Source organism: Topomyia yanbarensis, chromosome 3, assembly GCF_030247195.1.
Source record: "Topomyia yanbarensis strain Yona2022 chromosome 3, ASM3024719v1, whole genome shotgun sequence".
NCBI lineage: Eukaryota > Metazoa > Arthropoda > Insecta > Diptera > Culicidae > Topomyia > Topomyia yanbarensis.
The window spans coordinates 80,674,476-80,800,651 of record NC_080672.1 but is presented as its reverse complement, the minus strand read 5'-3'; the positions used below and the strand labels follow the sequence as shown (position 1 = coordinate 80,800,651).

The following is a 126,176-nucleotide window of genomic DNA, read 5'->3' as shown; positions in this document are numbered from 1 at the left end:
GTCAAGCCCTGCGCAGCACTAAAAAGTGTGAAAGACAGATGGATTCCCGCAAGCATTTCTGGAGCAGATTCCGGAACTTGAGAGATAGGAGTTGGATGCTTTTCTCATACAATGAATAAACTTGCCGTTAGAATCAACTAGAACAACAAAAAGTCGGGTTTTCTTCACTCGTCTGTCGAGCTGAGGGACAACTTTCTGTAGATTGGCATATGCCGACACCGCACAGCTTGCCGACAGGGTACAAAAGGAGGGAAAATACTCTGGAAAATATGAGAGCATTTTTACGGGACGCTCTATACTTAGGCAGTCAACAGCAAAAAACCGTCCCCTGGATAGTAGAGGGCAAGGTGAGGAAAGATGGACAAGATTTCCTACTTTCTAAATTTCTACATTTTTTCAAGTAAGTTTGATTTTCTTTCGCTCGGGAATCTGTGCAAAGGAATAATTTCGAGATTCATAAAACTAAAACAAATCAAATCGCCTGCCTTTACGCCGTCAACAATTGGTATATAGTCAATATGTATGCTTCATGTTTGGTTCACAATATTATGAAGATTGCTTCAATTAGTCAATTGAAGTGAATGTGAGCTCTACACAATCAGAAATATTAACAACATTTGACGTAATGAAGTAATATTGTAAATATACGTAAATTTATATAAATATATTTAAAATATAGCGCTTGTGATAGGGCCTACTACTACACTGATAATTTGTCATATTTCTTATACAAAATTTACGTGTTAATTTTAAATTATTTATGTTGGGATAATAAACCAATGAAAATTAAATATATTGAACCATTTCACATTAAAAATAAATTTTACTTTTCACCCTACCATCTCGATAATGTGTAACCTTAACAAGAGATCCCGTCTTCCCTCATCTCACCCTACACAAAACGTACAGCTGAAGGATCGTTCGTTGAATTTGTCCGTTATGGATTATTGTATGAAAAAATTGTCTACCTTCGGCTGCAAGGCACTAGAAGCGGACAACAAAAAAGGATACAGCTTCAGCATAAGTAGGTATGTACAGTTTCAGAAGGGAAAATGAATCTGCGTGTGAAATCGTCTCTCGTCGGTATAGGATTTTATGCACGCATTGGTAAACACCTACTGTACATTATGCATCTTACTTGCTGGAAGGGATTGAACCGCATTGCTTGTAAAGTTAAAGTTAGTTTCGTGATATAATACGGATCATTAAGGGAAGGTGATTTATTGGTGATATAAACGGCGTATCCAACCCCCGTACTTGGTTTGGTTTTTATTTCGAACCTTGAACACAACTTTATCGTTCCTTTCGGAATCGAGAATTTTTGTAAATTGTTTAAAGAGCCAAATAGGAAAAAATTTCGACAATGTGTAACACAAAAGATTCGTTGTAAAATTCTGGCGTTTCAATTTCCAATAAAGATGATTCAAAATCATTTAATCGATTGCACGACAGGTACCCGAATAGTAAATTTGATACGCAATCTGTTAGAACGGGTCTCCCACAGGGGTCAAAATTTCTCTATAATTAAATTAGATAAGGAATTTGCGTTTCGAATTCGTCTTATCAGAAAAAGCACAAACCTAGTGACACTGCTTTTCTTGCGGGACATCAAGCAGGACAAGGAATTTGCTCAGAAACCCAAATAGTGTTTTCGTTTTTTGAAGCTAGTGACAATCCGGCGCTAGCTTAGTCCTGTCACTAAATTAGTGTCGGATACTGATGGTACGAAGTTGTAACACAAATTCCATAACTAGTTTAGTTACAGATTTTCTGCTCTTCACGCTAGAGCATAACAATTTTTTTTTTGAGTTGTCATAGTCCCCTCTGTTGTGACAAATGTTAAAGTCAGCTCAGATGCCAAATTTCACATCATTTGGACAATTTTCGACCCGCGTTCACTTTGCTTGAAGTTTTTTTTTAATTGGTACTGTGGGAAAATATTGAGGAAAAAATATATTAAATGCTATAACTTTTGAAGTTTCACTCAGAAAATTACAATTCATCCCTCTTTTTAAAAGAGATAACCTTAGTATTTGAATGGAGATACCTTTGTTTCTCAAAAAATAAGGGAAAGAGGGGTACTGCGCTATTTTCCCCCTCTATTTAAAAAAAAACTAAAAAAATAATTTTAACTTCAAAGTTCACACACATACTTTTGAATAGTGTTTTCGTTTTTTGAAGCTAGTGACAATCCGGCGCTAGCTTAGTCCTGTCACTAAATTAGTGTCGGATACTGATGGTACGAAGTTGTAACACAAATTCCATAACTAGTTTAGTTACAGATTTTCTGCTCTTCACGCTAGAGCATAACAATTTTTTTTTTGAGTTGTCATAGTCCCCTCTGTTGTGACAAATGTTAAAGTCAGCTCAGATGCCAAATTTCACATCATTTGGACAATTTTCGACCCGCGTTCACTTTGCTTGAAGTTTTTTTTTAATTGGTACTGTGGGAAAATATTGAGGAAAAAATATATTAAATGCTATAACTTTTGAAGTTTCACTCAGAAAATTACAATTCATCCCTCTTTTTAAAAGAGATAACCTTAGTATTTGAATGGAGATACCTTTGTTTCTCAAAAAATAAGGGAAAGAGGGGTACTGCGCTATTTTTCCCCAAAATCCTCTATTTAAAAAAAAACTAAAAAAATAATTTTAACTTCAAAGTTCACACACATACTTTTGAATGTATTTGTAATCGAGCGCAAAAAACGATTTTTTCAAAATTGTATATGGGACCGTCCCCTTTGAAGTTCATGCGAGCAAGTTTCTAATTTGGAACAAATAATAACTCAGCAATTCGTTGACCGATTTTGATAATAAATAGGTCGTTAGATTCGGAATTAAATTTACTCTATACATTTTTATAAAAGTAAAGACGCTTCTTTAGAAGAATGATGAATTTCTTTAGAAGAATTTTTCATGAAAAAAAATCGCAAAAGATGGGTAGGTAGTGTCAGAGACATAACCGAAATGAATACACTTAGGCTGGTAATTCGATTGCTGTAATTTTTACTATCTTTTGCATGGTTGCATTAAATTCAGCTATCAAGTATTTCTGTTATTTATATATGCATTACCTACACGTACATCACTTGCGATGCGTTTATGCAAATGAAATTTCGGTCCTACTTCGAAACTTGCAAACGTCCGCCCGAACACCCGAAACTCAATTATCACATGGCTACTATTCAGCGCGCTGAGTATTATTCATGTGATCTTTGTGAATCCGATTACGGAACATCATATCATTTGATATGCAATTGCCCTGTATTAATGCAATTGCGCATCCGGATTTTTGGTTCTCCATACATAGATGAACCTATGTACAGAGAGCTGAAATTTAAGGATATGCTTTTGTTCCTAACCCAGTGTGGTAAAGAGCAATAGTTTTTTAGCCGTATTTGAATGACAATATCTCTTCGGGGGTGTTGTCGTTCTGTTATTTCAATATCCCCTCGGGGGTGTTGATATATCCGCTAACTGTTTGAGTAGAGGTTCTAAATCCCTCCGGGGGTTGGAAGTTTCATTGCTGCTGTTGTAGCACCTGCAGATCGTTCAGCATCACTCCGGGGGTGCAGAATGCTCTGTTTTAATTGTTCTGTGTCGTTGTTTTCCTTACCCCTAACCTTACCACTTCCCCAATCCTTCCCATCAGGAAAATGATGAAAAGACGATTCTTGGCAAGGCACAAATCTCCGATCAACATGGGGAACGTGCCATTTGAGCCAGACGCTACTGATTCCTGACTGATGATTAGAAGAATTTTTTATGAAAAAAAAAATCGCAAAAGATGGGTAGGTAGTGTCAGAGACATAACCGAAATGAATACACTTAGGCTGGTAATTCGATTGCTGTAATTTTTACTATCTTTTGCATGGTTGCATTAAATTCACCTATCAAGTATTTCTGTTATTTATATATGCATTACCTACACGTACATCACTTGCGATGCGTTTATGCAAATGAAATTTCGGTCCTACTTCGAAACTTGCAAACGTCCGCCCGAACACATGTGTGGAAAAATTCAACTGCTAGGTTTGTCCAGTGGGTAATTTTTTTCAGGTGGATAGTACTACACACCAATTTTTTGTATTTTGTTTCAGCAAAATATTTTGCTGAAACTTTTCAGCAAAACTGCAGTTGCTAAGAGTTCAGCTTTGCAATTTTTGTTTCGCTGATTTTTAGTAAAGCCCATTCTTTTGACGAAAATCAGCAAATGTATAGAATTCGATTGCTGAAACAGTGAAAGAATGGCAATTTTGCTGAGTTCCAGCAAATCAAACTGACAGTTCAGCAAATTTTGACAGTTTTAGTTGCTGTCATTTCAGCGAAATATTTTTTGCTGAAAGTATTGCTGATATTTCAGCAAGGTAAAATTCAGCAAAATTTTGCTGATATTCGGCAAACAAAATTTAGTGTGTACCTTTACCATTCACATTATTGAATATTTCATTTCACATATGTATAGTGGGATCAAAAAGGTATTCGTCTAGCTGCTTTATTTTAGAAATATACACAAACGAAATAAATTAAAGGCCAAATCGGATAGCACTCACTCACTCCACAGTTAAAACCCAGTAGGAGGGCATTTGCGCGTGGAATGTCAACATTGGAGAGTTCAGGCGTGTGTATTATAAAAATAATATTCAAACTATAACCAATCAGGTTTCTTCGCAATAACCCTGCAATTGTCACGTATGATAACAACCGACAACAAATGTAGTACAGTTGTGATTCGCTGGTTGGGCTACACCTATGTCCAAACTAACGAATTTGATTCGTTAGTTGGACCGACTGACAGATGTCAAAAACTCTCCAAAGGAGACGTTAGGAGTGTAATTGCATCTATTCACATGTCTAATAATTGTCAGATTGATTGTCAAAGTAAATTTGATATAAGATTTTGACATTCAGATGCTTTTTAGTTGGACAATGGTCCAACTAGCGGAGGTCCAACTAAAAAGCGGTCCAGTTAAAATCACGACTGTACCAGGACATTACTTTAAACGAAGAATTTCACTTGTAGAGCATAAAAAAATAAAATAAGTAAAATGAAAATCCCGTTTCACGTTTCCCAGTTTGCCCCCAGAATTAAACTATCAACAGCAACTTATATCAGTATTCACCAAATCAACATAATCTCCTTCAAATCGCAGCCACAATACCGTAGAAGAAAACAAATAAAAGAGCACACTCCTTCGCAGTGCACTCTGGAGCGCGCGCCTTAGTGAATTTATTTGAGAACGCCACACATAATTGAAAGAGCAAGAGAACACTTGAAATTCGTTTATTTAGCTCCGAAAGAAAGAGCGTTCTGTTTTTTCTGTGGTCTGTGATCATTGTTACATAAAACAGTCGCACCTGTACATCATTGAAATAATGCCTGGCGGCAGTCATGGAATATATTGCTTCGAGGTGATGGAACGTAGCAACTACTACAAGGTCAGAGAGCAAACTGGTGATTTTTTTTCTTATGTGCTGCTTTTATATGTGAGTCGCGGTTCATTGGATGCAAAGAGGCGGTCCTAGCAACGCTCGCTGCTTGGTTGAACTGTTCGAACCAATCAGCGCTGATAATTACCACTTTCACAAAATACATTATTTTTGTTATTTATAGTGATAGTACATTTTACGGAATCAAATACAATATACGTGCACATATTTCCGATCAGATAGTGCAAAAATATAGCGATTTCGATCAGTACAACAGAAGTTATTCGCATTTGAAAACTGGGAAAAATCAATTTCTGCCATCTACTCGTCAAACCAATTTCAAAAATATTTCATGGCAAGAGTTATACAGAATTTCGCTGAAAATTGCCATCTTCGATTTCGTAATGCCGCCGAACTACCATTTTAATCATCTACTCGGCAAGTCCGCTCCAAAAATACGCATATTGGTAGGATTAACGAGAATATTTCTCAACCGGAAGTCGCCATAGTGGATTTTGAAATATCGCCAAGCATCCATTTTTATCATCTACTCGTGAAGCCCGCTCCAAAAATGTTGTTAGAGTTATCGAGAATATTGCTCAACCAACCAATTTAGATAAGAATGTGACGCGAACTTTTTTTTGCGAACTAAATGCCAAATAACGAACACTTTTTTTACGACCTAATTCAATTTATGAACGCCCGGTTTGGTTCTTAAATGAAAGTTTCAGTGTATAAAGAACGAGCCCACAATCGTAGCCTTTAAGACGCTGCAGGAGTACCAATCTTTAATAGTAGACAGCAACGAATAGGACATCTGGAACAAATAAACAAGATTCTCTTTACAATGTATTAAAAAACGCGCGATTCAAAAATTACATGATTCAAGCACCGATTTTAAAAACCACACGATTCATAATCATAATAAATAAAAACCACCCGATTCGAAATCCCTCAAATAAAAATAGCATGAATATAAATGATACAGTTAATAAACGCTCGATTCAAAATCGTGTGGTTCAAATTCGCGCAGTTTTAAATTACTCGAATAAATATCGCACGATTGAAAATTATCACGATTCAAATACCACGCGATTGGAAATCACACATGATTCAAAATCGCACCCGATTAAGAATCGCACAAATAAAATTCGCGTTAATAAAATTTGTTCGATTAAAAATGTGACATTTCAAAATCGCGCATTGTTAAAAATTGTTCGACCAAAAATCATTTGATTCAAAATCGCGCTATTAAAAATCGAAGGATTGAAAATTGCGCACTCAAAAATGTATTCGAATATAATTTGCACGATTCAAACCTCGCACGAATAGAAATCACAATCGTTTGATTGAAAATCTCACCATTCTAAATTGCACGTTATTAGACTTCTCACATTTAAAAATTACTCGATCAAAATCGCTGAAATAAAAATCGCGCGGTAAAAATTGATCAAAAATCCAAACGGCTTAAAACCGCACGATTCAAAATTGCAAGAAAATCACCGCCCACGCGATCGAACACTTTAACTTGCAAGCGCGCGAGCCCTTCGCGATGATACACAAAGATGTACGTACATGCAATCGCGATCATCCACGCACAGCTACGCCGAAGATTTCGCAAAAACAAAAACCCCGATAATTTGGCGAACGCAATTAAACTTATAATCTGATCAAGCGTGCACAAATGAACGCTTATTCCAATCAAATGTCACTGAAAAATTTCAATTTTTCAATATGTCACTGAAAAATTTGAAATTTTTAGTGCCAATTTTTAAATCAGCTACTTAATCGGACATTCGAAACCATCGAGGGATTTTCATTATCTCATGCATTCCACAATTATTCGAAAAACTAGAAAATGACAAAATATTCCAGCATAATCAAAAATCAAATAACAAGGAAACACATGACTTTTATAAAGGCCGCTCAACAACATCACACATTTTAGAATTTGTAACATTCATTGTAAATGCAATGGACAATAGCAACCATGTGGGAACTGTCGACACAGACTTTAGTGAAGCATTCGACAATATTGACATACATTTATTACTCTTCAAACTGCAAAAATATGGCATGGAAAACAATCTCTTGAAATGGCTCGAATCATATTTAACGAAACGCGAACAAACAGTTCGCTTTTAGAATATACTCTCTGAACCAATTCGTGTCACCTCTGGCGTACCCCAGGGTTCCCACTTAGGCCCACTTTTATTTTGTATGTAAATGACATTAACTTTATACTCCATCATCTAAAAGTGCTTATATATGCAGACGACATGGAACTTTGCATGGGAATAAGAAATGCCAAAGACGCTGAAGTATTCCAAAACGAAATCAACTTATTCCACACATGGTGTAGCAAAAGTCTACTCCAACTTAGTGTAATGAAATGTAACACAATAACATTCAGCAGAAAAACTTCAAATATTCCAATAGAAATACACTTAGGAAACAAACTAGTAGAAAAATGCAAAATTGTGCGAGACTTGGGCGTAATCTTAGACTCCAAGCTCACATTTGTGAATCATTACAATACAATAATAAATAAAGCAAATAGTATGCTGGGCTTTATTAAACGCTTCAGCTATAATTTTGAAGACCCCTACACAATTAAATTATTATACAATACATATGTCAGGCCAATTTTGGCATATTGCAGCGTAGTATGGAACCCATACACTGTCCTGTACGAAGAACGCATCGAATCAGTCCAAAAACAATTTCTTTTGTACGCACTTCGTAAACTAAACTGGACGAGATTTCCTCTTCCATCGTATAAAGCACGTTGTATGCTCATTAACATACAAACACTCAAAGAACGCCGCGAATTTGCCATGCTTTGCTTTATCAACGACATTATTTCTCAACGATGTACAATCCGCATTATTACTTCAGCAAATAAAATTTCATGTACCTAGCCGTCAACTAAGAACTCGTAATTTATTCCAAGAACAATCTTTTAGGACAAACTATGCTAAAAATAGCCCCATCAAAAGAATGATGCGTCATTATAATGAAAATTGTGCAATAATCGACCTTTCCATGTCCAGAAAACAAATCAAATTTTAATTTAATCGTAGAAATAATGTATAGTATATAAGCAAATATTGTAATACCATTCTATGTAGTCTACATATGCTTGACGAAAAATCAATAAATAAATATACTGCATGATAGTACTATTTTTTGTTCTGGTCTGCATCAGCTCAATGAACTCGAGTTGTTTATCCAAAAAAAAACGCATTGCATTGTTTCAAGATAACACTGATACATTCAGATAGCAGTATATCAGCACCGAAAACAACCCAGCTGTCATGCTTCATTGCCGGCTACCCGCGATCCTAAGCATAAACAAATGGTAATGTATATCTCGTAGTCTATCAAATTCTGCCGCTCGTCGCCCTTTCAGATACCAATTTGCCGGAAATGAGTGCGGCCCTTGCTACACCCAACGCTAAAGAACAAAATTAGCCGCACATGAATATCACGGTCGTCAAATTGAGCAGTATCCGATCTCAGCACTGACGCTTTCCTGGTATATCTAACATTAAGGGAGGAATTCACGTGATGCACGAGTTCTAAAACAACTTCGGTGATCATGAATCGGCCCAACGCATCGATCAGTTTTGCATCACACGAGGGATCAGGTGGAACTTTAACCCACCGGCAGCCCCCAAGAGATGAGGACTACTGTATTGGTTGTCCTCTCACCATCCTGGCCTAGCCATCTAGTGGAAAACCTGAATCTGTTGGACTGTTGGTAGTATCTACAGCTCGTTTGGCGTGCTTGGAACAGAGATTACCTTTGCACGATACAGCATAGGAAAAATAAATTACGAACCATGCCAAACATCTGCTCTGAAATGATGGTCCTGCTCGTTTATCGAATCGAGCCACCACTCCACAGGAACTACGACAAAAATGTACCATTGTAGGGTTGACGAGTTTTTATTCATCTCATTAATCAGGATGTCACACATATTTGCATCGTTCCTAGGAAAATGATAATACAATGAATAATTTGGCCTGGAAAATTAAAAATACTCGCGTTTAAGTGAAGTGAAAAGCCGAGTACAGCCACACTTAAATTAAATAGAGATAGCAGACACTGCTTTAACTAATGTGTTTAAATAAGTGGGATGAATAAGTGGGATGAATAGGGCACAATCAACCTACTTACTTTATATTTCTGTAGAACATTGTGTGCCTGGAAAATTAAAATAAAAATAGTTAAAAGGATACTCAACGGAGCACCATAGAAAACGCTTCATAAATCTCGAAATTTACCAATGAAAAAATCATTTCACGTGAAGTTCTGACATTTCGGCCGTGCTAAAACTTTCCGGAACAAAACCTTATTTCCAATCAACAAATGATTTCTTAGACGGTTATTGATTCGGTTCTTCACTTTCTTTTTGAGTTGACGCGTAGTGTAAAGTATAACTTGAGTGTTCAAATGACTAATGAGTAAGGCTACCTGCCAATCGAAGGTCATGGGTCGATCTATCAGCACGCATCCGAACAAACCTTTGTTGGTCTTTCATCACAGTGCGATATGACACACTCTGGTTACGTTGTTTGATTTCGGGGATCAGGGATGAACGTACCATCGACACAATATACAAGCACAAAATCAAACATTGCCGGATAATGAATTTTCAAAACCTTCCGGCAGTACAGATTGATTTTGATAGCTTACTTTGCCCCTGGACACGACAATTTGTTACATGGTAGGAGGGGTGTCAATCTAGGCTAATTTTTGAATGGTACCCAGAAAACACAAAGGCTGCACCCAACAAATTCCATATAGTGATGCTTTCGAAGGCTAACACAGATCAGAAAATGTCAGTTTTGTACAAATTAGTCTGTTTTCTTCGTAACCTTAAAGGTAATAATAAAACAAATATGTTCTCCGATACTAATTAGTTTGTAGCTCCTGTTAATCCACACTGCTCCGACGAAACTGTGCAAACGTGAGAATATTTAGGTCAAAGAGAATCCATTTTCCGCTCCCGATAGTTTACTTTAGTCGCTGCCTGCTTCATCCGCTTCCTCCTCTTCTTCGGCGGATTCACTTGCCGACGCCTCTGATTCAGGTTCCGACTCAGATTTTTCAGATTTCTGTTGAACAAAAATAATCAAATAAAGCATTTCGAGCGCAGTTACACTTGATAACATACCTTCTTCACTTCCTTCTTCTTATCGTCTTTCTTACCACCCTTTTTCTTATCATCTTTAGTGTCTGATTTGTCCACATCCGACCCTGATTCAGATTTTTTCGCTTTCTTAGTGTCCTTATTGTCATCGTCACCGCTGCTACTGGAATCATCGCCGGAGATGTACTCCTTACTCTTGAAGCCGCTTCCCTTCATTGCCGTAGCCGAAGCAGGTTTCTTGGGGGAACTTGCTTCCTTCTTGCGTTTCTTGGTCGCTTTTCCACCATCATCTTCGCTTGCTCCGCCGCCACCACCGCCTCCTGCTTCCTTGTAGGCTTTCAATGCTTCTGCATACTCTTCCTTTGCCTTGGCTGCTTTCTGTTCCCATTCATGCTTGTCCTTCAAATCCTTCCACATCTCACCACCCTTTTTGGCAATTTCGGTGACGGAGATTCCCGGATTGTCCTTCTTTATCTTCTCCCGACTTGCGTTCAACCACATCATAAAGGCCGTAGCCGGTCGCTTCGGTCCATCTGATTTCGCCTTCTTGGGTTTCCTTTCCTTACGTTCCTTGCGCGCCTTCTTTTCTTTCTTCTCTTTCTTTTCCTTCTTGTGCTCCTTTTTCTTTTTCTTAGTGCTATCATCCGAACCACCACCGCTACCAGCATCATCCGAGTCATCATCAGAGGTAGATTCCACATTTGAATCAAACTCGTCTGCCACATCCGATTCTGCCTGGTTCGGGTTGAAGTCCTCATCGGTCGATTCTTCCGAATCATCATCGTCATCGTCATCATCTCGCTCCTTTGCTTCGGCCTTAACCCTCGCCAGATAGGCATCCGGCTCAGCCTCATTATCCGAATCGGCAAAGTCCTCCTTGTAGTTGCTTTTGCCATCCTTTCCAGTGTTCTTCACGTGCAATTTCTTGGACGAGATAAAATCGAACAGTTTCCCGTACTCTTCCTTCTCGATACTGCTGAATGTGTAGATGTTGCCTGTTTTTAGCTCGATTTCAAAATCAAAACTTCGAGTGGAGCCACCACTGCGAGCAAAGTTCACCGACGTGATTTCCTCGAAACGAATGTGAACCGGTGGTTTGTGGACGTAGATGAATCCTCGTTCCAGTGGGTAGAGATAACCTGCAGCTGCCTTGAAAGAACATCCAATTGCAGGAGTTCCCGAATGACTGAAAACGAGGCAAAATATAAATTAAATTAGCCCGACTTAAGTCGTTAGGGATTGGGATTCAAATAAAGCAAAGCTCACCCGATAAAAGTTCCCGGTCCGGTCAGCTTTCGGTTTATGATGACTTTCATAATCTTTCCGAGTACTTCGTACACCGGTCCAGCGAGCTCTTTAGTAAGTTTATCCTCATACTTTTCCTTCAATTCCTCCTCGGTGAAGGGTAATTCGATGTTTGTTTCCTCGTCCATCTGGAACAGCGTCACCAGAAAGTGGTAACGAGTTTGACCCTGCTTTATCGGCGGATCCAACGAAATGACGAAAAACATTTGCCGGTTGTCCTTATGCGGCAGCAGGAACAACCGCAGCACCGACGACGTCGGAATCTTAAAATCGTACGTCTTACCGTGCAGCTGGAAAAAGCTCTGGAATACTTTAATGTCGTAGCGACCGCGCGGCGTCAGGCAATGTATCTCTCGGAATATAGCAATTGCGTCACCCGACGCAGAAATGACGGAAGCCTGTCTCATCACCTGCTCCTGGAATGCTTCGACAGGGTCAATTTCAGCCGATTCCGCTGTTGGAATGTGGAACCGCATTTCCATCAAATTCACCGGTGCTTCATCGTTTCGGTGAAATTCGACTGTAACTTCGTTCTTTCCGGAATTACACTGGGAAACATGATTCAACGGAATTTCAAAGCTTGTTTTTCCTTCCACATCGAACGAAAGAACGCTACCTTTAAAGTGCACTGTTCCCCAGTTCCAACCACGCGTCGATAGTTCCTTCTCAAGCATATCCAACTTATAATTTTTCTTGGCGAATTCAGCAATCTTCTGTTCGTCCCCTGTAAATCCCAGGAATCTGGAATGTGGCAAAAATCATTTAGAGACTGAGTAAATCTCACACAACCAAAATTACCTATGCAACGAGCCATTCTTCATGAACACTCGTAAGCCGAAGCTTCCCACGCACCGCTGATAGTTTAGCAAATCGATATCGGCAGAGTTAATTTGTTCCACCTTGCCGGTTTTATCATTTTTGAACACGATGGCCGAGTCGGTCATCTTCAACTTCCCGGGGCACTAAAAATTCAAGTAAAAACATGTATAACACTAGGAACCATACTATTGCCAGCGCCGGTACATACCATTGCACCCCGAACCTCCGAGCTGATGGAGGAATATTCCAGGTAATCCTTTGCCATCTCGTATCAACGAACCGGATATGGAGGAGAGTGTTGGAACGCACTCACAATTTCACAACTTCGTCAAGCTTTTAAACACTAAAAAGATTTACTTTCGAACGAAAATGCGGTTTCACCAACCAAAAACCCAGCTGCAGTCACAACAGGACGCGCACAAAATTCTAATGCTTTGTTCCGACTTTGACAGACCACTGACAGCACCCAATGGAAAGTATATGCGAGCAGTTTTAGCTTCACCGGCAAAGGCTAGGGTGGCTCAACATTTGAATTTAAATCTGGCAAAATAATCGATTTTTCAATTTTTTTTGGCCAAGGGTACGACAACTCGATAATTTGTTGATGAAATGCACTTATAATTTAAAATTTAGATTCGATTGATAAAGATTGGTATTGGTTAGTTCGGAATGAATTCTAATTTCCAGCAATACTTGATAATGGTTTGGAATGGCTGAGGATAGTTTGAAATGTGTCAGGAAATAATAATGATTTGCTCGAAGTTCACGTTTTGACAGTTTCAGTACTCGATGAAATCAAAACAGAACATTGTCAGTTGCATAACTGCAGCAACAAATCAAAACAAAAACATAAATTTTGTTACCAGAATTATTGCTTCTTTCGTGCACATTTTGAAAGCAGCAAAATATATATTCTCATGTTAAACTGCACGGGAAACAGCAAATAAACAAACTTAATATCTGTTAATAGCGCCATACAGTTCAGCGAGCCCCTCGGCGCCCATACAGCAAATTAACATCAACAAACCGCGCCCTTCGCCTTCTCGAGGGATTGGCACGAATATCGGTCACGGACAAGACAGTCAGATAGGAAGAAAGAAAAAAAGTCGTCATTCGGTAAAAAGTAGCGGAAGCTAGAACACATTTTCACAATTGTTATAAATTAACCCAATTCTCAAGGTAAATAATTGTTCCCATTTCTAACTAAATCTACCCTAACTGTACTGTGGTAAGTTTAATTATATTAGATGTTTATAAATACCTAAAATTGAACCTAACAGGAATTAAAGCTACGGTACGGACAGAGTTAGTGCGGGTAGGAAACAGTACGGATACAATTTATACGGAGAAACAGTACGGATCGAAGACTGTGCGAACAATACCATTAGGAGCACATTTAAATTACAATTTAAATAGACTTCGAAACCGAACAGGTCATTAAGGTTAGTAGTCCAACCTAGCTTATTTGATTACCGTGAATCTCTAATACTATTATACTTAAATGCTAGGACACAGACTGATTACTGTACGGGTACGATTTAGACAGCTCTGTACGGCAGCGAAAACATTAACAGTAAGAATTTGTATTTATACTCTAAAACTTAATCCTAACACAATAGTATCCTCCATGCAGGAATTTATAATCCAACCTTGATTCACAACGAATAAAGAAGATTCATAGATTTGCTAGTTTTCACTGCTGTCCGGCAACATCTTATAAATTCTGTTACGAGAATTGCTTCACGGAGGAAGGATGTCATCCAGGAAAGCCAAATCCGGATCCAGCAAGAAGACGGTCGATAAGGTCACCCCAGGTGGTGACGCGGCAGTTGACGGTCACAACGTCCAAGCGACTACGACTGAGCTGCAGAAGGACGAAACGAACGCTAAGGATTCGGCGATTAAAGTGTTTGTCCATCCTCCCCCTAGCGAACAGGTAAATGATAAAGTTACCAATGAATCCAACCGGCCGGGAGCAAATCCTAAGGAAAAGGATACCGCCGAGAAAAATAAAACGAACGTAGTCAAACGTAATCCGTTCCGCCGCGTACGAAAGAATCGGGTCGGTCATTGTCAAGTGTGTGATGAGCGTGATAATAGTCGAATGGTTCAGTGTGACGGTTGCAATGAGTGGTATCATTTCTCGTGTGTAGAAGTGTCAGAAGGGATTGCTGACGTGAGCTGGATCTGCATGAACTGCGAACACGCAAAGGATCTAACCCCTTCCCCTCTGCATACCCCCAACGTAAGCAGTACCACATCCACTGTACGGTCAAAGAGCAAGGCAAGCAGCATCGGAAGTCAGGCCAAACGGAGACAAGCTTTGGAACTACAATGGTTAGAGGAGGAAAAGGAGTTGGAACGACGATATTTAGAACTCAAGTACAAGATTCTGTTAGAGGGCGGTAGCGACTGCTCGTCGATTGTTAGTGAACCCCAATCAGTATCAATGTCGAAGGTGAAGAAGTGGATAGACGACACGGATGGATACGGCGAGAAGGTTGACTGCGGATCTGAAGCCGAGGAACTAGAGAAACGTCCACCGAGGAACTCGACTGCGTCTATAGAGCACCATGCTCCAGTTCCAGATCAGCAGCGTGCGACTCAAGTTAATATCCAACTCCGACGACCCCCACAACGTGTTTCCGGCCAACAAGAGACTCGGCCAATCTTCGGCAGCTCCCATATGCGACAATCAGTCGCTCTCGCACCGGAGGCTGGATCATGGGTCGAAGCGAATGCGTTTGTACCAGGTCAGCGTTCCACCCCCGTTGGACGACCATCCCTCCCAGCGCATGGGCTCAGTGACGACACGGCTTGTGTGTTGAATCGAAGTCAAATCGCCGCACGCCAGGCAGTTTCGAAGGATTTGCCGGACTTCAGTGGTAATCCGGAAGATTGGCCGCTGTTCTTCTCGATGTTTAACTCGTCGACTCAGATGTGCGGATTCTCCAATGAGGAAAATATGTTACGGTTGCGTAAGTGCTTGAAAGGAAGAGCATTGGAAGCAGTAAGATGTCGCCTGCTCCACCCATCGAACGTTGCGGGAGTCCTTTCAACTCTCAAGATGCTCTATGGACGCCCGGAAGCAATCGTGCAGGCGGTTATCAAGAAGATACGATCATTGCCGTCACCGAGCATAGAGAAGTTGGAGACAGTGGTGAACTTCGCGCTGACAGTTGAGAATTTGGTCGCTACCATTCAAGCGTGTGAGGTTAGTGACTTCGTCTACAATGCATCGCTGCGATACGAGTTAGTAGGGAGGTTGCCACCAACGTTGAAGCTGAGCTGGGCCAGGTTCTCAAGGAACAACCCCACTCCGAACCTATTGGATTTCAGTACGTGGCTGTACGAGACAGCAGAGGATGCAAGTGCGGTCGTAGATACCGTATTCAGCGATCAACGGTTTCGCGGTACTAAGCGGGATGGTTTCTTGAATGTTCACTCGGAAATAGACTCTAAGGATTCGAAAACAGCCAACTCTCCACAGAAACCAATCATCGTTGACATCAAGAAGTGCGTGGCGTGCAAGGGGGATTGTACAATGCTGGCCAAATGCAAACAGTTCGTGGCCTTAAGCTACGATTCGAAGTGGGCGACAGTAAGAACTTACAACTTTGTCGCAAATGCCTGCGTAAGCACAACGGGTCATGTAAACAAGAAAAACCATGCGGAACGAACGGCTGTACATATCTGCACCATCCTCTGCTTCACGGTTACGAAAACCCTCGATCTGGTGAATCTCCTACAGCAGCCGCCGTTTACGAGAAAAGCTGCAACGTGCACCAAGTGCAGTCGGAGATCTTGTTCAGAGTAGTTCCGGTCACTTTATACGGTCCATCGAAGGCAATTCGAACCTACGAATTCCTGGACGACGGCTCAGAACTCACGCTTCTAGAACAGAGTTTAGCAGACGAGCTCGGGTTGAAGGGACCAAAGAATCCACTGTGCCTGAAGTGGACAGGCGAAACCACCAAGATCGAAAACAAATCACAAAACGTTAGTCTTCAAATCTCCAGCGTAACGAACCCGATCAAAAGGTATGACCTATCCAGTGTGCGAACGATTGGAAACTTGCAGATCCGACCACAGACTCTTCTTACCGCGGAGTTGAAGCAGAGATACCAGCACATCATGGGACTACCGATTGAGTCGTATAACGAGGCCAATCCGCGAATCCTAATCGGTCTGGATAATGCCAGTCTCGGATATGCAATGAAAAGTCGCGAAGGACAGTTAAATGAGCCGATTGCAATCAAAACACGTCTCGGCTGGATTGTTTTCGGCAGTTGTGTGGGAGAGAAGAATGCAGGGCACTACGTAAACTATCATGCGCTACAGATTTGCCAGTGCAACAGAGAGACCGGTGAAGATCTTCACGAACTCGTCAAAGGTTATTTTGCCCTCGAGAGCTTGGGCATCTCTAAGCAAAGTAAACTACTTCTGTCACACGAGGACCAACGAGCACAGTCAATGCTGGAATCACTCACTCGGACCGTAGACAGCCGTTTTGAATCCGGGCTTCTATGGAAGTACGATTCGGTCCGACTTCCGGATAGTGCAGCGATGGCACTGCGAAGATGGCGATGCCTAGATAACCGCATGAAGAAGGATCCACTTCTGGCGGGCGAATTGAACGCGAAAATCCAGGATCATATCAACAAAGGCTACATTCGCAAGTTGTCCGCGGAAGAGCTGGAAGTAAACCGCCCACGAGTTTGGTACCTTCCGATATTTCCAATCGTCAATCCGAACAAGCCGGGCAAAACGAGACTCGTATGGGATGCAGCTGCCACCGCCTTTGGAGTTTCACTCAACTCAGTTCTGTTAAAAGGCCCAGACCAACTGACATCTCTTCTATCTGTTCTGATCCAGTTCCGGGAGTTTCGGACAGCGGTATGCGGCGACATCCGTGAGATGTACCACCAAGTAAGGATGCGGGAGGACGACCAACATTGCCAACGCTTCTTCTGGAAGGCCTGCGAGACAGATATCGACCCTAGCGTCTACGTAGTGCAGGTAATGACGTTCGGCGCATGCTGCTCGCCGAGTACGGCACAATACGTAAAAAATTACAATGCAAAGAGATTCGAACAAGAACACCCAGAAGCAGTTCACGCAATCGTAAAGCAACACTACGTTGACGATATGCTTCTGAGTGTGGAATCTGAGGAGGAAACAATACAAGTGGTTCGAGAAGTACAGACAGTGCACAGGTCAGCAGGCTTCGAAATGCGGAACTGGATCTCCAACTCACCCAGAGTTGTGGCAGCTATGAGCGAAACAGGCTCCGATGAGAAAAGCCTCAGTATCGGCGACAAACACGTGTCAGAACGGGTTCTCGAAATGTGGTGGAACACCTCAACAGACTGCTTCACATATAAAATGTCACCGCGGTACGAGCAGCTACTGATCAGTGGGCAGCGACGACCGACAAAACGCGAAGTGCTTCGTACATTAATGATGATATTCGATCTCTTAGGACTCATAGCACACTTCCTAATGCAACTAAAATCCTTGCTGCAAGAAATCTGGAGAACTTCAATCGGCTGGGATGACCCCATCGATGAGTCGTTGCTTCAAAAGTGGTTGGCATGGCTGACAGTGTTGCCGCAGGTATCGTCTATCGAAATACCTCGATGCTACCGAACACTCACATCCGCGATGGACGGAACGGTGGCACAACTGCACACGTTCGTCGACGCAAGCGAGAACGGTTTCGCAGCTGCAGTGTATTTGCGTTTTCAGGAAGGAGAAACCATCGAATGCAGACTGGCCGGAGCAAAGACGAGAGTCGCGCCGTTAAAGTTTCTCTCCATTCCGAAGTCCGAACTGCAAGCCGCTGTGATAGGCGTGAGATTAGCGGGAACCATTGCCAAATCGCTATCCGTCAAAATCAATCAACGTTTCTTCTGGACTGACTCCAGAGATGTCCTCTGCTGGCTCAACTCGGATCACCGTCGGTATAGCCAATTCGTGGCCTTCCGTGTTAGCGAGATCCTGGAAACGACGAACGTCAACGAATGGGAGTGGGTGCCAACGAAGCTGAACGTGGCAGACGAGGGAACCAAATGGACACGAGCTCCAGATATGACTGCCTCTAGTCGATGGTTTTGCGGTCCCAATTTTCTCTGGCAACCGAAGGAAGCATGGCCTGTTTCCCCGCACTCATTTGGATCGACTAAAGAGGAGTTGCGGCCTCATCTTCTGCTTCATACCATGCCGTTGGACCCAGTGGTTCAGCCATATGATTTCTCGGAATGGTCTTCTCTACTGCGCCGAATGGCTTATGTGACCCGTTTCGTGGACAACCTGAGGCAAGCTAAGATGAAAAAACCAAGGCAGAGTGGCCCTCTGACTCGTGACGAGCTAAGAAAAGCGGAAAATTACCTGTTTCGTCTTGCACAGCGCAGTGCGTATCCCGATGAGATAGCAGTCCTGAATGAACCCTTATCAACCACCCAGCAACGCAAGTTTATAAAAAACAACAGTTCGCTAAGCAAGATGTGCGCCTTTCTTGACAAGAACGGCGTTCTAAGGGCCCGCGGCCGAACCCAAGAATGTAAATTCACAGATTACGACGCCGCTAATCCGGTTATTCTTCCACGGAATCACCACATCACTAGGCTTATCGTGTCCAATGCACACAAGCAGTTTAACCACCAGAACCATGAGACGATCATCAACGAGCTTCGCCAGCGATTCCGCAGTCCACGTCTGAAGGCAACGTACCGTGCGATCCGGAAGGAGTGCCAACAGTGTAAAAATAACCAGGCTGCCCCGCAACCACCTGCGATGGCCGATCTACCACTCGCTCGCCTGGCTGCCTTTGCTCGACCATTTACGTACATGGGGATAGACTATTTTGGCCCAATGACAGTATCCGTCGGACGACGCACAGAGAAACGTTGGGGGGTACTGGCAACATGTCTTACCATTCGCGCCGTACACTTAGAACTCGCTCACACACTGACGACAGATTCCTGTATGATGGCTATACGCAACATCTTTGCTAGAAGGGGAGTTCCGGCAGTGATCTACAGCGACCGTGGCACAAACTTCCAGGGCGCCAGTAAGGAGCTACAGCTAGCGCTACAGGAACTCGACGACGACCGGCTGATGCGGGAGTTCACTACGGCTCGAACGGAATGGACTTTCAATCCGCCAGCCTCTCCTCACATGGGGGGAGCATGGGAGCGTCTGGTTCAGTCCGTGAAACGGAACCTAACTGTGCTGCAATCGAATGCTACGCCAACTCACGAGGTGCTCCAGAACGCGTTGGTGGAAGTTGAGAACGTTCTCAACTCGCGGCCACTCACTAGCGTCCCGCTGGAGGATGACGAATCTCCAGTGCTGACGCCCAACCACTTTCTGCTGGGTAGTCAAAATGGCCTACAACCGTGGGTGCCGTTCGACGACAGCTCTGCAGCTCTACGAAACAGCTGGCAACGTTCGCAGACCATGGCTAACCGATTCTGGAAGCTGTGGGTTAGAGACTATCTTCCAACACTAACTCGGAAACCGAAGTGGCTCACACCAGTAAAACCCATTGCAGTGGGCGACGTCGTCGTCATCGTGGACCCAAACCTACGGCGGAACTGCTGGCCGAAGGGTCGAGTTATCTGTGTCAAACCTGGTGCAGATGGACAAGTGAGATGGGCGACGGTGCAGACAGCCAACGGAATCTACGAGAGACCTGCCGTTAAACTCGCTGTCCTGGACGTAGGCGTTGAGAAGAATGCTCTTCAGGAAGACCCTAACCGCATTCCGGGGGGAGTGTTAATAGCGCCATACAGTTCAGCGAGCCCCTCGGCGCCCATACAGCAAATCAACATCAACAAACCGCGCCCTTCGCCTTCTCGAGGGATTGGCACGAATATCGGTCACGGACAAGACAGTCAGATAGGAAGAAAGAAAAAAAGTCAAGTCATTCGGTAAAAAGTAGCGTAAGCTAGAACACATTTTCACAATTGTTATAAATTAACCCAATTCTCAAGGTAAATAATTGTTCCCATTTCTAACTAAATCTACCCTAACTGTACTGTGGTAAGTTTAATTATATTAGATGTTTATAAATACCTAAAATTGAACCTAACAGGAATTAAAGCTACGGTACGGACAGAGTTAGTGCGGGTAGGAAACAGTACGGATACAATTTATACGGAGAAACAGTACGGATCGAAGACTGTGCGAACAATACCATTAGGAGCACATTTAAATTACAATTTAAATAGACTTCGAAACCGAACAGGTCATTAAGGTTAGTAGTCCAACCTAGCTTATTTGATTACCGTGAATCTCTAATACTATTATACTTAAATGCTAGGACACAGACTGATTACTGTACGGGTACGATTTAGACAGCTCTGTACGGCAGCGAAAACATTAACAGTAAGAATTTGTATTTATACTCTAAAACTTAATCCTAACACAATAGTATCCTCCATGCAGGAATTTATAATCCAACCTTGATTCACAACGAATAAAGAAGATTCATAGATTTGCTAGTTTTCACTGCTGTCCGGCAACATAATATCTTTGGCACAATCCTCGAGAGGGCGTTAAATGTTGTTTTTGTTAGCCACCGCAACAACCAAACTCTGGTAGATGCGGTGTGAGAATATTTTCGTGTGACAAAATTATTTTGCTGTGAGTCTATTTGGGTTTAAAATTCGCAATATATAAATGTTCGAAAATAGAGCATGCAGGATTGCCAGTTACATCAAATTGGTCGAAATTCGAGCAAAATTGGTTTGAGATCTGCTAAATTTTTGAATTTTTTAGCAATTGACCTTTCTACTCCCGTTAAAAAAGAAGCGGTGACGAATTATTTCGTGAGGAAAACCAAAAAAATTACAGTGCAAAAACCGGTTGAGGTTAAGTATTTAGCGAGGCAAACAAACCAAATTCCTTTGGTTTGACTTTGCATCTGTGGTTGTAAATGAGCTGCCAGAAATCTTAATGCTCGATTTGATAGACAATTGTTATATTTTCTAAAATTACCGAAAAATACGAATTCATGCAAAATCGTACGGAATATAACAATTATTCTGAAGTGACATTCCCCTCGTTTGTGTGACATTAAAAACTGGAATGACATAAAGCATCTCGAAACGAAAGATTTATTGTATACAAGTTTGTATAAAAAAATCGATTCGAAGTGGTTCAATAATGTCGCCCCTGGATCTTTATGAAACCACGAAATGTTTGTTGGAATCGTTGTAATTTGCTTCATAAGTTCAACATATTTCCCAAAAAATAGTAGTATTTGGAAATTATAATTGTTACACTCAAACATACGTGAATATAATATACTCAAGCTTCAAATGAGCGTTCGGAATTCGGCTCATCAAGTTCAAGTACTCCCATTCCTCCTCCTATCTCCTATTGATCGTTTCATTCCACCTGCCATTCTTCTCACTATGCTCTACAAATCGCTGATACTCCCTGTTGTGCTGAGCGGTCATGAGGCATGGGAGCTAAGGGAAATAGACTATCGAGTGATCGGTGTGTTTGAGAGAAGAATTCGGCGTTCAATTGAGTTATGTGACGTCTAAGACACCAACATAGTTGCAGCACAGAGAACAGACGTTCATCTTCAGCATTCAACTTGTGTAAAATCTTTAACGGTTTCGAAGGTAGTTGGGATATCAAAACCAGGTGCGCTACTCTCGTCATGTTTTTTTGTGGCTGAGTTCGATAGAATTGACAGCGGTTATTCCTCTACCCAGTCAAACTAGTCCGGAACCGGTTCGGACTTCCAGCTTAAATGCATCAACCGATAGAGTCGGAATCGGTTGTTTTCTTTGAGCAAGATTCCATACTGAATCCATTCAGGATTTCGAACCGGTTCCGGAATAGATTTGACGGATAGTTGGGATAGGTTGGTGTGGCGGCGCTAGTGTTTATCGTATATTAATTCAAATGTTTACGTACGTTTTTTAAATTGTTCGATCATGGATGTCTGTTCTCTGTGGTTGCAGTGTGTTTGCATGTATATGTATACGAAATTGGATTTTCCACCTGATTTAACTTCATTAATGCATTAATGCAGCACTATCACACATGAATGTATTGGTCCATATTCGTCGACACAGTACCAAGGTCAAATAATAAAGACGTAAATCGTCCAAACAAAGTTTTCAAAAATTGTGGCCCATTTTACAATTATAGAATGAGTGACTCCGGTCCCTTCAGATTTGACCGCACTCACCACTTGATGGCGCCTGTGAACAGACAATCATCAACGCAGGCGAGGAAATTCATAAAAAGTTCTATAGATACTGTAGTTGCCTTAGTTACTCGCATTAGTCAAAACAGTGAAAATGGTGTCAAATCAACAACAAATGGTATGTACCGGAACATTTACAAATCTTTTTAACGATCATATACGCTTACCATCTGATTTCCAAACATGAATAGTCCATCTACTTCTCAATGGTACCAGTCTTCACTGTAAACCTGTGACTGGCGGACTGCTATGGACACGTATTGCCATCGAGCAGAAGGTTAGTTATTAAAATTACATTTTTTTGCATTTTTCATATTGCCTGTTCAACTAGCTGATAGTTTATAGGCTATGAGCTTATAGTATCTACGTAAGAAATTTTCTTTCCAATGCGAAAAATTTGCCGGCTAAAAACCGAGCGTTTCGGCGTACGCATCATGTTGGAAATTATTCGAGTATTTACTAATTGAATATGAAGAGTTCCATAAGGTTTACTAGTATGGGGCACAATGTATGGATCGAATAATGTAGGCAGAATTCCCACATTTTAGGGTTGAAGATTTCTACGATTTCATAGCGATTATCTCCAAGGTTAAATGGTAGATCAGGATACACCTAGAGCGCTGGTGGAGCCACATAAGCTAATCAGCGAGTGAGGATATACGGTTTACGTTGTGGATAAATAAAGACTTTGACTGTGCGCCGTATTTACCAACACCGCCTTTAAACTGTGAAGCAATGCTTGTGAAGATGGCTCACAGTAAAAGTCAATTTATATCGACTTGCTAGTCGACTTCGTCAGCATGCACAGGCTAACATGTCCTTGATAAGAAAACCGCAGTAGAAAGAGGATTTTTATCACTATTGTTTTCTATATATTTGTAATGCTTTGTAAGGAGATGGCGCCGATGTACAATCTAATAACATTCAGGGTGATCTTTTCGATTCCATGGACACAGGCTAAAAGAAGTAACGTGATTTTTCAAGAACTTCGAAAATGTAAAGAAGTAAACTAATCGAAATAAAAAAACAATACCAAAACTTTCAAAGTCTTTACAATCCTAAAGATTTTAACTCCTAGTGGTTTTCCCTATTCAATTATTATATAATACGTCCAAATCAATTAACAGATGAGTGTTGAAAATGTAATTAAGTTAAACTTGAATTTAAACCAAAAGCATCAGCAATGAATTTATTCTAAATCTAATTTGAAACAACAACAACGACCGAATTATTCGGATGAAAAGCTATATTGTTCACGCTATAATTATAACCAGAAAATTTGCATTCATTTCGTCGCGATGTTTTGTCCTATATGTAGCTTACTTTGGACTCTTCGGGAGATCATGCACAATGCGATATAGAGACGTCCTGTAATAGTATCAGTGGACACCGAGCCGATAGAATACCGTTTGCTTTTGTATTAAATTTACAGTACAAACTCATTTGTAGTGCAGCTCTTAATGTTGCCTCAAAAATAGCACCTGACTGCTCTGCCATCATACCGACGTTTTTGCATGTACCAAGTACAGGTGTCCAACACTTTGAAAGTGTAGAAATAAAGTAAAAATGATGTACATCTTTGCTTGACTACATATACCTGAATGAGCATGCCCATGAAAACATCCTTGCTTCGCAGTTCCCGTCCCATATTTGAGCCATTATGGGCATCTTACCATGGCTAAAAATTTGCAATGTGAACATTGTTTTTTTCCTTAGATACATTTGTTTACTTTTTCCTTGGATACGGTTCTTCGACAGAAAAATGAGTGCTCGTGTTTTCGATATCAGTAAAACGTCATGCTTGGGTTTGACAATTCGAGGGACCATGAGTTACTTATTGGCGAATCCAAATTGAACCAAAAAATAATCGTTAGAGGTTAGGCCCTGACAGTACTCTCGACAGTACTCGGCTGCTCACGCGTGCTACTCGAGAACTAATTTGGATGGAAAACAGTGACGTGACGCTTAAGCTGGGATTGTCACATGAATCGTGCTTAATGAAGCGCTGCAGCGTTGTTTTTGCAGTGGGCCGTTATTTATTTCTGTTACCAAGTCATTTTGAACGGAAGTGAAAATTCGTCGCTAAGTTTTCCGGAAATATTTTTCAAGTTTTTGTGTAAATTTGAAGTAATTTGTAATTTTATTGAGCACAATAACCTGTTGGTAGTGATTTTCCAGTGAGTAGTTCTAAGTGCTATAATTTAAATCAAAACTTTGTTCCAAAATTGTGCAGTGTTCCAAAAAACTGGTGTTGAAGAAAATGAACGGAACAAAGATACTGGAACCGGACAGAGTAAACCTGATGGTAAGTAGCAATCTTATAAAATTGCTTTAAATGATAAGTGTTGTTCATAGCAACAAGATTCAACGGCAAAACGAAAATGTTCTGGCCAACCTGAAAAAGACTTCTATGATTACAAAGCAGCCGTATCGGCTTACCAAAACTACATGGAAGGATTTCAACTGGTCCTGTCACAAAAAGGTTCTGTTGCAATTCGGTGTATAGTTAATCGTCGAGATGATTTGATTATGATTTCCAGAGCATGAAATGACCGAAATATGTCAGAGACGCTTGATTCCTTTGTGGTTCCAGGAACTTTCGAACGAGCAAGTCGAAGCCTTGAATCAGCTTCTAGAAGCTGTCCAGGATGATTTGGACGAGGATACTTTTTTTCGTTGTCGTAGCTTGGTTCGACGGCTAGGTGTTTATCCAATTTGTCCAGAAGTTACATTTCGTGAAGCCCTTATAATGTCACGCGGAAACGATTTGTGCTTTTTGTGGTTTCTGCTTGAGTTGTTCTACTCAAAGGGGCGAAAAGATTACAGCAATAACGAACGTTTGCTGATGTCCGCAATATGCCACCTTGATATGATGAGTACTTTAAGGGGGTTGGAAGCGGTTCTGCCTCCTCCTGCGCCAAAGAAACCGTGCTGTAAGCGCTACTCTGGTAGCAAGGGCGGCTTATCGGACTGGGCCAGCAATGTACGGTATTGTTCGCCGTATTTGGAACGACAGCGGGTTACTTGCCGCAAACCGGAAAGCTTCCCAATCTGTGAATTTATTCCTTCGACACCTTTTTGCATCTCTCGCTATGAAAAATACCGAGATCCGGACTACATAATTCCGAATGAAGCATCCCGTTGGTTCGCGCGAAAGGCACGGGGTAATCAAACATCGTTCGACGAAATGGACGAACAAGTTCAGCGAACGATTCCTCTGTCCAGTGCCTGCGATAGTGCGGAGTTGATTGTCCGGGAACTGCTCAATGATCAGATCGCTCTCATGGTTAGTCAGACGACTGAGAGGGCGGATCTGTGCCGGAAGCATCAAGACATGGAGAAGCGACGGAAGAAGTTGATGGGTTTGTTGACGAAGCGGACCGCAGTGAGGTGAGTGTTTTGAAAGGGCTGTAGGTATTTGCCAGAAATGCTGTGGCATCACTAATTGAAATTACAGTTAACTCTCTCTATGTCGATAATGAAGGGACCATCGACATAGGGAGAGATCGACATATAGAACACAATGATTTTCTTTGAGACAACTTTTCCTTCAGGACATCATAATGCATACCGGGAAATAAAGATTGATGCTCGTATTGGGGGCAGTAGGGTAGTAGACAACGAGGTAAAGTGCACACGCACTGCAAAACATCAAGTTTGCTGTTTGAGAAGGAATCTCTTATTTGCAGTTTTCATTCTGCCCCATATGTAGGGGAACATGGAGAGACGACCAGGTTTTCAGCTAAATCTGCATAAATCTCTAAAAGTTTTCAATCCTTCCAAAGTCATTGAGATATAATGTAAAAAGGTATTATTCGTGTTCATAATTTTTTGCAGAATTTTTAATTTACTTTTTCAAAAGTTATAAAAGTTTGTCTGAGATCTTTTTTTTATCAAGTCTCCCCACTGCGGAGAGACTTGACCAAGGCCTGGGGAGACTTGACCAAGAGAATTTTGAAAAATCAGAACAAAAAATAATGACATAAATAATACTGTAATCCTTTTGTCCATATTGTCGAAGTCATTAGGTAGCAGCAAAAAATATAAAAGGGTTGCATTTCATAAATTTCGACAGTGTTTAAGGTTCAAGTTACCTTTTTGGAGCATGTGTTAGTTTTGAACGCTGGGTAGTATGGGTAGGAAAAATTGTGTTCAGCTTTGTCACCGGATTATACATTTAAACCTTTTCAAAACACTAAAAGAAGAATATCAGCCGATTTATCAGATCACAACGATTCAAATCATACAAAATAGCTGCTGGAAAAACTATCGGTTTCGCTAAATGGTGCTTTTGAAAAAGTGGCTGTGATTTTTTGTCACACTACCACACCGTGCTAGGGCACGCAACACAACAGCGCAATGAAAAAACCACAGCCACATTTTCAAAAGCACCATTCAGCTAAGCCGATGGCCTTTCCGGCAGGTATTTTGCATGAATTGAATCGTGATGATCTAATAAATCAACTCTCGAGTACTTTTTCAAATGGACGTAAGTAACATTGAGAGCCTCTCTTTGTTTACTTTCTCTTTCGTTTATTACGACGTCATTACAACACTTTGTACTAATTTTCCAGTACATATCGAAAGCCGACGGTTTTTACTACAATATTATGCAAAGAGTAGAGTAGTAAATGTTGAAATGGCCGAGTAATGAACAGAAGAGAAAGACCTCAAAGAGAATCTCTCATTGTTACTTACGTCCATTTGAAAAAGTACTCGAGAACTGATATTCTTCTTTTAGAGTTTTGAAAAGGTTTAAATGGATAATCTGGTGGCAAAGCTGAGCACAATTTTTCTTACGCACACTACCAAGCCTTGAGGTAACTTGAGCCTTAATGCATTTCCTTTTAAGGATTAACTGTTATTACTGCTTACATTGCATATTAACACGTCACAAAATCAGCCATATTACTACTAATTTTGTTTACTAGTACAACAAGATATAGACTGCTATTTGATGTGGGATTTTTGTGACGTGATTAACACTAACAGTAGGTACGACAGCACAGTAAATATCAGAAAAAATATATTTCTTTGACTTATTGCTACTTGGTCATGTCTCCCCATAAAATCTTGGTCAAGTCTCCCCAACATTAGTTATTGCGTTCAATCTCGTGCAAATTTTAGTAATAACTATTTCAATGTTCCGATTTATGTAAAATCATTTCACTAGTTCATACAGTATAAAATAATGTGAGTACTTTAGAAGTAATTATTAGGCGAGTAGATACATCCATACAAAGTTTGATAATAAATTACATCATTTAACGCAAATTTATTAAATACGGAATCTTTTCCATAAAGATTTTTATTTTCATTCCAAACTTTTAAAATTACCTTAACGGACAGAAACTAGTATAAAAATATTCTTGAAATTTTTTTAAGAACCTAATAGAACACGTCATAGCCAATAATAGAATTCTGCACTTGGTCAAGTCTCCCCATGTTCCCCTAATTGACATTGTTTTGACCACGAAAGTATGATTTCCGCTACAGATGGCTGCACTTTAAATATTTTTATAACACGTAAAAGTCAAAATTTTGAACCCAAAAATGCTTAATTTCTAGAAAACCTCAATATATGCAGATTAAGATGAATTCGTTTTACAAAGTCGCGTAGGAAAACATATTGAATATCCACTTTACCCCAAATCATGTCTTTACTGCCCCTACATGCAGAATATTGATATAGGACTTAGCGCCCTGATCGCTAGTTTTCATTTCATTATGCATATGCTTTGTGATGTCCTGAGAGAAAAAAACCACATCGACATAGAGGGAGAATAATACAGGCTAGGTACATCGAGATAGGGAGATATCGAGATAGAGAAAATATCGACATACAGGAGTTTTTATACGTGCGATCTGAAGGGACCCACGAAATAATCGAGATAGAGAAAAATATCGACATAGAGAATATCGACATAGAGAGAGTTAACTGTATATGCTGTTTCTCACAAAGGAGCAAATAAGATTGGTTAAAATATGTGCGTGAGGGAACAATAACTAACTTTAATAAGTTGATTTTTTTTTGTTTCGATTTTATCTCGTCAGTAGTTGATGGACGGTCTTGGGTGCCAGTTATTGACGAAACGAAATCAAGATACATACAACACATGTTGGAGTTTTTGGTTTGACAGTTTAGAGAGATCTCGGCGGGAAATTTTCCCTGATCAAATCCCGACGCAAATCCCGTGCGAAATCCTGTGACCCATTTTCCGAACTGTTAACTAGACTTTAAATAGATGACAGGACATTTCTGAACATGAGCACGCGTGTAGAAATGAGTAGGTCTACATCATTTCAGATTGAAGGCAAAGGCTGCTACGACTGAAAATGTCCATCGCTTTATCTGCCATTTATGCAAGCGTTTGTCATTTTATCCAGTAACCCTGCTGTTCCTGAAGTTGTCTATTCGTACCTCTGTGATTTTAAATCAAATGCACCAGCATTGCATTCAGTGATCGATTTTCGTAAAAAACGTCAAAATAAATGACACACACTAGTGCACGATTCTCATGAATGAAACCGTAAGTCGTGTGCTGTCGCACTGTTTGTTTTGAGACTATTATAAATAAAACGCCGTTTTGTTTTTCTCAAGGTGAAACTATTATCAACGATTCTAGGTCCGTTCCGCAGGGCGGATTTATCTCGTCAATTTAAATATACCTCAGTGTGTGCCCGCGAAATTTGCAGCCACAATCAGTGCGTGTTCTGCAGCGTAAGTGCAATGCCAAGATGTTCGCAGCAAGGCTTGCGCTACTGGAACTACTGATCCACTGCTGGTTGGTGGGGACAGTAGTCGAAAGTCAAGCCTGTTCGGAGAAACCGTGGGAAGCGGTGCACAGAAGGTTAGCTACCAAGACACCATATCGGCATGTTTTGCGTGATTGTGCCACGGAACCGATTGACCTCGAGGGCTGTCGCATTACCAAGACGTGGGGTTTGTTCCGACATGGGACCCGAAATCCATCACGGAAGGTTATCGAAGGGATGAACAGTGACTTGGTTGGCATTCGAGATGATATTCTACAGCATGGAAGGCTGTGTAGGAAGGAATTGGAACTGTTTGAACGGTGGAAACCTATGTTGAAGCCTGACCAGGAGAAGTTGCTGGTGGAGGAAGGAGCTGACGAAATGCAGCAAATCGGACGGAGGTTTAGACAACGCTTTGGTTCGGCATTACCGATGCATTATCAGAGAGATGATTTCTATTTTAAGTTTACTAAAACGGAACGAGCGGAAAACAGTGCTCGAAATTTTAGTTTCGGTTTATTTGACAGGATAGAAGATATCGTCTTTCCTGAACCGTTATCCAAAGACCCAGTTCTGAGGTTTTACAAGCTGTGCGAGCGTTGGAAGCAGAATATAAAACATAACCCGGAAGCCGTCCGGGAGGTAGACCTGTTTTACAATAGTAAACCAATGAAGGAGGTGATTGGAAGGATCTCTAGGAAGGTTGGAACGTACGTCGATGCGGATAGCATTCATTTGATGTACCAGACGTGTGCCTTTGAGACAGCCTGGAGGAAAAGGTATGTGTCACCGTGGTGTTTGCTTTTTGACAAAGCTTCCGTTAAGGTGTTGGAATTTGGAGAGGATTTGGAGTACTATTGGATCGATGGTTACGGTTATGATTTGACGTACAAACAGGCATGCGCTGCGTTTGGAGATTTTTTCCACCGATTTGACGAGGATCTCGAACCGTATACGTTTTATTTTACCCATTCTGGAACGCTGTTGAAGGCTATGGCTTTCCTAGGATTGTTCCACGACGATTATCAATTGACGCATAAAGATTTCGAACGAAGGAGACATTGGAGGGTCAGCGAAATAGATGCCTTCGCTACGAATTTAGTGTTCACAAAATTGGAGTATGTTAATTATCTAGCATCTTCGTTTAGAAAAAGAAATCTATTTTTTATTTTTATTTCTAGATGTACCAACGGTACTCACGTGATGCTAACGCACCAGGAATGTCCCGTAACGATTCCGGGATGTCCCCAGAAACAGGCATTGTGTGATTATGACACCGTCAAACGAATATTCAACGAAAGGATAGAGAATTGCGCTTTTGAGCCGATGTGCTCGCTTAATGTGCCTATTAATGATGAGTTGTGACTAGTAGATGAAACGAAAGCGCATAATTAGAACGAGTTGTAGCAGTTTTTAGCAAAAATATACCATAATGTTACTTGCTTAGTGGCTTCGAAACAATCTTCAAAATATGAAGATTGAAAAATGCTAATCGATCATATTTGACACAGCTTTATGATAGATGACAGCATTCTACTTGTAAGCGGTCGTTGGTTTATAATTACCAGAGGACAAAACCGTCCGTGTGCCAATTTTTACTTCAATCTGAATGGTTGGAAGGGCAATATTTCTGTACCGCATTGTCTGATACGTAAAAAAATTAGCTAGCTGGAATCGATTTTCCTCGTACTGCACTGTCTATACCTGCAACATCAAACTTCGTATGGCCCTTCCTTGTTATATTGCCTGTTAACCCTCCGGAAGTTGCGCTTATGGCCCAATGAACGAGCAGCCGCTGGTGCCCTAACACGATTTCGCTGGATTTTCAGAGCAGCGTGCACTCAGTGCACTAACGCGACTGCCAGAGGGTTAAGAGTGAGTAAAGAGACTCCGTTGCTCCATTATTTCCCAATAGCTTGGCAACTTTTCGAGGAGCACCTTTGCCGAACAACGGGAACTGATTGAAGATCTGGCCGATATGATATTGACAAAGAAGTGTTGAATGTCTATTGTTAGGCCGTCAGTGCTGCTAGGTTTGGTAACACTCCCCGACCCGTAACGCGCTTCCGTTTCCGGCACTGACTTCGCCTTACTACTGCCTTGTACCTGCAGCACTGCCAGTTTGGCCACTGGACGGCGGAGCACTCCGCTCGTCGTTTGTACTGTTGCTTGTCGGATACGTCCATCGTTTCCTCGTATCACCGATAGGATACGTCCTCTGCTTCATCCGTTGCGCTGGTTCTCGTTGATGACCATCACCAAATCATTCACCTTCACCGGCTCCACCTCTCCGAACCATTTGGTTCTATTCGCTATAGTTGGGAGGTATTCTCTGATCCACCTTCTCCAAAACTGGTCCACTAGTTGTCTGGCCATGTTCCAATTTGTACGAGTGATCTTCAGCGTCTCGGGTATAGCTGTGGGATTCCGCTCGAGCTTAGGAGGATGAAGTGATTAGGTGTAAGTGCTTCCTGGTTAGGATGATCCACGGCGTGCAACAAACCGACGAACGGCCATCTTGCAGGATTCCGTAGTCAGTGAATAAACAACTTCCAGATGTACGCCTCTCACCGTGAGGCACGTAAATAGAGCAACCCATCGTTTAGCGCAGCTCCGATCAACTCTAACCCGAACGGGTCCGAGGTAGTCTAAGCCGACATAAGATTATCCAAGACGGCTTTGCTGCGCCAAGTGTTGGATAATCATTCGACCTTGAACGGTAATGTGTGATAGCAGCCCTAGGGAGTCGAACAAGCTCATAGCACTGCGTAAGATATTCCGCTTCGTCGGAGAGATGCCGTCTATCTGCAGCTCGGCTGCGAAAGCCAGGATATCTTTTTCGGGCAGCCACAGTAGACCAAGCACTTTTTCCGCTTCACTCTCCGCGTCGACGCATATAACCTTTGCTTGTGGTTGATTTGACTCTCCGATCCGTTGCAGCAGCGTTTTCGAGTTCGAATGTCAATTCCTTATATCGAATCCTTTACGTGTCTGTATCTCCTGGCAGTGTACATCTGTATTCTGAACTGGTGAAACATTTGTTCCAAATCTCCGCAAACTGCTACCGAACTCTCCCTAAAGCCACAAAGCACCGATGCTAGTAGTAGATCTAGTAGATCCGGACTTTTGAGAAGCATGGCGTTCAATGAAACATTTCCGACTTTCGTCGCGGCATCCCGCACCAGTCTGATTTTGCCCGGCTGCTTCACCTTTCCGGGGTCAGTAGGCTTCAGTTCCCAGGGAGTAACTTCGTGGATGTAGTTGCTCTTCAGATATTCGCCAATTTGGCGCTGCACACTTTCTCGTAATTCAGGATCCTTGTTTATTTTCCTCTCCAAACATTCCAGGCGGCGCATGGCCATAAGAAACCTATTGGGAAATTGCACTCCGTTATGACGCCACAGCAGCCCCGTCTCAAATCCCTTTGCAATCCTTTTGATCGTCCCTTCCAGGATGTGACAGGTGCGCTTATCTTCCTCCGATTCCGGGCCTTTGTCTGCCGACACGCCCACATTTTCGACTGTGAAATGACGCTTAACTAGATCGTGTAACTCTTGATCAGCTGCACATCTGTCTTGACAATCAGTAGTTCTTGTAGTGTAGTTCGCTGAATTAGCGCCATCCTCCGTATATTCCGTAGATTGTCCAGCCCAAACGCATCTTGGTCGCCAGAGGATCGTCTAGTTGATCCTCGCGTACTTTCAGCGTTGCTATCAAACCATCATTATTCGATCCAATTAAGATGCCAGGTGAAACTGATTCGTAGCTGGCGACTGGTAAGCCTCGTAGATGCGCGTACTTCCGTGCTAAATCTTCATACTTCAGTGTCTGTTTCGGAAGGTCCAGCCTAGCTATTGTCCTCGTGTTATTCAAGGAAAACCGGTCGTCCTTTCCCAGAGCGAAAACATCTATGCAAGTACGCTGTAAGTTAGGTTGCTCACGAGTCACGTTACTGGTCCAAGCTAGCCAAGGGAGCTACTTCTCCGTCATCAATACTCGCCGCAATAGACTGCTCGACTAAAGTCATTGCTGATCCGTCATCAAGGAACGCGAAAGTTTCTACCGATTTTTATTTCCAGTAAAGTTTTACTGGAAGTATGCGAAACAACGTTGACCTCTCGGTAGTATGGTGTGCATTCACCCCGCCCTCTGCACTTTTGTTATTGCTGGACGCTGGCTTTGTTGTTTTTGTCATTCTGAGAGTAGCATCCGATGATGCCGCAGCTGACAGCCTTCCACTCCGCAACGAACTTGTAGCTTACACGGGCGCCTTCCGTGTTTCCCAGACACGTCCTACAAGGCCGATGATCATGGACTATTTTCCAACGCCTACCCGGATTCTATTTTCCAAAGGTTTCGCTCGGTGAATGTGTAATTAACCCTTTCATGCCCAACTTTTTTCTAGTGCATGTAGGGTTTCTAAACTATTTTTACTTGAAAACGGTAGGGTTAAGAAACACGAAAAGCCTTTTTCATAAAGATAGGTGCTTCCCTCGCAGTGCTAGAGGCTGCTCAATTTTTTCCTTCAAATGTTCTATACAATTCTCCTAGAATATTTACAATAGTCCATCTGCGTGGGAAACGTAGCCAAAGACAGTCTAAATTGATAAGTTTTATCAGTTTTTAATAATATTGAACTATAACAAAGATATATGAAAAATTCATTTTCCGTCATCAACGTAAACTGTACCTGGCAGCACTGCTCCACCGGAATCCAATCAGACGAATTGTAATAACTTCAGTTCTAGAACTGATCCTTGTAACTTTTAATGCTCAAATGAAAGGCGATAGACTGTTTTTGTTTTTGTGAGCAAAACTAGCCTCAATCAAAAGTTATAGCCGTTTAAAAAAGTTGTTGTCCACAAACAACATGGGCATGTATAGGTTAAGAAGTTCCTTTCTTTAAAACGCTCACTTTTTCTCGATCGTGACTGCTTACAATCAGCGATGACCGTAACATCCGAAGCCGCGACCATCAGTGTGGACATGTAGGCTGCAAATATTCGCAAATCAACGGCGACGAACTGATGTTTATCTGCGTCGGTATCTTCTCCACTAGTTCCTGAAGTAGAACCGGATTGCACAGGTGCGCCAGCTGTCCTGACGCTTTGAGATGGTCGCAAAGATTCTGAACGGTCATCCCAAACGATATAAGTGTATCCAGTTGGTCCGACTTTGGAGCTGGGGTCTCACGAACTGTGTTCAGCAGTGTTTGGATGATCAGTTCAGGTCGTCCGTACAGCATGTAAAGCGTAGACAACACCTGAGGTACACACGGTGGGAGCAGCAGTCGACTCTTCACCGATTCGAACGCTTTGCCCTGCAGGGCTCTTTGAAGTCTGGCCAAATTTTCGACGTCCGAGTAACCACACACTGTTGTCGAGATCATATAAGCACTATAGAATAGAGGCCAATCCTCTGGGTCTCCCGCGAAAGGCGGGAGGTCCTGTCTTGCCATCAATTGTTGCTGAGTGGGTGTCGCTTGTGAAAGACGAACTGGATCATACAACCTTGGAAGCTCTGGAACTGGTCTTCCTAGCACTGGCGGTCCCCTGTTGGTTGCAGTGGCATTCGCTGACGACCGGGAAAGGTAGTGGATGTGTAAACTGTCCACCGCCAATGCCTTCATCGATAAACATATGCGCGGGGGGGGGGGGGGGGGGGTGGTATTGAGGGAGCGGGGATGTTGTTAGGCGGATGAGAATTCCACGAACGAGAATTCCGCGCAGTAAACCCAACTCGCTCAAGTACCACACCTATTCCAGTGGTAGGTTTTGTAGCACTTGGTAAGCAACATCGACGGGTCATTAGATAGTGGGTGCCGGTATCAACAAATTAGACAATGTGAAAGGCGAATTCTATACACGTCTAGATAAGAGCTACGGAGGGTACCAGGAATATGACGTGAAACTCATCGAGGATCCAAATGCATCGATCGGGAGAGAGGAATTCCCTCGTTCGGTTATGGTCATGGCGAGCTTCCCCTCAACCATCAATGACCACGGCCTAAGGTTGATAAATCTCGTCGCCGTTAGGGACATGGTAATCTGTAGGACCTAATTTGTACTGAAGCAAATGTAGAGATATTCAAATTGTGAAACTTGCTTACAGTTCGTTATTTTTTATTTGACCTTTAATCATGAGGTCATTCGCCCATTAGAAAAGAAGGGTTGTGTTACATTGCATTAAGAAGTGTTTTTCATTTTGTTATTGCCTGTGTCGTATCTCGTTAGCTGCAGATGTTTCAGATGTTCTCTGGGAGTCGGTGTTCGGTGTTGCGGAGGTATTGGGCCGCAGAGAGCCGCCTTTACACCCGCTAGTGGTGAGGAGGAAGGTTCGCGGTTGTATTGTATCTCGATGCGGGTGGAGACCGGTGGGCCTGCAGTATTTCCTCATTTTTTTCGCATGGGTTGCAACTCGAGGGTTTATGCTCGGTATAGTAGTATTAATGGTCCGCTGGAAATTTTCCCTACACCCGCTAAGAGTGAGACAGAGGGCCAACGGTTCGGACGGTGTGCTGTTATCATGGTTGTTGGCTTCGAGTGATCATTGTTGTTTGGTGTTTGTGAGCCGCGGCTAACCTCCCCTACACCCGGTTCGAGTGAGGTGGAGCGCCCATGGGATTGCACAAATTAAATCGCCTGCAAGAGATGTTTAGAGCAGTGATTCTCAACCTGGGGTCCGAAGTCATTTCTGGGAGTCCGCGAAGAAAAATATATTTTCCGAGTGCAGATCTTCCTTCCGAGTCTTGTTTCCTAACAAACTGAAAATAACATATTCATAGCATACAAAATCGATGTTAATCCGTGGGGGTCCGCCGCAACCCAGCGCAATTTCTAAGGGGTCTATGGTACGAAAAAGGTTGAGAACCACTGGTTAACAACGTTCGATGTTCGTGTTCTAGATACGTTCGAGAAGTCTCGCTTCTCTTAAACAGGACATTAGAGTTTCTTCGCTCACTGGATCGTTTGCTAGGATGTCCCAGATGGATAGTGGGAGCCGGTACGGATACGGAGGTTGGTAAATCACGGACAGTTCACCAAGAGGTGTTCCACAGTAAGCCTTGTTTGGCATATGAGGCACACTGGTGGAACGCCCCTAGTGATTGTGTGTTCGTGGGTGATCTTTGTGTAATCAGTTCGCAGTCGAGAGAGGGCTCTCTGCTCGAGTCTTTTGCGGCGATCAATCCAGCATGCCAGCCCCCCTTTAACCTCCTGGGGGTGACCGTATTGATTCCTCCAGTGGTTGGTGAAATGTTCTCTTGTTTTACTCCGAAATTCCGGAATTATATCCGAGGATGGTACCAATTTGGTAAGTAGTTTCACGGTAAGTCTCGCGCGCTGCCAGTGCATCGGCTTTTTCATTTCCGTTGATCCCACAATGACCAGGAACTCACCAAATTGTAGTCAGCGAATCGCACTAGTTCTCGATAGCCTGTATGTGCCAGTTTCCAGGGCAGTGATTACCCACAGGGAGTCGGATAGTATGACGGTCGGGATGCCATATGTTTTGTTAGCGAGCGAAGGCTAAACGCTGCAGCTTCCACTTTTAACTCGGTCGACTAGCTTGGAAGCATCTGTGGGGATCAGGGCGTTGTTTGTGAGCCGATCTTTCATTAGCTGGTAGAACTTAGCTCGAGCTATATAATATATTCAGATAGCTCGGGCTAATTCTGGTATCAGTGGCGCTCCCCGGGTTCGATAACGACGTGTCAGTTGAGGAAGTGCCGTACAGGTAGACTACCGAAATATGTTGTGGGCGGACAGTAGTAAAGCACAGTCGTTGCCCGATGTGCTCACTTAATATCTTAGGACGCATCGGAGTACAATGTTGGCGACTTCCACCGGAAGGATAGCAGGCCGACCTCGACACAGGCGGCTTCCGCTAGGGTGCTTGGGAGTAGCTTGGGAGTAGCTTGGAAATCAGTCGTATCGCTGTTGTACAGAGGAGCCAATACACACTTGAAATCGTCCCAATTGTGGCTTGTAATTTCAATCATATAGTAGATCTTTCTATGCATAAGAACCCTTTCGGCGCTGAGGGCGCAATCTCGTTTGAGGGATCGCAATTGTGGCTTGAAGGCGACAATCCAGTGTGATGCCGAGGACCTTCGGTTACCGGCGGAAGGGAATCAGTGTGCCATTTAGTTTGGTCAACTAGTGTCAACGTGGTGTAAATTACAACAGTTTCGGCTCACCGACTGACAGTGTTGACTGCAGTCTGCAACTTTATTCTCACTTGGGTCGTCGACTACCCTACTACTACGATTATGATGTCATCGGCGTAGACAAAAATATGGACACCTTCTGGGAGGGTGGCGAAGAGCGAGTTCATGCTGACCAAAAACAGTAAAACATCAAACACGGATCCTTGGGGGACCCCGTTTTCTTCAGGTAAGATTCTACATTGTTGACCACCGATTCCTACACGGAATGTGCAGTCGTAGAGATATGATTCTTTATGAAGCTGCCCAAGTTTTCGATAACTCCCTAGTTAGCCAGCTGTCGGAGAACTTCCTCTCGGCTAATCGTGTTGTATGCTTTGGCGATGTCTAAATCAGTGATGTTTGCGTGTTGGTCGTTGGTTAGGGATTGAAGAAATATCTCTCCAAAAGTACCAAGATGGGATTCGGACCTCGCTCCTTTGCGAAAGGCTGGTCCGGGTGGTGGTTCTGCTCCAAGAAGATCATGAAGCGTTTATTGACCATCCGTTCTATAACTTTTTCGAGGTAGTCGTTTTGGATTCGGGCTCTCCTCCTTCCTTGGGGATAGAAATTATCAAGACCCTTTTGCAAGATGGAGGAATAGGTTGCCCTTTTCACATATGGTTGAGACATTCCAGTAAAACTTCCTGGTTGCTGGAGAGTGTCGCAGTAAGGGCTACCCGATCTTATCTAGTCCAGCAGTTTGGTCGTGCGTAGCGGCTAGGGCTGCTGTCAATTCTTGACCTGAGAATGTCCAGTTGAAGTTTTGCCCCTGTGTTTGGTGGAAATGATACCTGGGGTCTACCTCGTATTTGGAGGTGTGCCAGGAAGATCGAAGGGAGGGTAACGTAGTGCAGAAATGTATCGAGTTCGTCAGCAATTTCCTGTAGATCAGCCTTTAGTGTTCCCGTTGATAACGAGTGAGAAACTGGTTTGCCTTCTCTTGCCACTGAATTCACTCTCCTCCACAATTCGGATGTAGTCGATTCGGGTGAGATTCCCTTGAGAAAGGCGTTCCAACTCTTCTGTTTTGCTTCTTTGGTAGCCGTTCTAGCTGCGTTTCTGTCGATACGGAAGTTTATCCCTCTCTGTTCTCGCAGTGGGTGATCTAAGGGTGTCGTTTTCAGAGATCTTAGGGCCGTGCGGCGATCTCTGATATTCCACCAATGTATGGGTTGAGGCGAAGGCTTGCCACTAGTTCTAAGGTATAATATTTTCGGCTGCTAACGCGAAGATTTACATTAACTGGTCGAGTTGTATGATGTATCTGTTCCAGCCTGCGCGGTCGTATAGCCAACGGCGACGACGGGTGGTAGATGGTGGAGAATGGTAATGCGATGGACAAATTGGAAAAGGGTCGCTGTTACCGGAGGCGAGGAGGACGGTCTACCTGCATGTCCCAGCGATATCGGCGGAGCAGATGGATAAATCCAGAGTCACATGTATTGGGTTTGAATGGGATTTCCATCGTTCAGTATGATAGTATTGCAGTCCTCGATAGCCTCTATCTGCTCCACCGATTTCGCTGGGACATGTAGGTGGACCGTTGATCGGATCTGTTAGATCCCCACAAGTTGTGGTGGGCGTTAAAATCTCCCATCACGCGAAAGGGAGTTTCGAGTTGCTCCAGATTTTTTTTTAGTTTCTTCCCATATTTCGACTGGGAGGTACAACGAAACGACCGTACCTGACAGGATAGGAAATGATTCGTGCGACGGCTATCAGCTATCGGTACTCGTGCCCTGGAGTCGCGGCTAGCCCTACTTTTGACGGAAGCTCCTGTCGAAGCTTGTGGGGAAATTCGTGATAGAGCTTTCTGCATTTGGATCGGTGCGTCGACCTAGTTGTTCTTCAATTTTGCTGTAAAAACTGATGGACAGTCGTCTGTTTTCTATATAGTACTGGAGGGTATTACTTGCTCTTGGGGATACGCAGAACCGCACCGATAGCCGCGGGGGCTGTATCGGTGTTAGCCAGAACATCCTTGGTTAGGGCCCGCGCGGGGGGTCTGTTTGGTTTCTCTTTAGAACTATTGAAGGTGCTGGCTTGTTTGGGATTGACTGTCCTGTTGTTCTAGATCGAGTGATTGTTTTACTCGATGTTCATGCATTGCGTTGTTGTGTCTGACCATACTGTGGAGTTAGGCGAAGTTTGATGCGGGTCGAGGGAAAGCAGATGTTCGTGTTTTTGAATGGGAATGGCTCGACGTTACTCTCCCTGACCTTCATTCTATTAGACCTGCGGAGTTCCGTTTGATGAGGTGATCCAGTTGGAATCTGCGTCGCATGTGTAGGTTATGCGAACTTTCTTTTTTTGGTTTGTTCCGGTTAGGTCAATTTTCCCCGGGGGTTAGGGTCACGGGAACCGCTTTTAAGCTTCATACTGAGTTTGTTGAACGCAGTTCGGCAAGGGTGGCTTGCTACTGTTTTTGTAACTTCGCGCCTTGTTGTTTGAGATACTTGATCTCCTTGTCCAATCTGTCGGTTGCTGTTTCAGTTGTCGGATTTCCTTACGGAGTTGGATGGGTTTTGGAAAAAATAATACCGAAGGTTTTCTTAAATATCAACGCCCTGCCTTCGAGGAACGTCAGGTTCCTGTTGGTTTTGATTTTGATGACTTCTTCCACGTACTTCAGGCGTTTTCAATAGCGAGTTAGCTGTTATTGACCGAAATTTACGTATGTTAACACATGGGATTTAGTAACTAGATTCGTGAGCTTGGCTACAATAGAGGCAGACCGCCTGATTCGGTCAGGAACGACTGCCGTGTCTGAAGCGTCCGCAATTGTAGCACGTCATGGGTGCTTGATAGTAACGGCTTATGTTGGTATGAAGATGTCCGAAGTAAATACTGAGAAATGGGAAACAGCAAAAGAGAGGACCACGAGTGGCGTGTTCGTCGAGCTATTACCGACCATTTTGGTGATTCTACAGATCCGCACTACGCCTTGGTCTTGCAGTTCCTTTAGTAAGTCACGTTCACTCATATTGATTGTTTCAGGGTCATAGATAACCCCTTGTATATTTTCAGGTTTGGTAGGTGACATAACCCCCACTTTTTGACCCTTTGTCAGCTCCTTCATGGACAGTAAGGCGTTGTTAAACTTTCTAGATGTAGTACGGACTACATATCTAGATCCCCGTGATTTGGTGGCACTGACCAGTTTGGTCGGGTCGGCTTGTAGGACATTTCGTACCGAACGCATGATCTAGAACGGGTTTGATGGCAAACATAGTTCTTCTTGTACCTCTTTGTTAGGAATTTTGGAAAGTTTGTGTTCGGAATCTTGTATTTGTACCGATCTGTTAACGTAGCCCGAATAAATATTTGTGAAAACCATATTTTTTTTAAATTTCGTTTGTTTGACACGGCTCAATGCGTTAGCTTGACTGAGTCGTGGATCTTTTAATTAGTCCGCTTTCTCCAAATCCGTGTTTTTTGTCATTTACTTTATTATCGTTGGTGCTAGGAGTAGCATCACAATGATTGGACACGCTGTGCATAGGTTTCATTGTTCCAGCTTTCGTTGGCACATGAGCAGCAACTCCGGTTGCTTGTGGTTTAGATGATGTTGAGGGCTTTGTGGCGGGTTCGCTTCCAGTTGTTTTTTCAACATGGCTTTCCGTAGTGTGTCTTGTTGTTACAAAACTGACACGTAAGGGTCTGCCCTTCATATGTGCACAGCGTGATTTGAAATTTGGCTGAAAGTTCAGGTAGGAAGGAATAGATTTTGTTACTCGCATTCTCACAACACGAATACCGTTGGAAATACCTGGAAAGAATTCTCCAGGTTTCAAACTTAACGGATTCCAACGTTCCATATTCCGACACGATGGTTGAAATGAACTTATTGGTAGTACGCAGGGATAGATCGTAAGACGTAATCTTATCATCGTCAATATAAACGGGTATTCGAGATGAAAAAGTATACTGTGAGCATAAAAATAATACATAGGGTAAAAAGCTTATTTTGGTCTGATTAGAGAAGGAGCTTCACAAATTTGTTAATTACTTGGCCTACAGTCCATGAAATGTGTAGATCAACAGCTTTGCCTCGCCCTTTCATTTGGAACAAAGATAGCAAACGCTGCTTTGGTCAATGGCATCAAATGGGTAGAATGAAAATAGAAACAGTGGCCCTGTATAGGCCCATTACCCTACACAGTTTCGAGGGGAAGTTGACCATCTCATTTCACATGACTACTGACCACCTCCTTTCAAATGACACATTGATGATTGTTCTATCATTTTTCAGGTAACTGTAAGTCGCTATCTTGAATTGCAATATTTTCGGTTAATCATCAATTACTGATGTCTGTTGATCCAAAAGGCTGACTCTTTCAAATTACACCCATATTGACGATAGTTTTCACTGTTTTGTGGTAACTGAGTTTCGCCATCTTGAATTTCAAGATGCCATTGATCATCAATTTATGGTGTCTACTGACCAACCCCTTTTAAACTTCCATATTGATGAAGGTTCTCTATATTTTCTGGTACCCAGAAGTTGCCATCTTGGATTTCTAAACGGCGTTGAGCCTTGATTTCTTGTGTCTACTGACCACCTCCTTTCAGATGACACCAATACACCACCACCACGCTCTCTCCATTTTCTGATAACCGGAAGCCGCCATCTTGGATTTCAAACTGGCGTTAAACATCAATTTTTTGTGTCTACTGACCAACCCCTTTCAAATGACGCCCATATTGATGATAATTTTCTCTATTTTCTGGTAGCCGGGAGTCGCTATCTAGGATTTCAACATGGCGTTAATCATCAATTAACGATGTCTACTGACCACCCACTTTAAATGACACGCATATTGATAATGGTTCTCTCCATTTTCTGGTAACCGGAAGTCTTGGATTTTAAAATGGCATTAATTATCAATTATCGATATCTACCGACTAACCCCTTGCAATGACACCCATATTGATGATGGTTTTTACTGTTTTGTTGTAAAACAAAAGTGTCACAAAAATGATAAATCTAACTTTCGTAAATATTATAAACGCTCTTGATTTACAAAACGACCAATCAGAAACTTGTTCAATATTGAGGTTAGGACTGGATCAAGTCAGCTTGCCGTTGTATTGCCCTAGCACTAACCCACGCTACACTCGACACACATACAAACGTCTACTAACCTTCAAGGATCGTCGAACCGAGAGTGAGTTTTTCAACATCATCGTAACCTATACCTTTTGCAGAGAGAAGATCAACGATGATGTCGCGAGGATCCGCGAGGAAACCCGTTATGCCAAACAGGTAGCACGGGAAACCCGAATGATTCAGCTGCTGTTACGGAAGATCATCGATGATTCGATCGTATCTGCTATGCTTACCCCCAGAAACAACTGCCCCGAATGTTGGGAGTCGTTTGAGCGGCAACGGAAGCTACAACAGGGGACTACTAGATGTTCGTGCACTTCGGACCGAGGGGTATTCTGCCTCAGGAGTATGCTTTCGGTTAATCAGACAACGGCGCAGAAGTTTTTCCGATTATGTTGCGGTACTGTTCCGTATGAGTTTGATTATCGCAAAATTTTGGAAGAGGATGGCACTCCCAAACCGGGTTGTCCGGTGAAGAAAGCGATCCGGGTTGCCCTTGGGATGGAAGAAGGGGATACGGATGAGGGTCAGGCTATCGACCGTTGCCTGAAGGACATGTGGCGTTGCGAGCTGAAACTGTGGAACGAACGATTTCTGAAAGGACGGGAGCAAGCTAGGGAGAAAACAACGGAAGTTGATATGTTGGACTTTGAATTTATAGCTTCTAAAGATCCATTGTTCCTGGAGCTTCTTTTGAAGGTAATTAGAAATTACGCTTTTCAGATAAGTTTATGATAAGAGATTGTTTTGTAGAGAGCACTTTTTAAACTTTGCGAAGATCCGAAGTACGTGTTGGCGACATTCCCTGAAACTTACAAACTTCCTTTTTTGAATTCTTGGATCCAACACCGCTATGGCGTTCAAACTTCCCGGAAGGAGAGGAATGAGTTGCTTCATGAAAGTAAATTCTTCTGGGATTGGCTCATACCAAAAGTGACTGCCCTACGCTGGCCAGGATGTAAAGATGTTGGCATGCAAGGTCGCGTCAACTGGAACTACAAGCAAAGGTTGGAGAATACTGTAAGTTGCAGGGTTTCCTTTTCTCAATCTGTTTCAAATAATGATTTTTTATTTCGAATCAGGTTCACAAACAGTTGGCTAAATTTTACCGCAAGTTTAAGGATGTTCAAATCCACGAAGGTCGCTTTTACTGGTCCACAATGGCTCCCTATCAGATCAATGTCGATCGTTTCCGGCAGATTTACTTTGACTACCTTCCAAACTGTGAACCGTTGATAGGACCGATGGTTAGGCCATGGCATCCATTTGAGTATCGTTTAAGTAGAGCTGTACTGGCGGGCAGTGAGAGTAAAACTCGTTGCTAGTTCGTCGTTTTTTTTTAAATATAATTTATTAGATTATATTTTTTTAGTTTACATGACAGTTCTAATTCAATAAATTGTGTGACTTTTCATCCCTATCACTCAGGAATGTTTATTCTATATAATACTAGACGTTAAATTTATTATTGATTTACACATATTGTTACATGGTTTATTGGAGTAAATCCCCTTGACAAAAATACTATTATTTTCGTAAACATATCTTTGTGTGTTTCAGTAGCTAAATCCCTAACATGTAATATCACAATAGTTTTTCTACTCTGTGGTCATATTGGGAGAAATATTTGTAGTTTGAATTTCTTCGTTCTTTGTCTATATTTTTAGTTTAATTCTCGGTTGGTTTAGTAACTAATTACGTAATTATTTGCTCCCGGGTATCGCAGTTTCTGTAAGGTACCTGCCCAAACTTTCAATCCCCGGTACAAATCATTTATATTTTTCAAGCATAGCACGTTATTGGCAAGACTATTTGTTGAAGGCTAAGTCGCAGCAAATATGTCATATGATGTAATGTATAAGGTCTTCCAGCGTCCAGTTGTATAAATACTTGTGACATTCCTATTTAACTATTGGTTCACCGATACAAGGCAGAATCATTAAGAGGTAGTGGCGCACATTTTTGTCATTCGCTGTGTAAAACAAAATACATTTCATACGCTGTTTCCTTACTACACACACATTTTGTCAATCTGACAAACGGCTATTAAAATACCAATAAATGGCAGTATTTACAAGCTTCTGTTAGATTTTACCCTAGTCTTTTATTTCCCTAAGAGGTTCGCCCTCCTCTATGTCGGCATCCACTGTCGCTTTCAATGGCTTGCGACTCCTCGTGATCCATAGCCAGTTTCCCCGCTGGAAATAATCTTCGATTTCGTGCAGTGTCCGACCCTTAGTCTCCGGTAGCATCAGATAAAGCAACAAGGACGCCCCGAATGAGGCAACGCCGAATATTAGGAACAGACCTTGTGTTTTGAACGTTTCCTTCGCATACGGGAATCCTTTGGCAACGCCGAATAGCAACAGGTTAAACAGTGTGAACAGATATCCCGCTATCCGTCCGCGGATTTTCGCCGGCAGTAGTTCACCAATCATGATTCCGGGCATGGTCATGAATCCGGTATTGGTTCCGATATAGAGCAGAATGAATACAGCTGCTACGTAGGTGTCTGTCGGCGTTTTGACGGCGTCCAATCGGATGTACAAAAAGATGGATAGCACCAAGCAGCTGAGACCAGAACCAATGCCACTACCGATCACCATCATCCGTCGAGGCATCACTAACAGCAGAAAGCAGTAGAGAAACGTAAAGACAAGACGTGCTACAGCCGTAAGGACTGCTGCCTGCATCGTGTTGATATCGCTTCCACCCATGTCAGAAATTATATCCACTGCGTAGAACACTACCAGGTACGTCCCGGAGAGGATTTGTAGCAGATGAAACCCGTTGATAATTAGAAGTGGCTTGATTAGAGAAATATTGGCCAATGACTTCCAAATGCCTTTGTTTTGGTCTCCTTCAGTCTCACACAGGACTCGGTCTATCAGTTGTAGCAGTTCCCGCTTGGCCAGAATCGGACAACCTCGCAGCCATAACAGCGCTTTGGCCGCTTTCTCCAGCTGGTGGTTTCTTGTCAGATAAATAGGTGTTTCCGGAGTTAACGTTATTGCTATGAAGGACAGCACGGGTAGCACGGTTCCACCCCACGCAACCTCCCGCCAGTGCAGATGGCTGCCCATAGCGTAAACCAGTAAAATTCCCATCGAGTAGGAAACGAACGGAGCGCCAATGAGTAAACCACGGAGACGCGGTTCAGCGATCTCTGCCAAGAGGACCTGCAAAGAGACGAGATAAGTAAATGAACTTTCATCAACCAATCTGCTGACAGCGACGGTTTTTTTTCTTCTTTCTTTCACGAGCTCATAAGAAGCGGTGAGATTTACTGTGGCTGAACCGGAAAGGAACGTTTTAGTGTGATTTGGGGATTTACTTTTGAGTGCGGGCGTTCACACCTACTGCTGAGCCAATTGCGTTGGAGCGAAAAAGTCGACCTTGGCCTAATTGTGTTTATCGTTGGAATTTTAGGGTGACACATTTTGAAGCATTGATATAAATGATGTTTATATTTGACTAAGTGTACAAGGCTTTATCTATTATACAAGTTCGTTATAATAAATAAAGCGGTTCTCAAGAAAAGCATCAAATAGTTCCCGACAATTCATAGAACATTGGACTGGAGCTCCGCGTTCGATCATATTTATTTTAGCATTGGAAATATTTGAATTATCCATTTTTCGGCAACATTAGGGTAAACGGGTCTAAAACGCCCCCCTTAAGCAGAAATAGATATATTTGAACGTGGGGCACTAAGATCTCTACAGCAACTAGTCTTATTTATTGCTAAATTAATTAGAAAATTGTTTCCACATAAGTTTTTGTTAAAAGAATGCGAATTAAAAATTTTTCAAGGATGCTGAAAATAACATGACATCAGCACAGATGCAGTGGGTTCATATATGAAACAATTTGATTGATTATAATGATATTGTATCGATAAGAAAAAAGATAATAATGTTGTATTAAGAAGAGAGTTCTAGAAGATACTGAAAGGTATTAATTCGATGATTATAATAATAGTAGAAAATATTTACTTTTTTGAGAAAATTTACGAAAACTCTAGTAACAATATTAACTTAAATTTTCAAGTTTTTTCCGAGGGCCGAGTCTTATATACCGATCGACTCAGCTCGATGGTTTCGGACAAAGTCTGTGCGTGTGTTTTTCTTTTTTTTTTGCAGACGAACTTTCAAAAAGCACTGATAATGAGGAGAAAATGTACCAAATCCTACTACTTAGTAGTTAGTTTCTTCAGTAGGGTTACAGCACCACTCTTCGACACACGACCAGTTCACCACCATACAAACAGACCATGACAGTCGGAGAGCTAGCTGTTAGTCGAGACTTGGTGCACGTCCCCTACGAAGACAATCGGGGCGGCAACTTCAGATTGTCTAATTTACCAAGCCCTTCGGCTCCCTTGTGCCATTCAGCACCACGACTCGGCTCCCTTGTGCCATTCAGCAGCGCAACTCCCTTCTCATACTATTCAGCAGCACTTACTCGTTGAGCTCCCGAATTGTTCACGAACTACTCAGTATAGTCCCCGACGATGGACTTAGCCTGCTCCGACGGAGAATTCCCCGACGAGAGAAGTCCTCCTGAAACCGAGCCAACCAGACAGGTGTCGAGGTCAGTTTGACATTTCCGGTGGAGCAGGGCGTCCGGTTCGCTTGTGACCCGACAACCCGCGACTGGTGGTGTCTCGTCGCGTCTAGTCAGTCTAGTCCCCGCCGGTGTATCTAGCTTACACCGATGGAGAATTCCCAGGCGAAGAAAACTTTTTGAGCTCTTTGGCTCCCTGTCTGGTGCCGTACCGCAACTTCTTTGAGGCTTTTGGTTCTCCTCTCGTTCCGTTTCGCTCCACTTCCCCGATGAGGCATTCAGCTCCCGCCCTTACTTGTTCGCGAACTACTCGGTCTAATCCCCAACAATGGATCTAGCCTACTCCGATGGAGAATTCCCCGGCGAGGGAGGTTCTCCCGAAACTAAGCAAGAGTTTTCTACCGATACCGATGTTCGTTTCCGTTAGCCATTTAGCTCCCCGCTTCGTCACGATCTACTCGATCTAGTCCACGGCGGTGGATCTAGCCTACTCAACGGGCCAGGCAGTAGATGCTGAGGTCCATCCAGCGATTCCGGGTGGAGCGTAGCTTCCGGTTCACTGATGCTCCAACGACCCACTGCTAGCTATTTGACGCGGTCTACTCGATCTAAGCCCCGGCGGTGGATCTAGCCTACTTGCGAACTACCCGGTAGGGTGTCGAGGTCTGTCCGGCGATTCCGGTGAGTGACTTTCTAACCAATGGCGCTACTTTGTTGGTCGCTTCGCCACTTCCTCTGCAGCTCGGAGTGTATACTCGTAATCACTCTGTTGACAGCGTCCCACATATGCTCGTCATGGCACACCTCTTCGACGATATTATCAACTGTCACACCAGGCATATCTCTACGAACTTCTTCGAACCTAGGGCATTCGAAGACCACGTGGTCCGTTGTCTCTAGCACGTTCGCACACTCCGGTCAAAGGGGTGACGAAGCATGTCCAAACCGATGCAAGTACTTCCGGAAGCATCCGCGCCCGGACAAAAACTGCCTCAAACGGAAGGTCACATCTCCATACTTCTTATGCACTAAAGCTCACACATTTGGGATGAGTCGGTGGGTCCACCTTCCTTTCTCCGCGTTGTCCCACTCCTGATGCCATTTAGCCAACGATTCCGCTCAGACCAGTCTCCTTGCAGTACGTGCATTTCTCCGCTGGTAGCATTCCACGTCCTTAGCCAGAGTGATGTAGATGGGAATCATCCTGGCGATAACGCATACTGCCTCTGACTATATTGTTCTGTAAGCACTCGCGACTCATACGGCAATCAGCCGGAATATCCTGTTCAGCTTGGTTTTCAGCGCAGCACCCCAAGCAGGAACCCCATAGCGGAGTATCGATGACGAAACAGCAGATAACAGACGATAGCTGCTTCGGGGGCCGCCGATGTTTGGCATGTTTCTCGCCATTGCGTTCGCCGACTTTTCGCACGCATAGTCGACGCGGTTGTTGAAGCTCAACTGGTCGTCGATTATCACTCCCAATTGCTTCAGTACATGCTTCGATGCAATCACATGTCCTCCGACATCGATTCTACATCCGCTGAACCGCTTGGCAGTTGCTGACCAACAACAGCTTCGTCTTGTGGTGAGCTATTTGCAGCTTGGCCCCGTTCATCCAGATTCCGATAATCTCGGTCTTAACACTGCGGCCAGGTCGAAGTGATGATGGGTTAGACATTTGAAGAAGTGGAGGTGTCGGTGACGAAGACAATAGACGCGTTTTCGTCATCGACACCTCCACTTCTTCAAATGTCTCACCCATCATTACTTCGACCGCGAAACCCACGACTTTCACTTTCTTGGCCGCAGTGTTAAGACCCCATCGTACATTCCGTTCCAAAGTTTTGGACCGATAGTGAAGCCCTGAGGAACGCCCGTTGTAACTCGCATTGACTTCTGCCCTTCGCTCGACTCGTACAGCAGCACTCTGCTTTGAAAGTAGCTCTTCAGGATCTGGCATAGATAGTCGGGAACCGTCATTCTATGCAGCGCTGCAGCGATGGCTTCCTAGCTAGCACTGTTGAACGCATTCTTCACATCTATCGTGACCACAGCGCAGTATCGATCTCCTCTTCGCTTCTATTTAGATGCCTTCTCAGCACTCTCGAGCACTGTCCGAATTACATTCACTGTCGATGCTGCTTTGCGGAATCCGAACTGCATCTTGGACAGTCCGCGCTCACCTTTCATGAATTTCGTCAACCTGTTAAGGATGATCCTTTCCAGAAGTTTTTCTAGTGTATCCAGCAGGCATATGGGCTGGTACGAGGCCGGATCGCCAGGGGGCTTCCCTGGCTTTAGGAGCAACACCAGCTTCTGGACCTTCTACATTTCGGGGAAGATGCCTTCATTTAGGCATCTTTGCAACACTATACTGAACATGTCCGGATATGCCAGGATCGCAGCTTTCAGCACCACGTTTGGTATTCCATCTGGACCGGGGGCTTTCTTTGATTTCAGGCGCTTCGATGCTTCTGCGAGCTCGTCGTTAGTCACTTGCCGATAGCTTCTTCTTCTTCGCCATACGGTATCGGTGGCCATATAGTTGGATCGTGCTTCGGGAAGAAACCCTCGACGATTATTTTCAGCTTGCTCGGGCACATTTCGGCTGGCGTCGTCGGGCCATCATTTTCGCCATCACGACTCGGTATGCGTCGCCCCAGGGATTGGCGTCTACTTCTCGGCACAGCTCCTTGTGGCAATCTAACTTGCTAAGTCTGATCTCCCGTTTCCCGGCCCTAGCTTCCCGAAACGCTGCCTTACGTTGTTCTCTATCTGGCTACGACATTGCTCTTTGAGCCCGCCTTCTGGCTCTGAGACAAGCAGCGCGTAGCGTACTAAGCGTCTCGTTCCACCAGTAAGCTGGACGCCGTTTATTGCGTGGTTCCAGTTTTCGCGGCATTGTGGCGTCACAAGCCGACATAATCCTTTATGTTATGTCAGCCGCATCCATGTTTTCGGTCCGCCGTTCGGCCGAAGTCGTCTTCCACTTTCGCTCACCGGTCATCCTTCTCCGTACTGCAGCAGGTTTCCGTTGACGGATACGGTACGAATCGCCTAGTGGTCACTATGCGTATACGTTTCGCATACTCTCCAATCCATGTCCGCCGTCAGTGAAGCGTATGAGTATGAGCGTTCTATCACTTCTTGAATGGGGAATCTGCCCATAACATGTATCGCAGCAGTTCCCGATCTATCCGCCGCCCAGTTACCGTTATCAGAGGGGACTTGATACGGCTCTGAAATCAAAGCGACATCACACATTGTTTCTGTCGTACGCTGCCACAACAGTTGCTATGCGGTGTCACATTGATTCAGGTTTATCTGGGTTATCTCCATTACCGTTGGCCTGCAATCGCCTTCTTATAGGCAGGGCCACCCGTCTTATGGTCGTTTCCGTCCGCTGAGGTGCAAAGCAAGCACTTCGGTCTCTGCGTGCAGTCTCTCGCAAGATGACCCGTCTCCCCGCATTTCCAGCACATCCCGGATCTATCCGGGCCTTTGCAAGCCCCTACCAAATGTCCACAGCCTAAACACTTGAAGCATTTCTCCGCTTCGTGGGGCGGCTCTCAGTGGGCATCTCGACCATCCGACCGTAACTTTGCCTACCTCCAGTGCCTTATCGGCAGCGGTTATCGGTAAACGAATAATCGCTGTCTGCATTCCTCCGTATTCATTCTTAAGCCGGATCGTCATGTGCACCTCGCCCAGGTTACACTGTTGCTTCATTGCGCCTCTCAGCTTGTCTTCCGTCGTGATTTCATCAAGCTCCTTGCACACAATCACCATCCCCGGGTTTAGGGCGTTAAGCCCCTAGACTCCTGTCCTTCCTGTCCCTGCTGTCCCGCTGTGTGTTTATGTATGTGTGTATGTGGAAAAAAATGTCCCCTGTTTCTCAGATATGGCTGGACCGATTTGCACAAACTTAGTCTCAAGGAGGGCCAAACAATTTTTTGACTTATATAGGCGTAGGTAGGCTTATGCAGAGCATGCTCATGTATGTACAAATCGTACTGAATATGTAATATACATTTCCACTATTGTATTGAACATAACCAGGAATGGAATCGTAGTTTGAACAAATGAGAAAGGCACAATTGCACCACTAGGTGGATTAAAACAAGTTTTTATATTTGAAAGGCACCCTTAAGAGAAATTTATACTAAATTTGAGGAAAAAGTTATGAGGCTATGTCCAGGGATTAAAGAAGAACATTTTAACATCTTCGGTTTATTGAAAAGAATATTACATAAACTAAAACTAGTCGAAAATGGTGTAAATTGATAGGTTATATCAGTTTTTAATAATATTTTATCGCAGTGACGATATATCAAACGTTAGTTTTCCGCGTAACCTGGAACTTTTCGCAGGAATCTAATCAAGCTAATAACAATAACGGATGTTCAATAAATAGGTGGCATATTTCTTTTCGCTCGAGTGCTGTCAGTTTATTCGAAGATGGCGTCGAAACAGCAAGCTCTCCGCGAGCGTGTTGTGCGGTTTTACGAAACGCATGGTCATCATGGAAAAAAGTTTACGGTAGACCACTTTCGAGACCAAAACGTGCCGGTAGCGGCCGTCCGGTGAAGATAATGAAGATAATGACGAAAGCGTTGAAAAAGCTGTTCGACAACAAGGACGGAACGGGTTTGCGTGACGTCGGCCGAAAATATGCTACACCATACTTTGATTCACCGAACCCTCAAGATGGAGGACATCATCTGTCGAAAGAGGACTCGATCCCCCGAGTATACGGACGAGCAGATAGCGATCGTGAAGTCGCAGTGCCGGTGGATGACGAAGAACTACCGCGGGACGTCGTTCGTGTTACTTTCCGCTCTCGAAGACCCACATTCCAGGAAATGGCAGTTACTATTCCAGCGACAAGTCGACCACATCCCTCGATGTGAAATATAAGTTTAAGCATAAATTTAAAAAAAAAGTTATGTTGTACATCGCCATATCGGACAGAGGGATTTCAAATCCGTGGTTCAAGCCGAGCCGAGTCTGGCCGTCAATCAACAAGTGTAGCAGGCGGAGTGTCTTGAGAAAATTCTTCTGCCGTTCTTAAAAGCGCATCATGCGGATGAGAAATACGCCTTTCGGCCAAACAAGGCGTCTTTCCATTACGCCAAGAAGACGCTGGAGTGTCTTGAGCAGAAAGAAATATTCACGGTCATTAGCAGAATTACAAATATTCAAATTCATTGAATGAAAATTGATCATATTCAGCCGCATTCATTTTCAATATTCAGTGATGCAGCTGAAAAACTCAAATGAACAAACCGCCCATTCACCCATGCCGATTTTCATTCGTTTCTGATTATTACACGAAGCGAACGTGCAGAAATGAATCAAACGCATCAAAGTAGACCCTGGCACAATGTAAGCGATGATAATTCATGTTTTATATTGTCGCGCTTTTAATAAAATCTCACCGTGTGCGCGTATGAAATGCGCATCAAATATAGCCGCAGTTGCTTCGCAAGCTGTTTTCAGTGGAGCCACTAGACAATGAGACAGTCGAACACAAGCGAACTATAGAGTTCTGTGCAAATCATTTCACTCACACTACTTGGGGGTTTGTTCTCCTCCAGCTGTGTCTTCGATTATTTTTAACTCTTGTGATTAGCCTTTTAATTTTTGTGAGTAAAACTTGGCTGAACCAAAACTTATAGAAGTTAATAACGTCGTTGTTTATAAACAATAGAGCCACAGAAGAGTTGAATTCTAACGGCGCAACTATATTTTATCAAAAGTCCTCACTATATTCATGAATTCATGGACATACAGCATAATTAATCTCACTATTACACTGTATAGTAAGCAGGTATTTAACGTTACGAAAATTGTGTAGTGCACTCGTAAGAAGGAAGACAAGATAAAACTTCTATAACCAATCTGGTAAGATTCACTCAATATAATATATTTATTCATTTTTTTTTAGAGTTGTCCTACTGGAGGTATAGAGCTAGGTTTTCGGAGGAATCGCACACTATAATCACACACTACAATTGAATGCGATATTTATTGTACGGTTTAGGAATTCGCAATCGAGTGTATCATCGCGAAGCACTCGAGCATTTGTACGCAAACGTGTTCGATCACGTGTGCGTTTGTATGTCACGTGTGCTAACGTGTATGTAACTTCGCGTGTATAAATTCTATATGAAAACCATTTGCCATTCGTGTACGGTTCAGATTCTACAACAAAGTGGGTTCTTCCATATCACTAGAGTTCCCAATCATGTCGCCATGGAACGTGTAGTCTAGTGGATATGAGCTTTATGTTTTGATTGGTATAACTGAATATACGGACCAAAGTTGCTAGAATGGAGGGTAAAGGTTTCCGGACGTGACCGATTCATGATCGCGCGCTTGCGGGTTCGCATTTGTGACCGCGTTTGTAACATCGTAAGTACTAAAACGTTCACATTGTTACCGGAGTGATATAAAATTTGCGCGATCGCGAACGTAGGTGTGCGTAGATGATCGCGAAGAGCTTAAGCCTTCGTTTGTTGACGTGTTTGTCGCATGTGCTCGCGTGTATGTGACTTCGTATGTATGTGCCACGCGGACCGTCATTCTGATATTTAGTTTTCGGTGTACGGTGTACAGATCACATTCTGACAGGGAGTGAGTTACTCCATATCACTAGAGTTCCCGGTCATGTCGCCATGGTTAACACATACATGGTGTTTCTGGAGTGCAGTTATGTAAACTCTAATTTGCTAACTAGATTCAAATGCTGTATTACCCATGATCGCATAGCTGCCCCGTTTTCTATGGGATTTCCTATCTTTATGGGACTGATATGCGATCATGGGCAGTGTAGGATAATGAACCCTTTTGCCCTATTATAGAGGGCGCCCCGCTATTTTGATAATTACTTGGCTTGTAATCGATGAAATACACAGAAATTGGTAATATCTGCATCGTTCCAATGAACCAAATGGTGAAATGCAAAGAAATCTCGAATCGAGTGCCCCAATTTCAACCCTATCATTTGAGCGTATGCGATGAACAAATATAGCAAACACCATTCTAAGCAATGGCTTCAAATGGTTGGGGTAATAATTAGAATAGAATGAAAAGTGGCTCATTACCCTATGATGATTTTGTTGCCAAATCTACAAGTTTTCTAACGCGCATTTGACGATATCGTTTCAAACAAGACCTGTGCAAATCGAAATGCGTTGTCCGGCCGCCTCACTCCATTCTACTCTACTTTCTGTTTACGTCAAGATGAATGAGTCGCATTCATCAAAGAATCGCAGTTCTGAAGCTATTCGCAAAAATCCTTCACATATAAAAGACGAGTATGTTCGTCTTTTCTTCGTCGATTACCCACGGTCAAGAACGTGGTTCATGGACACACTTTCTACAGAGCCAATCTATCTGTTCTCGTACGTTGACTGAAAAGGCGTGCGTACTATGCAAATTGAGTACTGCTCAAAATACATAAGTCAGATGATTTTGCATTTCCCAGCGTTATCGTACTCGACAATGCCTTCGGCCGAAAGTGCTGCGGTATGTGCCCTTTGTGCGGGTTATAGTACGTACGAACATCTAAGGCGCATTCATAACACACTTGAGCGGTCATCATCATCGGTTGACCGGCGTCCACGCGAATGAATTAAGATTTGTGGGAACAGTACAGTTCCTGGTCTTGCCAAGTGTCGGAGAACGTGGAAGTTATTTGTACTTGCAGTCGCTTCGGAAGCGTTAGAGCATCAGACCAATCAATTTAGTCCAGCACTATCTAGAAAAAATAGAATTTACTACTTGTCAGATTTAAGTGGATAACGAAGAAATTGCTAAATTATGAAATATAAAGGCACGCATCGTCCGGCCACAATAAGGCTGACACAGCCGGGCAGAGATGGTTGATCTTGAATATTGACGATCTTATGCAGATTTTGTCGCGAGCCGGTTCATCGTCTAGAGTCGGATAACTGTTCGACAAGGCCGTTCGTTGGCACTTTGTGCGATGGCGCAGCGAACCGGCTCTGCCGTATATGATACCTCTTTATTTATGCAGATTAAACGGAAACTTTCCGGTGTCCAATTTTGGCTGTGCGACAGAATAATATAATATACATATGTTGACCTACAAAGTCGTAACCGTCGTAACAGGCTGTGTGTTAAAATAGATACCTGTGCGGGGGCGGCGATCAGTCCAACGGACATTCCAGCGATGACTCGTCCGAGCAGGATGAGGAAGTGCGATGATGCCGTTGCAAGACAAATCCAGCCACAGAGCAGAGGGACGATGGCCAGCAGTAGTGCAGGTTTGCGACCCCAACGGTCCATGATGGGGCCGGACGCGAAAGAACCGACCGGGGTGGCGAGGCTGTGTACGCTGGCTTGAGGGGGGATAGAAAAAAAAGAATCGATATAAATAGTTGCATGCGAAGTTGAGATGAATAAACAATAATTAGGTTTGGAGATTTAGATTGTAAGAAATCAGGTTCGAGAAAACGAATAAAAATTCAAGTGAAAAACAGGTTCCGCCGACCGATCGAAAATAAGATCAGTACAATCTGAAAATAATAGTCTTGATTTATGAACAATTTAGTACATACTACTGCTATACAGTAAGAGATATTTCACGACAAAGCAGAGGGAAGAAAAACATTTTTTTCGAAAACCTTGGCTTATTAATTTCTTTTTAATGTCAGTTTTGCTTCTAAATTTAAATAACTTAATCCTTTCATGCCCAAACTATTTTCCCTTGAAAACGGCGGTGACAATAAACACGGAAAGCCTTTTTTCATAAAGATAGGCCCTCCTTCGCAGTGCGAAAAGCTGCTCAATTTTTACCTTCCAATCTAATATATTAGGTACGATCCAATATCCGTGCTAGTGAAATAGTTTACAAAATCATCTAATATTATTCATGTATTTGTGAACTGGTTCATGATGCCTAGTACATGATTAACAATCTATTTTGCGTGCTGGTGATATTTAGAAGATATCGCTAATCATTTACAATTTCATGCAACATGGTAATGAAATTTTCCCGGGAACAGCTTCACAAAATTTGGAGAATTATTCGTGGAATCATTTTTATCCCATGAACTGTTTTATGAAATGCCAAGCAGCTAGCGACCATAGTAATAGACACGAGCATTAGATATAAAAAAAACTATTAGGACCTCGAACATCGATATTCGTTTGATAAGGTTCATGTCTGGATAGAAAACGAAAACTGCGCTGAGAATTCCATCCCATATAATTCATAGAACAAGATATCGCGAATCATTTTTATGATCCAGTTCATATTGTCACGTTATTCCGAATAAAAAAACGATGGTAACCAAAAAACAATAGATCACAATTAGGCGAAGAGAATTTACGAAAACCATGTTAATACTGCTGATCTCATGAACATTAGTCATAACTATAACGATAATATGAACAGAAATTATGAAAATCGTGACTAAGATCTAGAAATTATGAACATGAATTACTCAATATTACGATAACATGAAATGTTACGATAACATGAACAGCAGTTACAAAAGTCGTGACTAAGATCCTGAAATCATGAACATGAATCACTCTACTCATAACTAAAATATCACGATAACCTGTATAGAAATTACAAAAATCGCGACTAAGATGTAGAAATCATGATCATCATCCCGCTAGTCTGACAGAAAAATACGATAGTAAACTCATAAATAAGATAGCACAATAACGTGATGAAAAATCATAAGAATCGCGAATAAGCTCTTGAAATCATGATCAACATTTGAATGTCGGCTGTGTGTTCCCAAATCATGAACTAGAATCACAACAAAAACTAAACTTGTCCAGGGAACAACAACAGTACCCTAACGAAACATTCTAATGTAACGCCATGTGTATATTCGTGGCGAACTGATTTTTTGAAAACACAAATAGTTTCATGAATTCGAAATTTATTATTCATAATTTCAGGAACTTGGTCATGGTTTTCGTAAATCGTTCTGTTCGCGAAATCGTAATCTTTTGTTCATGAATTTATGAACGGATTTTTTTCCGTGTGCGATTCCATGGCTGCTCATGTTCAATATAATAGCGGAAATGTCCATTACATATTCGGTACGATTTGCACATACATACAATGGATCGACAGCAGCGAACTTGAAAAGGTATGTGTCGAAGCTGAAACACTTGAACCCAGCAGCGGATCCAGGAGAAGGGCTCGGGGGGTCCAGAAAATTTCAACTTGTTAACAAATTTTAAATGAGTTTCAATTTTGAAGTAGTTTTCAAACTCAAAATCATTTCAAACCAAATACTACACCCAACTGCATATTATACCTTTCATTTGAGACTTGTTTTGAGAAAATCGGTTCGGTCATCTCCGAGGAACCGATGCGCAATTGTTGGTCACACACATGCACACATGCAAATACACACGTTTTCCGAACTCACCGAAGTGAGTCGAATGGTATAAGAGTGTCGGCCAACAAGCAATTTGTAACTCATTTTAATTATACTTCAACCCGTAACACAGGAACCAGAACTCCGATTCAAAGGAAATTTAATAGCATTCAATAGAGATATTCTAGCTTTCATTTAAGACTAATTTTAGGAAAAAAAAGTCAGACATTTCTGAGAAGTAGATGTGAATTCAACTCAGGAGCATAACCGCTTTCCCGAAGCTTTCGGTTCCGCCGAAGTTGTCCAATGTGGTCAACGTGGATTTGATTTGGCATCAGCGGGCTGAAACTATAAATCAAAACATTTTTGAACACATTTTATGAAGTTTTGCATCTTTTAGATACTATGGTGATTCCGATTTATATGGGAATTTTATGCGTGACCCCACTCTTCAATCTGTAACTCCGGAACCGGAAGTCGGAATTAAATGAAATTCAATAGCAGTCTATGGGGATGTTATACCTTTCAATTGAGACTTAATTTTGAAAAAAAAATCGGTTCAGCCTTCTCTGAATAACCGATGGAAATATTTTTTATCACATACATACATACACACGCACAGCCATTTGCTTAACTCGACGAACTAAGTCGAATGGTATAAGAGACTCAGCCCTCCGGGCCTCGGTTACAAAGTCGGTTTTCAGAGTGATTGCATAGCCTTTCTATAGGAGAAAGGCAAAAAGGGGGAATGGCTGACTTCGGTAGATGTAAATGTATGTGTCAACCTCTGCTCTGGCCGTATATGGATTGATTCGGTCGTTTCCAGTGATTCTATTGGAACCGCACCAAACCAGCCGGAATTCTGGGAAATGCAGGCAGGAACCAGCCGAAATTTCAGATTTTCGTCTAGGTAAGTTGGATTGCACAAACAAATTTTAAAAATCGATTCTATGCTTTATACCGATCTTTCGCGTTGGGTTCCCTATGCCTGAATATTTTTTATGCCCACATCCTAAATCGGGGATATGTAGATCACGGATCCATACCAGTCCACTGATCCGAATCAGTTTAGTCTGGATCAGGACCAGTTTCACGATTCGGACCAGTTCCCGGACCTAAACCATCCCTTACAGCGGCTTACACCATTATTTGTGGCGAATGTTGCATGTTCTTATGAACGGTGGGTTAAGTAAACCTAGTCGTTTTGGGTTTACGAATTGCTGAGTTAAGTTTTCCTTTCGTCAGAATAAACAATGTTCTGAATTTGACTACTGTCGATCAAGCGAAGCAATTTTTCTCTTTTTACTATATCCCAAATTAGATACATACTAACACTCACTGACACAATCAATTGTTTATACTTTCATATACAATCACAATCTCTCTCATTCCAAATGTACAAACACTCGTGTCCTTCGCGATGACACAAGCCTGGTCACAAACGCGAACATGCAATTTCAATCATTGACATTCTTACGCCCGTGATTTTGCTAGCATTAAAACATACCGGTAATTAAGTGAAGCACTTATAAATTTACAAACGCGGCTCAGGCATTAACTCACTGATCGCGCGTTCGTGAAGTGGTCACGTCCCGAAATTCCCACCCTCGGTCCTAGCGTCTGGACTCATGCCTTCAGTGGTACCAATAAAAAAAATGTTCATATTCACGGTCCCATGGCAACAAGACTGGGAACTCTAGTGATAAAGGGAGAACTATAATATCTGAACCGCTCACTAAAAATTAGGCATCAGATTCACGGTCCGCGCGACAATTCAAGAACCTATGCAAATGGCCACACAGTTATAAACTGAAATTCATCCACGCTAGCAGACGCGACAAACACGTTAATATACAAATGCTTAGGTTCCGTGCACGTACAACTACGCCTGCGGTCTCGCTAACAGGATAACGCCCCGGTAACTATGGGAACGTTGTAGCACTTAACGTATGCGGAATGGAATTTGGACAACCCTTCCAGCATAAAAAATTTTTGCAACCCTGTGCAATGCATCATACTAAACGTCATACTCGAGGCACACATATTTTTAACATCCAGTGTTGATTTTGACCCGCTAGGAGATACCTTGTAAACAAAATGGCAGCGAACGAGCAGCAACGACGAATAAATATTTGTAATTTTTTTGATAACCATCTTGACTGGAACAAACCGAGGGTGGTCAATCATTTCATCGCAGCTGGATTAAGTCGCAGCACTATTTATAACATTCTGTCGACATACCAAAATCGAAAAACTACTGCCAGAAAGTCTGGTTCTGGAAAATCATGCAGCTTAGGGGATCCTAAGGTAAGACGTCAACTGAAAAAAAGCAACTGTCAACAAAGTTGCAAAATCATACAGAGAACTGGGCAGAAAGTATAATCGTGATGGGAAATCAGTGAAAACTTATTTAGCCGCAATGGGAATAAGGAAAAGATCGAGAAAAGTGAAGCCAGCGGTTTCTAAGGAGCATGAAATTACACAGAAATATCGTTTGAATTCGCTAGTTCAAAAAGTTTTCTTCGCAAAAAATGATGTAATTTGCATCATGGATGATGAAACATATTTCACTTTGGATGGAAATGAGTGGCAAGGTCATCATTATTACGAAGCAAATGGGGGCGTAACTGATCAAGTAAAGTATGTAAATTTCCAAAAAAAGGTCCTAATGTGGCTTGCAATAAGCCCGCTTTGAATGTCGGAGCCGATATTTTTCGAATCGGGTTTATCCGTCAATGCCGATAGGTATATAAACTTTTGCTTACCAAAAGTTGTTGATTTCATCAACCGGAAGCACAAACACAAGAATATTGGGTTTTGGCCTGATCTGGCATCTAGCCATTATGCCAAGAAAACTTTGGACGCAATGAAGGAGTATGGCATACCTTTCATTCAAAAAACTGATAACCCTCCAAATGTACCACAACTGCGTCCTATTGAGGATTTCTGGGCTAATTTGAAACGTAGAGTATATCACAACAATTTTCGTCCGAAAACAATCTGATAACCAAAATTAAGAAAGAAATCAAGGAAATGCCAACATCGACTTTTTCGACTGCCATGGAAAAAGTTCCTGCAAACTGTCGCAAAGCTGCTCGAATGGTCGCCATTTTTTACATTAAGGTAATAAGCTGACAAATGTTTGCGTATAGAGAGAAAATTTAATAAAGTTTGTTCTGCAAAAAATTGCTTTTTGAATTTTGTCCAATTTTCATTCCGCATACGTTATAAATGTACAAACGTGGTCTAAAGAGAGATCCTACAAACGCCCGTGTTCGCGCGATTATGAATCGGTTACGTGCAGAAGTCCCCCTGCTCTCGCTCGGCCTTTGCAGCCTAGGTCCATGCGTTCAGTTGGACCAATCAGAAAAAATGACGCTCATATTCACATGACCGGGAACTCTAAAAATATGGGATAACTCACTCTCTTCTAGCATCTGAACCATACACCAAAAATAAAGTATCAGATTCACGGTCCGCACGATCATCCAAGAACATACGCGAATATGCGAATGCCCACATAGTTATAAAATAGAATTTATACACGCGAAGCTACATACACACTAGCACACACGACATACGAACGTCCACGCAACATACAAACGCCCACGCGATCGAACACGTTAACTTACAAATGCCAGAACCCTTCGCGATGATACACAAAGACAAACAAGCAACCGCGATCGTCCACGTACAACTATGCCCAAGATTTCGCAAACACGAAAACGTCCAGCTGCAATTGCCTTAAGCGGTGTTACAGTGCGTGACATTTCCTCGTCTGCAGTTGTAGTGAGTGTATCTGATGGGAAGCCGTACCGAGAACCTAGCTCTATAGTTCCAGTAGGAAAAGTCTCGAAACAAATCAAAAATAAATATTAAATTTTGTTTGCTCGAACCCACTTCAGAAATAAAATTGTACTGGGACATAATTTAAAAAAAATATGTCGAAGTTATTAGAAATTCAACGAAGTGATCTCTTGATCGGTTTTGCATTGGGATCAAACATCCCTATAGTGTTTAGTCAGTCATACAATTCCACGAACATTTTTGTTTGTAGTATAACGGTTGGGTTTAGCTAAAAGTTATGTTTAGAGAAATTTTGGTACATGATATGATATTTTAGTTCCATATTTCATCAAATACAGGGCGCCATCACTAACTTTTCAAACAAGGGAGATAGAATACTGACATGTTCAGACGAATTACTGAGAAATGTGAGTTCTACAATTTTATAGAAAACTTCTAGGGGATCATCCATAAATGACGTAGCATTTTTTGAGTGATTTTTAACACCCCCCTCCCCCATCGTAGCATTTCGTCACAAACCACCAACCCCCCTCCCCTGGTAATTACGTAGCTTGACGGTAAACCTACCCCCAACCTTGACCCCGTAAAAATTTAATAAAACAAATAAACGATGTTAGTTAGATGAAACGATTAAAGCAACGTAGCATGATATGACCCCCTACCCCCCCTGTCGTCACACATAATCACAAAATACAAAACTCCCCCCTCCTCCATATAATGCTACGTCATTTATGGATGATCACTAGTTTAAAAGATAGTGTTGTTGCTGTGTAATGTAGAGCTAAGATTTTCTAGCCACATATCATGTAGTAAATTTCTTTCAAATACAAATCTAAATCCAACCATTATTTCGCAAACTAAAATTTGTGGGAATCGACTACTGAGTCACCACCTACGCCGTCTGGTCCCATGCAAAAAACTCATTCAGTCATGACTGCGTTACTAGTTTAATTAGTCCTACTATAAAAGCACCTTCCCTAGGGTGACGGGTTTGGCGGTATTTCAAATATCATCAAGCAGCATCTGCCAGACAACTGCTTTAAGATGGTTATTGCATTACCCTTCGATAGTGGTGCATCGAGGAGACCAAGAGGGCTTACGGGCCTTTTTCATACTCCGCACCAGCCCAAACTAACAGCCAGCCAACAGCCTATGCACATTGGCGAGGCCGACTGGCGGATCGCCGTGGATTGACCATTTCTGTGGCCTGTGTTTGCAAACATTGTCCAACTTTGGTAGTGTTTGTGGGCACAGCTCGCAGTGGGGGTCATTGCGTGTCGATTTATTGGTCAGCTTCGTCATCGTGCACAAATTAAATAAAGAAACGTGGAAGTAGAATAGGTTTTAGTATTAGTGTAACCATTGTTATGTGCTGGTCATATGGCTATCTGTGTTAGAATTTGTGATCAGGGAATGAATGCAGAACTGGCGCATATGTTAGAATGGTTGGTAAATCCAGTGTTCAATTTGTGCATTCGATTCTTTTCATTCGGGAAGATTGAATTGGATAAATTAAGGTACAATTGGTTTACCGACGCACGTGAGTCATCCATTTCCAGTCAGCATAGCATGATGAAATCCTGTTTTTGTTGTTGTTCTATTAGTTTGCTTTTCCACTACTGATGTATACTAAAAATAATATCAGTTAATTTATACACTTCTAGTTAATCTCCTTGCATCTTATTTCTTTATTCGGCATGTTATGAACCCACAATTAATTGCATATTCTCTCATATATACTCACAATCTCTCTCATTCCAAACGTACAAACGCTCGTTGCCTTCGCGATAACATAACCCTGGCCACAAACGGGAACATGCAATTGCAATTATTTACAAATATTCAAGCAAACCCATTGCTCGTGAGATCATGAGTCGGTCACGTCTGGAAGTCTGCCCTCGGTTGTAGCAGCCTAAACTCATGCCTTCAGTTGAACCAATCAAACAATGACGCTCATACTTACTAGACAAAACGTTCCACGGCGACATTACCGGGAGCTCATGGGAAAACTGACTCTTCTAGCATCTGTATTATACACTAAAAATTAAGCATCAGACTCACGTTCCGCGCGCAATCATTCAAGAATACATGCGAATATGCGATTGGCCACACGATTATAACATCGAATTGATGCACGAAAAGTTACACACACGCTAGGGCAAGCGACAAACACGTTAGCATACAAACGCTCGAGCACTTCGCGATCACACTATTATGCAATTAGTGAGTGTTCACTAGACTGCCCAGAAAAATAATGAATTTTTGAAAACTCAATCGGCCCACCCCTGAGCCGATTCCTAGTCCCACCAGGAGTGCTTGCTCCAAATTTGAAGCAAATCGGACAAGTCTACCTACCGGACCAACGTGCTTGAAGTTTGTCTGGGATTTTTCGACAATTTACATGGAGAAAACCCTCTTGCACACATTTTCGCCGCTAGGTGGCACTGTATACATCAGATTATCACCAAAAGTGAACCTTAAGAAGATAATTTTATTATCTACAACTTTGTTGAAGACTGCAAAGAGATCCGACTCCAATAGGAAAAGTTATTAAACTTTTAACGAAGTGATGTCTGAGTCAGTTTTGCATGGGGCCTAGCAGTGCATGATAGTGTATTAGTACTAGGTTCTAACAAACTAAACATTTTTGTGGATTAATGGTTAGATTTAGCTGAATAGTATGTTCGGAAGAATTGCAGTACATAATACGAGTTATGTTTTGGTTAGAAAATTGTAGTTCCACATCTGACCGCATAGATGGCGCCAACACTAACTTTTCAACGGAGAGAGATAGAATATCGAGATGTTTGGAAGAATTACTGCAATATTCTTGTTCTACAACTTTGTAGAAGCCACTTAATTTCTATCTCTCTTCGTTGAAAAGTTTCATAAAAATGTTTAGTTTGTTAGAACCTAGTACTGATACACTACCATGCACTGCTAGGCCCCATGCAAAACTGACTCAGACATCACTTCGTTAAAAGTTTAATAACTTTTCCTATTGGAGTCAGATCGCTTTGCAGTCTTCAACAAAGTTGCAGATAATAAAATTATCTTCTTAAGTTTCACTTTTGGTGATAATCTGATGTATACAGTGCCACCTAGCGGCGAAAATGTGAGCAACTGGGTTTTCTCCATGTAGATTGTCGAAAAATCCCATACAAACTTCAAGCACGTTGGTCCGGTAGCTAGACTTGTTCGATTGGGCTCAAATTTGGAGCAGACACTTCTGGTGGGACTAGGAATCGGCTCAGGAGTGGGCCGATGGGGATCATTTTTTTTCTGTCACTCTAGTGTTCACGTCAACAAACTGATATGTACCCCTGGACTCGGACGCTAAAACTCACATCTTCCACGCATACACCACCGCAGGACTCACAATTAGACTTTATATACAATGTCACACGCAATAATTACAGGTTTTCGTCTGGCAACCGGGGGAAGTACAGCTCAAACGCAGAACTTAAAGGGCGAACACGAAATTATTGCGATACCGAAAATGTCATGCCAATTTTCTTATAATGTTTAAAATCAAACCAGGGTAGTTTATACATATATTTACTTCAAAAATCAAAAGAAAAGTTAATCGATGGAGCCTTGAGTGTAAAATTGAACGCATTTTCGCTTGATGCCCTCCATCAAAGTCTTTACAGTGTCATCCGGTACCAGTTTCTCAGTTTTTTTCCATTTTCTTAACATGTCCTTCTTGTCTTTGACTGTCTTCGTGCTCTTCCGAAGTTCCCAGTACTGCTCCACCGGGCGCAGCTCCGGACAGTTTGGCGGATTCATGTCCTTTGGAACAAAATGGACAGAATTGGCCTCATACCACTCCAGGACACTTTTAGAATAGTGGCATGATGCCAAATCTGGCCAAAATAGCGGAGCTTCGCCGTGCTGCTGCAAGAACGGCAAAAGGCGCTTCTCGAGGCACTCAAATTTGTAGATCTCGCCATTTACTGTGCCCTTTGTCACGAAAGGCTCACTCCTCAGTCCGCAAGAGCAGATGGCCTGCCAAATGAGATATTTGGAGGCGAACTTCGACATTTTCTTCTTCTTAAATTTGTCGTCCACATAGAACTTGCTCTTGCCGGTGAAAAACTCCAACCCGGAATTTGCTTAAAATCGGCTTTTATATACGTTTAGTCGTCCATCACACAGCAGCCATATTTTGTCAGCATCTTCTCGTAGAGCTTCCGTGCCCGAGTTTTATCCTTCGATTGTTGCCGCTCATCGCGGTTTGGGAAGTTCTGTACCTTGTATGTATGTAGTCCAGCTCTCTTCTTTGCATTCTGGACGTAGCTCTGCGACATGCCGATCTTTTTAGCCAAATCATGGCTTGAGACGTTGAGATTTGCTTTAATCATCCGCTTCACCTTTCCGTCTTTTTGTTCTCCGGTCCCGGTTTTCTTCCAGCTCCTTTGCCGTGGTCTAACGTCAACCGCTCCTGGAACCGCTTCAACACTCTGGAGACGGTTGAATGGTGAATGTTCAACATTTTTCCCAACTGCCGGTGCGACAGGACAGGAAATTCCAGGTGTTTGGAAAGAATTTGTTCTCTCGACTCGCGTTGGTTCACCTCCATTTTCGTCGAATCGAAAAATACGACTTCGAGTTTGACAGCATGTAAACAAAACACATCAATGAGAAAGTGTACAAAATTTGGTTGATTTTTACCCAATGGTAAAAAAGTTATGCCTTGTTGAATGTGTAATTTCGTGTTCGCCCTTTATCATTTCAATGATGACCTTGAATCTGCGTTGCCTGTGTTCAAGGCCCATAGCTTCGTCCGTCAGATCAACGATGTATGAATCCCGCTAGCCACCACCCTCGGCCCTAGTTGTCCATAAAGGTATAAAAAAAGTCCTCCTATAAAAGCTGAATTGCTTCAACAAAGCTGTAGGTACTACAACTATCTTTCTTAATTTTTTTTGTAGTGATAATCCTATGCATAGGGGAACCCGGGGCTAGTTGGCGGTGATTTCAGTTTTCAATTTTTTACCGCTTTGATGTAGATCTTGCAAAATACAACACTTGGCATGAAAGGGGACCAAATATTTAGAGACCAAAATATGTGATGCGGAAAACCCGACAATTTACCCCGGCCCGGGACTTTGACGCGTACTCCATATTCAAAAGCAAATTTTCAAAATTCTTTAGGCGATTGGCCAAAGTAAATGTCCCCTGCATTGACGTGGTACACAATAAAAAGATTTTCTCATTTTCGATTGAATTCCAGAAATAAAAAAAAATTATGACTATTTTTGTACCGAAAATAGTATCACCAACTTACCCCAACCGCATATTTAAAAAAAAAAACTATTTAAAAAATAACGTTTGTTCGTGGATAGATGTAATATCTATATGGATACTGAAAGCTCTTTTCACGGACTATCGAAAAATATAATCATTCGGTAAATAGATTGAAAATCACCCTAAATAACACAGTGTTTAAAATTTAGGAAATTTACTTGGTATGCTTGAAAACACAATATCTCCCATAACTTCCACAAAACAAAATGTTTTGCAACAAAAATATAACTTGAGGTACATAACAAGAGGCAGCGCTATATGTCTAATAGAAACGGAGAAAAAGGGATTCCGCCAACTTACGCCAACCGCCAACTAGCCCCGGGCTCCCCCACAGTGCCGCCTAGTGGTGAAAATTCGAGCTAGTACAAATATCAATCAAGCTGGTCTGGTTGCCAGACATGCACAATTTGGTTCACAATTTGACCGACTGAGGAGTGGGCCGATGAGGGTCTTATTTTTTCTGGGCACTCTAGTGCATATGTAACCTTATCTAGAACATCTTCAACCCCATTATTTCTCAAGTGTCTAAACAAATCACTTCACATTGACATATTTCGATAAACCAATTGAACGGTTTACAGCCTACCGGGTGTATTGAGCAACCATGCAGGCGGAACGGAACGTTGGCGCTAAACGCGCTGATAAGTACCGGCAGTTCAATTAGGAGGTTGCTATTGACCCTGGACCTATCTCGACGACACTGAAAACGCGCACCCGGGAGAAGCATCCAACGCATATCTTGCCTTTCCGCCTCCTCCGCTGACTGTTCCATTCAATCAAACCGATGATGTCTCCTACTGGGTGTATATAAATTTCTGTCAAGGCTTATAATAGAGTCGAATAAAAAAGAACGATCATTTAATTTTCGAAATTTTTGGAGCATCGCATACATTTACGCGTTTGATTCCGTCACCCATGTGGATGTCAGGGTGCCTGAACACGACACCAATCTGCATACGAAAAAGCTAGGGAATTTCATTGGGCAGGTTTAAAACAAGAGAAATGTTCAAAACAGGATACAGAATTTTCATCACATCGATTAGAATCATCGATTTTATATAACCCATTACACCAGCGAACGTGTGCAGAACCATTTTTTTTTCGTGCACAGTGACCTCTCCAAGGAAGTTTCTAGCAGCTCTAAACTTGCTTGCGGGTATAGCATCTTGCTTACGCCATTGATTGTTGACTGCCTTTACATATTTGTATATGTAGATTCGTACAAGAACGAATGCTGAAGTTTTATCAAGCAGTCGTGTTTGACCCACTTTTTCGCGGTAGTCACCACATTGAAATTAATAATGTTTTTATTTTCAATTCAGCCATTCATTGGAATAATCTACTCGCGGGGGTCGGACCTTGCTCAAGCTGCTGAACGTTACGCTGGGTAAACACTCTTCCCTAATGACATTTGTCATTTTCATATCGACGCAGTGGGGCGAAACCCCCGACTGGAAAATTATTACTTGTGGATCACTACAGGCGCTATTCTTTTGTGTGTTAGTATATCTACTTAGACTCACCGATCCACGAGCCCATCTCGACGTCGATGTGAAGCGGTTCACTCACGTTGTACAGCTGAGGCAGCAGGACCGCTGAGTATCCGATGGGCATCCCGCATGCTGCCGCCAGCAGCAGCACTGCACATGTCACCAGAATCTGTGTGAGATAGGGAAAAGGGAGAAACAGCAGGGTTAGTTGATGAGTCAATTCGATTGCGTGTCAATAAGGTGGTTGAGTTTGATTGGAATTGCCTGCTCGATTGTTTAATGGAATGGGGACGATTTTTCTATTCGGGGATTGGAAATTATTAATCTGTTGCCATCATCGTTGATTGGTGTTAATTTTTACATTCTATGGATTGTCAATTTAAAATAAATCCTGGTTCTATATTGTGCTATGGTTATTTTGTTCATTCAAATATTTTGTTTATTTTGTTTTAATATTATTCCAAAGTGAGTTTGAGTCAATTATCCACATAAAACTACCGCCGAAATTCATTCAATAGCCTATTCACCCCTTCATCCCCTATATATATATATATATAGAATTTGTTGCCATTTGGAGAGGTAATGATGATGAGATGAATCAATTCTGTCACGTGTTTTATTTAATTGATTCTTGCGGCATTCGTATACCTATTGGAGAATAGTGACTTGTGACTTTCTGTGGAAAACTTTGCATGTACGTACATAGTTGTACGATTAATTAAACAGGTTTAGCAAAATCAAGTTTAAGGGTGGAACGGTAAAATAGTAGTTTTTTCTTCACAAATTGTGTACGTCTCTGCTGATACTACAATTACAGAGAACAGACGTCCTTCTCATGTGTTATAGATGTGTAAAAATTGACGGTTTATTCATAGGTAATTGGGATTCTCCACCAGGTGTGCTACTGCCGTCATTTCATTTGGAGGCTAAGCTGTACTGAACTGACAGTTGATCACGTAGATAATTCAAAATAGTTGACATAATTACATACCTTTAGTAGGGATCTGGGACGGTACATGCGGATAGTTGTTTTCTTTTTCGTTTTTTATTTTTTTCTCCACACTACTCCCATATGCTCTCGTTCTGGTTCACGCAGCGAAATTTCAAATGCTTAAACCAACAAAAATGATTTTTGATTTGAATCGTAACTCTATTATTGATTCAAAACTCATGGAATTTTAAACGCACATTTTTTTATTGTTGAACTAACAATATTATTTTTACTTCAATCAAATTGTATTTTATGTAAGTCTTGCATAGTACCAAATCAGCGTGTATTGTGTATTTTTTGTGTGTATTCTATGCTCCGTACATATATTTCTTTTATTTATGTAAGTAAGAAAAGCAAAGTAAAACCCTCACAATTTCTTTACTATGTAAAATTTCCGTTTCCGCAGACTTCACAGCGCAGTCACAGCATACAGGACAGATATTCTCTGGGTAAGTGTCAATATTAAAATAATTTAAATATATTGACAGTAACATCACCTTTCTAACTTTCAGAACAACCCTGAAATGTTGGAAGTTGTTTGGCAAATGAATAAGTAAGTTTTTGAAACGTGCTATTATTAATAAAAATTAAACCCTAAAAATAGTTTTATTTTTATTTAAAAGAAACAAACATTTCAATGGTAATTGTTTACTGTATTATTTGTTGCTTCAACAACAGAATATTATTGAACTAATCGTGTTCACATCATTCGAGTAATAACACAGTGTCGATCGTTTCAACAATTTTATTGTTAATTCAACCGATAACGTGATTTAAATACAGAAACGTCAAAACCAGAATTTATTGTAGAAATAACAATATTATGAATTGAATCAATTGTTGAATATTATTAGCCCTGAGATAATAATAATTATTATTGAATTTGAACCAGAATATTGTTATATCTACAATACATGTTTCTGCGTGTTCACATATCGCTCACATGTCATCTCATTTTGGCTCACTCTGGTTCAAAGTGACGTTTGAGCGAGGATCAATTTGACACCTGTTTGTTTTCTATCCATGCGAATAGAAAAAAAACAACGAGTGACAAATTGACTCAATTCTTGAGCTTCAAAGCTTGAGAAGGCATCTCAGCGATATGTGAACCAGAATAAGAGCGTATCTGAGCAGTATGAGGAATAAAAACCAGTTTTATTCCACCTAGTGGTGCAATTGTGACTTTCTCATTTGTCCAAACTACGATTCCATGGCTAGTTATGGTCAATACAACGGTGGAAATGAATATTACATATTCAGTACGATTTGCACATACATACAACGGATCGACAGCCGCGATCTTGAAATGCTATGTGTCGACACTGAAACATCGCTTGAAAATAGGCGGATCAAGGAAGAGGATCCGGGGGGTCCGAACCCTGCCGAAAATTTCCAACTTGTTAAGAAATTTTAAACTAGTTCCAATTTTAAAGTAGTAACCTCTCATTGCATACTCCTACCTACGCCTAAATAAGTAAAAAAAATCGCGATTAGGTTGACGATTTTCAGAGTGATTGCATAACCTTTCTATATGACAAAAGCAAAAATGAAAAAGAAAACATCTATTCGCAAGTCCCGTCCCAGGTTGGGATATGCTAGTATGGTGGCGTTAGTGTTTTAACAGGCACTTGCTGAAATGCTTACACAAGAATTATAAGTTTATTCATTCGAGATGTTTGTTCTCTGTGCAACAATATGAGAAAGAGTCGCAACGCAAATTCCTCGCATTACTAATGGTTAAGCAGAAATATAGCATGCTGCACATTGGTGGTTCGCTATGTTTTGATTTCACTATTTCTCATCATATATTTAGATCAGTTTCTATCTGGCGTCAGCGATGCCAACCTTCCAGTTTAAACTGGATTCTTCCAGTTTTTTTACAACATCCAGTCAAACAGACAACCGAAAAAATCTTCCAGTTTTTTTAAATTTGCGCCAATTTTATCCAGTTTTTTAATATTCATTTATTTAGTTTTTTTTCTCACAAATTGTAACTTGATGAAAATAATTTTCACGCTGTGTTTCAAGCATGATTCAGAGTGCCACAGAATAAGATTTTAATCCACCGTAACCTGAACTCTTTTTATACCACTTGTGAGTAAAACGGTTCGGGAATATACATTTTGATTGGCACACATTTGTTGAAATCTCAGCTAGTTGCATAGTGGTATCGTAAGAAAGGTTTAAGCGTATCCTCAATTTTAGCAAATGGTCTTAAATTTAGGATTTTGTGGATGTGTAGATTCAAACCGTAAAATTCTTAGTTCCATTACAATTACAATCAAATTCGAATGTTTTAATATTTTTTTTTTAATTTGGACCATAATATAAAAAAAACCGTTTCAAATTTTCAGTAAAAGGTATGGAACATGCGTGTTAACTTAAAATTACGTTAATTGAATCGTTGACTTAAACATTACAAGGGTAAAGTAGGTTCGAGCATCCAGTTTTTTTTCAGTTTTTTTTTCAAGCAATGTTCCATTTTTTTTTGAAAAAAATGTTAGCAACGCTGTCTGGCGTTAAGTCAGTGTCAGTTACTTATGAGACAAAAACGAAACGCCATTATTTGTCTAGTTTTCAAGATCCTGCAAGGAAACCTAAATTAATTCTTTCTTGTTAGACTTTTAGATATCAGACTCAAGGAAATGTTTTTCATATTGAATAATAGTAATAGAATGCGTGAAAAACAAGGGCTTAGCCATGGGGAGTTTTGAGATAAACTCCCCCCTCCCAAACCTTAATTATTTTGCATGAAGAATGGAGTTTTACTGATGCTGATTACGTTCATTCTGCAGAACTTGTTCCAGTAAACACATCTAACATGGAGAGACCCTTTTTGTTTATCCTTTTTTGTGTTCATTACGGCACCATTACCAAATTTTCCGATTATTTTCTAATACAGATCGAATGATGATATTTCGGGGTTGCATATTACGCAAAGAGTTTATGGGAAAGCGTTAAAATATCAGGTTGGCCTTTTTGTTATTTTTCTCCATAGTGGAGAAAATTTAGGAAAAAAACTATTTTTTCTTCACTAAGGATAAAATTATCTAAAATTTTAAGGGGGTCCTCTTATATAATTGTGTTAAAAGTACCTAATGTTTGTTTTTTTTAAAGAAGTAATATGACTTAGACATGTTCGCTATTATGTAAAACGTGTAGTATTTCATATTTCATCTATAAAATCAAAATTTTCGAGCGTAAGGTGTCAAATATGGCGGCTTTCTCCAAACAAGATTTTTCGAATCAATCTGCAGGCATTTTCGTTTTTGAATCATTCAACCAATCAACTTCGCATTTTGCCCGTCTAAAAGAAAACATTCTACGGTGCTGTAACCTACAAAATCGCAATATTTTGATCATAAACGATTTTTTACAGCCGGTTAAAGTGGAAGAATCATGCAAAAAAAACGATACTTTATTTTCAAGTGGCCGCCATTTTGCTTGTATAGCGATTTTTTTCATGTTTTTAGGTTGGTGCGCCTGTATGGAATGTAATCTTCAACATAGTTTTGGTTTTCTACTTGTAGACGAATTGCGACCTGTATCATGTCCGCATATGAGGTCGGTTTTCAAAACACTGCTGGAGCCGCCATTTTGGACGCCATTTTTAATACTAAACGAAAATTTTAATTAACATTTTGCAGAATAGCGCAACATGTTAAACATGTTAAGTCAATTTTTTTTTCTAAAAAAATTATCAAACATTAGGTGTTTTTTGCACAATTTTATAAGAGGACCCCCTTAAAAGAATCCGACACTAACTTTATGACAGAACTAAGCTCGCGCCGGATTGACGCTAGCTCCAAAAAACGAAAACACTATTTGTGTCTCTGAGCAAAGTCCTAGTCCTGCGTGATGTCCCACAAGAAAATGAGTTCATTTTAAGCTGATGAGTAGTAATGAAATCAGGCTAGCGTCAATCTGGCGCTAGCTTAGTCCTGTCACTAAATTAGTGTCGGATACTGGCGAGACAAAGTCGAAACGCACATTACATAACTAATAAGGTTCTAAGTTTTGTCCCCTTACCCGATCAGAAACACATAACAAATATTTCAAAACTATATTTCGCATTGTTACTTGTTATCAATTTCTGTTATTTTAACTACTAATGAGACCTAGTTTATAGCCCAATATGTTACCAAAATTGAGTTCTGATATAATCTTGTTATTTCATTCTGATCGGGTAGCGTGCAAATGTGGTTTTCAACAATTTCCTCCTTAGTGCAGAAAAATAGTCTTTACCTAAGTGATCTCCACTAAGGATAGAAAAGTGCATCTTGCATTGGTTTGCTAATCTAAACCAAATATTTCAATTTCATTTTTTGCTTAAACCCGGAGTTTAGTAGGGTTCTGGCTTCATCCGTTGTCTGCTCATACATTTTGACAGCGGTTGGGGTAGGGGCCTGACTCCGTTTCGCTTCGAGCGGAGGCGGCATTAGTGAAGATCGGACTAGATCTGTGGTCGTTTGCTGACAGGGAACGGGAACAAAAGACGCGTGCGTGAGACTGCTAGTGTATCCGCTATATAAAATAAAGCTTTCGGTACAATTAATGCTTATTTTAGGCCGATCAAAATTATTTCACACTATTCTGTTCTTTTGCTAATTTTCCTTCGGAATTTTTTTTCAAAAAGGAGATTTTTAAAATATTTTAAAAAGTCAATCTTTCAGTAACTTTTTCGCTATTAACCGTGACGATTTCAGCAAGTCCAAATCAATAACGGAGCTGGAATTGGGAGCGGTCGCACAATATAAATAAGAAGCAATACTCACTATGGCCGGCTGTACGGAGCTCAAGTAGCTCGAGAAATATTTCGGAAATTGACGCGAACGAATTTCGGTGCTGTGATCACTGTCAAGACTCACCAGCTGATCTTTTCCCTTCCTTACTAACACAATTTCGTTTGTTTCTCTGTCTCTATTAACATCGAGTGTAGAACTAACATTCCTTTCCTTCCCCGGTAGAACAGCATTGGACGCGGCCGGCGTTGTTATTAACCGTTTATTGAAAAATTGAGTCAATAAAACAGGCATTTTTTGGTTCATTGTGCATTTTCACTTATATGATCAATCGCGAACTATGGGCTATTTACCTAAGCTAAACTACGCTAAACGTTAAAAAATTGAATAAATTGACAGAAAAAAATAAACAATGATAGTATAAATTTTTCAAATGTGTTACTTGTTCAATACATCAATTTTAATGAATAGGTTTTTTGGAAAATTGTGGTACTATATTGATCATGGAATCGATGTTTTAGCCTGAATTCGATAGTTGTCCATTAAAATTAATATCATATAAAATACATGCACGAAAATACTCACATAGAAACTGATCTCGGAATCTGGAACTAATCGCAACCCTCCCATTTTCAATTTCTTTTAGCACGCTTATACCGACATTTTTATTAAGGACAATTTTTCACATGGAAAGTGTAGTTCCAGTAGGCGTGGATTTGGGAAGAAAAGTCGAGTCGAGTGCAAAACCTTATAAATTTATTCGTCATTAGTTGTATTTGATTCAAGTATCGAAACAGTTGTTTCGTGGCTGTTCAAATTGATAATATTTTTTTCAGCCTACTCTGCCCGAGTCAGACCTGTAAGACAGTGAATGATAACTGTACAATGTCTCTAAAACAAACGAACCATAGTCTCAATTCTTGCCATCGTACGTGAAATTGACGAAAAAGCAATGGTCAATACTGCGGTCATTGAAGTTAAATTTTGTGCTATACGACGGAGATTTTTCGTGGGGCGGAATTTATTCTGAAGATGAAAATAGAACGTAGACTTACAGAAGCCGTCTTTTTCCAGCTCCATTACCTACGCCATTCAGTACTGATATTATTTAACACGTTAACCCAATTAGAAAGATTCGTTATTCAGAACAACCTAAAACACTGAAATCACTTTAAAATAGCATTGAATTTAAGTTTCCAGTGTATATAGAAAACGACAAAACAGAGATACGGCTACGTGATAGGGCACATTACACAATACTAAAATACATTACATCTGATACTTGGAAAACAATCTTCTCGGGTACCGCTATGCCTGTTGCTCGAGTCGTTTCGACTTGTGAATGCATCTTCCATCGTCCCGTTGTTCGTTTCCACGCTGGCAGCACTGACTGCCGTCTAGACCTCCCAGTCAAAAAGGGCAAGTTGCTGGCTAACGGGGGGCTATTTGCCAACTCGGATGCGCTAATTGCCCTTCAATTTGCCAGCATATTGCTGGCAATTGGGGGGCTATTTCAAATGCAACATTTGGGCGATTTGCCGCCGTCATTTTTTAACCGCTATACCCGCCCTTAAATCGCCCAGGGAACGCGCCATTTAATCGCCCTTAATTGCTTAATATGAAAATTACAAATAATTAATTTAAATTACAAATAATTATTTTCGGATTAATTATCTACTCACATAAAGTTATCACTGCACAAGGTAATCACCACCAAACTATAGGAAGAATCAAAGGTGAAATTGGCATTGCGCACCAAAACTTACCACAGTCTGACTTTTATTAAGAGTTTAGGTCAGAGATCTTGTTCCACTATATTTACACACGATTCCACAATTTCCCACATTCGTTGGCTAAATGAAGTGCACTAGACAAACAATTTTAAGCTTAAGCCAAACATGAACCGCCATGTTTGAAAAACGCAAAAACAACCAAGTCCTTCTCAGCTGCCAGAAAATTTGTCTAAGTGTTGAAATTGCCTTTAAATCGCATTCGCAAATTGCATTTGTTCCTAGGGGCAATTAGCACAGGCGAGTTGAGTTAAACGTCAAACTGTTTAAATCGCCTGACCATGTTCGTCCCCTTTTTTGACAGGGCTGTGAAGATTCCACGCAAGGTCATTTGTCCACTGAACTGGTGTGTGTGTTCTATAGAAAAATCTGTACCGGATTCTGTACCCAACCAATAACAAGGTTGTTTTAAAAAAAAAATCATTTTCCTTATACATATTTTTCATTCGGGGAAATCAAACCAGACATACTGATTTGGTTGTTTTATTTGAGCTAGAATTCCGGAAGAAACCAGTTAGAATTCCGGATGAGTTTGACTGGGTAATGTCAATATTAGTCCAGCTCAAATTCTCGCTGCCACTTTGTTTGCAACCAAAGGACAAGGATACTTGTCATCACTGCTGCCTAACTCAACGTTTACCTGCTGTTTACTGGGATGCATCGCTGGGTTAAATTATTTTACCTTCCTGTCTTGTAAAAAAACTGTACCAATCTGTACTTTTTTACAAGAATCTGTAATCTGTTCCGTACAGAATCTGTACCAAAAATGCTTCGAAAATCCGTACCTTTCTAGATAAATCTGTGCTTCTGGCATTACTGCGCAGTGCTCACCCTAATAATAAAATATTATACACGAACTTTAACCCATAACGATTCCATATATTGTTTGGATGATACCCTGAACATGTGGTTAGGCTCTTGAATCATAAGATGTTTATTAGGGCACACATCCCCTACCTCCGTCTCTCACACTTCGTTGCGACTTCCATGCACCCCATAGTACACCTCCAGTAAGCACTCAATGAGTGAACAGACCGAATGCACCCAACGCACAAATTCCACAGCAGAAAGAACGAGAGACAGGCAGAAAAACACACCATCGATGACCAAACGAAGCTCTCCGTGTAGTGTGTATACTACACGAAGAGCTTTGTTTAGTCATCGCTCTTTTCAGTGGATTCGTCCGTCTCACTTTTGCAACAGCTTGGTTCTTCTCACACTCTCGTTCGCAGCAACAGCGTTCGTAGAGAAGTGTTGAGCGGCGGGCGCGGAAGTGTATTCGTTCGACCCGCTTATCTTTTCTTCTAACGATGCTTCTGCGGCCCAGTCAAAAAGGGCAAGTTGCTGGCTAACGGGGGGCTATTTGCCAACTCGGATGCGCTAATTGCCCCTCAATTTGCCAGCATATTGCTGGCAATTGGGGGGCTATTTCAAATGCAACATTTGGGCGATTTGCCGCCGTCATTTTTTAACCGCTATACCCGCCCTTAAATCGCCCCTAAATCGCCCAGGAAACGCGCCATTTAATCGCCCTTAATTGCTTAATATGAAAATTACAAATAATACTTATTTTCGGATTCATTATCTACTCACATAAAGTTATCACTGCACTAGGTAATCACCACCAAACTATAGGAAAAATCAATGAAATTGGCATTGCGCACCAAAACTTACCACAGTCTGACTTTTATTAAGAGTTTAGGTCAGAGATCTTGTTCTACTATATTTACACACGATTCCACAATTTCCCACATTCGTTGGCTAAATGAAGTGCACTAGACAATGAAAATACAAACGAGAACACGCCAATTGTTTAAAAAAACAATTTTAAGCTTAAGCCAAACATGAACCTCCATGTTTGAAAAACGCAAAAACAACCAAGTCCTTTTCAGCCGCCAGAAAATTTGTCTAAGTGTTGAAATTGCCTTTAAATCGCATTCGCAAATTGCATTTGTTTTAGGGGCAATTAACACAGGCGAGTTGAGTTAAACGTCAAACTGTTTAAATCGCCTGACCATGATCGTCCGCATTTTTTTGACAGGGGGGAAGAAAACCTTCGGGAAAGGCTTTTTCGAGTCACCCCACTTCAGGAATCTTTTTCCTTTGATGTATTCTATAATGTCCGACTTGCTTTGGTACACTTTTCCCACGAATAAACGCACAAAAAACGTCCTGACAGCAATTTACGGAAGAGTTTTTCACTTCACGCGCCTTCACATTGGGGTAATTTTGTCAGGTCATTCGTCCACTGAACTGGTACATGAAAATCTGACTTTCATAGGCACACACTGTCGTTTCAGTATAAGGAGTGCCAAAAGCTATCGATACGAGATATAGAATATGTCGAACTAAGGGCAGGCACACCACATGATTTCTGTTTGTCAATGCCCAAATATAAGACTCTTTAAAAGCCATTTATAATAGAATCCACCTCCCTGCACCGTAACATGAATAATGTAATCGAATCTTCGGTAGAAAGCGGCGACCAATCGTGCAGTCCCGCCTCGACTGTGTCATCGTCCAAATAAATGAAAATCTTGTTTTGACAGCCTTTTGTATCAATGTGAAGTTCTTTTGACGAGTCGAGGTACACGCGGTAACAAACTTCTTGAAAAAATCAGCACCACCTTCCTAATTTAATGAAATTGGGTACGGATTCAGGATACAGAAACCAATCCACATTTCCTCTTTTAATAAATATTCCTCTTCACGAACTGTCGGACAAAACCCTTCGTATTTACACCAAATCAATGCCACTGTGTTTCTTCGCAGTGGGGGGGGGGGGGGGGAGCAAGCGCTTGTTCTGACGTTCACATTTTACAAACACAATAATATTTGTCACGAAAATCATGCACCTAGAACGACCGAAAATGCCCTACCGATTGAATCGCTTACAGTGGTAATTTTGTTGTGATATTTGCTATTGTCACTATAAACAATAGCAAATATCACAAAAAAATTTACCACCGTAAGGAAGTTGATATTTTTAATAGCAAAAGATCAACGAAATCACTCCCGTTTACCTAGTAGCGACTAAGTTCGAGTCACGTGCTGTCGAAGCTTGTCGGGTGACCTTCTTGAATACATTTCGTCAAATGATGTTAAGGTTGCACAGAGAATGCGCAAAATTCGCAAACGAAAAAATCAGTTTTTTTCCACACCGTATGTCAGATCTTCATAAAAACCAATCAGCAGTACTGTAACAACATTCTACATACGCTGATTGATTTTTATGAAGATCTGACATACGCTGTGAAAAAAACTGCTTTTTTCGTTTGCGAATTTTGCGCATTCTCTGTGCAACCTTAATGTGTGCGACACGGAAAACGAGTCTATATTTAAAATCGCAAAGTACTTACGATATGAAGCTCTAAATTACGGAAAAGGTAAGTTGGCAGACGAACCTAGCCTGTCAGATCATGGACATGTCTATTGAACCAGAACCTTTTCTGACATATCTGACTGTGCCATCAAACTAGATTTTTCAGCTTGGACAAGAGACTAATTATTGCACGACTGGCGCAATGCAGTAAGATCTTGACAAATGAAGAAATTCGTCTTTAGAAATATGTACGAGATCCAAAAAACTAATCGATCCAAAATAAAAAGTCTTATGCCTGGTTTCCGCTTTAGAACGCTGTCCTGGTTCCCACTTTAGAACGTTGTCCTGCCAAGTATTCCTTGAAAAAAATGGCATAACTCAAGATGACATTTGTCGATTCGGTAACTACGAGTCCGTGAGCTCGGAACGTCTACTCTGCCATTGTGCAGCGTTATATCTTCAAAGGAAGCATTACTCCCGAAGGCGTCTATCGCGGATTATAATGTAGTACCCGGCTCGTGCGACTCATAGCTTAGCTTAGCTTAGTTGACCGCCCGTGAGTTTCCCGTTATTGATCGAAACCTGTTGAAATTGCATATTGAACCAATATTATGATACTTGAGATGATACATATGATACATATGAGATGAGTATGATACATCATACTCAACGTGCAATCTAAGGAGACTAAGATTATAGTATGATCAATAACGTAGATGTCCACGCCCATGCCGGTCAATTTTGGGATGGGAAGGAATGTTACTTCAACACTTGTGGTGTTAGTAGGTAGGGAAATGAATCAGGATATACCTTGGTAGATACTGTGATTTAGCTAAGTACTCACGCGCTTTGTATTTTCATTTTAGATCATAGTTTTCAGGTGTGCGACCTCCAGTAGAAATATGAATACCGTTCGAATAGGCATTTTAATGATTATTTTTCCGCGGGGAATATAATAAAGGTCTATTCATCTATAGACAGTATGATCTTAGCAACATGTACGAAAGTCGCTCGCGATCAATTTCCGAGAATTCGAGACGAGCAATTTGAACTCCGACCAGCCAGCCATCGGGAGTATTGCTTGTTATTATCACTTCAATGATCATTTGCACTACAAAGCAAGCGTACAAAAAGTATAAAAGATATCCCAAATGAATGTGAAGGAATTTACTGCGAAATTTTAATGACAAGTTGGCATCTCCACTCTCCCTATCAGACACGTTTCCATAATAGGGTTAAATGCCAAATTACAAACGGCATGTTTATTATGCGTAATAAATATAATGAACACAATGACAACGGCTCTTGATCCATCGGCGGCCCAGAAGAAGAATGGATGGGAGAAGAGTGATACTGGCAAAGATCGACTACTACATGAGCGGTTCAAACTCGAAAGCGTGACGCAGAGTATTGCGCTGGATGATTTTGAAGAAAGGACCAGGAGTGCGATTTTACGAAGATTTAGCTTCTGATAGCCCTACATGTTCTGACAGAATGAAGTTCTGGAATGTTGAAATGTATACCACTGTTTAGGAGAGCAAAAATAGTACAAAGCTAGTGTTAGACCTTCATGAGACCTCAAGAAGTCACCTAGTGGTTCTATTCTTGGGTGAAATAGCGCTAAAAAATTTTAGACCGCCGGACACCACACGGTTTTGTAGTACCCGGCTGGTATGAATCATGTGGATAAACAAACCGATGACAATGGATTCGGGCAATTTGCGACATGTATAGCAAACAGGACAGCCACAAAAGATGACTTGATTAGTTTTTGTAGTGACAAAGTTTCTATAAACGGGAAAAATACTTTACCCACTCACCTTTTTTTACCAACCAAAATAATCTCAAGTGGCTTCCGCTACATTATAATTTCAATCATTCAGCTTACCTGATTAAATACCCCCAACGCAGTGGCACGTATTCTGCTGGTTGTCGGTGGTTTGCCGGTTGTCGGAGTACCGGTGTCATTTTCACTCAGCTGTGATGATGATCGCCTCTCCAGGTCCGGTTTTGCCGTTTCTCCACCAATGTGCGTGGTTACCAGTACCACCACTTCCCCCCGCTGAGGCTGTTCGTCGTCGCTGTCAGGTTCATTATTTAGGAAAACACTCGGCACCCCTTCTCCCGTGGGCACCCGTGTTTGTTCCGCGTCATGCTGACCGCTGATATTTCTGCTGCTAGTAAAGCTATTTGTACTGGTGGGAGACGCGTACTCCAACTGCTGCTGTCGTTGGGTCGGTGACTGGTCAATACTATTGTCATCGTTGCGAGGCGATTGACTGCTGCCATTAGGAAAATTGATATAGATTTATCAGAAACTGTGTGGGAGATTGGTCGAATCATCGGCACGAGCTTGATCACTATTGGGAACAATTTTGCTAACAGAGCTGACAGTGACGTGTTTGAATAGTGCCCGTCACGATATTTTTTTACTGACATTGATGTCGATTATAACTAGAAATGTATTAAATCCTATCCCAATACACAAATATTCACGAAAGAAACTTCATTTTCCTATCTATGTGTGGCTCAATAGATCAAGGGGCATCAAGCATTTGACGACAGAGAATATAAGAAATTTGGTGTTCAGAAGGTGCTACAAGGGAAGATTCTCCAAGTCATCCGAATTAATCGATGCGTAAAGCAAAATTTGCAAATCACTGTTTTGTTTCTATTTTTGTGTTAGTAGATCCGCGGCGTATACAAACGATTTGTGCCAGTTCAGAACACACTACGAAATTTTAGATATGGACGATTTTACCAAATAGAGATAGTACGCTACTAACAGAGTTTGAACAATTTGCAGACTTTCTCTACCACTATTTTCAAAAACATATTCAAATTTTTGATAGATCGATCTCTGAAAGATTTGTTGAAAAGCATCTATCTAGAATATCTGGATTATCTATTGGGTAACATCTTTAATTCACAAGGCAACTTCCAGCTTTGTTGGAAAAATAGCAGCAAAAATACCAAAACAAGGTATCTCATTCATAAGATTCAAGGAAAGTATACCTCGAATCATCGTTTACCTGGTATTGCTGCCTCAAAGTATCAACATCAAAAATAATTACAGTATGCTTCATACGTTAACCAAATTTATCAATGCTGGAATTGAGTTTCTCTCAATTAGCTTATGAATATAATCTAAACAATCTAACTCTAGCTCTTTGCAAATTAAAGAGGCAGTTTAACAAAGCTCATTAGAGCAGAGCACGTGACGAATGTTTTTTTAAGTCACGTAAACAAAAAATACTTAGAGCAGCCTCTTTTGTCAACTTGATTCCAGAACTTCAATAACTCTCATTTAAAACCCATGTCCACACCGCCGCTTATCACATTTTCGGTGTTCCCTATTAACGCCTACTGCCGTGCCCCGCGAGGATGCTCGGTAAAATTTAGTACACTGCCATCGCTTCACATTCTTCCGACAGCGTTCAATCGGTAAGTGTAATATCCTTCCAATAAAAATGTTATGTTCATTGACCCTGTGCGCACCGATACATAAACACATGCAACCGATTATGCCGCGGTTAAAGTTGATATACGAGTTTGGTATTTCTTGCACATGGCTTCGCTCAATCGCACGTTTAAAAAAGGAAACTCGATTACCTTTCTTCGAACTTCATTTTTCGATTTCTTCTTTGCTTCTAGTTTTACACTACTACCGATCGAAATTTTTCTATCATTCTTCAACTCACTTCCAGAATAGTAGTACCGTTTAGCACATTATAAGACTTCTGTTTCGCAGCTTTAGATCATTCAACACCTGATTTCTTTCAACAAACCACCTCTTTCCGATATCGCATTCAGTCAACACACTTGGAACGGATTACACGGTAACGACGATGAGTTTCACTTTCCACTGGCAGTATGAATAAAAAAGTATCAGCTATATCACCGCGAACGCATCGTATCTCAGTGACGGTCGCCAAACGAATGCCTGCTGTCGCTAGAATCGATTTCGTATATATTTACTTTGCCGCTTCTTTGCGAACGCCGACGCGCCACTGCTCGCCGTACTATATCCTATAATACTACAAATGCTTATGCTGTTGATAGCAATCCCGTCTCGCCGTGGATTTATCGTGACGTTGTAAGAGCGGTGGGCATCACCGTACCGACAACACAAGAAAGCGGTGACGTTGCAAAATAAACAAGAATCTGCCAAGCGAAAACGCGAACCCTATATATCGATAGAGAGAGAGCAGCTCAGCTGAGAGAGACAACTTGTGGTGTATGGCTGAGAGTGTATGTACTCTCGTACGGTATGCTCTCTGTTGACAATTTGGTAACCAGGGGCAACTGGTACTAGCGTTAGCAAGCTATACTACACCAAACGTAACTACCGGCTGATTGGTTTGGTTGTGGTTGTGAAAGCCGTGGGCTGAACCCTTTGAAACCCGCAAAGATTTTTAAATAGATATTGAAACAAATCATAAGACGGACTCTTTATAAAAATAAGAGATAGAATAACGAATGTCGTACAGAAAAAAAATCCGTTCATGAACAAAAAATCACGATTTCGTGGATAATTTGGGGATACACTGGTGTGTAAAATATATCAACTAAAAGAACTAACATTTAAACGATGTCCATGATTTCTGGAGCTTTGTCGCTATTTTCGTAATTTCTCATCACGTTTCCATGATATTCTGGCAAAGTTCATGAGTTCTGGCAAAGTTGCACAGTTTATGTTCCTGATTTCAGGACCTTAGTCACGCTTGTCGTAGTTTATATTCACGTTACCGTGATATGTTTAACACGAGTTTCGTATCGGAATTTTTGACAGAGTGTTATGTTTTGTTCATGATTTCAGGACCTTAGTCACGATTTTCTTGATTTCCATTCACGTATCGTGATATTTTAGGCACAAGTAGAGTGATTTATGTTCGTGATTTTAGGATCTTAGTTCCGATTTTCGTAATTTATATGCACGTTATCGTGATATTTCATTCTTGAAATATCATCATCAACACATGGCCTTATTTGAGTGGAATGATGACTTCAATCATGTATAAGGTTTGAAAATTGACAATTCGCGAGAGGGATCGGAGACCGGTTGACAATTACCTTCAGTTATGTTAGCACGAAGAATAAGGTGTTCCTAAAACCGTTATTAACAAAAAATGACCATAAATTTGTCATACGTCATTCGAAAGATACAGTATCCAAGCATCTTCTCAGTGAATTTCAAAATGATCCATCGAGGGATTCGAGAGAAATTGCAATTTGAAGTTTTATGACACGTTTCATAAGGCTACCAGCAAACACCCACGGGTTTGGTCCTATCTCTACAAACAATTTTTTTTGTCTACTTATTTAGTACATGGCATTCGAAAGATATAGTAATCAAGTATATCTCCTGCAAGTTTGAAAATATTTCATTGACGGAATCGAAATTTATATCGGTTTGGATGTGGTATGCGGTCATAGATGGGTTTTCTACCAGACTTCAAGCGTGAATCCATGTTTGTCCATTGACTATTTAGATCGTTTATACGTGCCGCGGTTTTTAAAGGAAAACCTTACCATTTAATTACATAAATATAATGTACAAAAGGTGTTATTTATATGGTTATTAAAATATGAAAATAGGGTTGTCTACCAAACGTTAAATATAATGTGTACATTAAAAAAATGGATGAAAGTTGGAATGTTTACTTCAAAAGGCCATATTTCAATGGTTTGTTGACCGATTCTAATTATTTTTTTCATTATTGAACAAGTAGACGTTTCATCGTTAATTTTCATTAAGAAGAATATAAAATAGAGTTGGCTACTTCAAACAATAGACAACATAATTATCCTCAATTATATGTATTATCACTATTTAGTGAATATTTTTGTATTCAAAATGATGACCTATACATTAGTTGAATGCAACGAACGCAAACTACAATTGATGGAAAAATAAAACCATAAATTTAAAAAATATGAAGGTATTTGCTGATTTAGATCAATTTATGTTACGATACGGTTTTTGTTGGAAATTTTGTACAATCGCTGGTTGAGTTGACAGATGTTAAAACTGGTCAAAGGTGATGTTATTAGTACAAGTTCATCTGCTCATATCTCTAACTATTGTCAGTTTTTATTGTCGAATTGAACTTATCATGAGAATTTGACATTCAGATGTTTATACAGCAATTGCAATCAACTAGTATATAAAAATAGATAGGAAGCTATTTTTAAAACAAAAATATTTGCTGAATAATGATAATACATATAGTTGAGATCAACTATATCGCCTATTTATTGATGTAGATGACTCTGTTTTATATTCTTCTTAATGTAAATTAACAATGAAACGTTTACCTGTTCAATAATGAAAAAAATAATTAGAATCGGTCAACAAACCATTGAGATATGGCCTTTTGAAGTAAACATTCCAACTTTGATTCATTTTTTTAGTTTTCATATTATATTTCACGTTTTGTAGACAACCCTATTTTCATATTTTTTCAGCGCACCATATAAATAACACCTTTTGTACATTATATTTATGTAATTAAATGGTAAGGTTTTCCTTTCTTTCCGCGACACGTATAAACGATCTAAATAGTCAAGGGACAAACATGGATTCACGCTTGAAGTCTGGTAGAAAACCCATCTATGACCGCATACCACATCCAAACCACTATAAATTTCGATTCCGTCAATGAAATATTTTCAAACTTGCAGGGGATATACTTGATTACTATATCTTTCGAATGCCATGTACTAAATAAGTAGACAAAAAAAATTTGTTTGTAGAGATAGGACCAAACCCGTAGGTGTTTGCTGGTAGCCTTATGAAACGTGTCATAAAACTTCAAATTGCAATTTCTCTCGAATCCCTCGATGGATCATTTTGAAATTCACTGAGAAGATGCTTGGATACTGTATCTTTCGAATGCCGTATGACGAATTTATGGTCATTTTTTTGTTAATAACGGTTTTAGGAACACCGTGGTTTTGCTGTCATGTTCATTGGTTAGCTTTCAATTCTAGCTCATGCCTCCACGCGAGTCTAGATCTATTGATGATATTTGGTCCTTAGACCGGCGACGACTGGGTGCTGTCGGCCTTCTGCCGATAGTGGCAGAATGAGAGGGTGCGAACGGATCTAGTCGAGAAGACAATACCGTAAAAATGAACAGTTGTTCGGTGGTCGGCTCCAATGGGACTTTGATTTGACTAGTATCGATGATCGCGGATCAATACGTACTGAAAATTCGCCGTGTCTGTTTTAATGAGTCTAGTTTCAAGTTCCGTTCTTGGTAAAAAGCCCGTGCATCAGGTTAACGATCCTCTGTATTTAATGTTCGATATAATCGTTCGTATACGCGTATTTCACAACAATCCGATATGGAAGATGGGAAATATTTTCGATGATTTATAACATCTCGAGCTATCATGGCTCTTGGTCTGTATAGCGTGTTATTACTCGGTGGTTTGCATCCCAAAATATTTCGTAGAGAAGGAATAGCGAAATTAGTCTAAATAGTGTCGCAATAGGTAGTGATCCGGCCCATTGCGCGGATAGGATTGGCTTTTCTGGGCAATATTCCCATGGTCGGCTGTGTGGAGTTGGATTTGTTTTTTTTTGGAAAACATGGGATACTCTCGGTGCCCGGCTGTCCAGATTTTGAAAGGAACCAAAAACTAAACAGGATCTTCTTTTTCGAGCGATCGTGTTCTCGATTACTACCTAAGCTACTGCCTAATAAACTATGCTTCACAGTGCGCATCGCTTGCTTGGAGCGAATCTTAGACCCTGTTCCCTTCTAAACCACCAACTCCGCGACACCTGTGGGGGAGTCTGGTGGGCCGTCGTCCTTCCGTTGGTGGGAGCATCAGCACTTCCCGTCTACCTAGTCCTTTGTCCTTCCCCGTGAACGATGGAGATGGGGGCGGCCGGCAATGATGGCTATCATGCTGTTGAGGTCTTGATATGGTTCGGATTGGTATGAATTCCTACTTACCACTTCCTAGGCAACTCTTATTAGATGGTCAGCAGTCAAACATGATGAAGTTAGTGTGCATTCGCCAGGATCATCTTCGCAACGCAGCGCAACAACGGAAATAACTCAGTTTGCATTCCTGTTTTCACACTTCTTTGTAAAGTTTAATATTAATAAAAGCCCCTCTTATTACGAAATCATTATATATGTGCAATTCCAACTATCTTCAAAAATAGTACTCGACACAAGAAAAAAATAAAGACGCAGGCAGACCTTCTGTATAAGATTCCTCATTTTATTCAAACGATCGTCGGGTAAAATCAGCACCGACACGATAGAAACCACGAAAAAATTCTTCGCGTGATTGAATATTATTAAAAAAATATAAGCAGTGTTCCTTATAGCCGGCAATCCGGAGTTCAAGTTGCTTATTTTGCTAATTGTATTAATACAACGAATAATAAATTTCCCAAATTCTCGGCAGCCGGTTGCCCAGCGCAATTATTACATGATAACGCTATTGACGCACCTACTAACAGCTCTCCCCTTCCCGTGCTATATGTGGAGATGCAGAGGATTCTTCGGTCTCTAGTAGCAACATGCATCGGACTAACATTCCTTTCTTTCCCAGAAGATCTGCGGACGTGGCCGGCGTCGGTATTGATCAGCATGCAGGTATCAATAAAGATTGTACAATGTGGCTCATCATCCTATTCCAAGGCATGTTGTTCCAATGAACATTTTGCAACCTAATTTGGTTCAGGTCAATAATGGAGTAGCAACTACGGGCGATCTCTTATGCTTATGCTTATGCTATTTCACGGGCACACATGGTTAGGCATGAAATCAATACTAGGAATCATGTAACAGTTCACGTTTCCATGAACAAGATTTCATTATGTTGTGAACTATTTCACGAGTGCGAATGGTCAATCATGACAAATTCGCTAGGAATCATGAATCAGTTCATGTATGCATGAATAAGCTTTTAATGAAAAATGTTTTTCTATCAACCACTTTTGACATATTCTTAAAATTAATACTATTTGCGGTCAAAAATACAATTCTTTTTGAATATGATTCAACCATAGGCTCTGATAATTAAACTGTATAGTGGAATCTTATTTTGGTTGTTTTCATGTTGCTTTCAAATGGTTTACAATATCGCCTTGATGTCAGAGGGAAAATTACAGGAAATGTTCTGGGCGTTTTGAAAAACCTATTTTAGTTGATGGAGAAACGCGAATACCTTGTGAAAAGATCGTAATAAAATAAAATAAATATACCAGCTCACGTTTCCATGAACAAGATTTCATCAATTTGTAAACTACGAGATCGAATGGTTAAATCATGAATCAGTTTACATATGCATGAATAATATTTTGCGAATTTGTGAACTATTTCCCGAGCACGGATATTGAATCGTGACTAATATATTACAAATCATGAACCAGTTGACGATAATTGAAAGGATTCATGAATAATACTCCGAGTTTCGTGAAATAGATCACAAGAAAATATGTTTTGTTTTTGGGAACTTATTCACAACCACGAAAATCAGATCAAGATGTAATAAATCATGAATCAGTTCACATCGCATAAACGGACTCTGAATAATGTTCCTAAATCTATGAATAAACCCCAGTGTCAACTTTTTTTATGAATAATGTTCATGAAGTTGTGAACAAGCTCACGTTAAAAAATCGATTTGGTAATCAAATGGCAGAGACTAAAGAACAAAAACAAATATTTCCACTAATAGCGTTATATAGTAGGGCGACGCGATTTTTTTTTAAATCCCAAAGCACCCCCTCCCCCCCGCCTTTCATATTGTGATAAAAGTCAAAGTAAGCTCAGATGCCAAATTTCACATCATTTGGACAATTTTAGACCACCGCCCACTTTAAATTAGAAGCTATGAACTAGTTTAAATTTCAGTTTCTACTTTTCTTTAAAGGAAACATTCCTAGAATTTGAATGGAAACATTTTCATTACACGAAAATACGGAGTTTTGGGACATTATGTCCTAAAACCTCCCATTTCTGATAACCATTTTGCTCTATGCTGCAAATCATACCTATTTTGCAGTTTTCTAATGTAAAAAATCTCAAGAATCAAATCTTTGCGACCTTTGTCAGAATACGGGAAGTTGGGGTTCTAGGATATTTCGCCACTCATGTTATTTTAACATCTTCTCGTACATCTTTATTATTCTTCAATTAAATTTTATTAAATGTACGTTGAACGTAAAAAAATCCTTTGAACAAAATAGAAGTAGAGTTGCTGTCGGTAAAATTCCGTTACCGTCGTGCGGGGTTACTTTGGATATGTGGGGCTACTTTGAACATTTAAGTTTTGCATTTTTTTCTCACAGACGCGCTTTTATTAGTTTCATAATACTTTTGACATTTGTAGAGCCATGTATTTTAACCATATTTCATATGTCCTTTTTTTTTTCTTAATACTGTTTGCCAAAACCAACAAAACACTTCAAAGCTCAATAAAAATGATTGGAGGCTTGTAAAATGAGACTGCTCGATAAAACAGAAAATTTTTAGTGTGCTAAGACCACTGTTTTTAGGAAAGAAGAAGAAAACTGATGAAAAATGTCAGTTTGTTTCTAGTACGTCAGTATCGGCTTTTTTGAGCATTTAATGATTTTTGTGTAATGAAAAATAAAAACCTTTAAATGGTCTTAAAAACCAATACTAACATACTAAAGATAAACGAAAAACCCCATTTTTCATCAATTCTTTTTTTTCTATCCGAAAAACAAAATACAAACTCAACGCACTAATTTTTTTTTGACAAGCAACCTTGTAAATGTTAAATTAAAATTCAATGCCTCATTTTAGAAAATGGTGATGTTTTATTGTTGAAAAAAGCTAGTCCATATATAATACTTTAAAACGCTATATACATGTACAACTTTTCTATTTGTGAACCAATTTTGCTCATATTTGGCATAAATAATGCATACACGATGACGATAGATTTTTTGACATTTGAGGAATTTCACGAAGATCCGAAAATCTTTAAAATCGTAACCGACCATCTTAGATTTCGAAGAAACTTTACACGTTTCACCTAGGGTTCGCAGTACCGACCCTTTTTGGCGAGAACTGAAGCCCTCAGTACCGGTACTCGATTTTTTTTTTTTCGAAAAAAGCTTCAAAATGAAATTGAATGCTCAAACTGATGACCTTATTCTCAGATGATTGATCTGTACTGATCAATAAAACATATTCATTGTTTTTAATTGATTCGGAATGACATGACTCAGTTCAGCAGAAAATATTTTTCGTATGCGGCACCTTCTTTTATTTCGAAATCTAGGCCACTATGAAATCAATAATTGTTAAGCGGTGCGACTTTTGTCGACTTCAACAGATGGTAAATGTAAGAAACACTATTAATAACAGTAAATCAAAGCGAGAATGGCAGTAAATCTGAGCAGGTTGCTCGCTTTTCCTCTCTTGATTTTCTGTAAATTGGTTTTGACCATATACCAAGGCTCTTTGCTTTCCTGTAAACTATGGAGTTTTGCTGAATTTTTCTATCACCAATAATTACATATCGCCCCATTTGGAGTAGCTCACCAAGTCTAAAATTGTTAGCTGCTCAATCGCTGTTCGTTCTTTTATAAATAAAGGTTTAAGAGCAAACCAAAGACATGACTTAGACCATAGTCTTATTACGTGCTACCCAGTGAAAAATGGAAACCAATCAGAATGTCGCTAATAAAAAAATCATGGCAAATTTTTACGTCTCTTACGCTAGATGTGAATATTTTGAAATTTAGTACAAGATCGTTAAAATAATTTCGACAAAATAAAGAAGGAATTTAAACATACCGGGAGCTAATAATGTTTAACTTACAGAAGGTAATTAATATAATTAAAAGTCATCTTGCAGACCGATATTTTGAAGCAGGTCCCCTAGAGAGTCCACATATTTTTCATAAAAAAATGCATGGTACCGAAAATACCGGTACTGGCTTTTCTTCAGTACCGGTATTACGGTACCAAAAATGGGTCGGTATTCCCGGGATTTCCGGTACCGGTATTACCAGTACCACAACCCTAGTTTTACCGACATGGAAGACTAAGCGTTTTCCAGAGTAAATGAGATTACATTGACTTAAGAGCAATTTTTTAAAACAGTGTAAAAATTTATGCATGTAGAATTTTCGAAAAAAAGTTCGATTGTCGTTTTTTACAACAAAACTATCTGAGAATGAGTTACAGGGGAATGAATACTTCTGTATGAAAAAAATACTCTGAAAAAAATGTGACATTTTTCACAATAACAAAAATTTTGCTGGAAATTTAAATTGTGAGAAACCCATTTTTTATTTTTTTTTAGGATAAAGTTCCTATTTTCACTATACACGGTGGCTTACTAAATCATTAATTTCTCGGCCTACAATCAATGGAATGCGTACAAAAATTGATATCAACGGCATTGCTTCGTTGTTAAGAGCCAATGTAATAACACAAATGCGCTGAAAACAGTGATATTCTCACGTTTGAGCGCAACGAAAACTCGAATCGAGTGCCCCTACTATTGCTGCGCTACCGTTTGACTGAATGCGTTGAACAAATATGGCAGACACTGCTCTCACCAACGGCTTCAAATGGGTAGGATGATAAAAGAAACATAGCGGAAATGGGCTTAACACCCTACTGTGTCCACAAAATCCTAGAGAGAAAAGAAACATTTCTAATGTGCATCCATGATGGAGAACTTATCGGTAAAAAAGTTTTTTTTAACAATTACTTCATATATGTTCTTAAATATCATACAATTGACTTACAAAAGTGTAATTTTATTACAGAATATAATTCTATGTCCCATTTTAAATCAAAATACATTTAATAAAACATTTCCAAAATGCGATATTTGGAATCATACTCCAACAAAAAACAATTAATTCGTGTAATTATACCTTTTTTAGAAGTTATTCGCGTTTCCCCATCATAAAATGTCAATAATCTAATGTTTATCGTTTTAACATTCTCTAGGATTAACTTTTTGTAACGAATAAGGTGTTAGCGGGTCATATTGACCCCGATTTCGAACTCAGTTTCAAGACACATTTTCAACCAAATCTATATGAATTGGTACTGAAATTGTTTGTTAGAGTGTAAATTTTCAGTTTCTGGTAAATATTACCGTTTTTCACCTTATTGCACTATGGGTCACAAGGGCAATTTTTCGGTACAAAAATCAATAACTCCCAAACCGTTCATTTTAGAGAAATTTTGTCTGAGAGAATATTTTTGGAAATTAAATTGGCTTTCTTTTAAAGTAAAATGTAACTAGGGTGGTCCTCTCGAACATTCTTTTCGAAAAAATATTTTTCGAGCGAAATGGTGTAGCAAGGTACTTACTTCAGCAAAGTTGTAGAAAAATGTTTTTCAAGTAACATTTTCAAATGCATCAAAGTTATAGCATTATCGGTTTTCATGCTATAATTATTTTTCTTCTTTAACCTAGTCAGTTTTTTAACTATAACTTTTAAAGTAGTTAGTCTATCTTAATACTCTCTATGAAGCAATTTTAGTACTTTTTATTGCACATATTTTTGCTGAAGAATATGAATCGATATCATTTTTCGTTATCGAGTTACGATTATTTTTTTAAATTACAATGATAGTTTTCAATGACCTCTAACTCAGAAGGTTGCAAAAAGTAGCAGCTAAATTTGTACTTTTTCGAAAGTGCATCAAAAATATTATAAAGTATCTCAAAATCAACTTTTGCTTTTTTATCCTTCAGTTAAAAATGTTGACATCAACATTATGATCAAATGACATCAGCTTACGGCTGTTTTTAACCCTTTCATGCCTAACTTTTTTCTAGTGCATGTAGGGTTTCAAAACTATTTTTCCTTGAAAACGGTTGGGTCAAGAAACACGAAAAGCCCATTTTCATAAAGATTGGTGCTTCCATGGCAGTGCTAGAAGCTGGTCAATTTTTACCTTGTAATGCTCAATGCAATTCTCCTAGAATAATGACAATAGTCCAATTACGTAGAAAACGTAGCCAACGACAGTCTAAATTGATAAGTTTTATCAGTTTTCAATAATATTGCACCATAACGAAGATATATGAAAAAATCATTTTCCGCCGTCAACGTAAACTATCCCTGGCAGCACTGCTCTATCGGAATCCAATCAGACTAATTGCAATAACTTCAGTTCTAGAACTGATCCTTGTAACTGTTAATACTCAAATTAAAGACAATAATCACATTAATGAGCCTTACTTGTTTTTGTGAGCAAATTTCGCCTCAATCAAAAGTTATAGCTGTTTAAAAACGTTGTTGTCCACAAACAACATGGGTATGAATGGGTTAAGGGCCTGGTCATCGCCATTTAGCACCTGCTTTACTAGATCAAAAAGTCGAGTTTTTAAATGATTTTTTGAGCTTGTCAAATATATGTACACAAATATTGAAAACGTTAGGCTCAGGCAGATATTTATTTTACTATTCTACATAACTATTTTATTATAATCGACATCATCATAATTATTATAATCACAATCATCAGCATCGTCGTCGCTATAGTTATCTGAATCGTGTTTCTTTTCCCAAAGATTAAGTTTCCTTTTCCTTTTCAAGCACAATTCATGCACTCGGTTTTTTGGACGGCCTATCATTTTGAACATTATATAAACAGTATAAAATGTAGAGCATGTTACTATAAAAAGCGAATGAATTAAGGATTACCCTTCATTCTGTTCTGAGTAAGCGACGAATTTCTGTGAATGCTGGTTTAGGAGGAAGTGCATTTTTTTGGAACTGTTAACAGCTTCTCAAAATATTTCGAATTTTTATCGAGCACTTTCGTCTCAATTTGATGACTGTCTTTCCAAAATTGATCAAACCTTTTACATGTTTTAATTGCTACAGCTTTTGCATTCCGAGCGAAATTCTTTTTTTCATTTTCTCCCGCATCAAATGATCTCATAATTTTCTCAAACCCAGCCTTTATTTTATTTCTATTTTCACCTTTGGTCACTTTCCAGAGATCGAATGATTTTCTTTTATCCATTTTAACGGAACTAATAATACAATGCACTACACGCGTTCATCAAAGCAGTCGTCGGCTACTGCGATTCGATACATGAATGGGATTGATACCAATTAAACTGTCACGACTCGTGGTGTTGTTGTTTATATATGACATCGAAGGACAAAAAAGCAAAAGTTGATTTCGAGATATTTGATAGTATTTTTTATGCATTTTCGAAAGAGTACAAATTTAGCTGCTACTTTTTGCAACCTTCTGAGTTATAGGTCATTGAAAACTATCATTTTTATGTAAAAAATGATCGTAACTCGATAACGAAAAATGATATCGATTCACATTCTTCAGCAAAAATATGCGCAATGAAAAGTACTAAAATTACTTCATAGAGAGTATTAAGATAGACTTACTACTTAAAAAGTTATAGTTAAAAAACCGACTTTTTCAGAAACACCCTAGGTTAAAGAATAAAAATAATTATAACATGAAAACCGATAGTGCTATAACTTTGATGCATTTGAAAATGTTTCTTGAAAAACATTTGTCTACAACTTTGCTGAAGTAAGTACCTTGCTATATCATTTCGTTCGAAAAATAATTTTTCGAAAAGAATGTTCGAGAGAACCACCCTAGTTACATTTTACTTTAAAAGAAAGCCAATTTTATTCCCACAAATATTCTCTCAGACAGAATTTCTCTAAAATGAACGGTTTGGAAGATATTGATTTTTGTACCAAAAAACCGCCCCTGTGAATGGGGTCATGTTTGGCCGATTCCGGCGGTATACTATTGTACCCCCAGAATCGGTATCGGAATCGTAATGCGGGACATCCAAGATCGATCGTATCATGTACAAATTTAATATACACATACTCATTTTTGTTTTGTTTGTGTTTATTATTAGTATTCTGTCAATAAACCTGTGCTTTATGATGACGGTTCTGCATACATCTATGGATGCCAAACATGACCCATTCGGCACCGATTCTTACTGACCAACCAGGTGAAAACGGTAATATTTACTAGAAACTGAAAATTGAATCTCTAACAAACAATTTAAGTACTAGTTCATATAGATTTGGTTGAAAATGTGTTTTAAAACTGAGTTCGAAATCGGGGTCAATATGACCCGCTAACACCTTATTCGTAACTTTTTTTGTACAACCCTTCAGGAATGAGCGAAAATTGTAAACTCTAAAAAATCGTTGCTCTCCATGAAAGAGGAAATGTCAGGAAATTCTAAACTTCTAGGTGTTAAACTTAAAAACTTTTCGCATTTTGAAAGTTCATTTGGGGTCATATTGACCCCAACACCAGGAAGGTTAAAACGTAAAAGAAAAGGTCATAATAAAACAAAATAGTTGTGTTGTTAAAACAAAATTAAAAATATCTCTAACTAAAATTTTGTTATGAGCATTTTTATTTAAAATAGAGTTTAGTATCATATTCAAAAACAAAATTGCATTTTCCACTGCAAAATATGTCAAAAGTTATTGTTGCTCCATGATCCAAATACATTGAAAAAGTTTCTTTTACATCTTTAAAATTGTTAGGAAAACTTGCTTGCTCCATGATCCAAATACACTGAAAAAGTTTCTTTTGCGTTTTTAAAACGACAAACATTAGATTGTTGACATTTTATGATGTGGTAACGCGAATAATTTTTAAAAAGGGCATAATTACACGAATTAATTGTTTTTGTTGGGGCAACATTCCAAATTCCAAATACTATCGCATTTTGGAAGATTTTTGTTAAATAAATTTTGATTTAAAACGATACTTAGAATTATATTCTGTAATAAAATTACAGTTTTTTATGTCAATTAGTATGAAATCTAAAAGTTATTGTTAGAAAAACTTTTTTACCGACAAGTTCTCCATCATGTAATCGAATTCAAAATGTTTCTTTTCTTGTAAGATTTTCGTTGACAATATATAAAAAATGGATTTTTTCGCAATTTATATTTCTAATATGAATGTTTATTTTTGTGAAAAATGGCACATCTTTTTCAGTGCATATTTTTTTCGTGAAGATGTTTCATTTCCTGTAGCCCGTTCTCATATAAAATAAAGCAATCGACCAAAAAAAATTGAAATTAATGCACGTAGAAACGTCTACGCCCTTTTGAAAAGTTGCACTTATTACAAAATATTTCAACTGACCGAAAAAAAAATCATGGAGATTCATAAACCGAACACAACTGCAAAATTTTGTTCGAATTGACTATGGTCATATTTTGTGGTCGGCCGGTTTGTTATGGAATTCCTCTATAGTCAAAATAATGACGAAATGGGATCATTTTTTGATATATGTTTCAAATCTCCATAAGCCATATTGAAAGATTGGCAAGATGAGATCAAAAATATGTTACCCTACTAATCTACTATAATCCGTAAGCCATAACGACGAACCCTTGTATAAGGCTTATAGTTACGTATGGTACATCAATACGACTAACATTATTTAAAAATTACAATTTTCAAATTGCTCTAAAATTAATATTGTTCGTATTCATGTTATTTGACTGAGTAAAAAAAAATAGTTCAATGTTTTAAGTAATAATTTGAGTTATATTTGTATATGATAGCAGGGTCGTTAGACACCCCCCCAAAAAAAAAAATAATTGGATTGAAAATAAAAAATTATTGATGCTGAGTAATTTAATTAAATATTGTTTAAAAAGTTTTGGAAGAAAATTGTCTGATCACTACACTGATAACCTATTGTTTTTGGCATCATGAAGACTTTTAAACATTGTGAGAAGGAGATTCTGTAACTTACCTCTTACCCCAGATCACATAGTTGTCAATTTACATCAATATAAATTCAATAAATTGCCTGAATTATACTGAGTTCTATTTTGGAGATATGTTCCAAAAAATGGATTAGGGAAAATTTCTCGAATATATTTCAAGATAGTAGCTCTTAATGGTGTATATTTGATAGCTGAATTGAATGGCATAATAAAATGTCGTGTGCCAGGTACTAGGATTTGTTGTCAAGTTGTGAGCTTGAATAGAGAAGAAAAGTAAAATAAATGCTCGAAAACTTTTACGATCGTGCCCATATTCATTTGAAACTGTCAAATTTCGATGTTGGATATCATTGAAGCATTCTACAACATAAAACAGCACATCTTTTGATAAAATAATTTTGGCGGGTAATCCTCCTAGTCCTGAAGAGAATTCAATCTTCAAGCAACTTTAGCTCGAGACTTAGTGTCTTCAGTGAAGTTTTCGAAAATGCTATTCCAAACAACTTCGTTGAAGACATGAATACTTCATATATTCAGAGTATCGAAATATAGTAGATAATAAGTAAAAGAAAACCTTTAAAGTTATTCTTATGTTACTGTATTTGATAAATCTCTTCTGCGGTTTATAAACAATAAAATTCACATTGCATTCAAAGTATGAGTTTCTGAAGCTTACAAGAAAACGTTATATTGACGAGAACTGACTTTCAAAAAATTGCTAAATACTGTTTTATATCTCGATATGCTGCATTCATGCAGGCTTCATATATTCAACAAAATTGTTTAAAATGATATTATCAACAACTTTGCTGAAGGCACCGAGTCCCTTACTATTTTAAATTTTCCATAACTACTTCTAGAAGAATTTGTATATCAACAGACGTTCTGTTTTATGTCGGAAAACTTCTTCCAAGTTGTTAAATCTTCAAAGTTGATAATTTCGAAATTATTGACTGTTGACAAAGTTTTGAAAATTTGTCCCACTTTAAAAGTTTACATTCTTTGACTTCACTGACATATTATACAAGAAAATAATCTATAGAGGTTAAAAACTGTTTGTCTAGTCATGCTTCGGAATTTTTAATGATTGATCCTCTTATCAAATTTCAGCATTTTCAAAAAATCAACAATTCGTCGCTGTTGTGGTATCTTATGACAAACGCCATTTTGGGGTGAACTGAGTTAGATATGCCATGTTACTAAGTTTTGAAATCTTCATAAAGTCGCGTTTTCAGAATTTTTAAATTCTGCTAGGTTACTGAGATATAGCGAAGCACGATTATGACAAGCGCCAATTTCTCGAGTGATCGAGTTGTGCTATCTTATGACAAAGAAAAAAGAGACAACATTCTTAGTTTGTTGGCTTGCTATAAGCCGAAAAGTTTATAGCAAGCCAACAGATGTCTCTGATGACATAGGTAATTCCTATGCAGATCAACCATAAGCATTAGCTAGGTTCTTGTCTCGGGAGCAAAACTTTTCCTACCATAGTTTTTTTCTGGGAATGGTTGACTTATATATTCATGATTATTGAACAAATTTTCTTTTGAGATTTCCACTTGTTTTGGAAAGTACAGGTAAACTTCGATATAACGTACATCTCGGTTTAAAAATTGTACGTTATATCGAATTGTACGTTATATCGAAGCATGCAAAATGTTCGAAGAATTGTTGTTCATGGTACTTTATTGTGTAGAATTTTGATAACGCGTAACTAATTTTGAAAATCTAACTTACCTAGCAGTGCGAAACAACTTTTCTAATAAGAAAATTATAGTGGTTCCAGAAAAAAAGATGCCACAATCATTTTTTTTGCTTATATGAATTAAGTTTGGTGAAAATATTCTTTTCTTTATTTTGATTACAGTGGTTTTAACCTTAGGGTCATTCGCCTCTTTGTCGGGTTAGAGAAATCTCTTTTGAAAAATCTCTAACACAATGTACAGGGTTGGGAATTGAACCCAGGTGAGCTGCGTACAGGCAATCGATTTACCAACTACGCTATCTCAACTCCCGAAAATATTCTTATTCTGACTCCTTTCCTAATTATTAAGTCATTAGTCATTATTATTCTGTCTGGGCTTCTAAAGTGTTTTTTTTAATATTCCCACCGTCTGCGCCTCATAAAATAAAAGCAATTCATGAATTTTAATCATTAGAATAGAGTATAAATATCCACTTGTATCCACGATTCAAGAATTTCTGAAGATATTTCAGTCCGCTAATCGGTTTCCTAAATACCCCAAACCGATCGTAGAGCGTATACAGTTGCCGTGTAACTACAAATAAGATCTCGAACTCTTTTTGTGGTACAGTATGCCGTGGAACTTAAATATTGCCATTCGGCCCAGAGAATAAGATTCCGCAGTCCCGAAACCAACCAACAATGGTCACACAAATATTATCAATTTTAGTTTTCAGTTAGAACTTACTGATCTTGGATAATTTATTGAGATAAATGATTGGTTTTACTAAATTACGATCATACGCAAATGAAATTGAAAAAATCGCTCTCGCAACCTTCAATGAAGTAGCCAATTCCTAAAATGCTCATTAGAAGTCCAATTAGTACGTTTTAAGATTGTGTGTAACGTATTGAATTCCTAAAATATGGAATACATGCGTAATTGAAGAGAAATTTGGACCTGAAAAATAAATTAAAAAATATGTACGTTATATCGAGGAAAAATGTACGTTATATCGAGTGACGCTATATCGAGGGTACATTATATCGAGGGTACGTTGTATCGAAGATTACCTGTATACCGAAATGTAGTGATGGATTATGCAAGAAGAACATTTGTTTCGTCTAGTCACCTGTCAACAATAACATTGTTTGATATACATTGTCTCTAAATTGTCAATGAAACCAATTTTTGTTTTTTGTTTTTCCTGAATAAAGGAGGAAAATTGGAAAAACTTTGTGTTCTAATACCATCATTTTGTAACCTGATAGTGCTGCTATCGCATGGAAAAGTATGATATTGGACATAGTGATCTATAACGAATAATTTTACGAATCAGTTATAATTCATTTTTATATGAAATCTTCTGTATGCATTTGTGACACGTCATACATATTTTATCATCAATACACACTTATGACACGTATGTGAGCGACTTTGGTTTACATTTTTAGCAAAAACTGTAAATATAGTCAACCGATCTTCGCACAAATCGAGAGTTTACTTCAGAAAAGATAGAAGCATCGAATGCCTTCTCCGAAAAGCTGCTAACATTTATAAATTTTAAGATATTCAATCTCAAACTTTAAAAATCGTTTTTCTCGAAAAGTGCTAAATGGCCCTTGTCATAAGATAGCACAACAGCGACGAATTATCATCAAACCCCCAAACCAAATTTCTGGCTACGCCACTCTATGATAGAGAAAATATGTGCCAACATTTTAAAAAAATAATCTGATGTTAAAATTTGAATTTTTAATCTATTTGACTACTCTTTTTTTCTAGCTACTCCACTGTGCATGGCGTTGAGGTCAAAGTGCGACTTGATAGTAGTTGGCAGTAGGATCACTATCAACATGCAATATAATCTACAGCGCCGGCAGTTCCGTTGTATTGATTCGCACTGAATTGAATTCTACCAAGGCTCACCGAGCCGCGTTGATAACACTAGTGTGCCATGCAATTAAAGATTAAACTATCCAGCCCTAGAACGAGTGCAAAGTGTCCCTATTGATACCGCTATGAAACCGTACCAAGTATCCATGAGAAGGAAATATGTGACCGCCCAACTAGGCTTTCAGATAAAGAGTGGATCTTAATTGGGGAATCGCATCAATAGACCTTTTTTCGCTTTGCTTAGAACTAGTTATCACACAGTCGCATTCCATCCGAGCCATGACTCGGGCACTTCCCGGTACAGATGTACTCAAGATCGGGTGTGTGTCTCCCCTTTTTATCTTCCCGTAGATTAACCTCCGTTACGTATGTGAATGTGACTAAGCACAATGTGTCATATTTCGGGGTATGTCCCGAAGCAGTACACCAGTGCTTGGATGAGTGTCTACCGAAATCGAGTAGAAGTAGATGATGCCGAGTACAGGCGCCCTCAAAGTACATGTGCACTCGCAACTTTGTTTGGAAGGGCTATAGGGAACTCGGTAGATGGGTTTGATGGTATTATGATGATCATCATTTTTTTTATTGTAAATCGATTATTGCATATCGAATTATTCTTTTTCGTTTATTGCAAACATTGGACTGACTCATAACAGCTGAAATTCAGCAAACATTTTTTTTTGCTGAGATCTCAGTAAAAGTGACGTTTGAGACTCGGAAAACATTTCACCGAAAATCAGCAAGCTAATTTCACCTCACTGAGATATCGGTTTCTAAATGTGCTGACTACACAGTTGTTGGGAAATTTCCGAGCAGAATTCAGTGTGTATTTGGACAAACAAAAATAAATATTAAACTGAGTTTGAGGGCGCCACCATACATCCCCATCTCTCTATCTTCCTTGCAACCTTACATTGTAGCAATCTTACCCGCGCTGTGCGCGATAAAGTCTGAAATTGGTTCAACTGTAGTGTGTAGGTTGGGCTCAGTAACTAGTGAAAGCGAAAGTGTACTAAACGCTAGAAGTATTAAAAGTAAGTTTTCTCTTGACAAGATTTAACCTATTTTGGAGGTTCAAAGGATTAAGAGCTAATAAGATACGTAAGATTATTTTATTGAGTTTTTGAACAAATTTCTCAATTGACCTGGTCCACGTCAAACACCTACGCCGTTTTTGCGTCCATTCCGGTTGGTCGACTACCAATACGCACGCGTAGCCATCCAGAAGGGATATTACACTTGCTGCATAGAACATAGGAAGGAAAATAAGCTGATTAGGCGAACGAGATCCTAGTTAGTCTACAGCTGGGCAGTTATTTAATCATAATAAGGCAGTCCGGCGTCGAAGGAGGACGAAGTCGTTTGTACGTACGTTCAGTGATGCTCAGTTTGTTTTCGTCGGTCGATCGGCCAGTTTGCTGAAGTGTTTTAGTGTTCCTGTGTTTTTTTTAATTAAAGTGTATATTATTGTAGTGAAGCGACAGTATTTTTATTGTACCGCCACGATGGGTGATTTGAATAATAAGATTGATTGCAGTAGTTCAGAATCAAGTCCTTGCGGGACTCCAGGTGGTGACAGTAATGGGATCGAAAGGCGAGGTGAATTGTTTTCCAGATGAACTGAAAAGATGCGTGGTTTCCATTGGTCTTGTGGAATAGATTTATGTGTTAAGTAAGGTTCATTTAACAGTCCAAGTAATACTTAGTTTATTACACAGTACAAGCTCAATCGAAGTTTTTAGAGTGACTTCAAGAGAATCAAGGAACTCCTCATATCGTCACTGTTGTGCTATCTTATGACAAGCGCCATTTAGCACATTTCGAGAAAAACGATTTTTAAAGTTTGAGATTAAATATCATGAAACTTAAAAATTGTATAAACAATTCAAAGAAGACAATTGATGCTTCTATCTATTCTGAATCTATAAAAAATAGTTATTTTTGGTTACAGTGTTGCCAAATATGCTATATTTCCAGTTTAAAATTTAAACTACATTTTTCTCACAATTCGTATATTTTGGTTTCGAAAATGATTATACCATTGTGCTTCTCAGATAGTTTTACACATAAAAAACATATAATGCATCAAGGTAACTTGAGCCAATCCCCAGACACAGTCATTTGAAGCAAAAATCTCACAATTTCTCAGCACGTTTCTCGCTATATCTCAGTGAAAAAGCAGAATGTCAAAATTCTGTAAACGTCACCTTGTAGAGATTTTTTAGACAGGTAATGTGGCATATCTAACTCAGTTTACCCCAAAATGGCGTGAGTCATAAGATAGCACAACAGCGACGGTCTGCAATCGGCATAGCATTTAAAAACATCAGTTTTTTAATGTTATATCAACATCGCGACGACAAATGAACATTGCGCACTGGTCGCGGACTTCGTTTTCTATTTATTATTAGTGTGAGTGTGCACTAGTTTGTGAGCAACACTGCTAGCATAGCATAGCATAGCATAGCAAAAACGACCGCACTCATCATGGGTGGCTGATACAGTGATGCACACTGCACACCTGGCCATGTCCTTACGATCGCTAAAGGGAAGGGAATGTTAGTTGTATACCTACTTTAGAAGATACGGGGAACCCACGCAATCTTCATAGGTATTACGGATGGAAGAGTTTGTTAGTAGGGAAGGGAAACGGGAAGTGGATAAGTGGATATAACTATTATGGTGCGGTAAGAATTATATAATGAACTAAAAAATAACAATAAATTGGATTGATCTCACCAAATTCTTTTGAATGCCCTGCAACGGGAACAGGCTTCAGGTACCGCGTTCTACCACATTCTTCGTGTAGTCTGCTTGTAGTGTTTTAACCATTATATTCAATGGCACGTCTTCTAGTCTTGCTCTATCTGAGTATGCCGTACTACTCGAGTACTGGGGAAGGTATCGTAAGAGCGACGTGTTGCAACAGACTTGAAGATTCCACACGGATATAACGGACATCGAGAATTTGCACAGTCACCGAAAGACACTGCTGCTTTCCTATGTCATTAACAAGTTCTGACGTTTTGGTCTTCTAATGATGCTGAGTGCAGCCGGGTTTACATATTTTTCCCCATTTACGGCGCACTCGTTGTTTCCACCTTTTTCGACGAACATACTTGCAAATGGAAACCAACTTTTCAATGTTCGGTAGCAGTATGCATTTTTAATCCGCGATTGGTCAAAAATCTATCATTGGAAATCTCTCACCCGACCCGGTGACAAATTGTACAATTACGACCGGAGCTCCGTATGCAGGTGTAAATCGCATAGTTGTCGCACTAGTCTTCCTCCTTTTTGATCTGCAGACTTTCGGGATAATTATTGATTGATTAGTTTTCGTCCCGCTCTGTGCTACCAATAAATATGCGCACACGTCGGCCATTCGCTTCAAAATCTTTCGCCACAAAACAGTTCAGGTTAAATTTGCACATTAAATTTTTCACGGAACGAAATCACAAAAAAATTACAAAAGCCGGTACGTACATTCACTGGTATGGTCACTAGTTTGTGAGCAACACTGCTGAGAATTAATTGTGTAACGGAAGCGCCAATCGTGATGATAAGAAATAATCTGATTTCACATCCTCATTTGATTTGAGAAATGGTTTACTTTTCAAAATACTAACTGAAAACGAAGGTTCGACAATGGAGTCTGAAGTAAACAACTCATTTGTATATGTCAACATATTTGTTGAAAATATTTATTTCATAAAATGCAAGAGGACGGAATGCAATGGGGCGTATGTTTACATCATTTTCCATGACCTATCCATAATTCCAAGATGTTTGGTTCATAATTGAGAACTTCTTTAAAGGAGCCGTTAAAATGTTTACAAAACCACGAAACGTTTGTTGGGGTGATGGTGCGTTCAATCCGTCCACACATACTATCAAATTTTAATCATTAGGAGTTTTTGAGCTATAATCGACTAATTTTTCTTAAAATATTAACTCTAGAAGTATACTTTATATTTCCATTATTTCACAGCCATTAGCAAGCTCAGATAACTAGGAACTGAATCATGTCACATTTTTGAGTGTTTGGATTTGAGTAACCTTTTAGAAGTGGAGCATTTAAAATAAAATTTTCACAAATATGTGAGCAATAAACGTTTTTTTTGCTTTAACCTCGAAGAGAGTCATTCGCCTTTTTGAAAATAATTTACATTTTAAAGATACAATTCAATTTACAATGCAGGTGAGCAATAGTCATGTTTACTCTCTGTCACTTGTTTGTGTCAATATAGTCGTCACTAGAACTTTGATTTTCGTTGTTACATGTTTGGTGCTTTTTGAGTTTTCGAGTGACTGATATAGCTGTCGTCTTTCTTGTTTATTTCTTGGGAATACCGTGGAATATTGTTTGTCCTGCATTCATCTTTTTGGCCGGCTATCTAAGGTGTATCAGTAGATGTCGAAGGTTTTTCGGTGGTGTTGGTTGTAATAGAAGCATTTTCCTTATTTGTTTTAGCGCATGCCTTCTTGGTTCTTCATAATGTACCTGAAATGTTAGGACAATATAGGTTATTTCAGCCACATTTGCACCACCCGAACACTGTTGGAAATGTCAGGGAAAATGTGTAGCTTGATGGATGCTACTTCTCCATATTTCGCCTTGAATATTATGATATAATCCGTACTAGTAAGAGGTGCCAAATCATGTAGACGAATTTCCGTTAGATCAAGGTCCATATACACGGGGATCTTGGTTTTGACGTTTTCATATTTTTACATTGATCAACTGTTACACCTCGCGCACTGTAGGTCTAAGACGGGTCTGTGAAAAATCAATCGCCATTGTGTTCTCCCGTAATGGGTGAAATTTATTTTGTGGTTGACTCATTTTACTCAATGGGGGCAACAGAGCTTTGTAGTGTCTATATGTTACGCGCACACGTTAGAGCGGCGCGGCGCGGTTTGTATTTTTTGTTTGTATGTTGTTCTTTGAGTTCTCATCTGTATAAGATGAGAAGGCAGACTGAACAACAAACGTTATTATTATCTAAATATTACCTCTCAACATCTCCTGTAATGCTTTCGTTGGCTCCATATCCACACCTTATTGTTTGAATGTAATGTCATTTCAAATACCCAAACCGCCATTTGTGTTGTATTTGTAATCACGTTGGCGTTAATATGAAGGGTCAATTTAAAAAAAACGCATTTTTATTAGCTTAAAATATCTTTTTGATAGCTTTGAAATTTTCACCGTGTAGAGGTGTAAAGGGTATTTTTGCCCTATTGTTGAGTGTACCGCACTCATTACGCGGCTTACAGTCATTAAACTTACTTCTGCATCTTTGCTCTGTTCCTAAGAACGAGCATAAAAACCTAAGAAAGGAGTACTTCTCTTTGAGCGCAACTAAACCTCGAATCGAATGTCCCAGTTCGTCGCTGTTGTGCTATCTTATGACAAACGCCATTTTGGGGTAAACTGAGTTAGATATGCCACATTACTCGTCTAACGAATCTCTACAAGATGGCGTTTCCAGAATTTTGAAATTTTGCTTGGTTACTGAAATATAGCGAGAAAAGTGATTAGAAATTGTGAGTTTTTTGCTTCAAATCATTATATCTTGGGATTGGCTCAAGTTATAATAAAATTTTAGTTTTTTTTTTATTCATTTCGTTTATTTGATAGGCACAAATGCGTTAGCTTGGCGGTGCCAAATGCTTATGTTTTTACATTTTGGATATCTTAAAACTAGGAGGTTACAATGTTGAAATATTTTTTTACAAAGGAAAAAAAAAGTTTACAGCAATCTTAAGACTAGAAATAAGATTCAATATACAAGAGAGGGCCAAAAGATTTTTTTATGAAAAAATTTAAAACAAGGGATTCACTTTGATATACAAGAGGGGGAGTAATAGTATTTTACGAAATATTTTACGGTTATCTTAAAACTAACAATATAGTTTAGTACACAAAAGGGGGAACAAATATTTATGAGAAACTTCACAGAAATCTTAAAACTAGGGATTCAATTCTATTTACAAGATGAAGGACAAGAGTTTCAATAAAGATTAAAAATTATAGCTATCTTAAAACTAGGAATACAGAATACTAATTTGAATTTTTTAACTAAAACTTATGCTTGGTCAAGATATTCAGAGGGTGGCTTATTTCCGCATGAGAGTGCGCCTCAGTCTAGTAAGTCGTCGAGTACCGGATTGGCGGATGGTATTCTTCGGACCCGCGGGGAATCCTTCAAAAGTCATCGGACCTCGAGTCGCTCTCGCTTCAGTTTCCTTCTATGCAGGCGTAGTGGTAAGGGCGACGGCGGTTACATAGTGGCACTCTGGAGCTGATCGGTTCCACAAGGCAGGAGGAAACTCTGAAAACGAAAAATAAAAGAGAGGGGCTAAATAAAATTTTAGTTGCTTTTATGTGTAAAAATGTCGTTCAAAAGAAAAATACATGTATTTGGAGAAAAACGCAGTTTTTGCTTTAAACTGGAAATATTGCCTATTTGGCAACACTGTAACTAAAAATAACTATTTTTTCCCTGACTCATTTCCTTTAAAATGCATCTAACCGATTGTTTATAGACCAAATGAAGCCAAAGATATAAATAAAAGTTCATAATTGGTGATTTTTTTCTTTGGAAAATTTTCCATGCACGATTATGACACGTCATACAATTTTTTTCATCAATACACACCTATGACACGTGTGAGTGCGACTTTTGTTTATATTTTTAGTGAAAACTCGCAACATAGTCAACCGATCTTCGTAATATTTGAGAGATTAGTACAGAATAGGTGGAAGCATCAATTGTCTTCTCTGAATTGTTTCTACCATTTCAAAGTTTCATGATATTCAATCTCAAACTTTAAAAATCGTTTTTATCGATATGTGCAAAATGGCGCTTGTCATAAGATAGCACAACAACGACGAGTTATCGCCCTACCATTTTAGTCAATGCGTTGAACAAAGTCTTTTCTATCATTCTAGATTGAGCCATACTATCTTCAGTTAAGCTGTAGAGCGGCTCCTTTTAAAACAGTTTGCTGAAGACTTGTAGACTCCATCTGTCATACTTTTCATTTTGCAAGAAACCTAAAATCAAGGTGTGGGGTGTTTCTTAGAAAAACGGTTTTTGTTCATACATGTAACTTTTGCGATATTGATTTTAAACGGGAAAAATCTTCAGAAACATTTAAGTTTGGTTTAGGACGGATAATTTTAACTAATCAAACTATTCTCTATTTTGAAATTCCAATTGACTGATTGGGGTAAACGAAAGATAATTCTTTTACAATTACGTTTAAAGTCATAAGTCATGATTTGAGGAACAGTTGAGAAAACAATTGCAAAGAAGATATTTTTTCAGATGTCTCAAAATTACTTTAAAAAGTGAGTTTTTAAAATTGAAAGTACATAAATCTTTTGAATAATAAAAACTAGAGTCAAATCTCTGTGTGTTAGAAGTAAATGTTCGTCTTCTAAAACGCTGGAAATCTTCTGAAGGTCATGCTAGCAAAAATGAAAACTGCAAAAGTTTTCCATAAATTACCCCTTAATAATATATTTAAATTACTTGGATGCACTTTTTTGGTGTTGTGCGCTATCTCAAACATTTATAAAGTTTTATTTTGGATTTTGCTAAACCTAGAGCCAACCTAGCTGCTCTTTACACCAAAAGTAGAGCTTTGTAAATTGCATCAACCTTCCTAGACATATGGTAAGGCTAGGTTATTTAGTTTTACTAAAAACTTTCAATTCCTGCTAAATTCACATTCTGAACCGCTCATTATATTCATTTAATTCGTTCAGTATTCATTTTGGTCGTTTTATTGTTTGATTTTTATTTTATTAAGTGAATTCATTTTATTCTTTAGTTTTATTCATATTATTCATTGTATGCATTTTATTCATTCAATTGTTGCTACCACTGCTTTAATTTCATTGATTTTATTTATTTCATGAACTTATTAATTTATTTTCTCCAGTTTCTTCGTTTGAACATTTTTTTCACTTTCTTTCATTAGTTTTTTCTTACACTATTTGTTTTGCTTTTGTTTGTTTTCATTTGCTTTATTCGTTTTGTGAATCATTTGATTTAACTTGTTTAATTAATTTCATTCCCATTATTTTATTGACATTACACTGTATTGATTTAAAAATTTTATTGCATTGACTCTGTACATTTCACTTATAATAAATATTATTTTCTTCAATTAAATACTTTAATATATTATTTGTTATAGCTATTAATTGTATTTATTTTATTCATTTTTTGTGTCGTTTTACTGTATTTACTTCTTCTTAGTTATTTTATTAATTTTTTATGGTTGTCATTGTATTCGTTGCATGCTTTCCATTTATTAGGGTAAGGTGGGGCAAATCCGACCGTTGGGTAAACCCGACCCCCCTCTGTTATCGAAAATCGGAAGCACTACGCGAACTAATATCAATGTTGTCGTGTAGAGCATCGAAAATAATCATAATGGTGGCATGACAGCATTTTATTAGTCTACATTGAGATGCTCAAACGACAATAGGGGTGTTTTTACAACTTTTGATTTGAACGCCAATTCGAATTCAACCAGTTTTTGCGAAATACAAGCACAGAGAACAGACATCCATGATCGAACAAATATATTACTAAAACGTGTGTAAACATTTGAATTAATATACGATAAAACACTAGCGCCGCCACACCAACTTGTCCCAACTATTCGTCAAATCCATTCCGGAACCGGTTCGAAATCCCGAATGGATTTAGTATGGAATCTGGCTCAAAGGAAACAACCGATTGCAATTCCATCGGTGGATGCGTTTAAGCTGGAATCCATACTGAATCAACTCAGAGGTCCGAACCAGTTCCGGAATGGTGGAACTCAACCACTAAAAAACATGACGACTAGGGATGGGCGTAGCGTAGTTGGTAAATCGATTGCCTTGTACGCAACGCACCTGGGTTATGGGTTCCAATCCCGACCCCGTACATAGGGTTAGAAATTTTTCATAAGAGATTTTTCTAACCCGAAGAGGCGAATGACCTTAAGGTTAGAACCTCTGTAATATAAATAAATAAAAAAACATGACGACAGTAGCGCACCTGTTGGAGATATCCCAACTACCTTCGAAAACGTTAGGGATTTTTACACGAGTTGAATGCTGAAAATGGACGTCTGTTCTCTGTGATACAAGATTCAACTGTTCACTTGTAGATGGTACCAATGTGCAAACGAAACTGAATTCTATTTCATGCGGATCTTTTTCGTTTCAGAATGTTGTGATCTATTTGAATTCTCATAAGAATCGCAGTACAAATGATAATTAAGGGCATTAAAGGCCATTAAAAATTGTCAGAAACTTAGGGTTGCCACCTCTCCGGGTTTGACCCGGAGACTCCGGTTTTCGGGGGCGATCTCCGGACCTCCGGGTTTCAAATCAATTTCTCCGGGTCTGGTGAGACGACGGATAATTGTAACTTTTATAGTACTGCATTCATTTGTTTCAAACGAACTCTTCCGGTGTTGACGCTGGCTACTGCTACGGCGGTACTTAGATGTTGATCAGCGAGGAGAGCTTTGCTCTTTTGTTGGACTCTCCTTGACTGCAGTGAGGAATAACGTGAAGCCTATCCCAAGTCAGCAATAATCTCCGGGTGAAAGTCTAACCAAAGGTGGCAACCCTAGAAACTATTCTTATCATGATGTAGAAAAGGAAGGATCGAACGAGATGTATTGAATAAATATATATTGGCCCCACTGTTGGCAGGTATCTCGGCAATTACCGCAGCTGTTGACTCGCTGTCAACTTTTGCTCCGCCGCAATCAAAACATATCAAAAAGCGTTTTTTTTGCAAATGCAACATTGTAGTTATAATGAGTAGAACTCAACAAAAAAACAGAAGCAATGATGCTACACATTCGATTGTGATCCTGCACAGAATGAACCATCGACAGACAATTCTCAGTTGTGCCATTTCAAACTGAGATAACAGCAAATTGTAGCAAAGTATTGTATGCCCTGATAGCAAGGTAATTCAGAAATAAGAACGGTTTTCTTTCGTAAATACGGATGGCAGGGAGAATTTATTGAACTCGTGAAATGATTGCAAGTTTATTCAGTATATTTCATCAATGAATTATTGTTTTTTCTTTGGCTGTTTTAATATATTCGTTCGATTTGAATGACTTTTTTAAAGGCGATAGATAGGACTTCATCATCCCTCCGGTAGTCGTGTCATTATCTACATTTATGCGACCACCTAAAGCACTAAAACGATCAAGCGTGGAGTACAGGACGTGTTTGGCTGGGGTCCACTTGGATGGTGATAACAGTCTATTATATTATCTCCGGACAAAATCAGGCTAGAGGTCGTGTGGTATCTGGTGGGTTGAAGTTTTCTCAACCAACAATTGATCCACTGGGTTCCTGCTCCCATGTTGTAAGATCGTAAGTCAAGGTATTTCTCCGAGCCGAGAACTGAATGGCTGCCAGGACTAAAATATGCCAATCGCGCACGGAGTGTCGTGGGTCTTACCATTACTGTGTTAAGCGAATCTCTGACACCTTGGACGTTTGTATTTTCGCAAATCGTGGGATTCAAATGATGGTCATGTCCCTAATACCCATTTCGGGGTTGAATTTTCTAGTTGCTTTACAATAAGTTTTGATGATGAGATGTGTAGTGCTGTGATCGAGTATGGTTAGAGTAGCACAAATCAACCTTTAGTATAAACGTACAGCAACTATGAATCTATCCCACCTTGTGCAGGAAGGAAAAGCTTCTATGGCTCAAGAATTGTATTTCCATAAAGGAAACTTCTATGTTGGAAAGCTACTTAACCCCGTCTTTGTAGATTTCGACAAAAATGGCACGTGAAATGCCTCGTGCATGTATACCTACTTGCGAATAGTGCTATTGATGCATGTCTTATACCCAACCTCACAACTCACGATATTTGTGCTGTCACCGTCAATATGACTTAATAACATAAACAAGAAGTACGTCTATTTTTCGGCATATTTTCCGCATAATGAACCATAACCTTCTGATGATTTCAATAGGGTTGTATCATACTGTGGCAGAAATGGGTTTCCCTTTATAATCAGCGGTGATACAAATGCCCACTACATAGTTTGGGGCAGCTCAGATATCAATTTGAAAGGCACCGAATTGATGAAATACTTAAGCAGTTCAAATCTGCACATACTTACCGTAAGAAATCTCCCAACATTTGCACGAGCTGGCAGAGAAGAGGTGTTAGATGTAACTCTCTGCTCTGAGGGTATGACGCATGAGTTGGCAAACTGGCTCGTACCGAACCAGCTCGAACCGTCGTTATCTGATCACAAGTACATCGTCTTTGAGCATTTAAACCTCTCGCTAGATATCGTCACATATCGTAATCCAAAATCTACGAACTGAGACCTCTACGATGAGGGTTAGCCGACTAGGTTTAAGGTGTATTTTCCAACGATTGAGTCTCCAAGTGACTTTGATGAGGTATAGTGGATAAAACAAGCTCACTCATAGTAGCAGCATACCAAGAAGCTAAAACTGATGGAAAAACTGTTGGACCACTATATTCCAACGGAGCACTTGTCGAAAGTTCCGCTAAACAAGTACCAGTTTGCATATCAAAAGGGCAAATCAACGGAAACAGCCCTACATACCTTAGTGACACTTATTGAGAAAACCCTCGATTTCAAGGAAATAGCAATCTGCGCTGTTCTTGACATCGAGGGTGCTTTTGATAATTCGTCCTACATATCAATTCACAAGGCCCTGGCAAAAAGAGAAGTGGAAAACCCGATAGGAGACTGGATTCTTGCAATGCTTAAGAGTCGAGAGATCACAGCAACGTTGGGAGACACGAAATCAACTATAACAGCCAATAGAGGTTGTCCCCAGGGAGTTGTGCTATCACCCCAGCTCTGGTCACTAGTGGCGGATGATCTTCTCAATGATCTGACTGAAATGGGTTTCGAGATTGTTGGATATGCAGATGACATTGTCGTAATTGTGAGGGACAAACATGAATACTAAGCGATCGGATTCAACTAGCCCTGAACTTCATCATGGCATGGTGTTTCAAAGAGGGACTCAACGTGAACCCTGCAAAAACGGTCATTGTACCATTTACCAATAGGAATAAACTGAAGATGGTTCCCCCAACTCTCAGTGGAACTACAATCAACTACGCAGACGAAGCGAAACACCTAGGTGTTATCCTAGACAAAAAACTGAATTGGAGCTCGCACCTGACATACGCCGTTAATAAAGCAACAACAGCACTGTGGGCGTGCAGTAAACTCCTCGGGAAAACTTGGAATCTCAAGCCGAGGTTGGCTTACTGGTCCTACACTACCATCGCCAGACCACGATTAACTTATTCCTCCATTGTGTGGTGGCCCAAAGTTAAGCAAAAGACCGCCCAAGCTAAACTAACTAAAGTTCAGAGGCTAGCCTGCCTCTCTATCACAGGCGCTATGAAATCAACACCCACCACAGCTATGGAAGCCATGCTTCATCTACCTTCATTGCACAAACACGTTAAGGGGGAGGCGAGACTTGGCTCTCTGGGAGTGCTAAAGGGTAAACCACTATGTGATAGGGATTTAAATGGACACCTGAGTATAATAAAGGACCTCAAACTAAACCCTATCTTGACTACAGTTCAAGATAAAATGGAGGCTAAACCAAACTTCGATATCTCATATGAGGTCCACATTGTGGATCGTCAGATGTGGGATGTAGGGGGTCCTATACTACCTCAAGGTACAATATAATTCTATACGGATGGGTCTAAAATGGGTGAGCTGACTGGCTCGGGAGTCTACGGACCAAGAATTAAAGAAGCGATATCAATGGAAAAGTGGCCTACAGTTTTCCAGGCAGAGGTATATGCTATATATACCTGCTCGGAGGTCTGTATAGGAATCGAAACTACAGACATGCATAAATCGCAATCTTCTCGGACAGCCAAACAGTACCGTTGGCATTAAGGTCGTCGAAGTGTGAGTCCAAACTGGTTTGGGAGTGTATCACATCTTTACAACAACTGGCAACTCGGAATAATGTAATGCTATTATGGGTACCTAGCCACCAAGGAATCGATGGTAACGAAGTGGCCGACGAATTAGCCAGGTTCGTGGTTCATCAAACATGTTTGTTGGACCAGAACCATTTCTAGGTATATCTACCTGTGTCATTAAGCTAGAACTTTCGGCTTGGGCAAGAGACAAACTACTAAACGACTGGCGTAACGTAGAAGGCGCTCGACAAGCTAAGAAATTCATACATCCAGATACAACGAGAGCCAAAAACTAATGGATCTAAAACGTAAAGACTTACGTATAATCACAGGTTTATTTACGGGACATTGTCTTGCTAAGCATCATCTGAAAAAATTGGCAAAAGTCAAGATGACTTTTGTCGATTTTGTAACTACGAGCCCGAGAGCTCGGAACATATTCTTTGCCATTGTGCAGTACTATTTCTTCGAAGGGAGCGATACTTAGGAAGGCATCTTATGACGCCTCAAGAGATGTGACATACCTGCCCCAAACGGATCCTCAGCTACATTAATAATGTACTACCCGGTTGGGACGACACATGTGGACAAACAAACAACTCGCTTCCAACTACATTGGATTCGGGCAATTTGTAACATGTAGAGCAACCAGGGGCAGCTACAAAAGATAACCTGAATAGTGGTCGCAGTGGCAAAGTTTCCCCTAACAAAAAATACCAAGAGGCTTGTCCGCTTCGAGTTAGGTGTGCTTCTAGATGAACACCTTGGTGGAATACCGGACTTGGTCGACTCTAAAAATATGTGTATTAGAGTTTGGAAGCGCAGACGCAGGGACGGGTTGGAGGCCTTTAAGTTGGGTCGAAAAGCATACAGAAATGGCGTTCGATCGTCTAAGCGAAGTGGTTGAAAAAGCCTCTGGACAAGTGTTTCAAGTCTCAAAGGCAGATTAAATAAGTTACTTTCGAAATCGAAAGACATGAGTCTGTTCGATCAGAACTGCTAATGGTGACTACTCGTCTGACGAAGATGTAATACTCAACTATCTGTTTGACACACACTTTACAGGTAGTACGGAGCCATCACTGCCCTGCCATCAACTGCCCCTGAGTTCTTTTCAGGTAGTTCTGATTCTTGGGTATTTGCTCGTAGAGTTGTGATAACTGAATCGATCAAGTCAGTTCTATTAGAAAAAGGATGGGAACCCTTCAAGCATATTTTGAAAAAAAAGTTCTTACTTGTAGTCTTGCAACAGGATACATCTCGTTAGCGTGGCGGGAAATAACTGTCAAATTCATTCCCAAAGGTGGCAGCGTTAATTATGAGGAGGCAAGGAGCTTTATACCGATCAGTTTGACCTCCTTCCTTCTAAAATCAGTGGAACGTTTAATCGACCACTATATTCGGGATAAAACTAAAACATAGTGTGTTTTAGTTTTAAGGGATTTGCGTCAAGCCGGCGCTAATCTATTCCGACAATGTGTTAGTGTCGGTTTCTGATGAGGCGAAGCCGAAACGCAACATAGTATGAAATAAGGATTTGTGCCCTCCTGTACAAAGACTGGTTTTTACCAACAAATTTTCACCCTAGTGAGAAATTTTGGTTTTTACCAAATTTTACTCCTTAGGGTGAAATATAGCATAGTAATATTCGGGATGTTAGCTTGGGCGAGCACCCGTTGGAGCAATGCAATATGAATATTAGCGGGGGAAGTCTACTACCGCCCTGTTACACAATGTTGCCTACAACATTGAGAAAGCTTTTTCACAAAGCAATCAAGTTTAGGAGTTTTTCTCGATATTGATGGTGCTTTTGACAACGTATCTTTCAAATCCATTTTGGAAACAGCACGAGGTCATGGAGTATCTTCATATCTCACGAACTGGATACACGCAATGCTTTGCAACCGACATCTGTGCTCATCGTTAAGACAAGTAGAGATAAGCAAACTGAGTGTTTGCGGATGTCCTCAAGGTGGTGTGCTGTCACCACTTCTATGGAACCTTGTCGCCGATAGTTTGTTGAATGAGCTTGGGTTTCCGACGTATGGGTGTCTATTGTCATGAAATGAGATTCAACCAATCTCATTCGCTTGGTAGATACTGTACCGTATTCCAAGCAGAAATCTTTGTGATCCTGTGTGGCGTACGATCAGCACTTCAAGAAGAAATTTGCGATAAATTTTCGGCTCCCCGCCCATTGCTCTATTGCGGGCAATGAGAAAGCTGATAATTTAGCCAAGATTGGTGCACTAGATAGTGAAATATATGAAAGACCCATCGCTTACAATGAATTTTATAGCGCTTCTCGACAGAGGACACTTGCTAGTTGGCAAAAATCTTGGGACAATGGAGATCTGGGACGATGGCTACACTCAATTATCCCTAAAGTATCAACGAATGCATGGTTCAAAGGATTGGATGTAAGTCGGGACTTCATCCGTGTGATGTCTAGGCTCGTGTCCAATCATTATACTTTAGATGCGCATCTCCGTCGTATTGGGCTCGCTGAGGGTAATCATTGTGCTTGTGGAGAGGGCTACCACGACATTGAGCATGTTGTTTGGTCCTGCACTGAATATCGTGAAGCCAGATCACAATTAGTAGATTCTTTACAAGTCCGAGGAAGACCAATCCATGTTCGTGTTAGAGACATCCTGGCGGATCGCGATCCTCTATACATGGAACTTATCTATCATTTTCTAAAAACAGCGTCTGTCAAAATTTAATTAAATTTATCTTCTCATACTCGCATCCAAGGCTAATCATTCACCAATTGAAGTGTCCTAGAATTTTCAGTTTTGACATTAAAAATGTCTTACTCCACTATCTGGGGCTAGGTGTCATTCTAAAATCTAAACTATCTCCCATGTAACGAAACTATGTAAGGTTTGCACGCTTATAACTCCGATATTACTAGATGGATTTTAATCATTCATACACCAACCGATTCAGAAACACCTAACTTAAATATTGGTAATAATTTAATATCTCCCCAATAAAAGTAGACTTTTGAAAATTGGTAAAATTAAAAAGTTCACGAAAAACGGGAAAATTACCATTCGTGAGGCAGATTTCTCAGACACAGCCGTCAAAAGAGGGCAGCTTAGTGACTCAATGAAAGACGAAAACTCATAAATAGAAGCGACGCATGTCCGTTTAAATCAGTTGTTGCTCTTGTCTCATACGAACAACATCGTCTCCGGGCGATGCAATAAGCGCTATCGATTTTCGGCAACGTTGGCATTTGCACACGAGTCGCACCTATGTGACTAAACCATATACGGTTAGTTTATAAATAGAGGTGACGCGTACCCGTTTGAATCAGTTTTTGTTCTTATGTCGAACGGGTAAGATCATGGCTGCAGCGTGTGGGCACTACACTAAGCGGTAGACGCTATGCATTTTCGGCAGCGGTGGCCGTGTGCGGATTTTTCGGGTACCAGCACGGTGTCACAGAATGATTTGCAAAGTGGGTGGGTGGGGTGGTTTGGATTTAATTCAATACGGTGTGTGCTGCTTAAGAGTGTTGCGTTTGAATAAAATATATTTATTTTTATGCATGCGTGTGCGTTGTAACTTGTTAATCCATGTTTACGGCGCATTGTAGCTGCCTAGGGTAAAGAGCCTATTGGTTTTCATATGTTTCATATTTTGGTTATATGTTTTTTATCAGTAAGGCATCTGACAACGTGCTTCTGTAGTTATTGCACTGTTCAGCAGCGTAGTATTTTATATAGGAGAGTACACTCAGGTTTTTTACGCGGATTTTGAAATTTACGCGGTTTTCATTAACGCGTTTTTTTTAAATTTACGCGGTTTTCATTTACACGGCCTGTATCCCCTGCGTGAAAAATCTGAGTGTAATTGCATTGGAAACAATCACATTCCCAGCAGAACTTTTTGTTTTCTAATTTCAAACACTTTTGTTTCGTACTGTACACAACGGAAAATTTTAAAACAGAACTTACCGTCCCAGCAGCAGTTTAGGCGGGTGTTTTTTTTCGATTCAAATTCAAGCCATGTCTTAATCGTTACTGGACTTAAAATTGTTTTCCCAGTTTATCCAGTCAGAGTATCTGTCCTGCCCTATGTAGTTAAAACACAGTTCTAATTGTGTTTTAAAGTATACAACAAATAGAACGGTTAGGTATACTAATTTAAATTTTAAAATATATCTGTTTGAAATTATGCAACAAACCACTGTACTGAAGATATAATTATGTCAGTCCTATTACCACATAAAACACCTATATAACATAAAACGCTGCAGAATTGGTTTAATAATACAATGCTTACACTACAGAGTTATAACACGTTTTAATAATTAGCAACAAGAGAAAATGTCACCAAGATAGCATAAAACCCGTTTTAACTGGTAGTGCGAACGTTGCATAACAATGTAATTTATCAAATAATTTCATTTTTTTCACCACTAATCGATCAAGAAATACTTAACCTTAAGATTGTTTACTTAAGTTCATTAATACATTATTGAAAATTTAAATGGAAAATGAAATTTCATATTTCATGAAGAATCTGTATATTTCCGTTGCTGGGCGTGGGCTTCCTCGTCACGGTTCTAAATATGGAACTTTTCTTTTAAATATATTTTCTGGACAGACCAGCCTATTTTTACTAGATGGATTAGCCAAATAATGCCAATCACCTAGTGAGATACTTGATTAATTAATAGATTACCGTTAAAAGACCGTCAATAAATTATGTTTTAATGGGGAGGGTATATAGCAAATTGTAACATAAATTGATAAGAAATGTAAAAACAGGCGAGTGAGCAAGAACTTGAGTCGATATGTGTGATAGATAAAATACATTTGCACGCTCTTGAAAAAAGCTACATTTTTAATGTCACCGTGGTCGTGTCCTGTACACAACCCTTTAATTTTTTTTAAGTTTAGACAATAACAGAAAAAAGTAAATAAATACACCCGAAAATACAAGATCATTATGAAATACAACAATATAAGAAAAAAAGCAAACAATATAGTGATTTCAGTGTTAGTTTTAGACAAATTACTAGTATAGTTAAAATTAGTCTTAAGGATTTTTGTAACGTGCTATGTAAAAAAAGAAACTGGCGTAAAAAGCTTGTGCAAATGCCATGTCAAATAAACGTATGAAAAAAATGCTATCTACCTTCTATGGGTACTCGGTCATACCAGTATTACTACGGAAATGAATTGGCGGACGAATTGGCTAGAGCTGGCGCTGCGACTGCATCGTTGGACCAAAACCAGTTCTACCACTGTTGATAAGTTGGATAAAGCACAAGCTCTTGGGCTGCATCTGAACATGTCAACCATCGGCGTAGCTTGCAAACTTGCGTTCAAACAAAGACTTTTCTGACGGATGGGAGTCCGAAAATGTCAAAGAATTTGTTGCATTTTTCCAAGCACAACTGCAGTATTCTAGTCAGGGAACTGACTGGACATTGCAAACTCAATTATTACACGGCTACTATTCAGTGTGCTGAGTTTTATTCATGTGATCTTTGTGAATCTTGATTACGGAACATCATATCATTTGATATGCAACTGCTCTGTAGTAATGCAATTGCGTATTCGGATTTTTGGTTCTCCATCTATGTACAGAAAGCCAAAATTCAAGGATATACTATTGTTTCTAACCCAGTGTTAAAGAGCTATAGTTTAAACCGTATCTCTGACAATATCTCTTCGGGGGTGTTGTTCTGTTATCTTAATATCCCCTCGGGGGTGTTGATATATCCGCTCACTGTTTAAATAAAAATTCTAAATCCCTCCGGGGGTTGGAAGTTTTATTCCTGCTATTGTAGAACCTGCAGATCGTTCAGCATCTTTCCGGGGGTTCAGACTGCTCTGTTTTATTTGTTCTGTGTCGTTATTTTCCCTGCCCCTAAGCTTACCACTTCAACAATTATTTCCATTAGGGAGATGATGAAAAGACAATTCATGGCGAGGCACAAAACTTCGACTTAAATGTGGAACGTGCCATTCGAGCCAGACGCAACTGATTCTTGATCCAGTTTTTCAAAATTAAAATGGTCTATCCAATATGGCGGACCCCCACTAAAAATGAGTCGTATTTCAGCCAAAATCGAGAAAAAGGATTTGTGATTTATAAACACAAAATTGATATATCAAAATAAAAAAAATAAATAAATGGCGATCCCAATATGGCGGACTAAGCTGCGATATTAACACCTTTGAACAATATTTTTTTGTTTTTCGCTGTTTTCTGTGGTTGTTTGATAACACACGATTAGTCTGCGATGTCTCTACAGATCAACCCGTGGAATACGTTCACGAGGTTTGTACACATGTGCACTGTACAGTGCAACGCGAAGCATTCTGGGAACGTTCATAATGCCATGAAAAGGTTTCTACCTGAGGCGCACAAATCATTTTTTTGAAAATTTTGCATGAGAGCTTCCCCTTAAGTTTCAAATTGTATTAACAAGACTCGGACGGAAAACCACACATCTTGGTAGATTCTAGTACAAACCCTAATTAAAAAAACAATCTTTCAGCTCAACATGAGTACAAGGAAGAAATCATGAAGGACATGGCCATCGATAAGATGCGGGAAAAGATGGATGTAAGTAGCATCACACCCAAACAACCAGCAGATTTACAAGACGATCTAATTAGACACGATTTTATGTTTCAGGCCATCGTTCAGAAGATGGAAAAGGATGTTGAACGCAAACTGGACCTGTTGGTTGATGATCTGATGAGCGAAGTGAAACTGTTCAATCTGAAAAATTATGAACTGCAGCAACTGTTCCGAGAATCCAGTTCATCCTCAGTGTCAACCGTAGGACAAACCAGTTCACAGACCTCTGGTCGTCGGCGTCGACAAATCGATGGGAAGCTACCGGAAAAGGAATTTTTAGCGAGAAACTCACTACTTACCGATCTGTTCGAAGTTAAGCATATCAAAACCATCTACCACATATTTGTAGTGATCTTGATCATCATGTTCCTGAATACCGTAGTGCACGATTTTGTCGATCGTGGAAGGTAAACTTCTTTCACGATTCACTAGAGTACAGAAACTAGAAATGGTTCATTCTATTTTTGCAGTATAAATTTGGGTCTCCGACCTATTGTGGCTGGATTCGGCAAGATTCACATCGGTTTACTTCTGTGGGGATGCATGCAAATTGTGGCATTGAGTATCTATCCGTGTTATTCCGCGTGGGCTTATATTCGTCAAATCATCGGCAGCGGTAAGCACCCGCAACCACTAAACATGTTACAATTCATCACCTTTAATTTCTAATTGCAGGGAGCTTCAGAAAAATCTGGGATATAAGCTTCATTTTAGGATTCGTCACGTACCAGTGTCTGTTTGTTACTTTCGTGATCAAAGCTGTGCTGCAGTTCGACTTTCCACCAGCCACATCCATAGCTGTCCTCATGGAGATGACTCGATTTACGATGAAAATCCACGCTTTCGTTCGAAGTAACATTCCACGTAGCCTATCTTCATCCAGCAAAGCATCACCAGAAGACAAACCGGTGCACTCCAGCATCGTACCGGCCTTTTCCAAGTTTGTTTACTTCCTGTTCGCACCGACGCTTGTCTACCGGGACGATTATCCGCGAACGAAACGCATTCGCTGGTCGATAGTGTTCCGGCATGCTTTGGAAGTTTTGGGTGTCATCTTCTACATCAGTTTTATTTTCGAACGCTTCCTGACACCACTGTTCAATCGCTTTGGCGATGCGCAAATCACTGCCGGTAATTTTGTACTGACGTTGTTCGGGTCCATAATGCCCGGTTCGTTATCGTTCCTGTGCGGTTTCTACTGTTTACTGCACGCCTGGATGAATGCTGCAGCTGAATTGCTTCGGTTCGCTGATCGGATGTTTTATCGCGATTGGTGGAATGCTTCATCCTTTCCGGAATATATGCGCTCCTGGAACGTTGTGGTTCATGATTGGCTGTACACCTATATCTACAAGGATTCGGTTGAATATCTGTTCAAGAACTGCCGCTCGCTTGGCACCGTTCTGGTGTTTACGATATCTGCAATGTTCCATGAAGTTATCCTAGGGTTCGCCTTCCGATTCTTCTATCCAGTGATGTTTGTGCAGTTCGAATTTATGGGTTTACTGCTGATGTTTATCACGCGCAATCTCAGCAAGGATGCGGGAAATATTTTACTATGGCTGATGCTGTGCATTGGCAATGGGATCCATTTGAGCTTGTACAACATGGAGTACTATGCACGGAGGAATTGTCCGATTAGTGGTGGTTCGATCGTAGATTACATGGTACCGGTATCGTGGTCCTGCAATGGAATCTCGCATAATCCGAATTGGACGATAACTGCCCCGTGGAACATAGGGTTATAATGCGAGCCAGTGAGAGAATATTAAAATGTATGCTAGATAGTTGTACCAAACATTAGAATAAAAAATTAAGACTGTATGTAATGTAAATTTTTGGTGTTTGATGTTGTTTTGATAGTTTATGGTTGGGAGTGTCTGGCTCATCAGGTGACAGATGTCATCATGAAAGAAATCAACGCGTTCGTCGGTAACAGGAGGACGAGTGTCATACTTCGTTCACTCTCAAGCGACTTACATAGTTTTATTTTAATTTTTTTCCTTTTTTATTTCGACTATGTTAGTCACATTTTCTTTTTTTTTACATTTTAACGACATTCAATTAGCTAGAGATTACTGGGTAAGGAAAGTTATGAAAATTAGAGCCATAGTACTCAAGTGAGAGCAAGGATGTGAAGTAAACAGATCGGAAAACTAGAAGTGGCAGGGTCTTTAGAACAGGCTTAATATCGTACGGGCTTAACTTTTGTCTTTTGCTGATGAGGGTCGAGCTTAGGCAGCATAACTACAAAAGTTAAGCCCGTACGATACTAAGCCTGTTCTAAAGACCCTGCCACTTCTAGTTTTCCGATCTGTTTACTTCACATCCTTGCTCTCACTTGAGTACTATGGCTCTAATTTTCATAACTTTCCCTACCCAGTAATCTCTAGCTAATTGCAAACAAAGTTTTATTTTAAGTTAGTTATATAATACATGTTCCTTTTATATTTATAACGCGTCACTTATTCTACCAAAAGCCATGCCGCAACAGTGGCGACGAGGTGTCAGAAGTTTGACTAAATCGGGCGCGTTTTTTGTCGTGAAAAGGGGAATTTTCGGTGGTCGGTAAAACGTATGGAAGAAAGCCATGGCGAAAAACAACTCGGCAGCAGCATCTGCAGCAGGTGGACAGCAACGGCAGCCACGAGACATTTCAGTGACAGTCATATAATTTCTCACCAATCAGCAGGCGCTTATGCAACAGTTGTCACAGCAGCTGTGCGAAGCTCAGACCGCGGTCAGTAACTCATCCCGTCATTAAGGTTGGAGAGAGAATGCGCAAAAATCGCAAACGAAAAAAGCAGTTTTTTTCCACACCGTGTGTTAGATCTTCATAAAAATCAATCACCTTATGTAGAATTGATACAGTACTTCTGATTGAATTCATCAATACCTTTCTAAATGTGCTATTTCTATATAACAAGCTTTGAAATCGTTCTTTCACAGGGGTGCACTGAAGGGTTGTCCCCTAACGCTTTCCGTTACACTACGATAAATCCTTCTGCAGAGTTACTTTGAGAGCCTACAGAACAGTATATAGACATAAAAGATATAACCAACCTATTTCAGCAATACTGCTGCCATGCAGTGTTATGGGGGCCTCAGGGGCGGGGAGAGGGAGGTGCCATTAAGAGGGGGATGCCATTAAGGGAGAGGCCTACCTTACAATATCGTAAAATAATCAAGTTTTGATGTAGGACTACGTCTTTGTTTTCGATATAGGGGTGCACGTTGCAAATTCTACAAAAATGGTATGTAACGAAAAGTGGTCCAATTTTAAACGCATATAATTCAGCCATCTCACAATAAATTTTCAAATTTTTTGCGCATATCGCCCCGAAATAGTTCTAAGAATAGATTCCAATAGATAAACCCAAAGATTTTTGGTATCATGGCCTTAAAAATTTAAATAATGAGCAACCTAGTCAAAATATCGCGCAATTAAACACAGAATATAGCGCTTCCCTAGTCCAGCACGACAGATTTGTGTACCTAGCGCGCTACGCTTCTATGAATGACGTCATCGTCGACTATTTAAACGGACGGATTTCGCCAGTGCAGCTCAGTTGCCTGTTGAGCGGCAGATGAAGCAGGTCACTGCGTTGTGTGTTTTCACAGCCAGTGTAGCTGAGTTAGAAGTCCGTTACACTGCCTGTGGAGGTACGCTACCCAGTGAATGCGACTGTGCTTGCCATTCAAACACTATGCTATCTTTTGTGTTGTGCTCGTTTCCAGAATAGTTTGTTCATGCGAGCTCCATTTACAAACACGGTTAACATAGTGTCGTGGTATTAGTTGTCTCTTTCGCTCTACCTATCATCATCAGCGTTCATTCATATTGCTTTGTGCGCTTGGGTTTAACGTTTGAGTCGAATGTGTAGGTAGTTAGATCTAATTTGTTACTAAATTGCACAACGAAAGTTTATTATTTACGTTCGATCAATTCATTGATTCATTTCCCCTTCACGTGATTCATTTCCACTCAGCATATAGTATTCATATAGTATAGGCAGTGTATTCATTCATAAATAGGCTTTGTAGGTGCATACTACAAAGCCTATTTATGAATGAATACACTGCCACTTGAAAAACCGTTGCAAAAACGCATCTTGTCCATATATAGAATTGTTTTCGATTCTTGTATATTTATAGTTTCGATATATGATTAAGACCACTGCATTCGCTATATTTGTATGCGTACTTTAGGAAAGTTACAATAATGGCAAAATATAACTAGACCAAGCATTCTGGTCTATACATGAAATGTGATTAATTGTCTAAAGTTTGATTTTTCTTCACTGATCCGGGTTTTTTACGACACACAATCGAAAAGTTTTTACAAGCTAATCTTATGCTATAAAGATTTAGTTCCAGATATTAGTTCGGTCACAGTTTTCTGTCTTCTTTCTTCAGATCTTCTTAAATAAGTTCAATCGGATTCGATCACCTACTACAAATGAAATGACCTGATAACCAAGAAGGTTTGGTTAAATATGAAATACTCGATGTGGATTGCTTGTAATTAAACCATACGTAAGAAATATATTTTATTTATTATTACTATAAATGTACTAAGAAAATAAATATTTTACATTAAGTAGTATAGTCCTACGTCTACAGCTCGTGCAACCCCATAGGGCTGCCCCTTGTAGTTTTTTATTACATCTATCAGTAAATAAACTATCTAAGGATAAATCAACAATTTCAGAATAGAGTTCGAAGTGATTTCAAAGATATCCATTCTTTACGCTTTTTGCACGCTTTCGAATATCAAATAAGCATCAGAGCGCGCGGAAGAATTTGGTCATAGACAGAGGCGACGCGTGGTTTCACCGTTAACCTGTTCAATGCACCACAAAGGCCCTCAAAACGTCACAATCATCTCTAATTCGACTCCATGAGACGTTTTTAGATCAGCTGAGTATTTATTGTTCATCTCTTCTGACGTTACTCGGGTGGGTTCGACGTCTGACAAAATCGATTCCATCCAACATCAAAAGAATAGGATCAATGGAAGATGTTCGTCAACGGGTTTTCTGTTCGCAAGAGCTGAGCTAAACAAATTTGTTGTCATAAACCACCGGTGAATTCTCTTACAAACGTCTGATAGAATGTTTAAAAGAGGAAAAAGTACACTGAGTGAATATATTTGAAAATCTGCTACGAATAGGTTTCGTATAGAAAACTTTCGTAAAATATATGAATTTTTCGTGCATATGATGAATCATTCGTAGTTCTACGGAAACGTTTTTATTTTCAGAGTTTTTCGTAAAAAAACACGAAAAGACTTTCGAACGCTTATTACGAATCTGTTACATAATTCAAACGAATTGTTTGAATTATGTAACAGACATAGAATACACGAATGTCTTTATAATATCGAACATTTTTTCGTAATTTTAAATATTTTATGTACATTGCACGAAATGTACGAAACTACGATGAATTTCGTGAGCAGTTATAAATCATGGTATGATATGAATTAACTTGAAATGTAGAATCTTGTGTTCTATACACAAAGAAATATTCGTCCTTCTGTATAATAAAGATTGAAATATTTGTCAACCGGTTTAAAGTCTTCCCTCAACTATTTCAAATGGGATATAACTTTGAATGTTCCTCGTGCAATTCATTGAATCTAGAAAAAAAAATATGTTTCTCGTGAAATATCGTAGGCATAAGATATTTAACATCAACCCGTTCTTTATACCAATAGAACAAGAGAGCATTCGAACAATCCCTGGTTTGAGTTTATGTCCATTTTCCACTCTCAGTACCAAGAAAGACCAAGAAAACGTTCGACCGACTGTTATGAACATACGGCGCTA

General features: G+C 40.0%; 6 protein-coding genes and 1 long non-coding RNA gene across 10 annotated transcripts; 5 read left to right on the top strand and 2 right to left on the bottom strand.

The window, feature by feature from the left end:
- Positions 1–10,285: 10,285 nt before the first annotated feature.
- LOC131690527 (FACT complex subunit Ssrp1-like) lies at positions 10,286–13,161 on the bottom strand. Its single transcript, XM_058976391.1, has 5 exons — positions 12,925–13,161; positions 12,696–12,859; positions 11,859–12,638; positions 10,617–11,778; positions 10,286–10,557 (listed from the first exon to the last, which is right to left on the bottom strand). The coding sequence occupies exons 1-5, from the start codon at positions 12,979–12,981 to the stop codon at positions 10,462–10,464; spliced, it is 2,259 nt and encodes a 752-aa protein (XP_058832374.1). The 5' UTR covers positions 12,982–13,161; the 3' UTR covers positions 10,286–10,461.
- A 6,677-nt stretch (positions 13,162–19,838) lies between these two features.
- LOC131693010 (uncharacterized) lies at positions 19,839–21,339 on the top strand. Of its 2 annotated transcripts, none has more exons than XM_058980453.1 (2): positions 19,839–20,762; positions 20,815–21,339. In XM_058980453.1, the coding sequence occupies exon 1, from the start codon at positions 19,896–19,898 to the stop codon at positions 20,652–20,654; it is 759 nt and encodes a 252-aa protein (XP_058836436.1). In that variant the 5' UTR covers positions 19,839–19,895; the 3' UTR covers positions 20,655–20,762; positions 20,815–21,339. The 2 variants fall into 2 exon arrangements, with proteins under 2 accessions (XP_058836436.1, XP_058836435.1); XM_058980452.1 differs by having other exon boundaries at positions 19,839–21,107; positions 21,168–21,339.
- A 1,536-nt stretch (positions 21,340–22,875) lies between these two features.
- On the top strand, positions 22,876–23,912 carry LOC131687481 (uncharacterized). Its single transcript, XR_009305206.1, has 3 exons — positions 22,876–23,065; positions 23,139–23,224; positions 23,496–23,912. It is a non-coding gene; the product is annotated as an uncharacterized LOC131687481 (long non-coding RNA).
- Positions 23,913–25,005: 1,093 nt separating this feature from the next.
- Positions 25,006–44,468, top strand: LOC131689384 (uncharacterized). The gene is made up of 7 exons (XM_058974437.1): positions 25,006–25,110; positions 25,181–25,252; positions 25,303–25,429; positions 25,488–26,337; positions 43,118–43,718; positions 43,773–44,039; positions 44,102–44,468. Exons 2-7 carry the CDS (start codon positions 25,208–25,210, stop codon positions 44,342–44,344), a joined length of 2,133 nt encoding a protein of 710 aa, XP_058830420.1. The 5' UTR covers positions 25,006–25,110; positions 25,181–25,207; the 3' UTR covers positions 44,345–44,468.
- LOC131689386 (multiple inositol polyphosphate phosphatase 1) lies at positions 29,357–31,195 on the top strand. Of its 2 annotated transcripts, XM_058974441.1 has the most exons (3): positions 29,357–29,477; positions 29,549–30,821; positions 30,885–31,195. In XM_058974441.1, exons 2-3 carry the CDS (start codon positions 29,686–29,688, stop codon positions 31,066–31,068), a joined length of 1,320 nt encoding a protein of 439 aa, XP_058830424.1. In that variant the 5' UTR covers positions 29,357–29,477; positions 29,549–29,685; the 3' UTR covers positions 31,069–31,195. The 2 variants fall into 2 exon arrangements, with proteins under 2 accessions (XP_058830424.1, XP_058830423.1); XM_058974440.1 differs by lacking the exon at positions 29,357–29,477 and having other exon boundaries at positions 29,484–30,821.
- On the bottom strand, positions 44,371–84,471 carry LOC131689385 (facilitated trehalose transporter Tret1-like). Of its 2 annotated transcripts, none has more exons than XM_058974439.1 (5): positions 83,026–84,471; positions 81,302–81,692; positions 68,602–68,737; positions 55,746–55,954; positions 44,371–46,198 (listed from the first exon to the last, which is right to left on the bottom strand). In XM_058974439.1, the coding sequence occupies exons 1-5, from the start codon at positions 83,040–83,042 to the stop codon at positions 45,116–45,118; spliced, it is 1,836 nt and encodes a 611-aa protein (XP_058830422.1). In that variant the 5' UTR covers positions 83,043–84,471; the 3' UTR covers positions 44,371–45,115. The 2 variants fall into 2 exon arrangements, with proteins under 2 accessions (XP_058830422.1, XP_058830421.1); XM_058974438.1 differs by having other exon boundaries at positions 81,302–81,695; positions 83,026–84,470.
- A 17,530-nt stretch (positions 84,472–102,001) lies between these two features.
- LOC131690007 (sterol O-acyltransferase 1) lies at positions 102,002–122,180 on the top strand. The gene is made up of 5 exons (XM_058975446.1): positions 102,002–102,333; positions 120,260–120,327; positions 120,400–120,752; positions 120,816–120,961; positions 121,021–122,180. Exons 1-5 carry the CDS (start codon positions 102,240–102,242, stop codon positions 122,091–122,093), a joined length of 1,734 nt encoding a protein of 577 aa, XP_058831429.1. The 5' UTR covers positions 102,002–102,239; the 3' UTR covers positions 122,094–122,180.
- The last annotated feature ends 3,996 nt before the right edge of the window (positions 122,181–126,176 follow it).

Bases quoted from the DNA above. Each gene is read 5' to 3' on its own strand.
- LOC131690007 (XM_058975446.1), top strand. From the start codon at position 102,240: ATGGGTGATTTGAATAATAAGATTGATTGCAGTAGTTCAGAATCAAGT. The intron at 102,334-120,259 runs GTGAATTGTTTT...ACAATCTTTCAG, and splicing joins TAATGGGATCGAAAGGCGAG to CTCAACATGAGTACAAGGAA. The intron at 120,753-120,815 runs GTAAACTTCTTT...CTATTTTTGCAG, and splicing joins GATTTTGTCGATCGTGGAAG to TATAAATTTGGGTCTCCGAC.
- LOC131690527 (XM_058976391.1), bottom strand. From the start codon at position 12,981: ATGGCAAAGGATTACCTGGAATATTCCTCCATCAGCTCGGAGGTTCGG. The intron at 12,639-12,695 runs GTAATTTTGGTT...GCCACATTCCAG, and splicing joins AAGAATGGCTCGTTGCATAG to ATTCCTGGGATTTACAGGGG. The intron at 10,558-10,616 runs GTATGTTATCAA...TTTGTTCAACAG, and splicing joins AGAAGAAGGAAGTGAAGAAG to AAATCTGAAAAATCTGAGTC.
- LOC131689384 (XM_058974437.1), top strand. From the start codon at position 25,208: ATGAACGGAACAAAGATACTGGAACCGGACAGAGTAAACCTGATG. The intron at 25,253-25,302 runs GTAAGTAGCAAT...TGTTGTTCATAG, and splicing joins CGGACAGAGTAAACCTGATG to CAACAAGATTCAACGGCAAA. The intron at 44,040-44,101 runs GTAAGTTGCAGG...ATTTCGAATCAG, and splicing joins AGCAAAGGTTGGAGAATACT to GTTCACAAACAGTTGGCTAA.
- LOC131689386 (XM_058974441.1), top strand. From the start codon at position 29,686: ATGTTCGCAGCAAGGCTTGCGCTACTGGAACTACTGATCCACTGCTGG. The intron at 30,822-30,884 runs GTATGTTAATTA...TTTTATTTCTAG, and splicing joins TTAGTGTTCACAAAATTGGA to ATGTACCAACGGTACTCACG.
- LOC131689385 (XM_058974438.1), bottom strand. The intron at 68,738-81,301 runs GTAAGCTGAATG...TATCTCACACAG, and splicing joins CGTTGGGGGTATTTAATCAG to ATTCTGGTGACATGTGCAGT. The intron at 55,955-68,601 runs GTGAGTCTAAGT...TCCCCCCTCAAG, and splicing joins CGAGATGGGCTCGTGGATCG to CCAGCGTACACAGCCTCGCC.
- LOC131693010 (XM_058980453.1), top strand. From the start codon at position 19,896: ATGGGGGGAGCATGGGAGCGTCTGGTTCAGTCCGTGAAACGGAACCTA.